Genomic DNA, 144,179 nt, shown 5'->3' with positions numbered 1-144,179 from the left:
AAAATAAAGTTTTTATTCTATCAGAATGATTATTTTTTCATAAATATAAGTTGAATCACAGATAGCTATGATCCTTCAAGAGAAACAACATTTGAAAATTATTCTAAAATAACCTTCTTTGGTAGAAGACCTGAATAAAACTAGAAGTAAATCACAAGCACAAGAGCTTTTGGTATAGATAGAGCATACTTACAGGAACAGAGGTGAAAGGGCTACTTGGCTTTTGAGAAAACTTGTCCCTTGCAAGCATATATAATCCTCACTAGAGTTGAATAATAAAAATATTTATTTAATATACAATCCAAGGTTTTTATGTATAAAAATGTTTTATCACAGATCACCTTGTCTGAGCATGAATATATGGAAAAGTTTAGATGAAAAATGTAAAAACTGAAACTGAAGATCAAAATTATCCAGCCCTTTATGACAAACAAACAAAAATTCTACATGGGATTTAAACAGATGTCTTCCATGTGTAGTCTGCTCATATTTTCCCACTCACTGTAGTGTTTCTATATACAGTTATACTGCACGATACACAATTGTAAAATGCCAGAGAACTGTCATACACTACACTTGATTTCATTGGGTGAACAACCTGTGACAGAGCTCCTTGATCAAACACCATGCAAGTCACACAAAAATCTATTAAACAGAAAAAAACCACCTTTGCTAACAACACTCACACTTATTGTAAATATTATCTTCTTACTCAACCAATCTGCTTCCTCTCTGATTATTAGGTTTGTACCTACTGACTTTATTGACATAATAACCTTTGCTTAACTTTATTCTACAAGCCTCATACAACCATCACTAAAAAGTAGTAGTTTTACTCATATTTGTGCAAACTGTAGATTGTTTGCTAATTCTAATCAGACTTACTTTTTCCAGTCCTATTGAAGAAAACAGAATTACATAGAAATCACCAGGAGACTAAGTTACCATCCCTCAAACATTTATACCTAGTGAGAAAATGTAGTCAGAAAAGATCTCATTTTCATTATTTGCTCTCACATGGTATTTGCAGCATTAGCAGTTTACACAACATTGGTTTTTTTCTCTATAAACTGAGCTCTTATTTTTTTTAATTACTGACTCAGCAAACATGGAACATAGTGATATCAGTTGTATTCACTTTTCAGATTTAAAGTAAGCTTCAACTGTTCTTGAAAATCCTTTCCCAATTCTATGGTTCATGAAGCACAAACTGCCCCACCATGTGAGCTGCACCTTCATGTACACCTGACCTACTCCAGTTTCCTGGCCTATCTTCACAGCTCAAAGAGAATTACAGAAGATAAGTTCTGATACAGCCGAGTGGCTACAGGGTACTGAAAGTGACATTAAATAAATGAACTATTGTTAGCTATCAGTTTGACTCTCTGCCAACGAGCTAAATGAATCACTTTGAAAAATTGAACAAAAAGAGGTTTAATTTGACATGACTGTTGTTTGACTTTCCGCTTTTCTGTTTTAGTAGGGACCAAACGCTGATGCCATGCCATGCCAGCCAGAGAATAAACACCACATATCTGTCCATTGCCAACCCATAATCAATGCATTAAACCCTTTTATTTTTCACTTCTATTGTTTGCTATTAGCAATGTGTAGTGTGGACCTGTAAGTCTACAGTAAAACTCCTGTATATTTCACAATTAAAAACTTCTGTATCCTCTTAAAATGTTAGGTGTTTTTCTTTGCTCTTTATGTAGTAAATAAGCCTGGAGGGATAGTGAACACAGATATCTAAATTATTTAATTTCTTTTAGCAGTTTATACATGCCCTTTAATTTCTTGGAAAAGACAAAGGGCAGGGGAGGTAGGGCTGTTGCAATAAAATGTTTTATACAGTGAATTTGGCTTGGTTGCATAAAATATTAATGTTGGAGTAAATAATCAGTTTGGCAAGTAAAGTTAACAAGAGGCCTGCTGCCTGACCATTTACAGGTTTGTGTTTCTTCTCTTCAGTAGGTTTCTTTTCCTTATTTCTACTTACAATAAACACTCTGCGCCAAATTTCCCACCCTGTTACAGCATGCGACCACATTGGCATTAATTCAGTAATACTAGTGTACCCAAGGCAGAAGAATTTGCTCTTCACATTTATAGGCTGCCTTTCATCTGAAGATATCAAAGAACAAGCCTGACCAAAATCAAGTTCCAAGATCTAAACACTCCCAAAATTTGGGAAAGTACAGAGCCAGCCTTTGCAGCCAGATCCATTTCTGATCCATATTTAAGGCACTTCTACCTTGAACCGAGAGGTGAAAATTAGTTACAACACTCCCTACACAGAATGGGAACCTGAAGGGAACACTGAGAATTATTAAAACCTGTGGTTTGTTTCAAAACCAATTTCTTGTTTAGAGATGTAATTGTGATTCAAGAAGGCATAAGGCCAAAACAGTTCTGAATATTTTATTTTCTGCTTAGTGAAAACCCAATTGCATCAATAGTTTTGCCTGAAAGAAAAAAAAAACCTATTTAAGGAACTTGAAAACTTAGTTCAAGTTGGCTGCAGAAGGAATTGAACAAAATAAACTGTTACTATGAGATGCATTATTTCATGTGTTTTAATTGCAACAGAAAATAATTTTATTTTCTTTATCAATTCAGTCAATGAGATATTTCCTGCAGTATTCAGAAATTGAAAAGTGAAAAATACAAAACTTTCATCACTACAGAAATGAGAAATAATTCATTATTTTAAATGAACCTGCAGTAAATGTAATTTGTATTGAGGACAAGACTACAAGAGTTCCTTTAAAGCATGCCCTTGCCTGATTATGGACCCTGGCTCGGCTAGATACAGAACTCACATGGGCAGATGGCTGGGCCACTGCAAAGACACCACAGCCTGTTTCAGCTTGTGGTGATGGAAGTAACAGGCACAGCTCTTCTTCCCTCCCTACAGAGGAAGCAAGGGGAGGTCAGCGAAACTTCCTATGACTTCATTCATGAGCAGACACTAAATCCTCAATTTTTCAAGCTACTAGCAATAGTATTTATGTTTTAAAAGGATTGTAAACATCAACATAGTCTAGGGAATGACTTGGTAAAAGTAAATCTTGAACTGAATTAACTGCCTTTAATTTTTCTCATTGATTTTCAAAAACTGTCAGGGTGGGGAGGGGGAGAAAAAATAGTTAAATAGAAAATACACAGCTGGGAAATTGAAATACCCCAGCCTTGGCATGGGGCAACACCCTTTCTCTACACAGAGCTCAGCTGTGGGGGAGATTTAGATGAGAGCAAAACAACATTTTTAAAAGCTGTAATTCTGCTTATGTTGTCCTAAAATATGACCAGAATGCTAATGGGGCAGAGTCAGGCTCTGTTTCATGGACCTCCCACTGAGTTCATGCTTCATGCACTACACAAAAGGAAAAGTTTTGCATGTTAGGCTAAAATTAACTCTTACTTTTCTTCCCTCAAAATGAAGAAAAGAGGCATCTATGCATGATGCTGCTATGGGCCTGGGAATCCAGTTCCCTCAGCTGCTGTCCACACTACTAGCCAGACTGCAAGGAGCAGTGCAACTATCAACAGCAACGTCCCTGCCACCAGTGTTGGGTAGTCCTTCCAGCAAAAGGATTGCCAGTCACAGGATTTCTATCTGCCTAGATCACCCCCATGAGCTGATGAAAAGCTTTGTCAGAGTTGACTTCTCCGGCACATGGTTTTATGGATATCCATCTGATGAATCTTTTTGAGATGCTGACCTCCACATTTAAATGAATTTTACTTTTGGGTTAGAAATGAATGGATGGTAAACAGTGTATATATCAGACATGCTCCTCTTCGAATGAGTGACTAAAACCAAGCCACCTATCTATCTGCAATCTTTTCTATGCCTCAAATATCAGTTCCCTTGCCACTTGTATTTTACAGGCTGAAATTATTCATTGAATATTTACTACCGGGCAACATCTACTTTATTTTTTGTGGGCAATATCTTTATAAAATTAATCTGAGCATAAGCTCTTAAATCACAAATTAATGATTTTCATGTTTTCTAATGTTTAGCATCTCAGGGCAACAGAAAAGGTCAGTAAGAGCTGTTTAATGCTCTTGACAGACTGTAGGCTCTCTGTTTGGAAAGGAGGGAGACTTTTATAAGAAGCTTTAAAAGTAAGAGTAGTATTTTCAAATTACTGAATGTAACAATTTTTCCATTTTAATATATCCATATAATTTTGAATAGTACTAATATGTTACTTGAAGTTTCCCCTGAGAAAATACAGAACTATTGTATTCAACTTTTAGAACATTTCTTCTAACAAAAGAAATATGTGTACACAGCTTCTAGGTCAACATTCTACAGAAGAAAGTCCCTGTGTGTTTTTGTAACAACTGCCCTTTCTTTTTCATTCCCACTATGAATCTCAGATTATTATGTGCTAAGAAATGGGGGGTTTGTGGTGTTTGAGATTAATTAGCTTTGCCAAATCTAATTAACATTCACAGAATGTTACAATATACTAATTTATACCTTACTTCACAAAAGCAATAATGAGACCTTAACAATATCATACCAAAGAAACCAAAAACCCCCAAACCCTTTGTGTAGAGTATCTGAGCTCTAAGGGTAGGGAAAGAAGAAAAAAGTTATATTTGTGATCTGTACAGACCATCATGAATCTGTAAGTTTTGTTTACTCAAAAGTGCAAAAGAGAGAACACATGCCATAATATGGAGCCTGAAGAAGACTAAAGAGTATCATCTTTTCCTCAGGGACGCCATGCAAAAGCACACTTGAACACAGGCACTGACATTCTCTAAAGTCTTTGTGCTGTATCCAGGAAGGATGAGAGCATTTAAAGCACGACTGAAGTTTGAACAGAGGCCCTGAGAACAAAATTGGGATCCAAACAAGACTCATCAGCTGCTGTCTAATCTTGAAGTTGCTTAACTTCACCCAGTATATATATCTGTTTGATTCAGTGCCTTCTCTGCCATTGCCAGCCTAATTATGGTCAGGATCCAGAAAAAAACATGTTCCACTAGCTTACAATCTCTGAGTAACTGAATGCAACAGACATTTGGAGAGACATTTAACACATATTTATGGAAGTGGACTTTCTAGTGGCAGCAGTTGTGAGCCACCAAGTTTATTTTTTTTAATACCCAGAGGTGGGAGCACTCCTTTTTACAGATCTCATAGCATTTACCCAGGAAGTGAGAAATGCAAATTCATCAGCTTAGGGACATATTTTGAGAGGACTCATATTCTACCTCTGGAGCTGTTCACTAATATGAAGGCTATCACACAGAACTGATCAGTTGCAATACAGCAATTTACAGCAGAGAGTATGTTTCCAAATGGTAGCAATACAGACCACTTGTCAATCAGAGGGGTATTCTGGGTCCTGGTGTTTGCTCCTGAAGCTGGAATAGGGACAAAAACCAAGAATCACTGTGAGGTATGTGTCCTAAATAGAAGGTATAGAAACAAGAATTCTTCTTGGCCTTTCAGGATCAATGAATTTTGAATGCTTTTCTGAATGGTGTCACAACTTCAATAGTATGGGCAGGGTGTAATTTGAAGGCATCTTTTGGGAAGTAAGAAATGTGCCTTTTCTGCCCTTAGATATATGGGACTCCTGAACCTCAGTCAGTGTCCCTGCCACATTACATCTCAATGCAGAACAACATGCAGGTTTGCACGATCACCACCATGGAACCCTGGGAAAATGAAACTAAAGTACCTAGCCTGAACTGGAAGCCTCAGTGTGTTATGGCCAAGTGCCTGATGTGATCTTCAGGAGACCAAGACTGCAATGTTCAATTTAGAGTCCACTTGCCTGCATCTAGATTTGCTCCTCAAGCCAATGGCAGTGATCCCAGTTCTTCCGAGTCCTCAGATCTTTAGTACTCAAGCTGTCAGTCTATGAACAGAAGCAGATGGCTGTCACACTAACAGCAAATGTGTAATCAAAGTAATACACTGAACCTTGAGGGTCTCCCATGAAAAGGATTCTAGACCAGGCACCCAAAGTTAGAAGGACACACATTTGAAGCTGTCAGATTCGCTCCTTCATCAGAGAATCAAGATTCCTAACATATCCTTTTGGCCCTCTGTAGAAAGTCTGGCCTCTTGCAGATGTTTTTCATTCATCCTCTCTCCCCATGCTCAGTTAACACTAGCACTTAGCACAGGATGTGGGATCCAGTCTAGGGGCATGGTGCCTAATTTTAAGCAGCCTTTAGTAAGGCTAGCCCTTATGATCTAAACTGGACAAATTGCTCAACTCCTATGAAAATATAAGTGTGTTCGAACCCTTTAAATAATAGTCTGTGAATAAATTCTATGCTCTTCTTTTTTAGGCTCAACTTGGTAGTGTCTACAGTACTCTGAAACTTCTCATATAAAGCGCACTGCAAACCTTGCTAATGTAGGTCAGTTAGTCAGAAACCTTTCTAATACTTAAACTAAGAGAACCATGTCCTCACAGGGTGTTTAACGAAATCTATTTCAAAATTTAAGTTAAACCCATGCAACTTGCTTCTGCAGGCAAAAGCTCAGGGCATGCTGCCCTGCACTTATTCTGCATATGCAGACTCCTCCAAAGAGAATGCAGGGCATAAATTCCCAGGTTTGAGAATAGTCCATTCCATATAATCCTGAATTAACTTGCAAAACGGCCAGCCTCTGTTGGTTAAAGCCATTTTGGCTATGGGTTTAGTACACACTGTTCCCTCTAACACTCTCATTGCTCCACATACTTACTCCACTTGAGCACTGTATATGCTCGCTTTTGGTGCAATATTCATATTTCACCTATCAAGCAAAATTCCTCATGCCATCACTAGTAGACCTAAGAGACATTACAGCCCTTACACATAGCTCTCAAAAAAGGTAGCTTGGTTTATTGCTCTGTCCCTACCAAAATCTTTCCACTCAAAGTCAGTACATGCCAGAAAGCATTAACAAAGTTGATTATATTTTCTTAGAGCTGCTACAAAACAAAGAGTAGTGTTGCTATATGAGGTGGGAAGTGACTAAGGTAGATAGAGCAAAGGTTGCCTGTCCTCTTCTGTGTGTCACCAGTTATCTATGCTTGCATGAGCTGAAACCTGAATTTTAAGAAAGAAGAATATTTAGAAATAAAAAAATCTGGTAATTTTTTAACTGAAACTTAACTCATGTTTCAAGTGTGGAATTAGGAGACTTTCATAAAACCTCTTGTCTGGCCTTGGATGACTCTGAGGTATTTTTGTTGGGCCCCAAACTATAAACTAGCCACTACTAACAGCTTCCTTCTGTGAGAGGCTATGTTTCAAACTACAGCAGAACTCAAAGGTTAAGTCCAAAATAAACAGTTCCTGTAAAAGTAAATTGATAAATAGCTCCACTGTAATCATATAATTAGTGGTACAATGTGTTAACCACTTTTGTGAAAGCAATTTAAATGCTCACCATTTACATTGTCAAAAACATCATTGACCCAGTTGCTTAAAAACAATTGATGAAATGAATGTTGGTCTTTATTGTTTTTATTAATGTTGGGGCAGATCTTGCTACATGCAGACATCTACAGACCCTTTATTGGTATGCATCCACCCTGTGTTTTTTTATTCTTTCCTAAGAAATTTTGGAGGTTGGGTCAGGGTGGCAAGGATCCACATCTGGCCTACTCACTTATTGCCAGTCATTGGATTCACTAACCAAACTTCCTACATTCTGAGCACCATTAGAAAAATGGTACCTCAATGAATTCAAAACATTTGATATCTAAGGCTTTAGTAATACAATCATACTTCATAGACCATGAAATCCTCACAGTCGAGTGATTCACTCCCTAAAGGCTTTCACACCAGAGAACACCTGAAAAAAATTATAGGGATGGACTCTTACATTTGCAAACCAAGTAAAACCGAGGGTAACAAAAGGAATTTTAAGAAATTTTTTCACCCCTCATTGGGAAATAGAGATCAAGATGATTAGAGCTCAGTCTAAGGTTATGTTATTTATATTATTATTATTATTTATACCTAAGCTCAGATTAGGTATAAATTAATGTTGGAATTCAGTCAACAGAAGCAAGTACCCTCATTTTCACTTTACCCAAGATCATCACCAAGACTGCAAAATTTCTGCAGTTTGCAGAATGTTTTATCTTTATAAAAGGTCCAGTCCTTATGTATGGAGTTTTTCACTTGCCTGCTGTTAAGATGGTAATTATAGAAAAACATTTCTCAATACATAGAACAATCCTTTGGATATGAACTAACTTTGGTGAGCAACTCTCCTAACAGATGTTGAGCTGCCATTATTAAAAATTAAAGCTCTAACTCTTGTGCTCATGAAAGGTGACCGCAAAAAAACAGAGCAATTGGTTCAGAAGGGTCTGCCTGCAACTTATACGCTTAGGCATGCCCCAAATCCACTGATTATAAGAGGTGCTAATGCCAATACTTCTCACTATTTCACTAGTGATGCATGTAAAAAGGAAAAAGTACGTTAGTAGGAATCCTTACCCCAGTGTTTCTGAGAGTAAGTAATAAAAAATGGTATGTAATAAGGATAAACTAGAATAGACATATGCTAACGTGTTTGACTTTAAAAGCTCTTGGAAAAGCAATGGGTTTGATTTATTTCATTTTGAAAGTGAGCTCAGCTTTTAAAAGACTGAGAAGTACAGGAAGACGTATGATTTTACAGTAACAGCAGATACCCAAATAGCAACAAACCACTGCACACAAAATGCCTGACTTGCTTATAAACAGCTGTGCAGCCCATTCCTATTATTCTGAATCTTCGATTTTCAATTTCTTGCCTCCTGGGCTTAAAAGAAAATTCTTTGTTAATAAACTAATAAAACTGCCTATATATATTATCTTCCATTCAAATGTCATTTAACAAGAGTTTGACCCAGATAAGCTGCTCCCAAGCTTTTATACCAGCACACCTAGTTTCAGGACCATAACCCCACTTCTGGTTGATGACCTCCCCATGAATGCTACAGTTCCCCCTGCATGGGAAATGAAATGAAATGCTAATGAAACTTTTAATTCTAATTTAATTTAATTTAACTTAATTTAAAATTAAATGAAATCTTGACTATAGGACTCACAGGAGAATGAGCAGAAATGTCACCACCTTCAGAAATAATGGATAGTCAATATACCCTTCACTATGAGTTCTCGGTATAAATACAAACACACTTAATTACATACACAGGTACACAAATGTTCACTCAGGCAAGCTATGAACTAATGAAGATATTTTTTCATACACCCTGGGCAAATTAAAACGAAAAAAAAGAGAAGGTTATATTGTTATAGATATTTCTTTTTAAATACTTAGGAAGAACTTGGATACTTCGGTAATGGGCCAGTTCCTAAACAGACTGTACAAACAATTGTGGAAAGAGTCATACCCAGGGCAACAGCATCAGGGTTTGATGTCTACCTAAAGCAGTATTCTGGCACACAAGACTCCAATGATAGACTTGGAAGCAGACAGTCCCATTTTCAAGGACATAGCAAGCTGAAGCTATTAAATAATAGACATGGTGTTGAAACCTGTCATTCAGTCCCCACCAGTTCAAATGTTCCTACATACTGACAGCTCTTGGAACACAAGTCATACTGAAGAATGCCATTTAACATCAGTGATGAAAATAATGAAAATTATGACTGGAGCTGTAAAAGCAAATGGAAAAATATGATGTAGTGTCAGGGTTGCCATGTGCTATTTGTTGTGGAAAATACGTAGAAGGTGACTTTGTCTACAAAATGGATGATATATATACTTTTACCAGAAAGACATAATACAATAAAATAGCTCTAGATCAACAGGAACCACTGAGAAGGCTAGAATTTGGATTCTAGGTATTCAATCCTTCAATGAGTTCCATTCTACAATTATTCTTGTTCAGAACATCTTCTCTACAAGTCCATACTATTAAAAAGAACAATCGCTTCAAAAGACCATCACCTGATGGCTGGGTGTTAGCTCCCTTCATGGATCGCATAGTGCAAGCACAGTAATTTCTGCCCAGGCTAGGAACGATTCTAAAGGCAAAACTACCATACTGTTACATCAGGAAGGTAACATTTCTGCTCATTTACTTTCTGCTCCTTTTCTCAGTTTGAGTGTATACCTCCTTTTAGAAAAGTAGAATCAGGACCTACTCAATGTTCATATTTTTGTGCTTTTAACAGAAAATGAAAGTTAAATCCTTCCATGACACAGATGCATAGTACAGAGTAGAAGAAAGCTTCAGTGTATTGGGGGAGGCACGGGGGGAAGGGAAGGCAATAGACTTTCATTGCATTGTTCCGGACATGCAGGAAGAAAGACAAGATGCAAGGGATGTGGTTTATTTTGGCTGCAGCTTTATTAACTCAACTCCTCTGGGAACTACCATCAATAACTTGTACAGTACAGGTCGTCATTCTTTCCATAATCATTTCCACCTGCTGGAGAGCTGCAGTTGGCCTCTTCTCTCCCACCATTCTTTCACACCCCCCAACCTCCACAGATGGTCATCAGCTCACTGCTGACCACCATATCCCCTAAAAAGGATAAAGGGGCTGGAAGAGGCAATTGTCTCCTCACTGTCATAGACTTTAGCAATCCCTACTCCCCTTCAGCTTCTTACCTTTCTCTAAGTCCTCTCTAGTTCATTTATCAGATACTCAGATCTTCATGGGAGAAATACCTGTATTGTACATCTATCTGCCTTATGGAGGAGACAGCAATTACCTCAGCTGAGGTTCTCCACCCCTCTGCCCTATTTTCCAGAGAGTTAACAGTTCACGTTTGCTGCGAAGCATAAAACTGTTATCAAACTCTGTGTATACAGAGTCAGCAAAGTGCCTCAAACAAAAATAAATACCATTTATCCAGAATGCTGATTATCATGACATTTAAGATTGCTGTAACAATGTTTACTTTGAAAATACCATTTTAAATAGCAAAGGATCTGGTTTTTTACACTGGTCAGAGAAAGTGAGAAGCAGAGAGCAATCTAATTTCCATGGGTTTTATATATGCATCAGATGGTCTGTTGACCTCACATTCTCAACTTTGTTCTTTAGCTCTAAGAATGGGCATGATACCAGCAAAGAGAGAGAACTGAGGGCTTGGAAGGAGAGGGACAACGTGTTTCACAAGAGCCAAGACTGTATGGAAGCAGGGATGTTCCTGTTGACTATCTGCACACATAATCAATCCTTTGGGTTGCTCACACATGAAGTTTATATGAATGTGGGTGCATGTATACCTGCTCCCCACCTACCCTGGCAGGAAGATGGGCCCTATGTGTGCAAATCATGTGTTGAGGAATGAAGGATGAACAAATGCAGCAAGAATTACTCTCCCTTTAAGAAAATAGCAAACACACAATCAAAAGCACACACAGAAAAAAGTTTTTCTGATATAATGCCAGCCATTTATCAGGTAAAAGGCACAAAAGTGTCTATGGAAAATTCCATCTGGTATTCCAATGGTATGACCACTGCATCTTAAAAAGCAATCAGTCTATTCTTATACTTCTGTTCTTTAAGATTTTTTTATTTGTTTTGGCAACATATCTACATTTTCTATGAATTATCAGTAAATGTAGGAAAGGCTTTCTAGGATCTTCACTGCAACAAATGTGTTTGGAAGTACTTATATTTCTTAAGCCATTAAAATGCAGTTGTATGCAGTAGCTATGCTATCACTGCCATGTCATTTTAGATAATTATCACCTTCTACAAACCACAGCTAATGCAGACCCACTGACCCTTCCCTCTCTTGAACTGATTCTCTTTTCTCCTCTCTTATTGGTTCAGTAACAGAATTAAAATAATTAAAAGCTATACCAGTTGTATATGTGGTGTAAGACCAGAAATGGGTCTGTTCCTATTAACTTCAGAGAAAATGGGTCATTGGTATGCATGATGTTGGCTCCAAGAATACAAAATTAGGAGAACTTTGCATTTCTGGTTTATGTTGGGGTTTTTTTTCCCACCCAATTAATAAGTAAAGTCAACTGCATAAAGGAAAAATGTGTATATCAAAATGGAACACATTTTCATCTGACTTTTATATTTTCTAAATTAATTCCCTTGAAAATGAAGTATATAATTGAAACAGAAATTATATATTTATTGCTCATAAAAATCTATCATGCACAAGATGTTAAATGTTGAACTACTTAGAGAAATTTACTCCTTTGCATTTCTCACAAAAAGTTCCATTATAGGAACTGATGGATCTCTTCTGGAATGAGGGACATTTGTCTCCATTCCCAAATGCAGAAGAATGGAAATATGGTATTCTATCATTTTGCTGCACTTGGTCCAGGTCCATTCAATTTTTTTCCTAATGTTTTGGAAACATACAGACATGAAAACCAATGTCTGCCTGGCCCAGCAGGAGATAGTAAAATACTTCATAAACACCAGATGGGATTTTAACAATGTTTGTAAAATATAAAATGCTCTAAGTGTTCTCTGCAAACATAATACTGAACATTTCATCTCATTATAAGACTTTTTTCACCTAGTGATTTCCTTTACATTTTCTGTTAGAAGACTCACACTAACAGACCTCTGATTTTAAAAAGAAACCCAAAAATCAACTTATTTGGAAACTAATATTGATACATATGATAAAATACTTGCGTGATGTCACCAGTGTAAATCTTATGTAATCATTATAATGTGACTGCATGGTCTCAATGCTGGGAAAAAAATATAATTATATTTTTTGTTTCATTCTTCTATGAAGAAACTAAGGCATTTAATGGGTTTTTAAGGTATTGTGTTATGTTTATGTTTCTAACCATCAGATAACACTTTACAAGTAAAACAGCAGACTGCCTATTATCCATCATCACACTGAAAGAAATAATGAGTCCCTACTCCTCCAGGATTAGGAATGCCGCTGAATGGAAAATTTTAAGAAATCTACTTTTGCCACAAGATACAAAATTATTTAAACTGAAATTCTTTGGGGGAGATGAGCCAGCTGCACTGAATTTCTTACAAAAAAGGGAAATATTTCAAAAGAATTGAAAGGAGTTATTTAGACAATTTTCTAACTCATTTTCTGTTTGATCAGTTTTCCTTTCAAAGCTTTAATCTCAAAATGTAAGGCAGTAATAACTGAAATAATACACCTTAAAAATGGAATTATATCTTTAGAAACAATCAAAAAGAACAATTCATGTCGAAGCAATAGTTAAGTTCACAACTACTCTGAAATTTCACCATATTTCCCTGACAAAGAGATGGACAGAATCATCAAAGTCTTGAAAGTTTTCCCAGGAAGGAAAATGATTTTAAACTATACGAATCAATGAAGTTAGTTTACATGCAAGATAATATAATTCTCTAGAAGGAAGCCCTGTCTATATACAACCAGCCTTGTAGCACACTTGTTCTCTTAAATCCAAACAGTATTTGAATTAACTGAATATTTTAAAGCACATTGAACAGAAGTATTCTTATTTCTCTTACTAAACATTTCTGCTTATAGGGTACCTGCCCTTTCCTGAACAAAAGATACACAGTTCTCATATAATTTGACAATTTTCTGCCTCCATCAGACAAAGCAGTTATTTCCAGGCTAGATTTGAGGCTAGCATTAATAGGCATAGGTGTGTGCTTTCCTGATCCAGTAGCCCTGGTCTCCCTGACTTGGTAAGCTGCGAAGTCAAACTTTATGTCTCCTTTTGACAGCAGTCTTGTGCCTTCCCAGCAGCACAGTAATCTGGGTTTAACAAAAGGACTCTCTTCATGGCACGGCCTGCAGTTGGAGCCATCACACTCTCAGGGGAGGTGGCAGCCAGTGACTCCATAGAGCCCAGAGTTCCACCTTCTCACTTCCCAGCTGAATACTGTGATGGAAATGGGACAGGAGTGCTGGCATTGCTCTAGAAGGTGAGTGGCCAGGGCCTGACCAGGTTGGCTTTGGATCGAGGAGGCATACCAAACTCCTGCAACTCAGCAGAACTCAGATGGGAGAAGGCAGCTCTCTTACCCACGCTGAGGGCACTTCCGTATAGGCCTGGGGGCAAGTTCAAGGGTAATCGGGGTCACACTGAAGGCGTTTTAGGCAGCACCAACTGTAGGTAATGGTGGAAAATAGCTTTTTTCTCTGCTTCTTCAGGAATTAGGTACCCCATGTCAAATGCAGTTTCACCAATCATCAAGTTCAGCTAAGGAAGCTAAGTGGTGGTAATGCAAAATAGCTGAGTTTAGAAACATTTAATTCCAGAAATGCCTATTGCCAGCTGAAGGTACTTAGTAGAGTGCGGCAGTTTAGATATTTTTGCATCAGGTTTACTAGATTCTCTCAGTTGCGATTTATATTTATCATTTTATTTTAAAGAGGTGTCAAAGGAATTGTGGCCCCCTAAAATATGCCCCTTTAGTTGTGACTCTTGGATGACTTTATGCACAAAAGTGTAGGGTGTCGATTGAAGTAAAGCCACAAACGAGTTATGCATGGTCATCTTTAAATCAGAAGAGTATTAAGTGCCTTTAAGTTTCCCTATCCCTTTCCATTGCAGGCAAAATTTTCATAAGGTGAAGCCTGTTAGCCATATATTTTATGAGCCTAACCTTTGCATCAGCAAGTGCTGCAATTGCATCCTCAAACATAGCTTTATTTCAAGAATACAGACGGATATTTGGGTGACTGAGGGACCAGTGAGGTCTTAATGAATTCAGTGTGAAACTTTCTACCATCTTCAGTGGGATTTATGTTACAGTAGAATGATATTTTTATTTAAAAATGGAAGATTTCTGTAGATAGTTGCATAAAACAAACAGCAAAAGGAGGGAGTCAAATATGTCCGTGACCTCTGGCTTGCTTTGTGAAAATCCCACGCTGAAGATCATCCAAGAAAGATTGATTTCAGGAGACCCAGTGCTGGTATAATCTTTTTGTTATGCTTTTTGTAAAGCTGCTTGCTCTATTAATTTAGAAGCAGATATTACTATAGCTACTGAAACACTATGAATTATTAATTGATGATTTTTATTCTCTTCTCCTGTGGTGTAATATTGAACTTCCTGAGGGTTTTATGTGAAGTGCAATTTGTGCTTTTTGGTTAAATATTTTTAAAACAGTTACACTGTCAGGATAAAGAAAGGCCAAAATAAATTCTACTCACGAAAATTTTATTTTGGTTAAGTAATGTATATGCATCGCCTACACATTTGGCTGCATCCATTTACAGACAAAATCTGCCTTCATGTAAATTTATGTGCAGAAAAAAGGCACAAACTTTAAAAGCTGGAACACTTCAGTAGAGATCTTTTTACAAGGGTCCTATAATTTGAGTTACTCAGTTCCACATGTGGCACCCTCTTGAAACCTGCAACAATTGGGATAGTATAGTCACAGAAGAATTGGGTCCTATATATTCCTTAGTGAGAAAAATATGAATACACTCTGTCCTGAGTGAATTAACAGAATAAAACCTATCACACTATGCAGCTGTGCACTAAAGTTTTTCTCTGTAAAACTGTGTGGTCTTTCAGTATTTTTATTTCCCAGTGACCCCAAAGATTTTGTATTAATTTTATTCAGTTTACAAGTTAAAATATGCTTGTGCTTCCTTTTTTAAATGCCAACCCTGCAAACTAGGTCTGAAATGTAAAAGTCAAGATAGGTTTTCTCAAGTTTATACTCATGAGCATCACCAGGAAAAGATGCTCCGCAGCTGGAATTTCAGTAAAAACGCTGTCGTGCAAGACTGACAATAAACCAAATCACTCTCACTAAATTTGTTGGCTCTCCAGAAAAACAAAAGCAGATAAAATGTACTGGCAAGGGCTATTCCACCTAGAAGAGCTGTAAGCACTGTGTGCTCCAGCTCCTGTCCGCCTGCTGCTCACACATGACTGTTGAAGGACAGGCTGCAGGCTGCTTACTAAGGCCTGCCTGGTGGTGCATCAGCTTGTCTTCGGGCCTGTGCTGACTTGCTTTCTGTTTGATTTTATGCTTCAGAGTTCCTTACCCTGTGCTTGAGAACCTTCATGAACCCTGAAGGAGCCCATAACTATAGACCATGAGTCCTGTGGCCCTCTGGGTTATGTGAGAACTACCATCTAGGGACTACACTCATTCCTAGAGTCAGCACAGTAAGCTGGCAAAGCTCAGCACACAGTAGAAGCAAACAGGAGGAAAAATGTATCATTTTTAGTGGACACCTTCACTTTATTCACAGTAATTGTCCTCAGAGTTGCCTACAAGGTGAGGAGTAGTCTCTGAATTTCAGTGGGAAATGGGAAGCTGTATCTCCCTTCACCTCCTCTGAAAATGCCTATGTGTATGTTAGCTTTGATGCTGCAAAAGTCCAACAGATAATTTTTTTTTCCAATTTCTTTTTTGCCATGGAACCCAACTGTCAATTATTTGTCCTAGTGTGTGCATGTGTCCACATGCCGCTTTTCAAGTAACACATCCTACCCAAGCTCCAAATCATGGCTCCATCCACGTCTAGTACCTTCAACTGCACTAGGTTCTCATTCCTGTCTTCCCTTTCTCATCCAAGAGAGAGTCTATGAGGCTGAATGAATCCTGAATTACATTGCTTTTAATAGAACCAAATGCTAACTGCCCTTTCTGCATTTCAAAATTTACATCTGGAAACAATAATAAAGCCACTTTGCCTGTAAGTAACTTTATCCATGCTACTTACAACTTAACATTTTCTTTGTATTTCTATTTAAATAATTTGATGAAGCGATCTCTCAGATGCTGGCTGATACTCCTTGCCTTGGCGAAAGAGTGCAGTTCACCCTTTCAACCTCCAAATGTGATTTTTCTGTCTCTTCTGAAAAAAATAAAGTTTCCCTTTGAAGTTACTGAGGCAAGCCAGTGGTGTTGGTTCACCCAGCTGCTTCCATAAAACCTATTATTCATAAATTGGAACACCTACTTGATGACTGTAAAGGCACAAGGTACAGGCTGGGATTCAGTGCATTTCAGCAAATACTCTCCCATGTTATTCTTAGAGCAGACAAACATAAAGTGCAGAATAAATTATTTTAAAAGAATTTATGCTTGTAAAGCACCTAATATAAAATGGAGTTAGAAAAAAAAAAAAAAAAGATTTCATAGAATATATTCTTATATTCTGTATTTTAGTGAGGAGTGCATGCTTCTCCTGGGATTTTTTAGGCAGCATATGGAAGACTTTTTTTTCTTGAATTTTTCAATAGGATTAAATAGTCTAAAACGCATATGAAACTGAGAGTAGGGTAATCGTATTCATTTTTTTACATCACTTCTTTAAAATCCAAGCATTCATATCAACAGCTTAATCAGTTCTCCAATATATGGAAAATGTCCTAGAAAATAAAAAGCCTAATAAATCTAATGGCTAAAGTCGTGCCCCTTTTTTGGTTTCAGAAAGCAATTTCTATTTAGCAATGGCCTTGATTATTCAAGTGCATCTGTGCTGTGCAGTACTATCTAATGCAGCCACTCAGCTATTCACATGACTTGAGTTAGCTCAGCTTCACCTTTGTCCTCAAAGATGTAGCTGCTCTCTCAAAGCCGGCTGAGGTATATCAATACAGATATACAGAGGCATGTAAACATCCCTGTTCCATGTCATGATATAGCCCTTGTGAGTAAAAATTTCCACTGACTTAAACTAAAATTGGCAAAATAAGAGTATGAACTGAAAGAGCAGCCCCTGCAGCTACAGAATTCAGGTAACTGTGGAACTGAGTAAGTCCCGGAACTTACATTTGGCTCAATGCAAGCTGACCCCTCTACCATTCATAACTACATCCTAGCCCAAATAATAGATTTTGTGTGTGTGTGTTGGCAGAAAAAATAAGTCTTGAAACCTCACCCCTCAAATCCCAATATTGTCCGTCATGTGTCTCAAAGCAAGGTGTAAAGGACAGGGAAGTTCCTAAAGTGAGGATTCTTTCAAAGCAGGTTTTTCACTCCATTCATTTGCCTGCATGGAGTTTAGAGGAGTAAATGGTGTCTACTGACAGTGCCTTAACGGGTTGAATGCAAGTGAATTGTACACACATATTTAATAAGTGCTACTTATATGGAGTGCTTCTAAAAGTAATCACATAAAAGCAGTGAGTTCTAAAAATCTCCAGTTTATTAAATCTATACATGTATCATACAAATTCTAACCATATCTGCAGTCTGTTGTCCTGGCAATGTCTGGGCAGCTGCTGAAACCTGAAGTAATATTGTCCTGCTTCTGTGTACTACTATCTGTCCATTTCAGTATCAAAATTATTAAAAATACAGCTGTAAATCGTTTTAAGTAAGTGTTCATCATGCTACAAAGCAAATCTAAGAGTGATTGTGACAGGTGTTACAGCAGCATCTGGAAAGAATGGCAATATCACCTACAACATCTTCCTTCACTCTTCTGATAGGCTCAGTTAGGGGCACACACCAGTACTAACATTAATCCCCTGGACTACGTTGTAGGTTCAGCATTTTCAGCAAGTATCACTGAATGAACCAACCAGTAAAACAAACACCGACTTCAAAGCCAGTTTTGCCAATGACATTTTCAGTGCCTGTGTCTGCTGGTAAGATAGAAGGGCAACTTGTAAAAAGAATCACATGAGGCTTCTCCAGGTTATCTCTGTAGCTTCCGATTATGATTTTTTTCTATTTCCTGAAATACTGTCTCATAAATCAAGAGTATTTTAACCAGGTAGGACAAATCGGCGATACAGTGTCCTCATCGGGACTACCATCACAGAACTACCAGGGTGCTTTTTAAGCCCCCTCCTATCTACTACTTACATCATCACTGCTAACATATGACTGATTTGGTCACCCTGTTTCTTAAAAATTTCAGACTGTTCCTTCAGAATTGCTCTTTGCATATTGGGCTTTAGTAATTAAAAAAAAAAAAAAAAAAAAAAAGAAAGTCCAACTTGAAATATGTCTCATAATAATTCTGGTATCATGTTTGTAAAGGCAGTTTTCCAGAAGATTAGTAGACAAAGAATAGTCTTTTTTCTGACAGTTGCCCTTAAATGAAATCACAACACAGGCCCAAACAAACCTTTCATCTGACATGTTCATGGCAGGGTGATAGGAATCTGTTGCAGCAAGTTGATCTCACCACTTTTTCATATATAATTGAAACTCATCAGATATTAAAAAAAAAAAAAAAATCCATATCCATCTGTCCTAGTTTCAGCTCATATAGAGTTAATTTTCTTCCTAGTAGCTGGTACAGTGCTGTGTTTTGGATTCAGTGTGAGAATAATGTTGATAACACATTGATGTTTCAGTTGTTGCTAAGTAGCGCTTATCCTAAGTCAAGGATTTTTCAGTTTCCCATGCACTGCCAGCAAGCAGGTGCACAAGAAGCTGTGAGGCACCATGGCCAGGACAGCTGACCCGAACTAGCCAAAGGGATATTCCATACCATAGGGTGTCATGATCGGTGTATAAACTGGGGGGAGTTGGCCAGGAGGGGCTGATCATTGCTCAGAGACTGGCTGGGCATCAGTCAGTGGGTGGTGAGCAATTCCATTGTGCATCTCATGTTTTCTCTTGGGTTTTATTTCTCTCATTACTAGTAGTAGTATATATTTTTTATTATTGTTGTTATTATAGTTTAGTTATTAAACTGTTCTCATCTCAACCCATGAGTTTTACCTTTTCTTTAATTCTTCTCCCCATCCCACTGGGAGGGCGAGGAGTGAGTGAACATGGTGCTTAGCTGCTGGCTGGGGTTAAACCACAACACCATCCATGGCCTAAAGAACTGAGAAAATCACACTGCTCACTGGAGTGAGGGAAGGGAGGAAGTATTCACAAATACTTAGGTTACTTCCACTGTTGATAGAAGGAGACATGCTGTACTGGGGGAAAAAATCAAGAATGCCTACATTATGGCTTTAACTCTGAATCATGTTCTAAAGGAGCCTCTCCTGTGAATATTGTACGTTTCCCTGCTTTCCTTGGGCACTGTATACTTTCATATAACCTATGTACTGCTACTGTTCAGTACTTTGGAGAAGGATGGAAACCACTCCTCTCTTCCATGCATGGGTGAATGTGAACGGTTGTGTCAAGCAGCTCTGTTGTAACTGTTGGTCACAACACATCCCCCTACTTTCATATAGCCTGTGCAGCCTTCCTTCATTGTACAGGCATGTCAGAGACTACCACCTGAGGCCTGAGTCTAAGAGATAGTGTCCAGGATTCCTTTTGAAATGAGCTGTATCTGGTTTTCCACAGCTTTATGAATAGCTATTAGTTGGTACAGAGGACATGCAGCCATTTTGCTTAGTGCCTGAGGACCTACCTAATCTGCAGTCCTGTACTCCTGCACCTGTATTACACCTCTCTTCTTGCAAAGGCCTGCTGGCATGCAAAGGGTGAGTGCAGAAGGTGGATCCAGGCCCCACTTTACATAAGTAAATGCCATTTTCTACCTTGGAATGTAAAACGCCTTTCAAGATGAACATGGGCTTAAAGGCTATATTATACAAACTCTTTTTCATAAGTTTAAACTTTCTTTCACATTTAGGACAGAGACATAGAACAGTGTATGCTGGAAGGACTTACAGAGTTTATCTGGTTCAACCTCCAGCTCAAGGACTAACTTCAGATCAGGTTGCTCAAGGCCTTGTCCAGTCGAGATCTGAAAAAAAATCAAAGGATCTTGAAAGAAACTATGCCCCAGAGTCTGGGGATGGCTAAAAAGAAGCAAGATATGAAATATTAGTTTTCTGGTTAGTTTTACACGGGAGCTAGGACTGGTTTGCAATCCTAGCTGCACCCTGACTTCTCCACTTCCCCATCTCCTTAAGTACCTGAAATCACAGAAAGTAAAAACTTCTTTTCTGGTCTGTCTGATGCTCTTTCACCATAAAACTATTATTACTACAGAGTGTCCGGGCATTTGAAATGCAGGTTTTGTATGCTAAAGGCTAGATTAAATCTATTTTAAAAATCACATGATTATATTTTTTCCTCAAAGTGTAATCGTTTAAAACCAGCTGCCATCGCGCCCTGCCCGCAGCGCCTGCGGGCTGGCCTGGAAACGGGCTCCGAGCGGCGCCGGCAGCCAGCAGGGGGCGCGCTCGCCTTTCGCCTGGGCCGCACCCCCCCCCGCACCCCCTCCGGCGCGAGGCAGCAGCGGGCGAGCGCGAGGCTGGCGGGAGGCACGGGCCAAGACACTTTGAGTTGAGGGAGAAGTCGCCATGCCTGGGCTGCGCGTGCCTCTGGCGAAACCATAAATGCAATTCACACCTTACGGTAATAAGCATAAAAGAATGATTTGGTGTGAATACAGAATTGCATGGGAATCCATTCAACTTCTTCAGATCAGCTCGTAGATACAGTTGGAATCTTTTAATTAACCCTTGGCCTCATATGCCTTTTTTTGTCTGTCACCACTTTTTCAGAAGTCAGAATAATGTCTTTATCTACTGCTTCACCTTCTTCAGTTCAACCACAGCTCTAGACTCCAGCTCTTACTTTGTCTGTATGGAGAGTCCCAAAGAAGTTATGCAATGGACAACAAATACATTTATAATATATACCTGTGACTTTTCCAAAGAGTAGTTTGTCCTTTTAACACCTTACTGAAATCTAATTGCTTGGGTTGTTTGGTTGGTTTGGGGTTGGTTTTTTTTTAAATAGCTCTGTTATAACTATGTTAATTACTTTTTCTGAGAAAGCATTAATAAAAGGTACCATATTTTTCATGCGTTACGGGTATGGTTTTTCAGAAATTTCTCTGAACAGTTGCAATTCACCTAAACACAATTCTAAACTTCTTAGATTTTACTCTGGCAAGGTACTGAGACAGAAATAGGAAGAATAGCCTTTGCATGCTAAATGCAACAGAACTGCCAGAAAAGCCCCCATTCTTTGAACAGATGACAGTAAATAATAAGCTGTATTTGAGAAACATCTGTGTACCTGATAATACATTTTCTTTGTATCTATCAACCCACGGCAACAGTAAGATATTAAATAACTTAGTCTCACCAGATTACTCCAAACTTCTACACCTCAGAATAATTTGATGATAAAATGTTGAATTTAACACTGTCTCTCAGATACATATTCTCGAGAAATATAAAGTCCTTACTGCACGGAAAAAGGTTCTCTTAAAAAATGCAGTGGGAAAAACTTTGCTGATATACTGCTGGATAACTGTGAAACTGGGAGAAATTCTAAACATTAAAGCTCCAAAGTAAAAGATACCATAAATAATCTTCTTCCACAGTAAATCTGAATTTAGGATTTCAAAATAGCTTATTTAGTCTAACTTTTCATACTTTTTTTAAAAGTTGTTCTTAATTTGTAATTAAGTTGTGCAAAGTTAGGGCAGCAAAAATTACTAGTGTCTCAAAACTTGTATTTTGTAAATGTAGATAAAATATTAATATTCCATTCTGAAGATTTCTGGGCACAAATGAGCATTACTCAAGAGTTGGATCTGATTTGACTCAAATTAACCCGTGACTAATATGCTCCTTCCCTAAAAAAAGTTGAATATATTGCTAATGTATACACACATAGATACACATGACATAATGCATAATCTGACAATTTATTCTAAAACTCTGACACTGTATGGAAGGGGCAAATTTTGCTCTCTGTTACAAATGGATCAAGCTGCTAGTTGTTGAGATGACAGAAGTCTGAAGCAAAATAATTCTGCATGGCCACCCACAAGCAACAGAGCATCCGTTATGAAATCTTTTCTCCCCAAATCATCAGAAGTGTGTTAAGTTCACATGTTCCAAGACATACTCCCTAAAATCATCAGTCAACAGACCTGGCACCTGGCACTTTTTTCCATAATAACATTTTCTAAAATTCTGCATTCAACATTGTTACACTTCATATTAAGTGCACTGAGTGCATATTTGTTCTACAGATGAAGATGTGTTCCCTGAAAAGAAAAACCTATCATGGAAATGAAAGTGAAAAAGTACAAATGTATTGCTTTTGACTTGTTGCTTTTGAAATCCATTCCAAGCAGTCAAACTTAAAAGTAATTATTTTTCAATAAAATGCATTGCTTTCTCCTTTTATCATTTTCTTTCTCTTTGTGTATTTTAAATTCCATCTGTTTTTACCATAGTTCACAGAAATATTTCAGAGAAAAATTAAACTTGACCAAATGCTGCTTTCTATACCACTGGTGCTTCTGACAGATTGCAAGTGGCATTAGACCAAAATGATTAGTAGTGATTTACTTTCAACCTTCTGTTTCACCTATCTCAGGGGCCAAATATTGAGTCAAATGGAGACCAAAAGATGTAGATAAACAGAATATACTAAGCCTGGGCTTTTCATATTAGTCCTTGTTTGCCAAAGTTTCCTCTTCCCTGCATATAACTTCCCAGGGCTCTGCTTTACTCTAGCAGCAACTCTAATCACAATCAATGCAAGGATACTTTTGCATGGCAACCATGACTTAACTATCCACAAATACATAAAATAATTTAATACAGGTGCTTTGAACCTTCTGGAGGAGTCTATTACTCTTAATCAGCTTCAGAGAGATGCCTGGGAGATTAAGTTTGGGTGGTATGAACACTCTCTCCTCATCTCCTACTTCCCCATTAATTACTAAAGAAAAGTAGCCAAACCCTCAGAGGCCTGAGTCATTACCAGAAATAAATATACTGGCTCCTGTGGTCCAGGTCTATAAACTATAAATATGAACTTCTTGCAGACACTTATAAAAATAAAGTCCTGAGGCAACCATGCGTTTGGAAATTTCAGTGGTAATGACAGCAACTGGAGGGATATTCCAGCATGGGCAACAGTATTAGCCTTGTAAGAGGCTCCAAAGTTCCCTGTGTGATCTCAACGGACAAATATAAGGTTCTCTCAGCTTGAAGCCGGAGGGCCAGCAAGTGCTTTCTGCAGGTACCTCTTTGTCTTCAATGATGACAGATTAAGCTAAATGATGCAACACCCTGCTCCCTGCTTTTGTAAAGATGTTACAGGGCATGGGTCTGTGATGACACTGTTAAAGATGGGATTTATAAATATAAATCTCTTTCAAATAAATTGCTTGCCTCAAAGGCAAACACATCCCAAAATAAACGTGCCTGCCCTAAAGTCAGCTAACCAGCCTTGCCAAGGAACAGAAGAGCAACCCAATGCATGTTATAAACATGTTGATGTTACATAAGGCCTTGATTCTGACATTCATTCCAGAAATATATCTTTAGATCTTTCAAAAACATTTAACACAAATGCATAGCAATCACATTGTTAACACTATCAGGGGCAGTGTTTGTAGAAGAAAGGGCATAGAAACTTCAGAGCTGTGTATGGCCAAGTTGTGCACTGGCCAAGTTTATTGTAGGTACCAAGACTTTTTGCCTCCTTCTCTTGCAAGTTTTTTGTGGGCCACGTTCCCTCCTCTTCTCTGTGAAGACATCCCTGTCATCTCCCTGCTCTAAACCTCTTATTAGTTCTGAGTCTCCTCATTCTCTTTTTTCAAATACAAGGGCTCCTCCAACTCACCTACTCTCACCTTCCCATAAACTTCTGTGCTGCAATCAATCTTCCTCCTTTGCTCCATGGTCTCCTGCATAAGGCTCCTTCTATCTTCAGGCCCTTGGCAGCTGTAGGCACACAAACCCACTTTTCGTTGCTCTGTCCAAATTAGTGACCAGTTCCCTTCCTCCACCTACAGCAGCAGCCCTGCATGATTGCCAGCCATGAAGAAGAAATAGCATCTCCTATACATCCATGTAAACATTCTGCAGGACCTGTGTCACTGGCAGGCTCTGGTGGAGTCTTTGTGCATGTGTTGAAGGTCACAGACCTGTATTTTGCTCCTTCCCTCCTTTTGTGTCACTCTGCATTACGGCAGATGGGACTGCATCAATTTAAAAGAGTCAACAGAGGTGGGTAATGTATCCTGCCAGTTTATCACTGTGGTACAAAGTGAGGATGAAGCATGCGAGCCACAGAAATGTGGACACTTTGACATTTGTTCTGGTTAAGTATGTACTAAAAAGCTTTGTTGATTAATTTTGCACTGGGCAATATGCAAACAGTTTTCAAAAACTTCTTGAAAGATTAAGTCCTATAAGGTTTTTCCTGTTTGATTTTTACAAAGTCCTAGTCAAGAATAGGAAAAGTGCTGTTATCAAGATGATAGAGATGTTAGAAATCCTTTGGTCTTACTCACTCACAAAAAAATTCTTGACTTCTCGCTCTGCAAAGAAATCAGCTTTTGCTGTGCTTACACCTCAGAAGCCAAATACACAGAGACAGAAATAAAAATACAGACCCCCACCCCTCTTCTAGAGGGGAATTTACAGGAAAACAAGGTATTACACCACATCTAAAGCCTTCCGACAATTTGTCACAATTAGGTGCTTCTTTCTTAGATACATTTTTTCCTTTTGCATGGCAGTTGATCCCAAAATGACTAAACTATTACAGCCACCACAAAAAAAGAAAAAGAAAAAAAAAAAAAAAGTTTTTGTGACCTCCCTCAGACAACTCCAAAACAATGTAATCACTCATTATACAGTATCATGCAAATACACTTCAAAAACCACAGAAACCCCAGGGTGTTTGCCACACAGACACAGTGAGAGAAGGAAGGATGAAAGAATTGGACAGAATTTCTATATGAGCTGCTAAATTAAGAAATGACTCTATGCATGCACATGGTATGTATCAACTCTTGTCTTCTACCCAGAGAAGAATGCGGATCACCACAGCACGTAGAGGACACAAAAATATATCATGCATCTCCACACGCACACATATTCAAAGGTTTTATGTTTTACAAGTGTTAAGGAAAAAAAAACAAAACAAAACAACAAACTCCAACCCTCTATGAACTGGAGTTAACTTCCTCACAGATGTGGAGGTATTGACTTTCCATGGGAGTGCGGAACATTTGTTGCATTAAGTGAACAGTGTTTTGGAGACCTTCCTCAAAGTCACACTGACAAAGCACCACAGAATGCAGCACTCTGGACTTACTACTGTGCTGTAATGCACAGTAATGCACTTTTAAATGTTTGTCTCTGACACTTGCTATTATATGGAACAAGTAGCTACTGATTACTTTCGTGGGGCATCCATCACAACATATAGTTCCAAAATTCACGTCCTTCTTTCAGTCCTTTCTGAGAAACGTTTGAGCACCCACTTGCCATTAGGGTTCAAATCTACGATGTGTTTTTCTGTGCATGTAAAAACATAACAAATGAGTTCAGAGACCTGTTGCAGCGATTTACTGACTATCAGAAGGCACAGTTAAGACCACAATATAAACATCTGACTAGAGGAAGGCTACAGTCAATTTGACCTGTCTTGCTGCCACACTTCCACATGGCACAATACTTAAGAAACTGTATTGTAGCTGTTGATATGATTCTCTAGGTCTACAAGTGAGACAAGCTTTGAATAGGCAGTTAGATATAGCTTGGGAAAAAAGACTGATGAATCAAAAAGAGAGAACTTGTCTGGTTTCAAATATTAGTTGTTCTGATAAAACAATAATCCTCATCTAATGCCTTACCATGCTTCATGGACCTTTAGACATAGCTTAAATGTTCTCTTTCTTCTTTTGGCTTTACATGAGACATACAAGGATAAGGTAACAGACCAGTAAATGTTAGAGTTAAAAAGCATCACTTAAAGTATTGTTTAAAGCACATAGTTCCTATGTTGGTGAATGCTTTTGCAGCCTGGCTGTAATTCCCTGAATGATGTCACATTCACCTCAACTCAAAATAATAGAAGGTTCTCTTCATATATCTTATTTCCACATCTTCACTCTAACACAGGGATTTTATTTCCTAAACAGTGAATTACTGTAATGATCAGCTTTCACTCCTTCCAAACAAACATTCAGTAAATCTGCATCCTATGTATTTACATTTTTTCCTGGTTTCTTTTCCACAGTGCCTAGCTATTAAAATGTGCCTGGGTAATTCTGACTTTTCCACTAATGTTGCAAGCTTTACTATCAGGTATTTTCAGACTAAAAATAATGTTTGTGTCAGCATTTGCTTCAAAATTATATGGATAAGTCAAGTGCCACTGTATGAACTGTAACAGTAATAATACTGTTTTTCTATTTTTGTCCCTTCTTCCCATCAGCAACTTGACTACTGAAGAATATTTTAGGTGGACCCAAATAAATCTTACCTGTCAAATGTTTCATCTTGGTCCTACCACCACACCGACTACAGAACTGTTGAGGAAAGAGTGCAGCTAGGTGGCAGTGTGCCAAACAAAAGAATCAATATAAAAAGATTTCTAAAGGTTTATGACATAGCATGCCTTAAAGAGCAAGAAAACCTGAACAAAACCAAGTTGATGTCACTATATAATAATATTATTGTGATCGACATGCTGTAGCCATGTGGTAAATTGAGCCAGGGTAACTAAAACTCCTCTATTTCTTTCTGGTTCTAGGAGTGACTGCCCTAACCATCCTACATTTGAGGTTAACAGCATTTATCACTATGTAAACCAGAAATGGTGCTATCTGCCTCGGTCTGAAGAACATTGCATGGCTTAATAAAGTGATGTAAATGCATGTGTTAGTGTAAGATCCTCAGTGAAACATGACAGATGCATGATGCAAACGAATGTGAACGTATACCGATAGGTAAATATGGAATCCAATGAACACAGTATATAAATAACCTTCTGCTGTATGCATAAAAACCCTATATAGTGATAAATTTTAAAAGATATGCACCATTCTCCAGGACTAGCCAGAATAAAAGGGCAAATCAAGTGTCCTTGCAATGAGGAAAGGATCCTTCTGCACAGATCACTGGGCAGTTGCAGTACTGCTCTACAGTAGCACAGCCTAAGGGCTACCGGACCTTCCATTTCCCTAATGAAGCCTTTCAACATAGTGACTTCAACACATCCAATGAAAAATTTTTTCTCCCAGTGGGCAGAAAAATAAATCCCACCCTGCACAAGAGCATCATTTTCTCTGCAGCCTAACCACACAGTTGTACTGCCTTCTAGGAACTTGCCCTACATCTACAGACAGGAGAGAGAAAAACAGGCTACGTTCAACTGTAAACTAGCTTGCGCTTTGCTGCTGTACTTTTTACTTTGGTGCTGTATTGGACTTGATTTAATATTTAAGCACTAGCTGCTACTAGTGCAGGATCTATTAACATTTCTGCTTTAAACTCCATTTTGGCTTGGACAACTGATTCTTTCAAGAGTAAGCATAAATTGCCATTGTTAAATGCTTCAGCCACACTCTTTTTTTAAAATCAATTAATCCAGTTCAAGCTTACAAAGAGAAAGTGTAGTGACTATTTTGGATATCCAGTTTTCTTTTTAAAGTTCTATATTTTAAAATCAGATTTCACATAAAGTCTAAAATCTGTCATGCTATAAGTAACAATCTAGAAGATGCATGTTAAAAATATACCTGCTGTGCATTCTTGACATATGAATTAGTATGCTTTCTGTGTACTAACAATGTAGAACACACCATATCCTTTTGTTTATTCATACATAACGTTCCATAAAGATAACTTTTATACCGATAAACCTTAGGCTGGAGGGTCATCACATTATATACCACATTCAGAAGACAGGCTTTTTTGCCTGAGTATCAGGGAGACAGGAAGAGATTCAAGAGAGCACTCTGCTGAGATCCCTAAGGGGTTTGTTTACTACCCTGATGAAAGTGAAAGACCACTGATGGCTGTACCATGGATCTCACTCCAAGTGACCAGGACATTATGCTGAGATGTCAGAACCTGCAGGAAATCTTACAGTCCCAATGGCCTTTTGGAACAGTAACAGCACCTCCCAGAGATATTACCAAAATGACAGATGTTTTTCCTTTTCCCTTTATGGAGAACCAGAGACCTATGAGAAACATGAAAAGGAAATAACTGTACAGCCTAATTTAAATGTACAAAGGTAGGAATTATCCATATTTGTTCCCATCAAATCCTTCTTTTAATCTTCAATCTACTTTTCTTGCAAAAAATATTTAAGGAAAATTGAAGTGCATTAAATATTTCAAAGAAAGTCACTAGCTGAACAAATGTATTAATGCAAAAGAAACAACAAAGGAGGACTTACAGTTAAACCCTCACTACTAATTAATCTAACTTCAGATACCTTGCACAAGCTGATAAATCCTCAACAGAAAATGAACAAACAGTATACACTTTGCTTTCTAGAACAAACAAAATATGTGTGCAATAGCCCTAGGTTATATAAATACTATTTCATTAGTTATGAAAAATATTTACTTATTTGTTAACTGTAACTATTCTGATGTCTTTTGGCATCACGTATTAAGGACTCTAATACCATGTTGTACAGATGCCTAATAGAAACTATTTCACTCTAGAAGAAATTATTAGCAATTTATCAAACCATTATCATGTACCTATTCAGCAGAGTGTGAAACTTCTAAAACCAGTGAAATTCAGTGTCAAAAATATTGCTGCTTCGCAGTGATATTAGACATACTGGTAAGAAACAGTCAGAGCTTTTGGTGGAACAGGTCTTCTGAACAGATATCGTGGTACATAATGAAACTCTGCTTCCTGCAGAATTTTTCTCCTCAGGCATTTCTCTCGGACAATCTATGCTTTCAGCCATTGTTTTTACTAGCTTGGGATAAGGTGATGCTTGAGCAAAAGCTTCCCAGCAGCTCCATAGGCCTAGATTTATAAAACATTCTGACCTGTCTAACCAGCCAGACAGCAGATCCCTTTTTTATTATTTTAAATAAAGCACTTGAGCCCCAGTGCAAGATCCTTCTGTAGCTCAGATTAGATCAAGTGATGGTCCAGAGGTGAGAATAGGCATTATAAACCGAGTAGAATATAAAAGCATGTATTTTACCGGCCTTTTCATTAGGCTCTTATTTCAGACTTAATTGTAGATTCAAAGACAGTGTAGCAGAAAACCTTTAAGTAATGCTCTCCACAGTGCATACCGAGTAGCCTGACCAACAATTTAGTCACCAGTCTAAACAGGAATTGGGCTGGGACTGGCTTATTAAACCAATAGCTAGTCTAAAGTCTGGCGCTTGCGTTCAACTTTATTTGCACTGAAAACTGATTTGGAGGGGAAAAAAAAGTTTAGAAAAACTGCCACCCTCACCTTTCCCTCACCAATGGCTTTGGCATACTCAGGCCCAGAAGAGTAGTGCGAAAGCCACTTTCCGCACAACCTGAGGAGTGGAAACCACCGACAAGAAGCGGGGTGAGGGACAGCTCAAGAGCTTTCAACGCTGCACAGTCAGTCTCCCTTGGCAGGCGGAGTCCTCTATAGCAAACTGCTGCCTCTTGGCAAGCCTGAGATTTCACCGAGTGGATCCCCACGGCTGTACAGGGCCACTGCTCAGTCGGCACCTGGGACCGCTCCCCACCCGGCAGCTTTCCTGACCGCAATTCAGCCCTGGGTTAGACCTCCCTTCCAGCCCAAGGGAGCACCCCCAGAGACAACCCCACTGCCTCAGGACCATACCCCCACCTCCCCGGCCGTCGTGTGTGCGCGTCAGTGTCCGCGCTGACCGACGTTCCGATTTCAAATGGAATGGCCGGGGGGGGGGGGGGGGAGGTTCTGCAGTTCCGCCGCTTTCCAGAAACGTCCACCGCGCGCGCCCCTGCCCTGTGGAGAAATCACCGCCCTCAGGGCAGCTCCGAGGAGCGGCGGCCGCGGGGCCCGGCGGGCGGCGGGGAGGCGGGAGGCGGGGGGGGAACCCCCCCGCCTCCCGCCTCCCCGCCGTCCGCCGGGCCCCGCGGCCGCCCGCCCCCGCCCGCCCGCTCGTACGGCGGCGCGGGCAGGGCCCGCCGCGCTACGGCGGGCAAGGCTGGGGCGGCGTCAGCGGGCGCGCGGTGCCGGCTCCAGGGCTTTAAAGCAGCGTGTAAGCTGAGATGCTACCACAGACAGCGGCGCGGCGGCGGCCGCGGCAGCAGCAGCAGCTCCCCGAGCCTAGCCGGGCGCCCGCCTTTCGCCCCCGCCGTGCGGCGGGGCATGAGAGCGGCCGCCCCGCAGTTCTAGGCACCCCCCGGACCCCATGGCGACGTCCCGCGCTGCCCGCGCCTTCCTCCTTCTCCTCCTCTTCTGCCTGCCGGCGGGGCGGCGGGGGGCGCGGGGCGGCGGGCAGCGCCCGCGGGGCTGCCCGGTGCCGTGCCGCTGCGAGCAGGAGGGCGTCCTCCTCCGCGCCGACTGCTCCGACCTGGGGCTCACGGCCGTGCCCGCCAACCTCAGCGTCTTCACCTCCTACCTGTAAGTGTGGGCAGCCCGCGCGGGCGGGCCGGGGAGGGGGAACCGGCGGCCGCCCCCGAGGGCCGGCAGCGGCGGGGAGGCCCCCGGGGGGCCCGGGCCGGTCCCCGGCGGTGACAGGAGGCGAGCGGGGTCGGTGCGCTGCCGCGCCGCCGCCTGTAGGAAACGCCCGACTTCAAATAAGTTTCTAATCGCTTTTTAATCAGCGGGCGGGTTGTAAAACGCTCGTAGGTATCTCGCTATCTCGGTGCCCGGTCCGGCGCCCGGAGGGTCGCTGTGTGATGTGCCGTTTAGAGGGTAATTAAAGGCGGTTGCAACAGCAGAAACTCGATGCGGTCTTCGGGGACGTTATCTTCACCTTTGCTTCCCGGGACAGGGCTTTGAACTGCGGTTGTTGCTGATTTAATCTTTAACAGATCTCCCCTGGGGTTGGGGAAAGGCAGTCAATAAAGCGAGCTCCCGGGAGGCGGGCAGCGCTCGGAGCGCGGTGCGGGGCCGCCGCGGCGGGCAGGTGCCTGAGCCCCGCGGCGGGCCCGGGCCGGTGCTCCCGACCCCGCCGGGGCCCGCCCTGTGCCTCGGAGCACCGGCCGTACGGGCGGGCATCCCCGCCGGGCCGGGCTGCCGTGCGCGGAATCTCCTCTGCATCTCGGGCGCGCTGAATTACAGCGTGTGGGGACAGGGACGGCGAGAACGGAGACACTTAGTATTAACAAAAAAAACCCCACCCAGAGCTGTGGGGAAGCTTCTTTGTTTCCTTCTTTTTGGCAGAAGGGTCATCGTTTAGCCTCTCCTGGTTTTGTGTGTTGAAAGTGTTGGTGCACTCAAAGTGTCGCTTTAGTGCCTTACTTACCGATTCCATACGGTTCTTTGTGGTTGCGTGTCCAGTAGTTTGTTAATTTAGTGCTTGTCCTCCGTATCCAACATACAGGCTGTCTGTTTCTGAACGTGTTTGTCCATCTGTATATTCTGACATGCTGTTGACACGCTTGCTACTACGGCTACTGAAAAGATGCTTTCACCAGTATTGTGTCTCTGGGGCACTAAACTGATAATTCTGAACTCACTTCTCTGTTAATACCAGACTTCAAAGGATATAAACCATATGTTGCATCTGAGAAGGTAGATGAAACTAAACTATAAATGGCCTTTCCAAGAGAAGTACGAACATGACAACATCAGAAAGGTAGAAATGAAGTGCAACCAATAAAATCTTAGGAGAAAGCTTAGTTTAGTGAAAATAACATTGGTTTAGAAAGAGGATGTGCAGTTGAAAGACTCTTCTAAATATTATGCATGTAAATACTGTTCTGAAATTTATCTTAAGATCAGTTTTAACTTATTTATCATAGACATTTCGAAGTCAAAGCTGTTAGTAATGTTAAGAGGCAGGATTCAGCATTACTGAATGACCACTTAAAGCAAACCTTTGACTGTATGTAATAAAGATACAACTTTTAAGACACATACAACATCTGCCACTGGTTTCAAAAGTAGGAGATCAGGATTTTGGGTATACACAAGACATAATGTTTTCTGGCGATTTGGAAAGTCGTAAGCAGAAAGATAATGAAGTTATAAAGGCATACTTAAGCTGTGCGTTATCCTGTGTCAAGAAGTAGATGCCCTAAATTCTTGGTTGCTTGGAGGAATGCTAAAACTGAAAAAACATTAGAGAACCCCCTGTTTGGCTGGTTTATGAAGAAAAAGAGAACATAAATATGCACAATGATGTCAAAATACCACTGCTGTGGTCTTCTACTGTTGAAAAGATCTATGTCTCCAGTAACCTGCTTCTCGGCAGGATTGTGATCTGGTCCGCACTTCTGTTTTTAAATCCTCTTGTCCTTCAGCAGAGGAATGCCTTTCTCCAGTCAAGAATTCTGTGCTGTTCAGTAGCATACACCCTGAAGGAAAAAAACACCGCGGCGGGACAGGCAGACTTTTAAATGGCCAAGGCTACATACAGGCCTTATAACAGTGTAAAAAACATGCAATACAATGGTATAAAAGACTGGTTCTTACACATAGGCAGCTATGCTTACCTTTGTCCAAATTTACCAGGCTGTTCTCTTTGGATTGATTATTTATTGCCTAGTTATGCGGAGTTGTAGCTCCTGCCTGCCTTCCATAAAGAACTGTCAAGTCTCATTGTCTGTACATGGCTAAGCAATGGCAAATTTTAAAACGTGCCTGCTTGTTATAGAGATGTTTGCCTGAGCTTGGCAGTGGCCAACAAGAAGCTCCTGGATTTTTTTTTCTGTTTTTTCCCCAGAAAAACAGCAATGTCTTTTTGCACTGTGACAATGTTTACTTCAGTCCAAAGCAGGAGATTAAAACTGTGTAGTCATATTAACTCCTTTTCTGACAAAAAAACACATCTTCTCTAGTTGATTCTGTTCTTAAACAGTAGACATATTCAACCAAAAAATGGTCAGTGGTACCACCTTGTTTTAAGTCTGGGCTGTTAAAGGTTTTTTCTAAATTTCTGACATTTTTATCTTATCTGGACATCACATAGAAAAAAAAATAGAGAAATGTTTCTTGGTGTGCACTGGAAATTGTGTGAAAAGTTGAAACGCTGAGGCCATTAAGCTTTGTTTTATGTTGGGACATATGTATAGAGCATGATATATTATGGTGCCTGAATTCTGCATGTTTTTCATGATGGTGCTCTTGCAGCAGAGATAAATGTAATCTACAGATGAACCTGCTACACATTTCTCCATTCTCATTTATATTCCCAGGCAGCAATTCTTTCCTCCCATCAAAAATATTTTTGTTATTATGTGTTTGCTGCCATGAACTGCTAGACTTTTTAAGAGCAGACAAGGAGAATCCAAGAGTTTCTTTCAATTCCTTTTTCTTCATTTACTTTTAGGCTAAATAATGTATTTAATGCAATTCCTGTTGACATAAATGAGAATTCCATGTGCTGATGAAGGGCAGCACTGAGTCTCTGTTTCAAATTAAGAACATGTCACTTCCCTATCAGTACACAGTGAAAAGAAGAGGCCAGGATCTACAAGTCTTTCTCACATAGGACCCTCATTAATTCTCAAACCAAGCCTGTGAGTTAGTGAAATACTGTTAACATTTGCTGTGATGTGGAAAATTGAGGCAAAGAGGACTTGCTCAAATTTATAGGTAGAGTTTGTGACAAAGCCAGTAATTAAAGACAGAATGCCTAATCCTAACTCCATTCTTTAACCACAGGCTCACCCTATTTCTCCTAAATATTTAGTCATTAAAAATAGGGTAAAATCTGGCAACTCCTGTTCAAGAATATTTAGTATATATAAAAAAGAATCTGTTTTCATATCTCAATGTGATGGCAATATAGAAGATATTTGAAGGTCTCTGTTATGTGCCTGGATAGCACAGAAAAGTAAATTTATTATAAATGGCAAGGCTGTCTAACAGTTCAGATGCTATGTTCTTTGTGATGAAAAAATCTCAATAATAAACTTAGTGGAGTATTTTAAGTAGAATGTTTTCATAACGTTACCATCTTAGACTGACATAGACATGCATGCATACATGCATAAATATTGCAGCATAGGATATGTTGGCTTTTACGTTGTAGTTAATGAGTTATTTTGGGTTACATGTTACTTGTATTAAAAGTTTGAGTACATTGTAAATATGCATAGTAACATTTAGGGAAATCTGATTCATATAATTTTTAATTTTTCATGGAAATAATTGAATAAGAAAAATATTTTTCAAAACTATAACATTGATAGTATTACAGTAAAACCTATGAAGAAGAAATCACTGCATATTATAAGGCTCCTAACATATTATTCTTCAAATGCATTTTGGCCTTCTGCTTCATGCATTGCCATAATACTGTATTTGATGATAAATATTCCTGTAGAGCACAGTCAAAACTCTATAGGACATCTGAAAGTGTTTAAGACTACTAAACAGGAAAAAACCCCAAAACATACAAAGAATTTGGGAGAAAGAAAATTATTTATTTCTCGAAGGTTAAAGAGGACGTTCCCAGAAATGAACTACACTTCTGAAACAAGAAAGATAGTTGTTCCTGTGTCAGAAATACCCCAGACCGTTAAGACCAAGCCTTTGGGGTGAATTTGCACTATTTAATCATTCTGATCTCGCAGTGCAAACTCAAGACTTGTCTGCATCTTCATCTAAGATATCTTGGGAATGGCCATAGTTTTTCAAAGAGATTGAACAGCAAGATATCTTCTTACGAAGATGTAAGCTTTACAAAGTCTCTTAAAACTTCCAGATCTCTTGACAAGATTTAGGTGTTAGGTAGTTAGTAAAATGTCTGTCTTTTCTTAGAAAGTACTTTTTCACATAGCTGCAGACTTTATAAACCATTTTTGTGACTTTATAGTCGGAAGAAATTAAATGATTGCCATGTGGTTTCAGTTAATAATCTGAGTCTTGTCCCAGTTGAGGATGAAGGTGAATCCAGGTTCTCAATTTAGAATTTAGTGTTAAATCGCCCTTTTGAAAAGAAGACAAGAGTATTTCCTCTCTACTCATGGCAATAGTAGGTATGCAAAGGTAAAATGTATGCATAGATAAATTACATAAGAACTGAAGCAGTAAACTATGTAATATTCATGTTTGACAGTTTCAAGGGATTTGCTTTACATTTCAAAACATAGTGTGTCAACTCAGTTTCTTTGTGAAAAATTTGGATTCAAAATGTATTAGAGAATGTCGCTCTTCCCACTTGAGAATACAGTCCTAAAAATAGCTCTTTACACTGCTTCCTAAAGAGCCTTGTGCTGCTCAGAAGAGGAAGAAAATGCACTCACACACTGCCTCTCTTCTTTGTAGCATTTGCTCTGTGGAAACAGTGCATAAATTGATGGGTAAAAGTAAGCTGTCTTTAAGCTGGTAGAATATAAGGCAGGGTGAAGGCACCTTCAATTTGGTTTGGTATCTCAAGTGCATAGGACAGTTGGCTGGGCAGAAGGGTCCTGACTCCAGCTGAGAACGTGTGCACTGGGCTGACCTTCCCAGTCAGCATGCCAGCAGAGATTAGACTTTCCTCAAGTGCTCCCTTCTTAACCAGTCTTTTCTCCAATGTCATTTGTCTTTCAAATGCTTAAAATTGCTACCAGTTTTGCAGCAGTCCAGACCGCTTTCTTTTATTTTGTTTGTTGGCCAAGATAATATTTCATCTGCATGCACTGCTTTCTTAATTCTCTGTTGATTATTTAAATGGTCTCGATTAATACAATTTATGGTATTTTCCCTGACTTACTTCCTTGAACTGTCCTGCAGATCTGATTCTTTTCCCATAAAAATCATGGTAAATAAGGTGTGGTTCCCTTGGCTCCAAGTAAACGGACTGAGGGCAGAACATGATGTGGTGTTTTTGACGTACCAAAACAGCTTTAGACTTCAGTTAGAAGAAAATACCCTAAATCTTTAAAAAGAATGAGATGTGATCAAAGCACACTTACTCCTCAGAGATTTAGCGATTCATGTGGCAGATCCTTATGCTACATGCTCTGTACTATTTGCTGAGAAGACCTGAGAAACTTCTGCACAATTTTACTGATCGGATGTGAGAAATTTAATGCCTGGAGAATTATAAAATAAATAAATGAAGTTGGAGAGGGGCAAAAATGACGTTGCTTTTAACTGTTGAAGGAGTGCTACCCTCTTCTCTCTCTTGGAATCAAAGTTTAAATGAAAAATGCACAAAACTAAGACAATGAACAGCTTTGAATGTATATGACAGTAGCTACACATGGTACCCCTGGTTTTAGGACTAAGAAGCATGCTTTTTTTTTTAAAAGCCTATGGACAACAGCTTGGGATTTTTGAATTAGAGACCTTGGAATGAGTATTAAAGCAGCAGCACCCAAATAGAAACACCATCCTAGAATGTCTTTGCCAGTCAGGTGAAAAAGACCCCCATAAGCTGCTGCTCAGAGAGATGTATGTGATCACTCAAGCTGAGAGAGCACAAGCCAGCTAGTATAATACTAGGCACCAGCAATACCTGGAACTCCAAAGCAGGAATGAAATAGGATAGCAGTGGAGATCCCCAGGGAGCTGATTCTGTATGTCCCCGGCTTGATAAGACCTTTGCTTAGACAGCATATTATGTATCACCTTCCAGTTTTATTATTTTGTTATGTTTTACTGATTTTTAGCTATGAGCTTTGGGTTTTGGGTGCAGTGACCACAGCACTGAGGTCCATCCCAGAAAGGACAAGTTGTATTTTCATGGCTAGATACAGCTCCAAAACCTGATTATTCTGAAGTGTGGTGTTATTCAACAATGATAATTATAATAATCAGCCACTCCCAAATTAAGATTTTATTGGTAACAAATGGGCTTTTAGTTTGGGCCCCATTGTGTGATTTGGCTCCAGTCCTGCAAATAATTATCCAGATACTTAACTTTAGTGTCAGGCATGATTTCACTGAAATCATATCTGCAAATGTTTGTCAGATCAAGGTCTTGAATAATTCTAAAACAATTATCCCCTTACCCAAATATCAACTCACTTATGCAGAATAGTTTCACTGAGATGTTCTGCTACACTATCTCATTACACAGCCTAAAGTATGATGTACATCATAAAGAATTTAAAAGCCTTTCTTTCAAAATTTTTCAAAATCTTATGTGAAGTATTTAGTTCAATCTGGAAGGCACTGTCTTGAACAGCTTTAACAATGAAGTTAAGTAATTGCAATGAAGGCTTTTAAGGACATGTTTTTGATAAGAAATTGCTACAACATTTTGCATTGTAATACAAAAGTACAGTCTTTTTGTACAGGAGATAGGATATTGTGTGTGTGGAGATGTGTGTGTATGGATAGGCTTTGGGCAAATTTAAGAAAGTATCAGCCTAAAGCAGTACAAACAACTATTGCTCCCGCCACACAAAATCTCCATTCTCTTTTGCAGACACTTGAATAAATGCTTTCTGTTTTTATTGAGAGTAACCATGCTTATTGATGTTACCGAATTTAAGTAATGCACAAGTATTTGCTGGATTGGGAATTAATTTGTATGATGATTGTGTATAAACTTACCCCTTTAAGTCTTATGATCTATTTTGTGCTTGTGTCATACAGCTTCTCCTACAAAAAGTGTACAATAAATAATTTGATGCTGATATTTAGGAAGGGAAGGTAGGGGGTACAAAAGTAAAGCTGGTGTTTATTACTAGTACTTCTCTATTTTCTTAGAGTTTTTTGCTGTTAGTTCCTTTACCAAACACTTTAGTCCGCTTTGCTTGAGGATGGAATAGATACAGCACTGGTATTACACAGAAATGAAACTTTCCTAGCCCTTGTTTCTGCAGCAGTAGGCATCTTATGATGCCAGTTATTACCTTGTCTTCTGGATCCTGTGATAATATAAATGCTAGCATAAGTAAATGAGAGAACAGATGTGAGATGATGTCAGCATTAAGGGAAGTGTAACTGCGCTGATTTGGCACTCACTGACTTTGTAAATGAGTCTCTGTACCCTGAGGGGAGAAGTAGATCATAGCTGGCAAAGGACGCAAGTAAGATAAGACAAAGCTCTCTCTCACCCATCACTGAAAGTTACCTGTTCTGAACCACCTTGATGAGTAACTTGCCTTTGGGCTTGATCCTTGATCAGTTTGGTGTGGAGTCTGCCTTAGAAATTAAATCTTTCTCCTCCTGGTCTTGCACATGATGAGTTTGCAATTATGTTTTGGGGGTGTGGGGTGTGGTGGGCAGACCAAGTTGTCCGGTGCCCAGAAATGAGATTCATCCTTATGAAGGCATAGAAACCAAAGTTTCTTAAACATCCCAGTTCAGAGATTGCCATTTTGGAAGCAGAAGCAAAGGGCAGTAACAGCTTCTGGGAGTAGGAAGTAAGATCAGATAGCTATAGCAGGGATTCAGGTAGTGAGACCTTTTGAGTTCTGTTCTTGTATACAGTAATGAAGTAGTTTACCAATTTAAGCAAATCGTGCAACTTTTCTGTAGTCTTATTCTATATGTGTGATGTCTGGGACAACTACCTACATCTGAGTTTGGCTGATAAATGCTGGAGATCTGTAGATTAAAAACACTTAATGAGGTGCTAATTATAACATGGTAAATACGGTGCAATCCTAAAGGACTTTCATAAGGATGTATGTCTGTCTTTCAGTTTTGCTCATGACTCTCTATGTGGGCTGAACTCTGTGATACAGAAGTTTCTTATTGGAACAAGTGAAGTCTGTGCAGGCGTCTGAAAGCAGTAGTTGACCTTCTGACAAGAAAATACAGAATCCATATGCTTGGTGCAATATGGAAGTATTGCCTGCACTCCTGCTGAAGTTGTGCAAAGACAAGGATTTGGAAGAGAGCCAAAAGAAGTGCAGGTTCAACCTCGTGGCCTGACACGGGTCTCAGAGTAAATTCCTGTCCTACCAGTGTCCCTGTGTAAAGCCTCAGTATGTTGACTTTAAGCTGGTATGTCCAGTTACTGGAAGATTGACAGAGAAGCAAAAAGTGCATTGTGGGGAAAGAGAGAGCCGGGAGCTTGGGAATGAATCTGTCTCTACTGGTGCTATAGAGTAGTGAAATGTGGCTCTCATCAGGCAGCTCAACCAATTTTAAACCCTCAGAAGTGGCAGTAATGCAAATCAGTTTACATTTGTGCTATGTGTCTGCAGTAAGACTTTGTAGGGTACAGTTACCTTGGCATAGTTATTATCAGAAACATTTGTGACTGACTGGCTCTGGTAGAGGTAACACCTAAGTATCTAGTTGTGGTGGGCTGAACAGTAACGGTTTACAGCACTGCTGATGAGTCTTTTTAAGAATTGAGTGTGGGGCACTGTGGAAGAGTAATTGGTAGCAGAATATGGGTGTTATTTAGGCCTAGCACTGAACAGAGACAATATGAAAGCTTGTGATCTGAGAATAACATCTGGGAAGGCTGTAAATTCCTCAGCGTATGGAGGCTTCACGTTGCCTCCTACCTGTTACCCGTACATATGTAGAACAGTGTGAACTGCTGAGTGCCAGAACTTTACTTCTTTCTGGCCAAGACAGAAGATGTGAAAAGAAAGGGCGGGACAAGCATCTTGGAACATCCTATCTGCCTGAAGGCCAGAGACAGTACGGAACATAGCTGAACACATTCTTGAAATCTTGAAGTACATGTTTTTAGAATAAAACAAACACTTACTGAATACTGCTAAGTCAAAAAACTTTCATCTGGAATAGAAAAAAAACATTGTGTAGAAACAGATATATGTGGAACAGTATTGTAACAGAAGTATTTCTTAGGTTATTTGGATGGAAAATAAATCATTATAGGGAATGGGGAAAAAAGACCCAGTGCCAGATTCATCTCTGCATGTCATCCAATGTGTGTAATTTAATAGACATATGCCAAGAAAGTCTTTAGGTACTTTTTGCTCTGCTTATACTAGTGGAACTAACTCAGTCGTGTGGAACTGGTGCTGATAAAACAAATTTAATTTGAAAATTTTGGAAAAGCATTAAAATAATTAAAATGAAACATTCACTTCGGTTTTAATGTGTCAACTCTTGACAAAGAGCTTCTGATATGTCAATACTGTTCATGGTGTCTGCCTTTCTGAAATAAATAAAAGTCAAAATTTTGTTTAGAAAAAAAGATTTTAAGCATACAGCCAAGTGATCACTTTTGCCTTGTTTGTGTCAGATTGTAGACTCTGGCAGAAGAATTGTGTTGTGTCAGGCAGTTGTGATCAACTCTACAGACTTTCCAGCAGTTTTGAGGAAGGAGGGATTTTCTTTTGTTTTTCAGGTTTTTTGTTATCGTTGTTGATAGCGTTCAGTGAAGAGAGCAACAGATTTTTCTGGAGGGTGCTTACACAGCTCTGTGATACGTTCATTCCATTTATCATAGACAGAAGAAAGATCCGTCACACCAAATAGAGTTATCAGAATCACATTTCTGTATGTACTGGTGTTTTGACTGTTCTGACTTCAATGTCTGTGTCACTCAACCTGTGAAGAGTCCCATAAACCTGAAGCCAGATGTGGTCTGTTTTCTACATTTATCTTCAGTCATGGATGGAGCATCTTGCAGTCATGCAGCTCTATGTTCCTGCCTGTCTGACCATACAGCAGTGCTGTAAGAGCATCAGATTTCACAAGGAATTTGTAGTATTAACTGGATGGTATTATTTACAGTGTTGTATCTCTCTGTGGGAAGTATATAGAGAAATGCTACATGCTCTCAACATGCTGCTAGTTTATCTCATCTGATAAGGGTTTGTGAGAACTAATTATGAGCCAATTTGGTTCTCAGTGAAGCTAGAACTGAAACTCCTTTTAAATATAAGAATTGAACTCCTGATGTGTCACAGTTTTATTGTAGAGGGTTCCTTTAGGTCATGGTGAGTCTAATCTAAGGGAAATTACTCTCTCTTTATTCAAGTATCACCATATGTTGAGTACACAAACAGATTTGTTTTTCATATTTGGTGAATAAATAATTACCTAAGTACACAATGATAATCATTAATTGTAAATTACATTCATTAGTGGTTTTGATTATCTCAGCATGGAGAGCTTCCATTAAAGTGCTCAGAGCTTTTGTAAGGCAGCATTAAGGTGGTTGTTCAATAAAAACATACAGATCAAGATTAGACTGAGTGAAAATAAGCACTCTGTGTATCATCATGTAACAGTATGAATTTGGAAAATGGATGGGTGTCTGAGCCACAGGAGAACAGTAACACAAAGACCTAAAGGAAAAAAAAATACACCTTAGCAGCAAAGCATTATGTCTATATTCTTTCAGTCAGTATAAAGATAAATTAAATACATGTCTAGCTATAACAGAATTAGACATGAAATAAGCCTTGTCTTTGTTTGCTATCTGTAAAATGGTATTGTTTATCAGAAACAATTCCAGCAATTAAAACATTTGGTAATCTAACATTTATTAACAGGTTTAGACATTAATCTGAGTGTTCCTCTGTGCTATCAAGTCCATTCACAATGAAGTGCCTTGGACCAGTACTAGCCAATGTGTCTCTTTAGCAGATGGGTCTACAGAGTTGACAAAGCAACTAGCATTTTTGTATGGTGTTTGACTCATGGAGTAACACCTGGCTTATTAGCCAAACTAAGGTCTTCAAAGAGTTTGACAAGCAAACGCCTGAGTCAGTGCATTTGGGTGCACTTAGAGCAGGCCTGTTGCTACTGCAGTGAGCTTGGGTGCATTTTGGGAACTCAGGGTAAGCTGACCTGAAAGAAACAGCCCAGGGTAGGTGGAAAGGATGACACAGAACAAAGGGAGCTCGAAATTTTTCTTTATGCACCATTATTGATGAAAATGAAATATGAGGTGGAATTTCTCAGTAGTCACAGGACAAGAAAGAGTCTTTGAAGTTGCATACTAAGATGATTCTGCAGTGCTACTTCAAAGCGTATAATTATTGAGTAATTACATCATTTTAACGATGTACTATATGTATGTTTTTCACTTCTAGATAAAAAAGACAGGTTTTGAATATTTTGTCATGTGTCAGGGCATGTATAAAGAAACAACTGCAGAGATTGATCTCAGTGCATCGAGTATTAACTGTGGAGAAAGAAACCAGCATTCAGGTATCTGTCCTTTTACATCATCATCCATCAGAATAGATAATGCAGCTCATGTAAAATCAAGGAGTTTTAATTCCTATGAAAATTTTTATTTCTTTCATATTCATAATAATCTTGTTGACAGAGTTGTCTCTGACTGCCAGATTTAATAAAAATACGTAAGTGTTCTGATGGGCAAGATGATGGCTAGGTTTACTGCTGGCATGAGATTGTAAACTAATTTAAAAATTGTTGTAAAGCACTCTGAAAAGATTGCATCAACATCATATATTTAGAGTTAACATCTTAACATAAGACAATATTGAGGGATAAATATTCAAACTAGACAAATGAAAGTACATGTTAGACTGTGGAATAATGTCTCCAGAATATGACATGAGGTAGACCTGCAATGTTCTCTAAAAAAGTAAATAAATAAATAACACTTAAGCTTCCCACTGTAGAGAAGCAAGTTTGAGATGTCACTATGTAAGTATATACATAAGGCTGAGTGATATTAAAATGAATAAAAGGTTGATTCTAATACCAGTTCTGTACCTCAAGCTACTCTTTCAGTATTTCACGGAGAGCGTGAGGCAGCTGACGTTGTAAGATACTAATTAAGAAGACTTCAGTAAGGGATATTGGAGTGGAGTTTATGCTGCTTCTAAAATTGAGGCCTGGCAGTGATGGCTAGAGGTACCTTTTGCCATTTTAAAATATTTTCCTTTGTAGGTTACTTATCACAGCAACACAACTCACAGAGAAAGGAGAAAAGGTCTAAGGCTGCTTCTTAGAAAACCTCATAGATACCCTGGGAACTGTTCCACTAGTCAGAACTGTCAAGCAGAGAATTTAAAATGTCTTTCTGTCTAACACTCCAAAACAAGTCTTAGAGAGTTCCTCTGCTGGCTTTTATGGTAACACTCTGGCTTCTGAGGATGTTTGGTGTATACCAGTACCTCCTCCTGAGAGGGCTACTTAGAAGCAAGTGAGCCCCATTCGGACTGACACACAGCTGGGTCAGTGAAGCAGTGTTCCCAGCTCTGTTAAAAATGATGAAGATATGTGAGAACTATCAATTTAGTTCAGTAGTTGAAATCACTGGCTTTTCTTGGATCTTAAAAAACTGGTATCTTTGTTCTTAAACTTCCACATGTAGTTGGAAAGACCCAACAATGTAACTACAAGCTTTGCTAGTTCTAGATAAAGGTCTCTAGTAAAATGGTTGGATTTATTATATGTATCATGTTTTCTGGAGAAATAAACAAATGCAGGCTAATGCGAATGTCTGCATCTTCAGTCTAATGATTTCAGCCTCAGTGCTTCTGTGTAGGGCATATCCTCCATACACTCACTAAGTCTTACCCTTAAAGTATAAAATATATTAATATAGAAATCAGTGTATTTTTTCTCAGTATCTGACTCTTTCATTCTGTCAAAGTGGAAATACTTTCGAAGTTCTGTTACACATTAAATTTTTCCTTGGATTCCAAGGTATCCTATATCCATGGGAGTTTGGCAGTTGCATACATCTGGATACATCTGCAGACTTAGCTGCTCTGTGTTTGGAAGGAAAGACAGATCATTGTGTCATCAGGCAATCAACTGTGGGGACTATTGCCTCTGTACCATCTACTCAGCACCTGATCCCTTCTTAATATGTCTGTGTTTGCTGTCTGCATCGCTAAGTGCCTATACAGCTTTTAAGACCTCTATCCTTACTATCTTTAAGCTATTAAAGTAGGAAAGAGATGCCTTACACTGGCAAACAAAACTTTTTCAAGCTTCTCAGCTTACTACTGCAGATCTAGGAAGAGGTTTTTCATAAGATTTTTCTAGATACTGAGTCAGAATTTTATTTCTCACTTTTAAGACATTAACTGGTAAGATGAAGATTATTTCCTTTCTAAGTTGCAGTTGGTAGAGTATGTACAGATACTGTATCTATTTGTTTACAAGTGGGGAAAGAGGTTCTGACAAATATTTGGGCCTTAGAACATTTAATTTTACATTAATTTTTATATGCTATATAATTTGAATGTGCCTGGTAGCCACTTTGGAAATCTGCAAACCTATACAACTACACTGTTTTACAGCTAGAGTATGACTACAAGTGTACAAGCAGTAGAGAATAAGACATTTGCCTAAATTTGATTCCCAGATCACTGACTATATTTCTGTCATGTTCCTAGGTCTGTCCTCTGCGGAAGTAGTTGTTATCAAATCTGAAAATTGAGTGGTCTTGTTGTCAGAGTGAACTGTTTAAGATCTGATAAAATAGAATCAAATTATTGAAAATATAAAATCTACAAATTATAAAGCAATTAAAATGGGGAACATCAGAGTTTAATTATTAAGCAACCTGTATTCTGAAGGGCAAATAAAAGATTGTAAATTGGATCAGACCAGGGTGATTAAATCTCTATCTCATTCTAACAGCAACCACACCTAGCTGCTTTGGAAGATACTTACCTGCTACCTTATAAGTGAAAACAAATCCCTGTGTTCCATTGTATTTTAATATACTTGTGAATATTCTTGTTCCTGAGAGTACACTGACCCTTTCTAAATGCTGTCAAAATACTAATTTCAGCTGCCTCAAGACAACAGTTTTCACAGACACTGATAGAGTGCTTTTTAAAGTATTAAATACTGATAGTTTTATTATTACAGGAATCTCTTTATTATGAAGATTTTTTTCTCATTTTGAAGAGGAGATACAGTCTAACCATTGTATTCATCTCTCTAAACAAAACGGTCTTCTTTTTTTTTTTGTATGCTCTTATGGTAAATTTTTAAAAATTCCTTTAAATTAGGGTTCTCAAATATTCTCAGATGACTACAAAATTTATTTGTTTTTATTCTAAAATAAAAAAATACAAACTAATCAAGAATCACTGCCATTGCAGAAGCCAACTTTGAGAGACAGTGTTGTTCTTTGCTACAATTACTGTGCCTGAAAGGACAACAGAATGAGGATGTAGTGAGCATGTTGGGTTCAGTCCAAGGATTGTACTTGAGGATGTCGTGAAATCTTATAACATTGGTGGTTTAGTGAAAAAGATGAGAAAGAGGGCAGGAAAAGCTTGATTTATATGCTGTATTTTCTGGTGTGTTTTGTCTATACTTTTTCTCCTCTGGCCTCGTCAGCACAGACGCTCCTCATACAAAGAAAATGAAATTCATACCAGAAACCAGAATGGACTTTTTCTCCAAGCTGTGAAAGGTAACACATTTAGGACTTGCTAGATCTATGAAGAAAAACAATGTAGGAGAGGTGGACCACCAAAAATGAACTTCCAAGGTGCCAGTATGTGTGCTGACTCCGACACTCCTGGCTCAAGCACAGTTGCTGATTTCACTCAGCAGGGCAGGGCTGTGGGAGAAGAACTTGCTTTCTGCAGTTGTATTCTTTGAGTAGGAGCTGTTTGTGTTTGCTAGTTAAGTTTCTGAATTCATAGATTTGGAAGAAGATAGTGCTTAGAATTTTCTGGAAGATTGGGGTTGGAATAGGAAACACAGAAAAAATGTGCTTCCATATTGAGTTCCTCTGCAACACAGACAGTCTAAGATATTCACGTTGGCTTTCTCCCCGTTGACACCAGTTGTTCCCACCCTCCCGCTCCAGGCTTCACCTCTTTCAGCTGTGCTGACTCAGCTGTTTGTTGGGCTGTGCTCCTAAGCAGATCTGTGAAATAATCCAGTTTAAAAAGAAACGCATTTCTGTTCTTTGAAAAATATACATCTCATTTCAGTGATCTGTTTTATGTGTAGCCATAGAAACAGACAAACCAGCAAAGCTGAAGGGGCAGGGACAACTGTTTGGGAGTTCAGTGAGCAACTGGAGTGGAAAACTTTTCAAGTACCCTTGTACCACTGCAGTTTCCAATTCAAAAATGAACATACAGGAAACCATAGGGATGGGATTTTCTTATCATTGATTTAGCTGTATTCATGTGCTCATTAGCAAAACTCTTTCGCCTGTATTAATTTTGTATAGTTGATAAACATAGCATTTTGTAGAAATTCCACTGGAGGTGCTTATAATAGGCACAATATAAATTCTTCAGACTATTCCAGATGAGTCTAGAATTCAGCAGAACTGAGCAGGTGAACATTCTCAGAGAAATTGAGTTCATTTACAGTGGTTCAATCTAGTAGTCAACCGAGAGAAAATTTTTCACTCAGGCATAACTCTATAAAAATAATCACACAGAACAGTTCTTGAATTTGTGAGTCAAATAAATATGAAGCTTATACAACTAATACTTTCAGAATAATTACTGGGTAAAAAATTTTTCCAAAATTGAAAAAAGTATCCCCTCCACTCCATATAAAAGTACCCTTAGCCTATAGACCACATTTGAGACAATGTTTAAGAGAAAGAGTCATCAGATATGAGCTTACAGTTAAAAATGCCAACTTACTCTGAAGTTGCAGTGAAATACATCATCCAGAGCAGAACTTCAACTAATTATTAGCAACAGGACTCTATTATTATTAAACCTATGGAGAGTAGTATGACAGTTGTGTATATACTCAACATCTCTCTACACAAATAATTTCATTTCTTTAGACAATGTGGCACTATTATGATGCAACAGGAAAAAAAAAAGCATTGTAGGAAGTGATTGCAGCAGCCAATTTCAAAAATATTTGCTGTTTTTACCTTATGCCATATGCAGAAAGGGAATATTCTCTTCTGCCTCTCAGCTGCCATTGCTTACCTAGAAAATCAAGCCAAATTCTGCATCGCCAACCAGTGCTCAACAAGTAAAACAGATAAAAATACAGCAGTCACATTTAGTAGGTTATCATCTCTTACATCACAAAAAAAAAAAAAAAAGGTAGACATGTTTCTGTTTCTAAAGAATTTAAACCAGTCTCCAATTTTATGTTTCACTTTTCTAAAGTTCGGGAAGGTAAGAAATGGAATACTTGGGGCACTAAAGAAAACGTACCTTTCTAACTATGAATCATCTCACTGTGTCTGTTACAATAGCCAGAGAGTGCACTTTACATGAGACATACAGCATGAAAAGGTTGATCAGAATTTTTTGCTTACTAAAATTTGTATTTTAACATTTTCAAGCCAGTTCTGTATTTCTTGATTACCAAATAGCAAATCCCCAAATATGTTTTATAACTACATTCTATATATATAACATTATAAGGAATCATATTAAAAGTATAACAAGATAAGTAGAATGGTGTTTTAAAACCTTGCTTCTCCTGAAAAGTGTTTAAGGCAAATAAAACTGTTATATATACTTCTGTTAAAAGTGTTTCTTACAATTGACTTTATTTGTTTTACAGTTTAGAAAACTCTGCAGGTAGCCTTAAGAGCCTGTTCAGTTCATTATCATTAAATCAACAACCAGAGCTTCTTTCTGCCATTCCCTGGCAGGATTAATGGATTTTGGCATGATTTGTGCATTTAACAGTGAAAGCTCTTGCTGGGTAAGCTAGCAAGCTTGACTAATTCTCAGTTGTGCTAACTTCATAAACCTATTTTAAGGTTTTAACTTTGAAGATAAAAGGTAATGACTTCATGCTGTTACCTTTGAATATATGATACTCTACTATGATTATGGTTAATAAGTGTAAATAAAATATTGAATATATATTGTGGTACACATGTGAAAATATGTATGTAATGGATATTTTACAACATCCTTTAAACTGTCAGTTCTATGATTTAAAACCGGATTCCACAAACTATTGATGTATTAATATTAAAAGCATATATTTAAATGCTTAAAATATTAAAATATTAAATTATACACAGAATTAGTAAGCTCCATACAGGAATAGATCGTTTCTATTTCAAAACAACTTACACTCAAATCAGAAAAGTGAACAGTTATGATTTGATTTGATTTGTTTTGATTTGATTTAAAGCTGGCTTGCTCAGCAAAGTCATTTTAACCTGTAAAGCATTCCAGTTACTATCAGGTTTTTCACCTTTCCAGACAACCCTAGAATCAGTATTCAGAAAAGCCTAAAGAAAGGAGAAAAGAGAGGAAAAAATATTTTCAGCCTGTCTGACAAGACTACATGAAAAGCTTGTGATCAAAGCATGTTAAATACACGTTACTGGTGTGACAAACAACATTTTTGTCCCTTTATTAGATTTATTTTTCTTCTGAAAACTGCAGTGGCCAGTGTATAGTTTGTGAAAGAAAGCTGGCAGGGTTGTATTCTTTGATTCCTAATTAACACCTTCAGTCTCAAAAGAGAACTAACAGAAATACCATAAAATGTTGCAGCTGCATTGTTATTCCGCTTGGTTGATTTGTTAAAAGTCGGCTGGGCATTGGCAGCTGCAATAAAGGAAAAGCTCAATGGATGTTTTGTATTGTGCCCACTGAAGTGAAAGAAGGCAACCATTTTATTTTCAAATGGACAGCTGCATAGTGATGTCTAAATGGAGCTAAATGTGAGATTTACTGTTAATTTATAGTAATTGGTTATAAATAAAGTAGCAGTATAGCTTGGCTTTCATCTATTAAAGCCATAGAACACAAATTGAAGGGAAATGAGTTATGAAGGGTAAAAATACTAATAGAAAATGCTGCTTGAAGCAGTTACTCAGAAGGAATAATGGTATTCAGTTTTGCAGTGTAATGCAGCAGCCGCTACCTTGGAAGCAACTAGCCAAGGCCTTCTTTAGATTGTGCTTTGAGAAGTAAAGGTAGACATGGGTTTGTGCCACTATAGTAAAAACCAAAATTTTAATGCTGGGATCAGAACCAAATGCAACTCAGCCTGGAGAGCATAGGTTTGTATTTTGAGTAGTAGAATAAAGGAGGCATTTAACTTTGGTCAGATAAATCTCACTCACATTCAAAAAATGCAATTAGGGAAATATGTAAATCTAGATGTTTCATCAAATGCTAGCTAAGGGGTTACCAGTTCCTTCCTTGCACAATGACTGAACTAAAGAACTTCAGTGTCTGTGTAAGAACCATTGTCCCAGCCCCAGAGCCTGTTGGAAACAGAGTCCAGACTGGCCGTGGGAAATACCTACATATTTGACACAGGCCCCATTTCTGAGAGAAAAGGGGGTGGAATAGAAAGTATGGAGATTTTACTGTTGCATTCTAATCAGCCATGATCTGCCTAATTTGCTTTGATCAGGAAGATAAACTAATTTTCCTATAGGCTGGATAAAAGTAATTAGCAATCCAATGCTTTCATGTTTTTGAAAAGGGTAAAGAAAAGAAGAGCAGAAATTGTAATGGTGGGAGTAAAGTACCCCTTTTCGGCTCATCTGAAGGCATTGTTAGCTGAAAATAGGATGGTGCCATAGGAGAGAGGCCCTGATTAAGGTGGTTTTATGGACTGGGATGTCATTGTACACCATGATCTGTAATGCTACACAGCTAAATGTTTTTTGAAGATAAATTTCACATGAGTTTTAATATATTTAGGTTCTACTCTCTTTTATTGAAAAAACATATTCCGTAGAAACCGTATGTCTGCCATTCTCTGAGGTTGATGGTTGATTTTCCAAGACATTTTGGTATCTTTCTCCACAATCACATTAGAATAATTCAGTGGCTGATTAAAGCCTGGATCTGCTGCTACCATAAGGCTTTTTAAGATCAGGGTTTCTAAGGCCACATAGTGAAAACAGAAATGCCATAGCCAAAGCCAGATTACTGGATATCCCTGTCTCCTGATTCTGTTAGGCAACAAGTGTGCAGTTCTCTGTGCCCAAACTGGGACTGTTGGCCTGACACATGCGCTGTGGTGTAGTATGCCTCAGCTAAGTTTTCCATGAGCTCTTCCTCCTCCTTGGCTTTGGCCATTCCATTTAAGTGTAAGTCAGGATGTCTTGAAAGATACTAAGTTTCTCTGTAAAACCCTTAATATGCAAGCATAATGAAATGCCAGGACACAGAACTGCCATCTTTACCCAGCAAACAGTACTCGTTCAGATAATCTTACTGAAGGCTGCAGAATCCCCCATTTTTAATCCCTGTCTTTAAAATGAAGATTGTTTGGAAATATTTATGAACCATCTTAATTAGTATTAAGATAAGAAGTTTTCAAAGAATGTATGTTCTTGTAATTTTTTATATTTGACTTGCTGCTGATCTTGTGGTCTATCAGTAAAATGCCTATCGTCATAAGGAAACAAATCTCTAAATTGTCCATCACACATGACTTAGAAGAAATTATTGGACTGCATTGTTCATCTTTTAGCTATCTCACTTTCACAGCCTTGACTTGCAAGGGTATGGAAGGTATTTCAGGGGGGGCATTAGGGGCCTAAAATGTCTATTCCTTGCAGAGGCCAGACAGACCTTCCATAAGCATAAGGCCTCACATTTGTACATATTTTTGTGATATACAGTAATAATGCAGAGAAGAATCATGTAACCTTAGGCTGTACTAAATGAAGGTTAAGGATTATGTCTTCCCCCAAGTTTCCCCATCTTTTGTATGAATTGAGTAGTTCAACAGGCAGTTACAGCCAGCCTGCTTAATAATTCTGTCCATCTACCTCTTTGTATTTTTAAAGTTATATTTAAAAAGTCAGACAAGCATAATGACTCTGTGTATCATTTCTGTTACAGTTGTATTGCAGTCCACAGCTATAACTGGGATTGTGGATCCACTGTGTCAGTAACAGTTAAAATACAGAGGCAGGGTCTATAAAAGCTTTCATAGGAAAAACCCCAGCTATTTGTGATGAATGAGAAAAACATTTTATGGTGTGGATAGAGAAACAGAGGCATATGTTCTATCTCAAAGACGCTCCTATTAAAGGAACAATATCCTTTAAAGACTGAGTTTGGAAAATTAATTTCCCCTGCCAGCAAGATGCATTGAATAGTATCTGCGGGGAAAAAATTATGTTCCTGTATAATAGCGCTCTTAAACTGAAGTAGGTAACAGATTTTTAAGTTGTCTTTCTATGTCCTAAAATACGTTGGCACTGTGAACATCTGCAGTATTTGTATTCCAACCCATGTGATGTCAGCTGCAAAAGCTATGTCAGTTTGAATGTAAGAACATGGTCACAAAACTAAACATTGATGGAAAAGTTATAAAGAAAAGTAGAAGTGTTCATTGAAATCCTAGTGAGAGTTGTGGTTAGCCTGGGAATATTTACTGGTTTTGCTTAAGGAGGCAGCACCATCTCATAGATAAAGCATTGATCTGAGATTCAGACCTTTATTTTCTTGCATTTCCTTATTGCATTGCTTAGTGCCACAGCAAAATTCGTCTCCCACTCTACAGTCTCCTCAACTCCTAAATGGTTAATTCTTTCTTTATGTTGTTCTTTGAAAAGTATTGGATAATTGAATATTTCTAAGAAGTGCAGGAGGGAAAAGCTTCCAGGCACCTAAGTACTTCAGCCCAGAAAATTCTGCCCCGCCCCCTGCCAATACACATCCTTCTTGGGTATGGGTGGGCACAAGTTGCTCCCTGACACTTGCAAGAGAAGAGATAGCAATTCTGTCTGGGACCTTTTATTACATCACATTTTCTGTAGGATGTGAGCTAGAGTCCAGATTCCTACAGCTGTTATTCACAAACCTGAGGAAGGACAGGGGATTGCTTTTGTCCCTCTTTTTGACCTGCACAGAAATTACTTTCCTAAATCCCTAGTTTTTCAGAATGGAAACTATGAGGAAATCAAAGGATCTGTGACTCTTACAGGAGGAAAACACTAACCCTAGTTATGGCAGCTGTCCTTCTTCCATAGCATTCTGTTCTGAGGGTTTTTAAAATAACATTATTGTGGTAATATGAAAATGCATGCCTCTTAAAATGGAGCAGAAAAATAGTTTTGCAAGGAATACTCCATACTTTTGTGATATTACTCATTTCTATCCCAAAGGATTCAACACATACATGAATTCACATATTTTTAGGAACTTTATAGGAAGATGTGTATGAGCTCTGCTTGTGTTCTGAGCCATCTGGAAACCATTAGCAAATCACTGAGCCTGACCTTACCTGAGCACTAACCTTACCAAAAAGGATGGTTTTTATCTAGACACACCTAAGAATCTGCATGGGAGAGAAACCTGCTTCATCTCATTGAAGCTGACTACAAGATAGAAACTCACATGAAGCTGAGCTCCCTAAGCTTCACTTTGATGAATACATCCTGAGTTACAGAGAAGAAAGGTTTCAAAAGTCTTTAAGTGTTATTACAGTCTAACTTGCATTCAATTTTGTTAAGATTTTACTAATTTTTGTTAAATCATCCTTACTAAGTATTCTGTATTTCTAAGAAGATCTACCTATTTATATTTTTATGAAAGAAAGCCCAACAATCAAGTCATAGGTCTTAACATACACTGACGAAAGACAACTTCTCATTTTTCCCACATAAAGATAACTAGTTTCTTTCATTGAAAGAAAAGCTTGAGTAAGCAACCAGGCATTACAGTGTGCTTCAGATGTCGGAAAACTTAAGTTGTATTGGTACAGAAAAGGAGTCAAGGAAGCATATTTTGTCATCTAATTTCCTTGCACCACTACAAGTATAAATATTGTGCATACAGTTTATCTAGTAATTTAGTTGCTCCTGAAGTCAACTCAATTGGTATTCAGCTCCAGATTCATATGCTGATCTAAAATGCAGCTGTCTAGGTTAAGTAGTCTCTCCCCCTCCTAACAGTCAGTGTAGTCCTAGTTGTTGGACAGAAAAAAAAGTCACTCGTCTGAAAATTAGATAAATCTTTCTAGATTCAACTCACTACATGAGGAGCCAAGAAGCCTGTTTCACATGCAAACAACTAACTTAGGGGTATTAAGAGCTGAATCCCAGTCTCAGAGGTCAGTGCAATTGTCTAAGCATAGGTATCTATCCAGTGTCCTTGATTTGCCTTTGGGTATCTTTGCTGAAGTTCAGTTGTCCCTTCGAAAGGCAGCGGGTCATGTCATAGGCCATAATGTTACATTTGCCAGGCCCATGTGTTTGTCTCAGGTAACCGAGGATGTTTCAAATTACTCTAGATGCGTGTGTTTAGCAAACTAAATTGAGTCTTCATTCTTTAACACGGCTGGAACTTCATTTAGATGCTCACACGTACCTGGCTTGTGCCATTTAAGGTATCCAGGTTGTCTGAGGTGTCTCTGTGGGGTACACATGATACAACCGCTACAGGAAGTGCATCTGCTATTGTGTGGACAGTGTTGGTTGGAAGCCAGCCAGGATACCCTAAGCCATCTTAAGAAGTGACCCACAGATAAAAAAATCTGACCTAGTTTTCTTATAATTGGCCAAGAGCCCCTAGAAATCTTCAAGACACATGGAGAACAGTAGTAGTATTATTAACACAGTAACTTGGAGTGGGGGGAGGAGGCAGGTTTGGAGTAGAAAAACCCTTCTGTTTAAACTTCTGTGATAGGCTTCATATTAGTTTTACAATGAGTTGGACGAAGCATGGATGATCTGTCATTTCCATATCCGAGCTGCATAGAGTTTTCACATTTAAACAAGGTCTCTTCCATTGATAGCAAAAAATGGGTGGGACGTGTCCATATAGGTGGACAATAAAGCAAATGAAAGAAACAAATGCAAGGTGTGGCCTTCAGCCATAGTTCATGTGATTTCGCGTTTATAAATCCTTGACTTAACCTCCTCCCTTTCAACAGTACTAGAGAGAAGGACAATTTCACTGTTCCCCAGGTTGAGTGTGCTTGATGTTCACAGTAAATCGTTCAGTATGGTGAAAAAGTCAAGTTGTTGAAACAATGAGACCTACCTGGATTGAGGGAAATTTTACAGAAGTCTGACTTTTTTTTTTTTTTAAATATTAAAGAATTTGCCTAGCATTGTGTCACTGGCACCTCAAAATGTGCCTGGAATCTCCGGTGTGTGATCTTGTTCTGGTTTTCCTCTTTTCTGTGATATATAAATATTTTGACCTGATTATAATGATGATAAAGATGAGGATGATGATGATGATGATAATTTTTTTTAAAAAAATGCCTCATGCCCTTCAAAATAGCTCATACCTTGGCTTTGGTATAACTTACTGGATGCAAAATGCAAAAAAAAAATTAGAACACAAACATTAGGATGTAAGAACAGGCTAAAAAAGAGTTTGTGCATGTAAGGGACACAAGTTCTGAGGGTTTAAGTCTGTCCATTTGCCTTATTTGGAGAAAGGTAAATTAATACATTATTACCCTGAAATACAAACACAAGCAGTATGTAACATATTATAAATTATTAAGCCTTATAAATGTATAAATTTTTTATAAAATATAAAGTGAAAATGTTGATTTTGATAAAGTTCTTGTCTTTACTTTCAATATAAAACAAACAAAAAGTCTTCTGACATCTGAGTAAGGGAAATTTTAGACTGTTTCATTAGATAAAGCAATCAGGTATTGCTTTAATGAGTTTCATTGTAGAATTAGAAGAAACATACCTTCCACTCTTAAAATAGTAATGTAATTGTAAAGTTGTCAGTCTAGGGTTCCTATTTGAACTGATTACACTTGATAAAAATAGCAAGCCATGACAAATAGCAGGGCTAGGTTTCAGTAATTCACCGAAGAATGTCTCTACCAAGTCTTTGTGGCAAAATGTCTTGTTTGCAGGACAAATGCAGAGTTGAAATAACAACCCATGAATACCACTGGTGAAATGGCTATGTACACAAGGTGAATGCTAAAGTTTTCCCTTCTGAATGGACCTTTTAATCCAGGCATTATCTAGGCTCTGAAAAAGTCTTCAGTGGCCTTACGTACAGATTAATGGGAAAAGCTGAGACTCGGAGTTGGGCTATTTGCAGAAACAGTTTTCAAGATTTACTGATGGTTGACAAATGCCATTTAAGCTTTCAAAGCCATCAATATGCTATTGAAAGGGATTTAGAGGGAAATCCTCCCACTATAGAGGACGAGGACTTTGAAGGATCTTGGTGGAAGCCCTTGGTCTCCCCACCTCTTCAAACCTTTCACTGGCTTCCTTCAGCATATAGAGCCCTGAAACGCGTGGCTATGGGAAAGGGGGGGGAGGTCCCTTTCAAAGGCGCTTGTATATAACTGAATGTGCCAATCTGCTTTTGTTCAGGCATGAGAACTGAATAGAAGTGTTTCCAGAAAAAGTCTCTTGTGCTCATGGTCAGCTTTTCAATAGGCTTTCTGCTAATAGATTTCTAATATGGGAACTGGAAATGGCAAAATACAAGTTTGAAAATTTTATTGAATTGAAAAATTGCCCAGAAAAGACTCTCTGCCCTATGGCATTTGTTAACGATGCTACCATTTCCTTCTTAAACACTGGCTTTTAAAGAAAAGTAACCTCATACATTATACATGTGACAAGACAAATCACCTGAGCTTTGAGTTTAATTATTTAAAATAATGCCCTATCTTTTTTCCACGGACATTTTAAAACCTGTTCCTATGTTCTTTCTTTTCTCTGGTTATTTAAAAGCTCGTTTTCAAACCACATGCCTTTATTAAAAAATGTCCATTATGGGATTAGGAAAAAAAACAGCTTAGATGACCATGTTTTTGTTAAAGGGGTTTTAATTTAAGATCAGGATGGCTTGAAGTCCTCGTTTTTTCCTGTGCTGTGCTGAATCTGCAGGATGAAAATTCTGAAGAGCTTGATAAAACTGCACAAACAAAAAAGTGACAGAACCTGCTGGACAGTTCTGGAGAAGGGATCTTCCTAGAATCTCTGGTGGGTCATGCAAAGAAATATTGGGGCTTTATTCAGGAAGTTCCCAATGGGTTTGTGTTTTTCAGTCAAAATGAATGCCCACAAAACCCCCCTTTGCGGTCCTTTTAATAGCATTAATACATGTAGAGCCATGTGGTTCTGTGTTCTTCAGTCTGCCAAAAGTATGTGAAAGTTGAGATCTAAATGCCAAGACAGTGACTGAGAGGGGCATCCTTCACCTCTCTGATCTTCACACCACTCCCCGCATGGGACGGGAGAATGAAGCCAGCATGTGGGCTGAGATAGTCTCTTTATGCCCTGTGTGTGGTGCAAAGAACAGTCTGCATCCCAACCAACTCCAAACCCGTCATGAAGGGAAGGTGAGGCTGACTGGATTCTGCAGAGTGTGGAAAATAGGATAACACCTCTCAGTAGAAGACCTGCTTCTGCTTAGTGAGTGCCTTGACTTTGTTTCTGTCCTATATTTCATTTCTACCTGCTCCATTTTCAAGCTGGCATCTGTTTTGTCACCATTTGGGGGAGGAGAGCAGCAATAACAGTATGTGACAGGTACTGTCTTATTATACACCCTTGTGCAAGGTGAGACCAGTGGTCATCAGCAGTTGTTGTCATGTAGGAGGTTGGTATTGCTGTGTTCATTTGTGCTACTTGTTCATTGTTAGGTGAATAAGTGTTTAAGAGATCTCCTAAAGTGTCACAGAGTCTAAACCATCTAGTTCCAAAATGTTGATTCATCTTTGTCCAGAAAGAACCATCACAGTGCAGATCATTCTGAGTAATCCTTCTGGTTTCCTGACTGGAAAGCTGAACCTCATGTGAAACAAAAATTGAGCAAAGGCTATGGAAAAGAGAGGGTGAAGAAAGAAATACGAGGAGAATCAGCACATCGCTTTGGAAGCAGAATACCTGACATGAAAAGTTAAGTACCTAAATAATTGGAGCAGGCATGACAACCAAACAGAAAAGAAAAGCTTTGACAGCAAATAATACGGAAATAAAAGAAACTGAAATAAACCACTTCCTTAGATTTTGAACCTTCTCACTTGGGAAAAAGATATTAAGGACCATTTTTGTCAACAGAAAATGTCACACTTTACTCTCCTTAGTGACTCAAACCAATGGCATACCGCCTTTACCTCAGCAGATTGTAGAAATGATGAAAGGTCTGGAAAAAATATATAGAAGTCTTCCCAGTGAACCCAGCAGTACTACATTGACTAGTCCAGGCACAGCGATGTGCTGTTGCATGATTTCCACAACTGTGAAATCCTGCCTCTTGGGTAGAACCTGGCATTAGGCACTTACGGGCCTGGGATGACGTCCTCCTCCCATGAGAGTCAGTGGGAGTTTTGGTACCAGCGTCACTGGAGCCAGGTGTTTACCCCCAGGCACTATTCTAGTGCTGACATTGACTTGCTGTGTTACAAGTTTTAAGACATGTAAACAATAGGGCGACTGATTCTTTCCAGCATTTTTATAGCATTGGAACAGCTAAACAAAAGAGATCTTGGAAAGTTATTTCATGTGCAAAAAGAAGCAGACAGGTGCAATATAGGGAACTTGCTTAGTTCACATGTGCACACAGGTGCAACAGAGTTGGCAGCAACAGTTTACATTTGTTAGAAGTTTGTTTTGTCTACTGATGTTTTATAATACTGCTCAATACTGTCTTCAGGAAGATCCAGAACTGATATTTGAAACCTAAAACCGAGACACAGAGCGGATTTGTCTGAACAGCACCAGTCAATTGCTTGCCCTGGAGAGATTTTCTGTTGATCATCATAACAGTCACAAGAAGTGGTGGGTCACTGGCCTCAGATGAGGTTGCCAAACAGTGGACTATGTAAATATTGTGAATAAAAGGAAGGAAATAGGGATCATTTATTCTGTGTAAGAGTCTGCTGCCTCTACTTGTACTAAATATTAGTTTATTCTCTGAACCGCCCAGCTGGTCTCTGTAGAAATAGCCCTGAAGTATTTTGCTTGCATGTATTAATTGTACAGCTCTAATCCCAGTGATTTAAGTTACTAGAAAAGGAAATAATTTATCCAAAGAGAAGATGCTTTTATACTAGAAGGAGCACAGCCCCTTTCCCTGAAGATTGTGCTGGTATAACCACACAAAAAATACATGCCAGCCAAATCCAACACATGAGGATTCTACCGGAGATTTCTCCTTGGTAGGGTAAATTAGTGCATCTCAACCCTGCTTCTTGACCTGAATTGTTTAAAACTAGCTCAGGTATCTCAGTACTCTGCCTATCTGAAGGGCAGCTGTTCACTTACAAGCAAACAAAATGTGTGGAGACTGGTATACATTATGACAGTGTAAGATTAAAGACCTGGTGTTCATGTATATTCAGACTAGTCTATACCAACCCATGTGAAAGTATCTTATGCTGAAAGTGAATTTTGAACACTTAAGCAAAAAAAAAATTACCTGATGGAGAAATACAGTGGTTTTAAGTGCATTATCTTTGTAAGAATCAAGCTATACACATTTCCTGGCACTTACTATTGCAGAAGTTTGGGTGTTCAGTCCATCGGTGAAAAATCTGACAGCTCTGTCATTCCTCTGAGCTCTGTAGGAGGTGTTGGAAGAGACTGTCAGCAGCCAGGAGCTGGCAGATCTGGAGTCCCTATTGTATTTCAATGAACAAGCTCTGTCAGACATTAAAGGGAAGATGTGCATATAAAAAAAAAAAAATCCACATCTTTGTATATCTGAAGATTTACAGTGTTGACGTCCTAGGTATGGGATCACAATGCATTGCTTTAAGCCAACACTGCCAACTGAAAAAAGCAGTTCTGCTTCACCTTTCTTATTTGTTTTTCCGCTATACTTTAGCTTGTGGTGGCACAAACAGCAGTACAATGAACAAGTTCAGGGAACTGATTTGGATTAAAAACTTTTTTTTTTTTTTCCTGCTGGATTTTTTAAAATCCAGATCAGTTGCCAACTCTAGTTCAACAGCATTCTCAAAAGGAATGGGCAGTGCTGGGGTGGGGAGGAGATCAGGAGTAATTCTTTTGGTAGCAGCATTGGATGAAACTGAGTGTGCTGGTAATATGACATCATTTGGGTTGTCCATAATAAAGAAAAGATTCTGTAAAGAATTATTTCAGCTAAGCAATAATACAAAAAAGATTGAATTAGTAATTCAGAGTGGAACTCTAGTAGTTGTGATATAGTATAGCATCATTTTCTCTGATGAAACTCTTCAATTACTCTGCAACAACACAAGGTGAAACTAAAATATAATAAAAGCAGAATTGACAGTGCTGTGTTAAAACAAGTCTAGTCATTCAGCACCAATGCATAGGAAAATGGGATCCTATAGAAGAAGAGTAGTAAAGAAGCTAACCAAGCCAGAATTTCACCCTATCTAGAGTGTGTGTATTTTGCAATGAACCAGTTTGAGAATACCCAGTTTATATATACAACAACTGCTACATTACATCACACAAAGTAGCATTGTGCAAAGACCCTGCATGTGCAATTAGTACAGTCATAGCAGTATCCTGCTGTACTTGGGATAATTAGCTTTTCTGAGAGCACACAGCATGGTAATGTAGCTTCCAGCTCTGGACCTAGGTCACTCATCTGTACCTTGGGGACCTTTGCACTGTGCAATGTAGGATATATATTTCCTGCTCTAAATGCAAGTGTGTTGTGCACAGATGTCCAGATCTCAGACTTACACCATCACTGTTAGAATGTGTTTGTAGCAGATGCTCTCAAATCTCTTTGCTTTTTAATTCTTCAAATCCATGCTCTGGAATTGAGGCAAATTAAAACCAACAAACTAAGTAATTTACAGGGTATGTTGTTACAAATGAAATCAGGCTAATCCTCATTTCCATCCTCAGCAGCCTCACTGAAGTAATACAGTGTACCTTGTTACAAATGAAACCAAGGCTAGTCCTCATTCATTTCCATCCTCAGCAGCCTCACTGAAGTAATACTGGATATTTTGGTAGAGTTTTAAAATTGGCTTTATGAATTTAGGGTTGTATTTTGAGTCTTTGTCTACACTCAGATGTTTTCTGCTGTAGTCAAGGTATAGTATGCTAATCAGTAAGCTATGCTGTAGCTTTTTGTAGATGCTCTCCTCTCATAAATAACCGTAATTTAGGAACAGTTTCATTGAATTCAGAGGGATGAAATTATAGACCTGGAATTAGAAGGAAATTGATCCCCCAGTTTCTAAAATGAATAAATGTCCATTCATTGAGCAAAAAAGGGATGCTTTTCTATATTTTTGTCATTTTTGTAACAAATAGTTGTAAAATTGACAACTTCTAGAGTTGCAGAAAGTATTCTGAAACTAAGAGACACCAAGAGGTTTTTTTCCCAGACTTGGTCACTTCTAATAAATATCTTTTCTCAATTTAACTGTACTGTTCTTCATCAGAAATAAGATATAAACAGGTAACGATGAAAAACAGAACAAACATTCTACCCATTGTCTTCATGTATTACAATAAAAACTGATATATTTTCCTGTCACATATTGTTTCAGTGTTTGAACAAGATGAATCATGTATGCAGTATTCATGTAATCTGTTTGAATTAGTGCAGCAGAAACAAGTAATAACTCACAAAGTAAAATAATAGTAGTACAATCTGTGGGCATGGAAGGCAGAGGAATTCCATTCAGTACTCTCTTAATTGCTCCTGCTGGCTTCTGCATTATAAAATATCCCTTTGGTTATTTAAGCTTTAAAATAGGTAAGTTAAGTACAGTAAATGATTGACATGTTGGAATGTTTTTGTAACTTACCCTGGTAATTATTACTTAGCAAACTGTCTCTTCAGCACCAAACGAACAGCCGTGAATCAGCTTTGAAAGTAAATGTGTAATTTCATCTAGGGAGCATCATGAATGTGATACAGAGGGAAAGCAGAGAGACAGAATCTTTGTAGCTAAAATAAAATGTCAGGTACTTGTCAGATTAATTCAGCATTGAGTGTGTTTGATCTGATCTTTGATCTTTACTTTCTTTTTGACCCTAATTGTTTGCTCTGCCCTGCTCCCTCTGCTGGAGTCTTGGATAAACTGAATGGTAAAATTGTTTCCTGAAAAGATTAATCATGCACGTACTGTTTGCTTTACAAATGTTCTGCAGTGTAGGTTTAAGTGAGTCTTTGATGGCTGTTTATTGCCAACTATGTTCAGGAATAATGCATGCTGTTTAAAATGACTTTGTTACAGAACTTCTGTGGTAATAAGCCAAATTTTGCTGTCTGTGACATTAGAGGAACCCACTGACAGGTGTTGAGAGTGCCAAGTTGTAGCCAAAGCATTTTGTTAATTTGTATTGAATCCAGATGTGACCTATCAGCATGGTTTGCAAAGACCTGATGTTTAATATTCACCCAATGGGTTATGGGCCAACACGCAACAGCAGAGAACAGGTGTAGACAGAGCCCTCCTGACCTTGCTGGATCATCTTTGAGGCTTCCCTAAGTTCAAGGCACCTGATCCTTCCCATAGATATCTATTTACAATTGCAGTGGTTGTATCTTCTGTAAACAAAATGCACTGCTGGAACAAGCACCACTGGTGTGCCAAAGAAGGGAAGGACAGTGCAAGGGGGACAGTGGGAGTACTGTCCATTCACTGGCATAGAGCTCTTCATGGGGTGCACAGTCACACATAGTCTTACTGCAGGGCGCTTTTTCAAGCAACCACACAACGTCATTTGCTTTTTTCAGGGTGTGTTTTAATACAAAGGTGTTGGGTCTCTGGAAACCATTAATGAACTTCAGTCTCAAGTAACAGAAATTTTCTGTTAAAAATTGAGTAACAAGCAATCCTGTTTTAGCTTTGCATCACTTTTTTATTAATTTTTAGAAGTATAGAATGGGATCAGTTGCTGCTAATTTACTATTACAAATAATATTACAGGAGATAATGAATTTTTAAATATTTAATTTTAGCATTTGTCAATATCAACGTGTAGTAGGGCGGAAATATCCATGCTATTGCCACTTGTTATTTACTGTGAATACCTTGATCGATTACCTGCTCCGTGTAATGTCTGTTATAACTCTCTCTCTTTACTGATTCTCCCTGCAAATCTACCACCTTTTTTCCTGAAGATTTTTCCAGACATGAAGATGTACTGCTTCAAATGTGAATCATCTAACAGAAATTCACATCTTAATCATAGTTTACTACAGAGTCCTTTAAAGAACCACAGATGAGTTTGAAGCTAGTTGTAAGAAGAAACGCTGTGATTTAATTGTCAGGAAGTGCTTACAGTGTTTATTTATGCATGCTCATACACTGCCCTGTGCTGCTCTGCATGGGTGTATTGTACATGCAAATACATGACTACCAATTTTCGTGTTGATTCTAGGACCATTAAAAGGAAAATATGGTCATTGTTTTCTGAAGCTGTTGACAGGTTATGCATCACCATTTGGAAAACCAGTGTAAATGCCAGGGAATAGACAGCGTGATCTAATGAAAAGGACACTGGACAAATCATCATCAGTGTTTGGTTCCTCTGTGACGTATAACCTGCTTTTGACTGTGAACATGTCACTTCGCCATTAGGTGTCTTAGTTCCTCTTCTGTAAAATGCTGATAATTATTATTCTATTTATTTATTGAGACCCTTGAATAAAAACATGCTATAGGAATTATTTGTAAGAAATAGGAACTACTACTACTACAGTGTTGGCAAATAGATTTATCTACTTTAAGTAGCTGTAGCAGATTAAGTTATTTTTAATATCCATAGTGAAGCATTTGCATTAGTAGATGGCATGCACATGACTAGCATTTTCTTCCATCATACAGTGGAGCTAGTAAAGTATTCTGTCAACAGCAGGAACAAGAGTTCTGTGTTAAAAAGATAGGCGTAACAAAGGAAGAGAGATAGTGTCAAATTTTGCTGTAAATGATTAAGGAAATTGTCTTAGTTTAGGAGATGTTCTCAGCTAATAAGAACTCAGGGAGTGCATTCAGTCTGTTGTCAGTATTTTTATGCAAGTGCTTTATCTTTCAAAGACTTCCATAAAAATAATCATTAATACATCTTGTTGGGCTAAGGCAGGCCTAGAAGAAGTATAATTAACAATCCTAATAATAAGTCTTGATAATTTTCTAAAAATCAACCAGGTTGCAGCTGTTAAAAAAAAAGACACAATTCATTGTCTAATATTGGATTATAGTATTAGCCTTACAACGGGTAGACAAATTTGTACCATTCAGTGTAATAGAAGTTTAGCCTAGTAGTAGATCAACAGGTTGCTGAAAGCCAATAGAAGCCTTGCATATGTCCCAAGACAGATTTTGTTCTCCTTTAAAAACACCAACGTGGTGATTGATTGGCACAGACTATAATTAAGATATCATTATAGTGACCCGTGTTGCCAATGCAGTCATTGAAGCAAATCTTTTTATCTTTTGAAAAGAAAAAAGTTTAGTTTGCTGCTATATTGCTTTACAGTCAGCAGTTGGAAACGGGCTGCAGGAATGCTGGTGGGAGAACAGACAATGTGTTCATCCGCCTGTTCAAAATAACCTATCCTCTTTCCAGTACAGTACATGCAGGTAGTTTTCATAAAGATAGATCTAGTACTATTGCTGTTTACATTAGGAACATTTTAAAACTCAGAGTGTACTCTTACAATGCCGCTCCTACTGACATTGGTGGGGTTTGCATGTGCTTTGGTGGTAGGATATAGGAATAGTTCTGTTACACTAACTTCCTTAAAGATTTTCAGTATTCTAATAATTGTAAGTTTTTCATCACTGTAGCTTGTAGGAGCCTGCCAAGTTTGACAAGAAATGTTTGCAGTTTCAGCTGTTTTGGTTCTGAGTATACATGCATGAGCACACCAAGGAAGTTGGGGAGTGGATCTGATATAAAATCAGAACCATTCCACTGCAGATAGTTAAAATCTAGTACCTTGATTTTAATATTTTTCAGCATTACACTGCAAATCCTGATGTTCAAGCCATCTTTCATCCCCTTCTCTTTTCTAGAGAGAACAAATTGCTGATTTTGACAGGCTAGCCCTGTAAGGAGAAATGAGAAAACCCATTTGATACACTTTCTGGAAAGAAACCATCTCAGTTGCAGGACATAAGCCATACCCTTTACAATTATTTTTCATAGTAATATGAAAATATGTAAGCCTACAGCAGTCTTTCAGTCTGTTAGCTGTACTTGATCTAGCTAATGGCCATAAATCTCATCCTAGCTATGTCTTCTTGGCAATATGGTCCAAAGGCTGTCAAGTTTGCTGAGAACCTCCATTATTTGTCTCTGGAGAACCGGGAGGAGTTTCTGCTCTGCAGCCCAATCTTTGCATTGTTGCTCACATGAGATGCAGTGACTGATTGCCTTGCATTAACTCTTTTTGTTTGTCTCACTTCTCCAAATAATACTCCCAGAAGTAGCTCTGTGTCATGGGACTTCTCTTGTAAGTCCCTTAGTTACTTCAGTGAACAAAAATTTGATTAAATGCATCCATGGTGATTCCAACCCAAAAGAGAATTCTGAATCTAAAAACTGTAAGCACAGATGAACTACTGCTTTGCCAGCCTAAGTGATGTGAGGTTTCTAGGGAGAAACAATGTCATCTATTTAGCCAACTGGTACAGTTGGAAGAAGCAGAGATTTTTGATTTTTGTCCCTGCAAGTTTCTCAGTTTTTCCAGCTGTCTCAGCTAGCCTAATCAAAGATGCTACCTCTCCCTACAGTAGTCTCCCTTATATTCTTAAACCCTTATAGCTACAACAATAATACATCACCAGCGTAGGCTGGAATGTCTGTGTATTAGATACTGGTGTTAACAACTGGTTTGGAAAGACTTTACTGAGCAAATTTGGAAATAATTTCTGTTACCTCCACCATCCCTGGAAGTATTTAAAAGACATGTAGGTGTGTCATTTTGGGACATAGTTTAGTGGTAGATTTGGTAGTGTTAGGTTAACAGTTGGACTCGGTGGTCTTAAGGGTCTTTTCCAACCTAAATGATTCTATGATTCTATGAAATATGCATATGTAATATTTAGTAAATCTGTTTCACAGAAACATCTTTGTTCTTCATGTTCCAAGGAAAGAATAATCTGGATAAAAACAGAACATATCTAACAGGATGAGATTATTTAACTGGTAGGTTTAAAAAGAGCTAGCAATTGCTGCAGTGTGGACTGGAGAGCTTTTCCTCCATTATATGATGTGGAGCACATACTTTACCACATGAGTGGAGTCCAAAAAAAAAAACTAGGACAGTGGAGTTCACTGTTGGCAAATCCATCTCTGGGGTCTAAAGATGCTTTTAAGAAAAGTACATGTATTGTTGATTTTCTCATTTCGCATCAAAACACGTAATGAAAGCCACCTTCTCTTATTCTGATCCTCTTAAGGTATTAGGGTCTGGTCTATAGATTGCTTGTGACTGGCGTCATCATGGGGTGTTGTGGGTGGTACAAGCAGACAAGTACTGCCTACTACTAACAGAAATTAATGTGCTAGAAAAAAAGGCTTCAGGTTTCCCTGGGATGCCAGAGCACTGGTTAATGCTGGTTTTGTAGAATGCCCTAAATATGTGTATATCGGAAGATGAATCACTCCCATCTTCCACTAAGGCTGGCTTTTTAAGTCTAAAATGTGATTTGGTGTGTTTACAAAAACCCATTAAGACATGTGTTGAAAATCTCATATCAAAATGATATTGTTAGAATACTGGGTTTATCTTAATATTCAGCAGTATACGATTCACTACCTGGATGAGTTTTTCTTTTGCCAAATATATCCATGGTTTTGTTCCTTTGCCAGAATAAATCCTTTGAGCCTTTCTCAAAGTGAAAGGATAATAACCTGCTAAATGGTATGAAAAAATTAGGTGATAAAGTATTACAGTAAAGAATGAATTTAATAAGTACACAGTTCTCAAATTATACCTTGATTTTGAAGTGAATGCAGAGACCTTACCCAACAGTGATTTGATAATTGTTGTAAAGTATTAACACATTTCCTTTATTTCAAAACCTCTGTGTGAAGTATGTTTTTAAATTAAATATTTTAAAATTCAGCAAAAGATCAAACATCAAAATGAACTATGCTGACTAAAAGCACATATTCTGTAATGTGAAACAGACCATGAGTAATAAGAACTAGATGGAATAGGAATAGTACGTTTACCCACCAAAGTACAGATAACTTATTTACCTTGTATAAGCTCTCAACAGCTGGAAGAAATAAAGTTATCCAAATACTATCCAAAGTAGCTGGAAACTATATGCACTGCTACAAACATGTATATATGTTTAAATAGTGGGGGGTTTTAAATTATCACATAATGTTTGCATAAAATGTGCAAGTCTGATATTTTTATTTTAACAGTCTACAGGAATTTTGATATAGTTGTGTATGTCTTCCACACAAAATTTTATTATGTAGTCTGTTTACAGTTTTTATACTTAATGCAAAGTGATAATAATGATACTGTGGGGCATGGCAAAGACAGTGGAAAACAACGAAGAAGCATATTAAGAATAAAAAGGTATTATATGAAGTTTAGTCTAAAACATAGCTTGAATGAGCTCTAACAGAGCTGATATGGCTGGTTGTTTCCTGTGCCAGGAACTACTGTGGAACCCCACCAGGAAGTGTGCCACAGAGCAGGATCACATTACACCCTTGTTTTATGGTTCATTTCACTTATTTAATGTGATTTGAGAACCTGCAAAAAAAGAGCACTCTAAAAAGGGGATGTTTATTATTTGAAAATATGTCATTTCTTTGACTCAAGTAAGTTGGGTTTTGAGGACACCTGATGAGCCTAATGTAAGGCAAGGCGAATCAGGACAGCCATGCAGCAGGTTGTACAGCAAAAGCAAAATGTTTCCATATTCATGAAATGTAAAGAATGATGCAGATAGTTTGTAAAGGTACAGTTTTGCCTGGGTACTTTAGTAAATGAACTGCGCGACAGTGCTACAACAACAAAAATTGTAGTAGTTTTCCTTTACTACTCCAAGTAAATTTTAATACAGTACAGTGGTTTATTATAATTATGTAGACTAAAAGGGTTGTTTAGTGTTCCAGCTGATTTATAGAGTGTGATAAAACATTCCAAAATCTTTGGAAACAAGGAGCATGCTACAGCCTGTATTTGGTTTGACAAAGCTGTGTTCATACGAAAGAAGAGTGTTTAACGTGCTAACTAGATAATGATTCATCAGTTCTGGCAGAGGAACTAATTTTTGTTAATGTAGTACTTAAAAATGTGTGGTATGAACAGCTGGATACCACAGTTGTGGCATGCCACATTAAGTCTCTGTCTGTTTTCCCCTACAGTGATCTCAGTATGAACAACATTACTAAGCTGCCCTCAAACCCCGTGCACAATCTCCGCTTCCTGGAAGAGCTGTAAGTATCATTGTATCCTTGATGGGCATGGTCAGCACTAGACACATTCCTGTGTTTGTCTCTCATACTTACTGTGGGAACCAGATAAAACAGTGCAGGAAAGCTGTCAACCTGACACTTCTGGCACATGCGGAAACACTTACTTGAAAAAAACCCAATTGCTTGTGATTCTGGAAATGAACTTATAAAAGAGTTACCATGAGGCTACAACTTCTCTAAGCAGAGACAGAGCCAAACAAATTAAAATTTTTAAACAAGGGCTGTTTAAAAGAACTGTATTGCTTTTTGGAAATAGTTAAGCAGCAGGATATTAAAAGTTTGAATACTGGCTCATGTTTATTAAAATCTCAAGTAAAGCTATAATCAAAACCAAAACCTGCTGCCTCATTCTGCCTGTGTCAAGAACAATTGAGTCCACATTTCATAGTATCAAGGCTTCTTGTCCTAATCACTTTTAATTACTGTTTCCTTACTCTTAAATTTAGCATCCCTGAAGGCTAACTGTGAAATGCAGAATCCTGCAAAAAGCTTAGTTACGCTATCTAGTACATTCACTGAGGGGAAAAAGTACACTGCAAAAACTAGCTAATCAAGCACAACATCAAAAGAGGAATGCTGGTTTGAAATGATGGTGACTAACCAAAAGTGAAAAGTATTGTGCATTCATGAGACCTGGATTTGGCAGTGACCCTAGTTACAATGGTCCGGACTTAAAAGAAAATTTAGGTTCCTGAGGAGTGATGGAGACTCTGTAACTGATGCACCATAGATCTTGTGGGAAAAAGCTGGCACCTGCATTTGCATGAGTACCTCTAAAAGTTGATTAAAAGAATTGTCTAGGCATCCAGCCTCTTATGAAATGTGCTTTATAAGCTTTTAAAAGTGAAAGTCTCCTTTTTTTATAGCACGTTTAACTGCTAACACACCATAAAACCCACATAAGATATGCAAAGTCATGATGCTGTCCTTATGGTGAAGACATTGCCTATTTTAAGCTATGAAATATGTACAGTCGTCTGCAATTTAGGTGGGTATTGCACTGACAACTTTTGATGTCCTTGCTAACGCTCATTTGAATTTTGACACCTGGTCTTTCCAGCTGGCATCTATGAGAAAAAAAAAAAAAGAAAAAAAGAGAACCATTTTGTAATGCTAACTTTGAAAGCAATACCCTCTTTGCAAGCAGATTTTCCTTTCCTGTCCTCTTTTCATTCCTGGCAGCATTTGTATATAGAAAGCATTATTTCTCTTTCTTTACTTCTTTTCTTTGGTTATCATTATCTGTATTGCTGTTGGTGCAACTTTCAAATAACACAGATATGGACATAACAAGGAGAGATGTCACATGCCAAGTGTTAAATATCAAGTGTGAATGAAATGAATCACGCCACAGAGACTCTGCTTGTGGATTTTTGCATCATGTTCATGTTTACTTGTCCAATCTCCTGTCAGCTGTAATAACCCTACTAAAAACTTTCAACCTAATGATTTCTCTCGAGGCATTAAAGAAGAAAAACAAAAGTATGGGCCTTTCCTGGAAGTAAATTCTAAAATATTAAGCCAACTTACCTTCACTCTTTCATTTTGTGCTCCAAAGTCAGATCACCCAAATAGTGAGACATGCCACTGCTTGAGAAACTGTTCGGCAGTCTACTTCATCTTCCTGATCAAGACCTTTGAAAGTGTTCTTACCTTATTCTTGTGTTGAGCCAACTTTTTCCACCAGAAATACTAGACTGGTATCCTTATAATCCTCTGTTCCAATTTAAGTCATTCCAGTACATGATTGCTGGTAGTACCAGAAAAAATATTTATTTCTTTACTGTGTTTTGGTTTACATATATGCAGTCAGCTCCTCCATACATTTCACACAAGCCAATCATTATTTCTCATTAATTGTGATTCTGTTTTGTGAAACCCTTCCACTTTGTATTCACTTTTCAAATAAACATAGAAAACAGAAGCCTTTGAAGAGGTGAGGCAACTGATCACCTCTTCTTAATGCAGATGAAAACCCATTGTGCTGAGAGATTCTTCGGTGTTCAGAGGCATGTAATACAACTCAGTCTAGTATTGCATAGAAAAAAGTATAGGCAATGGAAAGGGAACTGGATATTCAATTTCGAAGTAGGGGGTAACAGCCATTGTAGTTCCCATGCTCCTCTATATTTATTTCTGAGCAGTGATTGTACATATGAAAATTATTTTGCTCATCCAGGCATTTCAACATGATTTTTATTCCCAATTTACCTGGGAATTCTGTGTTTTGTTTATGTTGCTCAGTTAAAGGGGACTATTGCAAAATATAATATGGCCTAGAATGCAGACATTGTAACAATAAGATTTTACAGAATCTTTATACCAAAGTAATGTTTCCATGAAATTAAAATGCATCTTAGAAAAATCTATTTGTTCTTCAAAATACAACAACAGGAGCTTAAAATGCATTTTTTTAGGGTTTTTTAGTGTTGAAAAAAGTGCTGCTAATCCCTTTATTAGAGGTCTGGTTCAAAAATCTGATAAAAGCTAACAAGTGATCCACTGAATTTTAGCTTAGTTGGTATGTCCTAGGTGTGTGGTTTGACAATGCTGCTAAGTCATTACCCCAGAAGAACTGAGATTTTATTAAGACAGTTAAACCAGTTGCTGTGACTCCAAAGCAAGGATGTATAAGCCAGCTCTGTTCAGCCAGTTCTGACCTTCTAGGCTGAATCTGATCCACGCTTCCAGCCAAGGTTAGACACCTCTTCAGGCAGCATTCTTGCAGTCCTGGTGATCACGCCTGGTGTTTATTCATAACCAAAGACTTTGATCACTGAAGTACAACATATTGAAACTATGCTGAATTTTTGAGGTCCATATTCCTCTAAAAATTTTGGAAAACATTGTGGAACTTTGAAAACTGAACTGTCTAGCTCATAAAAAGTTTAGTTTTGAGCAAGATCTTTTATTTGTGAAAATGATGGGCAGGCCTTTCAGACCTAATTTTCTCTTAGGTGCATATGATGGAACTCCCACCAAGAAAGAAATATGCTTCAGCTACTTGATTATCAGCAAGTTGCTCTGCATGAACTTGTACAACACCATTAAATAAAATACTTCATTATAAATTCAAAATAACTGCAGATATTTATCAGTGTGACTGAGTCTAAGACTCGATCTCATGTGGAGTATTTCTAGACATATGTCATTCTACAACATGTGTAGAATGCCCATGTTAATAGAGCAGTAAGTTAAAGTAATGCATGAAAAAAAGGGGTTTTTTAAAGTGTAAAGAACTACTTAGGGTAGGATTCTTAAGAGTTTAAGAGGCAACTAGACATACCATTTTGTGATTAATAACACTTCAAAGCAGTGCCTGAAACTGTTTTATTTTATAAATGAGTGTCTCTATGAAGAGTGAAGAAGAAAGCCAATAATAATTTAAAACTATTTAAATCAGACTTAACTACAAATATCTCCAACTAGATGTATCTCCACATATACATACATATGCATATATAAATATATGCACACACACAGAGGCATACACATATATATATAAAGCTTTTATTTTAATTTTAAACATGGGAACCTTTCACAGATAAGCAAAACTCAAGTGATTTTTAGTACATTGCTATTTTTCAGCAACTTAAAACAGGTGTTTTAGTAAAACAGCAGCAAAGGACTGTTTTATTACAATTATTTTACCTACAGAGTAAGAGAGTTCCAAATAACTTCCATTTCTCAAAAATCAAGCAACAAAACCACCTTAAATTAATTGCAACCTACATACAGGTGCAAGAAAGTTTACTGGCACCCATGTTATTTCTAAAAATAACTTTGAAGGTAGTTAAATATATGTACAAGGTTTTTCAGATTGCTCATGGTATTATTACAGACATTACTCAGGCATAAGTGCCTTTAAAAGTGCGTGCATTTTGCTACAATACTGAAGTGCAGAATTACAGATACAATACAAAACACACGTATTGTGTGAATCTCACCTTCTTTGTGTGGAAATCCCTTTACACTGCAGAAGTGGTCAAGAGGCCACTGTATACATGAAAATGAAGTCCTAAATTACCAGGCATAATCCATTACCATCTGTTCTTATTATTGTTTTCCCTTCCCTCTCTTTTTGCTCTTTCTTTCAACAGAGAGGTTTTCAAAGCACTTAATGGGAATTAGGTGTTCTTTTCCCCACTGACTTTGGGCAGGGGGACTGAGCTCTCTGGTCATTTACATCTTTGAAAACTGAAAGCATTAGCTCCTGGGGTGTTGTACAGTCTTTATTATTGTGCTGGTGCAAGCACATTGTGGCTAGCACTGAAAACTGATTCTGTACTTTTTACTGTTATGTAAGCTGGTAGAAGACATGAAAGTGCTGCAGCCGTAGTCCAAAACTTTTTGGAGAAACTGGGGGAATCTTGTAATTACTTCAACAATCTTTGGACAGGATGCTTAAATACTAAAATATTTCCCAAAGATTAATCTGCATAGATTAAAAAACCTCCAAGGCGAAAAAGTAAAAATACCGGCAACTGACATGCACAACTAAAGTAAAAAATAGATTATCAATCTAGTGACCTCAAACTATCCACAGATGCTTCCTTCCAATGTCACTTAAATACCAGTTTTACAGTTCTTGCACAGCAGGTTTTAGTGGAGCTGTTCCTGGTGGAAATTGGCTTGTGCCACCTCCTTCAGCTGAAGCTTCAAGAACTTTCACTGCTAAATGGCTTATGATCCCTTAGGTAATTTCGGACCTGTGCACAACCTAACATGTAAGTTGTGAATTCTGTTTCCTCACATGATTTATGAATTTGATTTCTTCACTTCCTACATGCATACGTGTCGACGATACGTTCAGACTGTGCCACTGTGTTTGATTCATGGTGTTTGTCGGAGAGAGGTACCTGTCACCAGCCAGGCAAGTGGCCCATGGCACATTGTGAATTCTGTTCCTGTAAGGCAGATTGTTGATAACTCAGGGCTGTGGCTCCCCAAATTTGCTTTAATACAGGCAGGGAGGCACTCAAAGTCCTGACAGAGGGAAGTGCACCGGTCATCTTGAGATTAACTGTGTCAGTAAAAACAGTGAGATGATGTTTATTTAGGTAATCAGTTGGAAGCAATTACTTGAGGTAGTCTCCTCTAGTTTTTGCATACACAATTAGTTTGCTTTACTAGAAAAGAACAAACCCAAACACAGAAGATTCCTACTGTACCGGATAACTTGCAACCTTTACATTCCCAAAGCAATTCTGATGTTCTGGAGCTGTCACTGCCTTTGTTGCTGTCTCTTTGATGGCACTAAATCGAGTTACAACAAAGAACTCTCCCATGTGGATGTGTCAGCCAGGCACCCTCCAAACTGACCTTTTTGCTGTCTTACCAAGAATGACAAGATGAGGAACAAAAAAAGGAGAAACAACAGAGCAAATGCCTTACTAAATCAGAGCTGCTTGCATTGCTAGTGGAATAATAGCTTCTGCTGACAGAAAATTATTCTGGAAATGTTAACACAGATTGCACAAAGCAACCTTGATACTGGAACTGCTGTGCATCTATGGTGTAAGGGGGCAGAAGGGGAGAAGATGGAGGAAGGAAGAAGATAGAAGTGAAAAGCATAAGATATGCACGCAAGCAGAAACAATAAATGTTCGAGGTTGATATCCAAGAAGCCTTGTCAGTGCTGCTGCGTTGCTCTTACTGAGTATGTGCTGAAGTTTATTTTTGTCTTGTAGCTTGTAAATGCTTTCTGGAACTTGAAATTTATTCTCCACCAATATTCATTATCAACTAGTTTCAAATGTAAAAAAAGTCATCGGAAGAGCTTTTTGTGTTTTGCGATCAATACAGATAGTGAAATTATACTTAATTACACTAAGGTGAAATGATGCTTTATTAAATGTACTATATATCTGTAGATCCTGAGGCAGGGTTTTAATTTAAGTCTTACACATTCTGCGTGTGCTGCAGTAGCAAGTACAGAGAAATCATTTCCTTTTTGTCAGTGGAAGTTCAACCTGTTTGTAGACTGCTTGATTTCTGTGCAGTGAACACTTCTGATACCTACGCTGTTCAATTTTCCACTTGCTTAGGATTATGGGCAATTAATTCAGCCAACATCACATTTACATCTAATAGGTTCACAAGCACAGTAAAACCAACTTCTCTCTTGTTTTCTTGAATTTCCAAACAGGAGTAGCAGTAATTTCTGCAGTAATTCTTTGGTCTGGCTTCATTGTACCACTCAGAAAATGGTAGTAATCTCGAAACATGTATCTACACAGTTTGTGTCCTTTGCCTATCTCACAGGAATGACAAAACAGCTCACACATTTTTCTTCACTGATAGTCTGATCATGGTGTGTTGTACTGCAATACACTTCAGCCAATTCTTGTTATTAATGATTATTATTAATAGTTCTTACCCTCTCTGTGGTGATACTGAGATAAAACCAAAGCCAGCATCAGAAGTATAAATGACACTTGAAGACCCAGCCTAGGAAGTGTGATGTATATGGATTCACCAATTGTTACTCCATCTTGCTGTAGCATTTAAACACTGAGAAAGAAATTTTAACAAAATGAAGATTGTTCTGGGAGTAGTGATTTGGTGACAGCATTCTTCAGACACAGAAGCAAAGTTAGGACCCTTATTGATGGTATCCTTGGGGTCCACTGCTGGGAATCAGCGTGGGATTTCCTGGCTGATGTTGGAGTACCTCCCGACAGCTGGCCTTGCAGCAGTCAGAAGGCAGGTACCTGGCTGCCTGTTCAGCAGAAGGGCCCTCTTGGAGCCCTGTAGAAGGGCACTGCCTTCTGCAGCGCTGACAGCAAAACAGCTTGTTCGCAGCGCTGGCCATGGACAGCTTTGCGAAAGGAGAGATCAGTTGTCTTTAGCAGTTATTGGATCACAGTCATGCCAGGTGCAGAAAGAGCCTTTGCCTCTTGTAAGTGCAGAAAGAAATAGTACATTTTAGACCATACCCTTAACTGACAAAAATCTATGATCTGTTTTATCAAAGCCAGCTCAAGATCAAATACACACTGATTTCATTCCAACTGCTTGAGGTCAGTTGGAGTTATTCCAGTTTACACCCTATGAGAATTTGGCACATGCATTTTAAAAGGCAATTAGGCCCTAAAGCAAGAGCAGACTGTGTTACATTTGAATTTCCAACTAAACTGTAAGTAGCAATAAATATAATATACAGCACAATTACAACTTGCACACTCCCCTCCTCTTTTTTAAAGAAAGGGGTATATCCTTACATTTTCTTCTTTGATCTCTTTGAGCATCAGATTTTATAATGTATCACTTGACCCACACTTATTTTTATATTACTATAATGATTACAGTTGTTATTAACATGACAGACTGAAATATAAAAAGATAACTAAAATACAGAGTAACATTCAGATTCCTAGTCTAACAAAGTAATTCCTTAAAACCCTTTTGAAATATATATGTTGTTATCATCCATTAATTGACTAATAGTTAACACTGTAATTAATCACCCAATAATTCCTACGTTTCTATTGCATTGGCCCAAGGATAATCACTAATAAATATCAAATTAAACACGTATCTGGAAATTTTGGTTGACTTTGACTAAGTGCTTGGTGAGTGTCCATATTGTCAAAGCTTTTTTGATGCAAGAAGCAGGAACATTTCATCTTACCTATTTGTAGATGTATATGTAAGCTGAAGATAATTATTGTTATGGAAATAATGTAAATTATATGTTGTCTATTTATTTATGTATGTGCAGTTGTGTGCTTGTGTATCTTTGATTAAATTTGACAGGAAACAAAATTGAAGCAAAAGAGTCAAGATTGGTAATTCTTCTTGAATAGAGGCAATTTTTTATATCCAGAACAAGTTGGTTTAGAAAAAGATTTTGAAATTTATGTTTTCCTTTTATACTTCCATGTTGTTCTTCCACAAACAGCCATTTCCTTTAGTAGATATGGAGATAATAGTTTTAGGATTGTTACTAGTGCTATCGGTACAACTCCTCAGACAAGAGTAAATTGCTGGCAGATATGATACTGAGGTAGGATGCAAATGAGAATCCTATTTCTACTTGTGTCAGCACAAATTTTTCCACAGACATCAATGGGACTAAGATTTCACCACGGATCTTTATCAGAACAATTATGGCAGTTGGAGAGGTGGATCAGGCTTTTAAGACAGAAGTTTCAAATTACTAAAGAGAGTTTCTTATCTGTACCCAAGGTATAAAAGACACAATCCACAATTAATGAATTTTAATGGTATTTTCTACATGGCATACTAGTGTTTTAGCACCAAAATCAGAAAGGTTAATGTCACATAGCAGCAGAATTGTCCCAGTTGTTGGGGTTTTTCACTATCTCAGGCCTGTACTTTCAATTTCTATTCACGAAAGCAAAGATGTTTTTCACCAGTTTCTAGATTCTTCTATATAATTCTATTTCAATTTTCTGTCTGGAGAGTTTGTTAGTTGTAGTGTATAATGTAGCAAATGAGAAATACAGCATCTGTTTACCAAGAAAACAGGCAAATATGAAACTGACTGAATTGTGACATTATTGACGTTAACCTCATCTTTAAACATACATACATATATATATATATATATATATAAAAAACAAACAAAATTCATGATAGCATTCTCTTAGCATGTGCAGTCTTTGCTCTCATTCCTTAGATGACATCAGCAAACCAGTTAGTGAACAGAAGAAAGATGCAGACTCAAAGGGACATCAAGGCAAGACAGTAGTTCACAGAATTATTTTTGAAGAAATCTCTCAGTATCTTTGCACAGCTAAAGGATGATTGCAGATTGCACTCAAAATTACATTCTGTATAGGATATTGCAATACCTGTGGACTGATTAAATATAATGCAACACAAGTGATTCACTGATATATATCCTAATCTGTATTAAAGGGCACACGCACTGGCACTGGTCAAGAAACATTGAGTCAGTCTGGTACTGCTAATATAATTTACTGGCATAATAATAAGAGTCTAATATATTTATCATAAATTTGAGTCTAATGAAGTTCTACCTACTATGTCTGTTCTGAAATAGAATTAGAACACATTTCACTAGGTTTTCACTTATTAACAATGGAGCTTGACTCCTTTCACATTGCTTATTCCTATTGTGTGGAGCCATAGCCCAAGATCGAGAGTGCTGTCGATTCTCCTGCATTTCAGCATCTTGCAAGATTTGATCAGTAACTTGTTACAGAAAATTACATTATGCTTATCCTTTTAAAATATAGCATGAATATTAATTAACATAAATGTATGCTTTTTCCCAGAGAGACATTATCTTCTTCATGTCCTTCCTGTATGTTTGATACTGCTAGATTTTGAAGTACACTTTACTGTGTACACTTTACTGTGTGTACTGTGTGTGCTTGTTCAGCATTTGCTGGACTAGATCTTACTCAAGCAAAGAAGCCACTACCTATATCATACTGCCATTGTCTGCTGCAGACGATGAGGAGTAGCTGTGTTAGATTTGCTACAGCTTCTTTCCACAGTTGGTGGAGAAGTGCTTTCTTTATTAAATGCCACAGTTTCTTAGCTGTAGAGAGAAGACTTTTTAGTGTTTCAAGTTCACCTTCCATCCTAGCAGGTAATAAGGAGATGCTTAGTACCAGGGAAGGCTTGTCCTGATGCAGAAAACATCCATGCACAAAGCAGTTCTGAGTTGGCAAAGAAAAATTATTCTACTAGAAATGTAAAGGAAATAATTGACTGTGCTCAGTCTCAACTTCATATTAATTTGCTTCTTTCTGAGGAATGAAGTTTTTCTTTTCAGACATGAGCAACAATTGAAGGAAAACAAAAAGAAGTTTCTGATTATTTTCAGAGTTTTTTGTGGGTGTCTCCTTAGTTGTATTGTCTTTGGGAATGTTCCTCTGATTTGGTGACCACCATTTCTCAGAACCATGACACTGCAGGAGAGGTCAGAATACACCAAAGGAGTAAACAGATGGGGAACACTCAAAGGAGAGCCCAGACACACCTTTTCATGAACCTGACCTGCAGCACTGTAGCTAGCAGTGAGCAGAGATTGCCAGCTGGGCTGAACTGCACTGAAAGATGTTTTATAAATTGCTGCCATTTGAAAGGATGGAGGCAACATGCTTTTCTCTCAGTTCATTTATTTTACATCTTTAGAAAGAAACATGCAGTAGTATAAAAATTCATCCTATGCTTAAGCCAAAAGTATCCTAGTATCTTGACTCCCAACAGTGGCAAGTAGCAGGTCCTGAGGGAAGCATGTGATAACTTAATACAGCCTCCATTAATTTGCAAGATTATATGAAGCTGTATAAGTAAAATCTAGTTCTAAAATTCAGCTCAAAAATATGATCCAAAATCAGTAACTGTATACTTTTGATTACTTTTTCATTAAAAAGATAGGGAACATTTGAGCCTGAATGTATTTAATGAGATATTTCTAAAATAATGTCAGAAATGTTGAAAATAAAAGAAATAACAAAAATTGAAATTCAAAGTTGTTCAAACAATAGAAACCAGCCATTTGGTTATGTAAATGCTATAAACAAGCTAGTTCATTCCTGCTCTCAGAAATCATTAACTAAATTATGAACTATAGAGACAGATAGTATGTCCGTTCTCATCTGTTCAGGGAAAGCAATATTTACCCACCCAGACTAAAATCACTACCCAAAATCCATCCAGAGTTCAGTAAAATGCTGGGCAGCTTTCCTCAAATAATTTAGGGTAATGGAAAACAAAAACCCTGAAGTGGAGAAGAGTAAACCCTGATAGAAACATGATCACTGTAGTGTCAACAAGGGGATTAATTTTCCTCTATGCCAGGACTGACATTAGAAACATGGTAATACCAGGAAAAACCTACAAGGAAGGCACTAAAAATGGTCAGAAACAAATAAGCCAAACTTAATGAGCTTTGCAGCATGACTTAAAGAGCTGGTGTGCTAATTTTCATCCAGGAATACTGAAAAAATTAGACTGCAATTCCAGTGAATCATTTTTGCTGATCTTTACCAAATACAACAATGCTGTGGAATTCCAAAGAGCTGGGAAGACGCTACTGTTGTACCAGTGTCCAGAAGTGATCTCATGGAGTATCTTGGGAATAGATAGGTAGTTTGCCTGAAGTCAGTTCTGCAGGAAATCGTGAAAAGAGCATCATAAGAAAGAATTTAATACGGTAACTGAAAGTCAGAAAACATCGTTACATATAAGGTAATTGTTCCCAGATGTCTACCTTTTCTGACATTGTCAGTTTGCCTCATGAGAGAACTACATGGACATATATGTATTTTGGCATTTGTGATATGTTTGATGTAGCCCTCTACTGAAATATGTAGGGCTATACATGATGTGAGTGATCTGCTGCTGCATAAGCAGAGGAGTATCATATAAGACAGAATTAATCACTATCTGCAAAATTAGTGAGAGCTCTTTCCAAACCAAAAAATAGTTGAAGCAGAACTTCAGCAATGACTTGAGGTTTGAAAAACTCTTAAGGAGAAATGCAGAAGCTGTGTCTACAAAAAACATTAACATGTAGTTTCATCTGTGTAACATTTAGTAACTGAGAAGTTGTGATCTAAAAGGAAAAGAAGTAGAATATAAAACAAGGGTTGGAATTTGAAACAAAACAAAAGAGGAAAAATATACATCTCAGTTTAACAGTGCAGGTAACTGTCACTCAGAAAAGCTCAGGAACATGGCTCAGCATCTCTCGCTTAGAACTAACTGTTTGCTTCAGATATTCCTCTAAAAGCTCGGGCATGGGGAGGCATCAGGCTCTTAGGGTGGTATATTGTGAGTGGCCAGATGACCCAAATGTACCTTACAGTCAGAATGACAACAGTTTAATCCATCAAATCATCTCCTGAAGATAGTTTGACAGAAAACCTGGCCACAAAAGCTTTAAAAAAACACCTAACAAAAAAGTTACATGGGGAAGTTTTAGCCATCAGAGACTAGCTCAAGTACAGCCTGATGCGGTACAGTCTCACTAAAACCATCCTGAATGTTGGTGAGATGTGTAGCATGTACATGTATGGGTGTGTCTCTGTGCTTAGGTATTTCTTTCTAAATATATTAGATATACATTACAGGTATAATAATAAAGTCTTAAAATTATGACAGTCCATTTTCAAAAAATGCCGAACATTAAGGCTTACCACAGAAAGCCATGATGATGTTCTGAAGCTGGGAAAAGTGAGTATTGCATATTGAAACAAGTCTTTAAAGCTGCATAGTGTCCCAATTAAATTGCCACAGTCCTGCATTTGCAGCATGGAGCAACATGCTTGGTAATTGCCAGAGCCATTCTCCAGGAGCTCTTAAACAGGTCTGATTTTCTCGGCTAGCCCATTTTATGACGTGTATTCCAGTTCAAACAGGCAGTATGAACATGTAGTGTGGTTGGCAGTTTGCACTGCGACAATTATGAAAATTGCCGCAACACAGCCACTCTTAAGAAGGAATGGTGGCCTGAAAGGGCAACAGCGTGAGTCTTTAGACACATGGGTTTAGTTCTCTGCTCTTTATCAAGCTTTCCATATGAGCAATAACTTACAGCAGTAAGTGAAAACCTCAGTTCCTGTACCTACTTTTTTTTCCAGTACAGTTCTGCAGACTTTTAACTTTCTGGTTGATACCAGGCTCATGTTCAGACTTATGTCCAGTCATGTCATTAAAATAACAGAGCAAAAGGATGCTATGGGTGCGAAGTAGTCCTTAGTCTTTCTAAAAAATCATATCATAAACTGAGATTAGCATTAGATAGGGCCTGAGCCTCTACTAGTCTGTGATCCACAAATGGCATTTGCTTTCAGGGACCCAGTCTGGCGTGCCTAACCTAGCACACACCTGCATGATCCAGCAACAACCCAGAAGTCATTGCCATTTTCATTCAGAATGAAAACTGAAGTTGGAGAAGTCCCTCACACATCTGAAAAAAAATAGGCTCAGCCTGTGAGTGCCTCACCTTGGAGCAAGAGTGAGCCAGGTTTGGTTCACTCATCTGCCTGCAGGAATTCAGGTGCATGTACCTGATTCTCAGATGTCTGAACATCAGACTCCAGTGTACTGCAAAATGAGAGACAAGCTCAGCAACTCTGAAGCTGAGAGCCTCTGCAGAGCACAATTAAATTAATTGAACATAGAGAGGAAGAGCCACCTGCTCGGAGTAATAGGTCACATTGCTCAGCAGGTGTGTGTTTACAGGCAAAAGCCTTTTCCACAAATCAAAAATGTCTGAAAAGTCTTGGGAGCTGGGATCTAGAATGGTGTTTTCTCTCTTCATGGCCTAATTTTTATTTTCTGTATGAAGGAGGTGTCTGAAGAGCTGGTGTGCTCCGGACCCTGTAGTTAGCTTGGGGCAACTAAACTCCAAAGGAAGGCAATGTTTAAGGGCCAGTCAGTGCTGGATCTTTGGACTGCAGACATAAGCACTTGGCATTTTCCATGAACAGTACTGGCAATGCTAACGCCTACTTCAGTGCTGTAGGTTCCTCTCTGGCAGCTTGGTGCCTAAGGCATTTTCTGGATCTAGTACTGTGGTCTTTCCTAAGGGGCCAGAGGCCAAATCAAATGTCAACTCTGTTATCACATCAGCTGGTCAGTGGTAACTGTCTGCAATTTTAGTGTACAATATCTTAGCTGATGGATTACATCATATCAACCTGCATTTGTTGCCAGCTAAGAGCAGACACTATGACTCTAGTGACACAAAGTAATGACTAGGAATCTGACCCCTACTAGTCAGTTTTCCAGATAGGGTACAGCTATCATAGCACATTCATGCTGACCTGAGACGTTGGGAGGCTACATGCAAGATGCTTTGGAGTTGCACTGATGGGGAGCATCGAAATGCCATTATTTCACATCAAATACATGATCTCTTTTGTAGGCACAAACCTGACAGAATGCAGTCTTTTTTTGTCAGAGTAACAACACTTTACAGGGGTATTTGTTGTACTTACCTAGGTCTGTAAAATACTTTCAGGCATTTTGAGAGGAAGATGCAGTAGAAGTAGGGAAAAAAGCCCTACGAACTTTAGCAAATACACTTTATGCTAACGTATTACACATCTGCTCACAGGGAAAATCATGATTCCACCAGTACAGCAGTTTTATGTGTAGTTATTTTGAAATGAACTGTGGTCATTACTATGTGGATGTATTTTGATATTAGTGCAAATGAGTTAAATGTTCACAGACATCATACATGCTAATTGTTGTCAGTATATCTATATTTTTGTTGCTGTGATTGCTATAATCCTTAAAAAGAACAATATGAAGAATCCAGTGTGCATTCTAAACTATAAGTTCTATTTGCAATGAAACTGCATTTTGTCTCTGCAGTCCAGCTGTCAGTAAATCAACTGTACAGTTAAGGGCTTTTCTCTTTTTTTTTTTCTTTTAAAAGTGTATTAATGACAAAACAAGGCTCTTAAACTACTGCCTCTGGCATTAGTCACTCAAACATAGCTATATTGCACTTTTTAACAACCAAATTAATTCCACATGAAGAGAAAAAGTACTCACTCTTTTTCTTTTCCTTTTTTAAACTTTGCAGACGTCTTGCAGGAAATGGCTTGACATACATTCCTAAGGGAGCATTTGCTGGCCTTTTCAGTCTTAAAGTGCTGTAAGTAAACTGTGTGTTGTTTGATATATTTCTGATTTCCTAAATGCTCCAGGGAACTAATTAACCAGTGACATTTTGATCAAGTAAATTACGTATTTTGATCAGCTCATTTTGAACAATTCAACTGAAGTGAAGATACATATGAACATCATTAAATCTTTGTTTTTTCATATAGAAAATATCCTAAACACAAAGGTTGGAAAACATTAATGGCATTGTAAAAAAAACCCATGCTCATCAAGTAGATGTCTCTGTAAAATATCAAAGGTAAAAACTGGTTCAGTTAATAGTTTCTTTAATTGTCTCAGAAGTTCTGATTTCAAGTCTAAAAATCTTAGTGAACTTTTCATGATCACACAAAACTGTGGGTAAATTGCCTTCTCCTTTTCTTGAGAGCTAGGGGCAAGAGGCATCATTGTAGAACACCATGTAATTTAAAATGCAGTTTGTATTTCATATCTTGTTCTTTGCAATGTAATTACTATAAGAGAAATTATAAAAAATATGACAAAACCCTTTATTATTTGGAGAAATTAAACAGTACATATAGTTACTAAAATTATTAGCAGGCCACATCTCACAATATTTATACTAGAGGGGATCTTTGCCTATGTAAAGTTCACAGAGATGAGAATGCAAGAACACCAGCCTCCTAGGCAGCGTCAAGCCAAACCAGATGCTACTGTAAGAGTATACAAAGCTCTACTGAAAAAATATGTAAGTGGGAAAGAAGTATGAAGAGCTTCCCACTCCATCTACCCTTAAGTTGGCCAGCTGTAGTTCTTGTTGGCCTAAGAAGATTTAGGCCTGCCAAAAATTATTTCATTTACAATGTCCCATCAAGTATGCCTCATTTTGAAGACAGCATGTACTGCTTCAGTTTTACTCACTCTGGTGGTTTAGGCCCTGCCGGGACCCGAGACCAGGCTGCCATTGTCCCTCCCCCACCCTCGGACCAGTCGGGGCAGGGAGTGATATCAACCCCAGGGTTGAGATGAGGAAAAATTTAATACAACAGTGTAACAAATAATAAACCGAACAACAACAGTAGCAATAACAATAAACTAATAACAATGAACAGGACAAGAGATATACCACAAGGATACAGCAGAGAAGGGGAGCAACCATAAACAAAAGCCATCCTCCACTTGGGCGACTGGACCTGACGTCAGCATGGTATTGAATAACCCGGCTGGAGCCCCCTCCCCACTGCAGGGGAAACTTAACCCTATCCTAGCTGAACCAGGACACCCACATAGAATCCTTTTGTATATGTAGTTGGTCCAGACAAGGATATTAGGTGGTGTGAATGAAACGGTACTCAAAGAGAGGAAGAGATTATTTTGGAATGAAAAGTGACTTTTGAATCTTTTCAAGCTAAATGATGTGATATTTCAAAAAAGAGGTTTGTCAGGTCATTGCTAGAGAACTTCCATTTGACAAAATTGATTTCATTGGGGAAAATTCAGCAGGTTTTACAGAGATAAAATTTTATTCTAACCAAATCATAAACTCATCATACAGTTAAAAGTTCTGTTTGCCATAGTAGCATTTTCCTGAGTAAGGATTTCAAGAGTCAGTCCTTCACAGCTTTGTCAGAATAAGAAACTGAAGCACTTTAGAAGGAAAACAAAATCGGTACATGAGGATCACAATTTCAGAATCACTGGAGGCAATTAGGAGCTCAAGCCCTATTGAAAGCGAATTGGATTTATTCTTTTGACTTCCTCAGTTGCTTTCAAAATATTGCTCAAAGCTGATGTATAGCTATTAACAAAGCTAAAATGCTACAGGTATTTGTTTGCTTTGAAGAGAACTGGCATTTGACAGGGGCAGGAGAACAGAGAATTTTGTAGCTTTCCTTTGTTTGTAACCTTGAAGTAGAGCCAGTACAAAGGAGGTAAGCTTGGAAGAAAATTTACAATAGAAAGAAATTGTCTTTACAGTGTTGATTCTGGTTTTTGTGCTACTCAAAATGTAGGATGCTGCAGAATAACCAGCTACGCCAGGTTCCTACTGAAGCACTCCAGAACTTGCGCAGCCTGCAGTCTCTGTGAGTATACTTGATAAATCAACTTGTAACCTTCCATGAACAATAATATATGATTACCTATTAATTACCTGTTAATCACTTAATAATGTGCTGAATCAACTTTTTCTTTTAACTCTTGGGCTGCTTCTCAAGAGAATTGTACTCTCAATTAAACATCAGAAGTGACTGATTTCATTACAGTAATTTTACGACACCAGCAGCTTCTTTGCAGAGTTATAAACTGGTTCACCATCTAAGACATACCTTGCTTTGCAGTGCTTTCTGTCAAGAAGAATATCATCCCTTGAGCACTGGTCTTTCCCATGATTTCTTTTTAAGATTCTTTACTGAATTTTGTTTTTTTTTCATTTGGTGTAATTTTTCTCTTTTTAAGCAGTATGGAAAACACTAGTAACTCGTGAAACAAAGTGTACTAGAGGATGCTTAATTATATTCTGTGCTTCAGGCAGGCCTCTGTATTTATAGTTCTTGACTGTGCCGTTCTGACTCAGTCCACAAGCTTCAGTTTTAACAGAACTCCTGCCAGAACTGCTGGACCAGGACTGAGGATTGGCTGCTTTGTGGTATGAATGAAATTATTTTGATGTGCTTCTGCCCCATAACATAAGGGTGGTTGTAGCAGGTTGTGCTGAAAGCTGACCTAGCCCTTTATCCAGTCTTCAGCAGCAGATTGCAAAGGAAAACTAGAAGGTCTGGCAAAGAATATAATAATACTCCTTCGGTAAACTGTCCCAGCTGCCAAAGGTTTGCACTTAGGGACTCACTAAGCCTATTGTGGCTTCTTTGAATTTAATAGCTCTTAAAGAATTTTCTTCTGTGAGTTTGTACAATTGCTTTTTGAGCCAATGTAACACTGATGATTTTTTGTGGCAGTATTATCTGCTGGTCAGCTTAGCCCTGTGTATCATGGTAAAGTACCTTCCCACTACATTTGATGTCTCTTAAGTATAGCATCAAGAAAAAGTGGAAACAGCAGTTCCTTACTGATATATGCCAGATTTTATAGACCTTTGTTGCATCTCCATTAGTCATGTTTTTCAGAAGTAGGGCTGTTAAGACTCTTTTCTCATGTGGGAGCTGTTCCCTTCCTCTGGTCATCCTTGTCACTCTTACTGAACTTTTTTTCACTTCTCATATATTTGATTTGAGATGAATCAAGGAGGGAGGGATCAGACCTGCACAGCATGTTTAAAGTGTTTGCACACTGTGGGTTTATAGAGGGGAATTGTGGATGGTTTTTTGTTCACTTTTCTACTAATTCCCCAAACTTTGTTTTGCCTAATTTTTTAACCTTTACTGAACACTGAACTGTTACTTTCATACAACTGCAGAGCCTCTTTCTAGTATGTTGGTAGCTACTCAAGAGTTTGTCATGTAACGTTTGAATTGCCTTTTCCCTAAGTAGTCACTTGACACCTATCTATACCAAAATTCATCTGCCATGTTCTTGTTCAGTCAGTTGAGTATCATGAGTTCCTTCTGCTGCACTTGCAGTTCACATTTTGCAACCACAAGGCCACTCTTGCTATCTCAATGAAGGACACAGTAAATAGAGTATGCTTCTGAATTATCCACAGAATTCTGTTTTCACCTGATACAGAAAAAAAAGACTGTGGAAGGATCTACTGATTTTGATTGCGCAGCATAAAATATCTGGATGATTGAAGATAGGCAGACAGGTTCTTTGGCCAGAGGAAAATGTCAACTGACTCTTCTCTGTGCTTTAGTTGACCACCTTGTATTTTCGCAGATTTGCTTTGAAATATAATTATTTTCCTAAAAAGTTCCAAGACCCAAATGTGGAAGTAAATCTGGAAGGTCAAATAACTATCACAAAAAATGTTGCTACAGTGTACACTGATCACTGGTGTCACTGGTAAAAGTCTAACAATGATAAGGATAGAGTGAGCACCTGTACCAAGCCATCCCATCTGGATAGAGTAAGATGTATTGGTTGAGAAATGTACTGTATTGAACATGCTCTTCCTTTTTGTGTATAAAGAAGTTCCACCAGAAAGTTAACAACTTTTGCATATGTTCAATTCAGCCAAAATCTGAAGAATGGAATTAATGAAATGAATTGATTTTCAGCAAAATTATGTCATCTGTGTATAACTTACCACTACACAGACACACATTATACTGTATTAGCTCCCAGGTTCTTATGTCCGTCTTGAACAACATTTACCTCCTTAGTGTACAAAGCATTCGTTAAGGTTTCTAAAGGTGAAACAACCCTAAGAATTAATTATCTTATAATTGTTACTCGGTCAGTGCCTTTTTTCTTTATTGACCAGACACAGAGTGAAATATCTCAGCCATATACTTTTGAGGTTACAGTTCTTTCCTTTGATCTTTGAAAAAGTCCTGAGAAAATGCTGGTCTAGTGACTATATTAGATTTTCTTCCTGCTAAACAAACAAAAAAAAATCTTGCTGAGATCACATCACTCTATACACATTCTGGACCAAAACACGATAAGCCAAGCAAACAAGAGTTCCTTTGTTGCTCTAAAGGAGACTGTTGAATTTTCAGCACAGTTTCTAAACAACATGACAGTCTCACTCAGGCTCTGTTGCAAATATTTTTTTCCTTGGATGAAGAAGTTGAGGAAGTAAACCAAACATCGTTTGTGCAGTCTATTTAAAGGACTGATATTTTATGACAGAACTAAAACAGAGGGAGAATAGGAGTGGTCAGTGGAAAGCTTTAGACAGCTGTGTAGCAGACCCAAGATGGAATGATACGGATTTGTACAGAAAAGCTACTCTCACCTGAAAAACGATCACCAGCAAAAGAGACCTCTTTGAGGAAAAGAAAACTATTATTCTTTTGTTTGCTTAAACAGGGTTGTGCCTGTCAGATAAAGGTGTGCACAGATTCAATTTCTTGTTTCATATCATGTAGGAATTTTCTGTTCACAGTGTGGTTCTTGCATTGGCTTCTGATTTACAATAGGAATTATTTCTTGAAACCTTTGAAATAGCAGGAGTTTTTTCAAGAGTGTAATCAAGAGGTTAAAAGCCTTCACTAAAGCAATTCCTATAAGATAGCAACTTCTTTTATTTGTCATGTTTAACTATGCAGGTGGCATGATTTGTGAAGCTCATTAACCCTTTGCTTTAGGTTAGTATAGATTCAAAACACTTAAAACTGGTGACAGAACTCAAATCTCTGCCTTTTGTGGTTTCACTCAAGAAAGGCAGGTACATAGAGGTGCAAGCCATACTAACTGCCTTGCCACCTTAATCAATGTTAAAATAATTTGTATGTAAATATGCATATATAATTGTGTGTGTGTACATGCACAATATATGGGTGTATATATATATGCACACACAAGTTTTCCATGTTCACTTATAATGCTAATTCATCACAAATTTTTGCAGAAAAACATATTTCTGGATGCTCTCCTTATTATCTAGTTCCAGGCTCAAAAATGACAGTATAAGTAACAGTATTGGTAGATACATTAATTGATGTTAAATGGCCTCTGGCACACAGAACAAGAACTGGTATATTGCAGGAACAAGCAACAATTTCTTTCACTTTCTTGTCTAAGTTATAATATTGCTGGCATTCAGAATGGTGTGACAAGTTTGAGTGATAAATATTTATTCATGGCTCACCCTACCTCTAGAATAGATCAGTCTTCTTCAGTCAGCAGACATTATTCAATAAATGCTATAAAATGGGCACCAAAAAATTAACCAAAACTCCCTAAGATTTGTGAATTTCACCTTCAACAGAAAAAAATCTATGCGGAAACATTTATATTTTTGCCTCAAAACAAACAACCAGCAGTATTTTTTTCTGTCGCTGAAGCAAAAAACAAAATTAAACTATTGAAATCTTCTCCAATTTTATAAAAACCTATGTAGTTCAATAGTCAATAACAGTTGTGCTACTTTGGTTAATAAATGAGTTCAGCTACCAGAACCTGGAGAATGATTGCATAGGACTCCAGTTCCCTCTGTGGTAAAACAATTTAAGGAAGTAATCAGAGCATGTTGATTTTGAGATGTGCTTTGCTCTCCAAGTTCAGCAGAAGGATATCTTCAACTTATTTTATGAACTTAAATTTTCCTCTGAAATCAAGTGTGAATGCAAATTATCTGGATTACTAGTCCTAACAATTCAAATGGCATTTATTTCTGTTAACCCAAAAAGAGGAAGACATGTTTGCAGGTACCATGATTGAAAAGGAGGAACAAACAATCAGTGACATGTCACAACTTAGATCTTGGCAGCAGGGTCTGAATGCTGTCTCCCCTGTTACTCACCTTAAGCAAATGTATTTCTTTAGAACTGACTGTAAGCAGATGGTCTCTGGATTTTGTGTTTCCCACAGCATCAATAGCTCCATTCTGCTTTTAAATCAAGAAGTCTGTTAGTTATTTTGAATATACCTGTATAGTCCAAAAACCTTTTCCATATGTATATTGATTGATTTTTCAAACATCGTTATTAATTAACAGCTTGTTTTCTGTCTGACATTTTTCATTTAATGTAAGTATTTGTTTAAATAGGTATCTTTTTTTCTCTAGTGTAATTGTCTTGTCATTTCTAATGACATCCCTTATGTACCAGAATTGGCATATAATTGAACAAGAAGAGTTTAGTAAAACAGGCAATGACATATCAATAATTTCTTTTTATTTTTTCCCTGAATATGTAACACAAATTTTATATTACTAGCAACCAATAAGTTGCAGATTTCCATTTGCGAATGCTGCTAAATAAAGGAGAAAAGCATAATTGGCACTGCTGATGGAAAATCAAAGCTTCTGCTATTCTTTTATTGGAACTATTGTAATACAACCCTTTGCAGTGAGTTCTACAGATGAAAATTCACTCCCTGTTTATTTTCTTGTTTAGACGTCATTGTTAATGAGCAGCTTTTACTGCTGCATTGTCAGACACAGAAACATTCAAAATCAAGAACAGATCAGGTGCTATCTCACTGCCCATGCCAAACCAGTCATGAAGGACGTTTAAAAGCAAGCTTTATTTACTGTATCACCTGCTTTCATTCCTGAAAAATTTAAGAGGACCTTTACTTTAATAGTAGAAAATAGTGCAGAATACAACATAGCCTGTCTTCCAGAGTGCTGGAAACAGTTGATAGAGGGAAGAAATAAACCATCTTTTCTCCCTTGTCAACCTGCAAAGTTGGAATGTAGTGAAGCAAATTAATTTGACTTTACAAGTAACAAGAAAAAAGTATCAATGAAATCTGTTTTAAATTTCCTAACAGTATTTGTAAATCGCTAAATTTAAGATATTTTGGTATTTGTGGAGCACCTGATGGTGACACCAAGTTTTACATAAAAGATTATCCAGAACATCTTGGATGTTCTTAAGTAATTGCCCAGCTGGAACAGGTCAGCAAATGGATTTTTCATTTTCTCCCTACTCCTCCAAATATTTGACATTTCATGACAAGTTTTCATTCTTAATCTGAACAAAGCATTGAAGACTTTGAGGGCACAGAGTTCTGTATTGCTTCCAGTTCAGGCTTGAAATTAAAAAGCCCTTTTTTCAGAAATATTAACTTTAAACAATTTTTTTCTGGTTTGATGCTTGTATTAATAATCCCAATTTTTAGTTGAAGACAAAACAGATTTGATGAGATCACATTCTCCCAAGAGAACTGTTTTCATGAAAAGACAGGAGCTTTAATTGTGGTTTTTCATGTCACACCCCATGATAATGAAGCCTACAGAAGCTATTATCCTTCTTAGGAAACCCAGTACCTCAACAAGTACCCACAAACTCCCTGAGGAGGAATTTCCCCCAGTTTAAATCAAGGTTGTGTGTCCCATGCAGATGTCTATACATATACTCAAAGATGTCTCAAAACTCACTATTACAGTCTCTTCACTTTATTGCATGTCTTAATCAGCCAAGCTACTAGAGCCCTGGTGCGCACTGGATAACAGAAGAGTGACCGAAACATGGAGCACTAATACAATGCCAGGCCAGCCCTCTCAAGTCACAGACACTTTTCTAGCTTGATAAGGATCTGAGAGGAAGATGGAGGTGCAAGGTTCCCTAAAATGCATGTGCTACTATTTTGGGGGGTTGCAGTCCCGAACTCAACCAGTTGTAGGGCTACTTGCTTTTAAAACGGGGTGCAGAAAGGCTGAACTAGATCAGCAATGCCAGGCCACTGGGTGATGTTCTTTCATCTAGGAGAAGCTACTAAGCATCTGACCCTTTTGTCTTCTGAGTAATCTCAAAAGAGAGGTTTTTTTAGTCACATTTGTAAGGGACAGACAAATTTCTCAACCTCAGAACTGCTAGCCAAAAATCATCCCGCATGTCTGAAGCCCATCAGGATGTATACTACATGTACACCACATCCTCCTTGGCACCGTATGATGACAGACTGTGGCTACAGCCAGCCTAGCAAAGCAAACAGTGCTGCAAGTGCTCCCAGGCACCGGCCATGACCGTCTGTCCTGTTGCGCTGTTAACGGGGTTCTTGGCACACTTTTGACCCTTGCCAGTTGACCCGTGCCAACTAACATTTGCCTGAACTATTCGTGAGGGCCATCTGGCAGTTCACACACCCCTGGGGCCATCCCCAGTAGGCTCTCTACATACAGCCACCTCACTTTGGAGGCTAGGAGAGGTCACCGGCATAACATGGGCCTCTCTGAGCCAGTTGGCTGCAGGACCTGGGAGCATTCCCAGCCACATCAAGTGTGCTGGTCTAGCTGTGGACTCCTGATCTGAGTCTGCAGTCAGATTCCTAGGATAACCTGGTGTCCCCCACTTTTTCCCACCTGTGGGAATTGAAGGTACCCAGTATCAGAGCCAATCTTTGTATAAAGATGTTTATAAAGGTTATTGATTGTATATAAAAGGTGTTGATTGACAGCCGGCTGAACAGGAGCCAGCAGTGTGCCCAGGTGGCCAAGAAGGCCAATGGCATCCTGGCTTGTGTCAGCAATAGCGTGGCCAGCAGGGACAGGGAAGGGATCTTACCCCTGTCCTCGGCACTGGTGAGGCCGCACCTCGATTCCTGTGTTCAGTTTTGGGCCCCTCACTACAAAAAGGACATTGAATGACTCGAGCGTGTCCAGAGAAGGGCAACGAAGCTGGTGCAGGGTCTGGAGCACAGGTCCTACGAGGAGCGGCTGAGGGAACTGGGGGTGTTTAGTCTGGAGAAGAGGAGGCTGAGGGGAGACCTCATCGCCCTCTACAGCTGCCTGAAAGGAGGTTGCAGAGAGCTGGGGATGAGCCTCTTTAGCCTAGTAGAAAGTGACAGGACAAGAGGTAATGGCCTCAAGTTGTGCCAGGGAAGGTTTAGACTGGATATTAGGAAGCATTTCTTTTCAGAAGGGGTTGTTAGGCGTTGGAATGGGCTGCCCAGGGCAGTGGTGGAGTCCCCATCCCTGGAGGTGTTTAAGAGTTGAGTTGACATAGCGCTGAGGGATATGGTGTAGTTGGGAACTGTCAGTGTGAGGTTAATGGTTGGAATGGATGATCTACAAGGTCGTTTCCAACCTTGATAATTCTGTGATTCTGTAAACATAGCATTACAATTGGCTATTTGTGGTTTATCACAGAATCACAGAATTGTCTAGGTTGGAAAGTTATGCAGTGCACTAGCGTCTTGGCCCACCATCTTGAATGCAGATTTATCAAACACCTGGGCATCATGTTTGGATATAAAGAGAAACACTGAGGATTGAAACTTCCAGAGCTGAGAGACCTCCTCATGTAGAACTGAGCAGTGGGACAGAAACAAATGCTCGCAAACTGTGACTTGTGACTTTCCGTTTTTGGTCTTGCTGTTGCCACACAGGGTTCTTTGTATCGGTCCTGTGGAAGCCCATACAAGGGCAGAGCTGAAAGTGAGCTGTGGGAACTGCTAAGCTGGTGTGTTGTAATTAAGGTTTTACAATCGTCCTAGCATTTTCCCCTGTGGACTGAAGGGGATATCCTGCGTAAAGGGCCATGTTTGAAAAACATGGCTCACAATAGCCATCTATACTTTCATTACATCCACTTTTCAGAGCCAGTTTCAGTGTCACTTTCCATTACTTAGATGCTTTAGTTAAACTCCTGTGAACAAACCCTTGAGGCAGTCCATGTCACCATACATTAGCAAAGATGGTGGGGCTGCAGATGATCCCCTCCTGCTTGTTATACCCTCCCCAGACAGGCCCTGTCTCTAGCCTGTGTCCATCATAACCCCATGCCTTGTGGCGAGGCTTGGCTGTAGCTCCCTGCATAACAGACCCAGGTCAGGAGAAGAGGAATATGGTAGGAGAGGAAGAAGCATACCCCTTCTTTAACCCATCATGCCCAAAATCAGTCCTCATGTGCTGTCACTTCTTTGCCTCCCCTACCTGTTATGTATAGCTCCTTTTCATTTGGTTTTACCTCTCTATTTTAAACTTAAATGTCAGAAGAAACATTTTGTCCTTGCCTTCTTTATCTGTCTGTGTGGCTTTTCTCTTCAGTCCCTTCATTGTATTCAGGCCCTCATCTATTGCAAGAAGAGGCAATCCATCTAATAGCTGTTTCTTTCAGAGGGGAGAATGATGTGGAAGAAAGCTTCTTCCCGATCCCCTATCTAGTATTTGATTTAACCCTGAATGAATGAGCAAGACACTCCAACAAGACATTAAGGAATTTCTTGATCACAAGGTACATCCAGGTTGTAGCTGGGCTTGCTCTTGAGAGAAAACTCAGAAGAAGGAAAAAAAATATATTCGCTTAGAAACCTACAAGTGGTGTAAAACTAAGTATCCAGTCATGTTGAATTGATCAAAAAAAGAGAATCTTTTTCAAGCATCCACCTTCACCTGTTTTAGAGTACCAATAAATGTTTATAATTCTATATTAACAATATCTTTTCAGAATTTTTGCACATGGTTGTAGCATTTACTGTATGTCACAGGAAACACCAGTGAGATAGATTCCACATAGTTCAAGCATTTGCTTTGAAAAGTTTGGGCATTTTAAGTGAGCTCGTAGTGAATTTCATACTGACTGCTTTATTTACATGCTGCTTATCAGAAAAGATCGAGCATTTCTGTTTCCCTAAATTGGTTCTCTCTGGAATATAATAGCAGCTTTCAAACTCACCACGTTATCTATATATTTTCAGTTATAAATAGGGTCATGTTTGTGAGTTAATGGGTTTAGTTCTAGAAGTGCCAAAACTTTGATCAACACATATAAAACAATTGGCTGAAACCGGCTATTTTGATCAATGGTTTATACATCGGTGTGCATTACCTACGGTATGACTGGAAACATAACCACTGCTCAAACCTTTTAATATCTGCAGGAGGGAAAATGGTACTTGGAAATTTTAGAAAGATTAGATAACAAAAGAGCACTTTAGGCAGTACTTCTTACGAGCACTTGCAGTATACGTAATCTAGTTACAGGACCTGCAGCACAAATCATTGTAGCTTCTTGCTCTCTTCCAAGCTTTATTTAAACAGTAATTCAACTACCTAGAATTTAATTTATATTGTAGCAGTCCTGTTTTTCTTTCTGTGTTGTGTATTTTGTTTACATAGCCAGTGGTGGGTTTATATTTGGAAACTTCAGCTATAAAAAAAAAAAAAAATCTGTTCTTTGATTTGCTACCAAATATTGGTAAGATAAAAGTCCTGGTCTCACTGACAACAGCAGAAGTAGTGCCATTTCAGACACAGGATCACATACAAACAACTGACTGTCCGCTTCACCATGCGGCCAGGCATCCTGTGAGTAACTCCTGTGGAGTCAATGGGGACATGAGAGCTGCACAGGCAGGCTTCATATTGAATAAGATGTAATACAGTAACACATTTAGTTTGAATAAAACCTCCATTCTTTAATCAGTGTAACTGTCAAACTAAGGCAACTGTAACTTCTTAGTTTACATATCTGCATCACCCAGGGAAGAAATTTACTTCTGACTGAACACAAAAAACCTTATCTACTCATTCAAATTATACCTTGTTTGAAAACACAGGCGTAGCATGGTTGTTGCCCAGGGAATGGAGGGGGTAAAGCATGAGTATTTCTAAACATTTCCAGCCTCACCCGTTTGTTGACAGACCCTTGAGTTATTTTGGAGGCTCTGTCTCTGCCGACTGACATGTCAGTTATTAAATTGAAAATTTAATTGTACAAGGGCTTTGACACTGAACTTTATAAATTTGTTCCAACTGACCTTGTCTCAGTTATTTGCCAGCCTGGCACAGAGCCTTAGCAGTCATTATTTGTTCTCATGCAGTAGGTAGGAGCAGCATGGAACAGGAGATAGAATGGACCTGACATTTTACATGACTGTAAATGAGGAAGCAGCTTTAAATAAAGAGATTAGTATGCTCACCACAAAGAGTATTGATTTCTCTCAAACAGACCAAATTTAGGTTGCACAGAATTACTTCTTTGTACCCTGGCTGTGGCTGTTTGTTCTGTAGTGTTTTCAAACATCTATTTAGATTTATTTCTGTTTCACTATTCATTTAATTACTCTTCTCTACAAACATCTTCAAGAAAGGTTATAGAGTGTGGCTTTCATGTTCTGAACAAGGTACAAGTCACTACAAAACATAAAAAGCAGAAAAAGTGTGTCAGAGTACAGATCACCATCAGAATGTTTCACAAAGTTACAGAAATCTGAAGCACGCTTTTAAATCTTTCCCTTAAAGCATCACAGTGGGAAAGCAAAACAGAGCAAAACCAAAAGCCAATGAATATATGACATAGTATTTCTAATGCCACATCTGCAAAAGGTTCGGTAGATTTAATCCTTATTTACACAAGTGTGAGAGCAAGGTATCACCTGCAGACTCTGAAGAGGTACAGTATGCATCTGAGCTCCCTCTGTTGGCTCTGCAGCAACCTAAGTGTATTTAAGAACTTTGTTTTCAAAATAAATACATCGCATTAGCAATGCTATTCTCTATTTTAAAGAAGTTTTCCTCCACTACTGAAAAATGTGAACTTCAGTGCTCATTAGAATCTTTGGAATAAACCATATTTAAGAAAAGGTAAGATGGGAATAGAAACTCATAAGTGAGTTTTATTTTTGGCTCTTAGAATGGGTGTCTAGTGTATGGAAATCCAAATCATCTTGCATCTCAGTGATTTAAAGGTTCTGAAAAAGAATCTCTGGCTGAGTTGCTTGCACTTTTTTATCCCATACCTTCAAATAATTGGGAAGGGCAACAAATTTATACCTGGTCTGTAGAGAAGCTCTCAAAAATGATCAGTGTGAACTGTCAGTGAGTTGATGGCTCCAAAGGAGAGCTGTCTGCAGAGAGCCAGCTGACAAGGAGACTTGTAAACACAATGTGAGGTCTCAGGCGTGAGGCTGCAAGCAAGATGGAAATGAAAAATGAGTGTGGCAACCCATGTCCATCCTTTGGGGTTGTGTTCTTGGTTGTAACTTCTGATAGCCATTGTGTAAATCCACTGTTCTTTTCTCAATTTTCTCTATTTCTTTTTCTCCTAGACGTCTGGATGCCAACCACATCAACTATGTGCCCCCCAACTGCTTCAATGGCTTGGTCTCCCTTAGACACCTGTGGCTAGATGATAATTCTTTGACAGAAATTCCCGTCCAAGCTTTTAGAAGTTTACCAGCACTTCAGGCAATGACACTGGCACTGAACAAAATTCATTATATACCAGACTATGCTTTTGGAAACCTCTCTAGTTTGGTAGTTCTGTAAGTTTTATTGATTGCTTTTTAGACACAGTCTCAACTTCTTTGCAGGGCGTTAACCTCTTGCAGATGCAATGTTTAATTTAGAAGTTGCTTGAGACAACCTTTAATAATTAAATATTCCTCTAGTCCCTCCACAGTTGGCAAATTATAGGAAAATAGGTTTATACACAGGTTAATTAAACATCTGTTTTGTCTTACAGTGTTAGTATTAACTTTATATCTTGAGGCTATAAATCTGTAGTTTCCCTTCTACATTTGCACTAGGCTTCTTGGTATTCCTTTACCAAGAGGTCAATTTTGTTTGCTGAGGAGTGTTATTTTTGAAATGTAAATTAAGTTTTCTGGATTGTGAATGTACTACAAACTAAAAAGTTAAGAAATTGTCTTGGAGAAGCAGATTTTTTGCACCTTCCTACAGTTAAGCTAGCATTTGCTAAATCACTTGTTTTGATGTAGCTTAAAAGTTTCCTTCTCCAATAATGAACTGTGTAAAGGAATTAAAAAATCACCCTATTTGGTCAGCAAAACAAACAGGAAGAGGTGGATTGTGTGCCCTTCAAGATTCTAAGGCTGAATGAGGGAAGATTAGAAATAGGAAATGAACTGAAAGTTTTCTTGATGACTTGGAAAGAATGCTGACCAGTAGAAGAGGTATGCATTTCCCTTCATAGAAAGTATATGTAGTCTTGTATTTTGTTATGTGTGCATACCAGTTCAACTAAATGAAACATGCGTAGTTCACACTAAAGACTGAAAGATATGCCGTGGAGTGTGATTTCAGCTTTTTATCTTCTGGGAAAAGTGGAAAAAAACCTGGACTGGCTAGAAAAACTCTTTGGAGAAGTTATTTCAGGATACTTCGGAAAATGTTAGCGTTATTAAAGAGAATATAATATATTCAAGCTTTACAAGCTGTCTGAAATCAGTGTGTAAGACATTTTAGCATATTCTATTCTAGCCCCAGTGTAAGCATTGAACCTGGCACACACCACGGTTCTTTATTGACAGTTATAATCACCATATCTGTTAGTGCTTAATATATTCATATAAGCATATAGGGCACCAAAAATGTGGGGTAAACAACTGCTTTGTGCTGTGAAATCTTTGCCTTCTGTTTACATTAAATATTAATCCCATTCTAATTAAAGAGTGGATGGACTTGTCATTTGACTAAGGTTCTAGACTTATCTCAGCAATGCTAAAGACAAGAGTCTGTCTTGAATGTCATTCTCTAGATCCCTACCAGAAATGTATTGATAAGACGACAGTTAAGAAATGCAAGAGAAAATTATTTCTTTTCTGCTCAATTAGGTTTCCTTAATTTAGATCTGCCTTGCTTATTTCTAATCTTCTGGGCTCCATATTGATTACTAATTGAATCATTCCTCATGACCTACAAGATGTGGTATTTTTTGCTCATCTAAATCTTTGTGTGTGGTTCTGCTTTCTTTTGTTTGCTACTCTATACAGTCTGGCAATTTTTCAACTCAGTGCAAAAATGCATGGTCAGTTGGAGCAGGTTTGAAGCTCTATCATTAAAGATCCAAATATAATTGGAATTTGGAGATGCACTCTTCATGCTAACTAAAGCATTAAAGGTCAGTGTAGTCGTTAAAAACAAAAGTTGATTAGGTTTCTTCCTAGTAAAGGAAAAAGACACAGAACATTTCCATTTTGCCATCAGAATCCCTGCCTTTTATGGACAGGTAGACTCAGTTTCTGTAGGTTCTGCAAAAGAGAGAGCCTCTCATCTTTAACATTATTTTCAGAGCAGAATAAAGCATTGAAGGAAAGTGCCTAGCAGCCCCTCATTCACAGATCTTTTCTTTTAAAGTACTACTCACAGTTTCCCTCCACTATTAGGGGTAGAGTGTCAAGAATAAAATAAAAGGAAAAATCTGCTAGGAAAAAGGCATCCTTCTTAAGAAACAACCTGAAGTGGCTCCAAGTTGTATCTACTCGCATTAATGAGCTTCACACAGAGTGGGGTTTTTCCACGTCAGCCTAAAAGACTTAGAAATAGGCAGCACTGTGAGCCTTCATGCAGGGAGGTTGGTTTAAATATTCAACAAAATTACTTCCAATTGCTAAACATTTGAGAAAGTAGTTGTTGATTTTTACAGTTTCAAAGGAAGGCAAGATACAGCACTTATAAGATTAGTTAGTTTACTCATCTTAGTAAAGCTATGACTTTTTTGTTCTGCGGCTTTGTGTATTTTTTCATTTTGCAGACCTAATGCCAGTTTGCTGTCTGCCATATTATCCATCTCTTCATCTGCTCCGGTTCTGTGCCATACTCTCTAACACCTCTGAATATGCATCTTCCAAATATGCACCTCACACTCCACACAGTTTTTAAGACAACATGTTAGTTAACCATCATTTAGAATATGTCTACAATTTCTCAGTATTCAATATGCAAACCCCAACCTGGAACTCCAGGATATACACTTTTTAAACAATATCTAGGTGGCTTTAAAACAAATCCCTTCTATGAAACCAAATGGAAGCCTGTGTGGGTGGGGAGATACCCGGAGAAAGGGGGGAAGGCATTGGAGGTAGATCCTGTACATGCTCTTGCAAAAGCATGACTTGCATATAATCAGTGCATGCCTGAAAAAAAGTTTCTTTTCATTTAACCATCAAAATGTTTTGCTTAAGTCCACTGTGTGCAGTGTGCTTTCCTGACTGTGTGCTTAATGTTCCCCTACAGACATCTCCATAACAATAGAATCTACTCCCTGGGAAAGAAATGCTTTGATGGGCTCCACAGCCTAGAGACTTTGTGAGTTGACCTCTTATTTGTTTCTTTTTTTTTTTTTTAGAGTGTTTTCATTAATATTCTGAAAGAATAAAAATAGCCTAAAAGCCATATGAGGTTTTTGGCTTGCCTGATCACTACAGGATCTAAGTGATGGTTTACAATGACTCTATGTAGCAAATCCTATTTTTTACTATAAAACTAGTTTGCCTTTTTAATAAGCATTGTCAATTGATAAATTGTTTGAAGGACAATTGAAAACTGTACTGAGCGTTGAAAAAGAAGTGGCTATTAATGAACAGTTATGTTTGCCTAATTTAGTACTATTTATTTGTCTTGTTTGATCAATAAAGCTGATAGCTAGATTGGGAAATTGTCACAATGAAAAACTTTAAAATTAAGAAACTGTCTCGCCATAGAGCAGGGTTACAAAATTAGATGGTTTTATTTTTTTTATCCCTGGAAATAGCAAAAGTGTCAGGTAGCCAAATTATGCACGTGTTTTACAAGAGGAGGAGTGTTTCAGTTACATCCAAGGTTTTGTGTTTGAAGAGCTCTGATAAAGAGTAGCACTGGTAAAGACTAAAATTTCCTCAAGTTTTCACCATAGTTCTGTTCAGAACAATTCAAATTTTCTTGAGTTTTCTAAAAAAACCCAAATTCTACAGAAGAACGCCAAACAGGAACACAGTGCTGATGGTTAGCACAAAGTATTTCACTGCAGAGTCAGTTGAATAAAGATATTGTCTGCTAGAGTAGGCCACAGACTCCAAAAATGCTACAGGGATGGTAAAACCTTGCGTATCCTTCCCCCTGGCACTTGCCACAGTCAGCTGCATCATTTTCAGAGGTTTTAGATTGTTCACCCAGCAAGGAGAGAGTCTAAAAGGCCTGTGATGAGGAACAAATAGACAAAGTTTCAAACATGAATAATACTAGTCTAAAGTTGACTATTTGCTTTCTCATCCATAGAACTATGTACTGCGCACTTTCATTAAGATCAGAAAGCAAGAAGTTTGGGACTTTTTTTTTTTTCCCACTAGTTTTGATTACATTGATCCCTTGCCACTGAATTGTGATTTTACAGTTTTGACTTTTAGCCAGCGGTGAGTTGAGAGGAAGTCCCTTAGTGTTGCACCAGAAAGGGAGACGGGAAAGGGAGAAGGAAAACATAATTGTTTGTTTTGTTTTTTAAAGTGAGATTCACATGGCACTTGGGGGAAAAACAGAACAATGGAGTAAGTAATTGCAAACCCAGTCCCAGCCACCTGGCATGAGAGAGATGAAAACATAAAGGACAGACAGGAACCTGAGAATAAGTGTAGGTGCAGCCACTTCACTGCAATAGGAGAATGTAGCACTTGCCTCAAGCACAGTAGTTGCATATTGTATAGACCAGTTTCCAGATAGTTTCAAGATAATCTAAAGAGATCTCATGTAAATGATGGACACCAGCTTTAAGATCATTTGTTTTATTCGATGCATAGGTCTGGAAATCACATGTGACTGGAGGGCGAAAACAAACCATACATGACTGTAATCTCTTTTTGTCAATAAGCAGGAGAGAGAGATTTACAGGCAGGAAGGAAAGCCTTGTTGAGTTCAGACAGCAGTTTCCTGCCCGTATTACTTCAGTCTGATACTATTTCAATTTCAATCTGTTGTAAACTCTGAGTTGTGTTTTGCCTCTTCAAAAAGGCTTTTGCTCAAGTTTTTCAGACTATATTCTTCAGAAAGCAGTGCCAGAGAGCATCACAGTAAACTGGCATACCTCAATTTCAATTTCAGGTGTCTCCTGAATGCTAAAGGATGCGCATGTCACGCTGAGGGTAGTAGTAGGCTTATAGTCCATTCAACCTACCAGAATAAAGTCTTATTACCACTGCAGCATGAGCAGTTCTAAAAGGAGAGGTGACTACCCTAGTTGAACTACAGTTTTTACAATTTGTGTGGCTAGAAACATTCTCCTATGAATATTGAACATTAACAATACAGTTAATGGTAACATTGAACTTACTGTATGTTTTCTCACTTGTTTTAGACAGAGCAAGATTACCCCAAATCGTTTTTACCCTTCAGGCTCCAGTATCTCTTATTTTTACTACTTAACCATTGGGAAATATCTCTTCAGAGATTTTTTTCATCAGGAAAAAAGAAAAAAAAGAAAGACTAATACAACTAGACAGCGAGTCACAGGCAAATGAAACCTTTATAGTTAGCCATGCAAAATGCCCCTTGCCATACAAAGCTGTTGAATATTCTATTTGAAAGATTTTTTTTTCAGATTAATACTTTCAAATAACAAGAAGGATGGGCAATTTACAAAATAGCAAATCCCTTAATGGTGTCTGTATCCGTGTATGTTTTCTTTATTGCAGAATAGCTAAGATATAACTAAAAATAGGATGCTAATAAAAAATAGGAACGATAATGTGCCCTAAATAGAGTTTGTTGGAAAACATCCATACACTTTTGTGGATTTCCTGGCTTTTAGCTGTATGTATTTATTCAATGCATGGAAGGTGATATTTCATTACAAATTCCAACAGTTCTATGTTATCCATTATGCAGTGCATAACCTAAATAATAAAATCTATTTTCACACAGAGATTTAAATTATAACAGTCTGGACGAGTTCCCCACCGCTATCAGGACACTAACAAACCTAAAAGAACTGTAAGTACAGAGCTCATATTAAGAAGGAGGATGTTTTGTCTAGCATGTGATTTTTTTTTCTAATGCTGATGATTTTATCAGTAATCCTTAAAAACTGATAACCTAGGAAAAACTAATAAACATGCCAACATGCGTAAAAGATCATTTTTAACATTCAGTTTAGCGCATTCAGGTTCTGACAGCTTCTGCTTTTATATTGCATTGCGCAGTGTGTTTTTTCCAGCACCTTCATCCTTGGACTACAGTAAATAATAAACACAATTAGTGTACTTTGGCTCCCAAACACAACAGTTGGATATTGCAAACAATCCAGTATATCACAGCCTTCTAGTCGAAGAAGAAGTTGTGGCACCCTTATTAGCCCGTCAGGTTTAAATGTCTTTACCTTCTTCCCTCCCTCCTCACCATTAAATTAAAGCAGTTTCTTTTCAATATAAATAGTCCTTTGTAATGCTGTAAATAAAACACTTCTGGATGCACAGACATAGTTTGCTTATAAAAAAATCAGCAATTAAGCTGGCAAAGTTTATTGTAAGAAACAGCTGAATTATAAAAATTGAATGACATTATATTCACACATCATACACACAATGTACACATCAGTGCATATGTTCAGAATTATTTCCATTTGAATTATTTACCATGTTATTGGTACCATCAGCACAGATTTTTGAAAAAAATAGGTAATCATATACTAGTTGGACACAATGGTACCCTTGCTATATCACAAACTGATCTCAAAACTGCTTTAGGTATCCACCTGTGATTTTTTCCAAAGCAAGGACCCCCAGGCAGTGATGACTCTAGCTCAGCACCTCCAGTGCTGGCAGAGTGGGGCTCTGAAGGAGGGAGTGGGGCTGTGAGTTTCTCAGCCCAACTATTCTCAGCTGCTGTTAAGCCATCTATCAGCTGAAATAAGGGGTATGAAATCCAGTGGCCTTAAAGGATTGCCTTTTTGCTGACCTCTGGAGTCAGTAGCCAAATGTGAAACACCCAGGTGTGCAGGAAATGCACCTTGCCCAGTCCAGCAAAGTGCCTGATATGCTTGAGATTACTTACGGGCCCCTGTAGTACTTCACTTCTAAGTATCAAACATACTGTTTCAGATGAGCTCCTAGGTGCAAGAAATCTTTAGAGTGTGAAATTGCAACTTCACATCCTAAATGCAGCACCGACTATGAGATCATGTGCTTCAGTGCTTTGTTTGGGGCCCAAAGTTAATCTTATAAACATGAGGTTGTACATGCCCTGCTGTTCTCACCCAGCTGAGAGCCCAGGTCCACAGAGGTTCAGCTCATTGCAGGGCCACCTTATTAAGGGTGTTTCTGGGTGGGACCTCATTTCTCTCTCAGAATTTGTGCCTCCAAGCAACCATTCAGAACTGGAGATCTGCTAGCAAGTGGCCAGTGAGTCAGGGCCATATCTGTTTGATACTATAGGGACACCATTGCCCCAGATACTCTGCACTACAAGGTCTCAGCTGTAGGAATAGTTCTCTCTCCCAAGTAAGTGGGTATAGCTGTTACCCAAAGTTAATGTATATATATTGTTTTCGAGACTGGATTTTGAAGATACCTATAGATGCATTTTTCCCAGTGTGGCCTTAAGATATTTTTTTTTACCCAGGCTGTGAAGTGCCTTCAGTTCAGACAGAGTGTATCACTTGGGTACAGTGCCCCAGGGCAGTCTGTTCCGACCAGTTCAGAAGTGCTTCAGGCTCTTCTGTGCATAAATGCACCGGAATCTGCTCTTGGTTGATGATGGGGCTGCTCCCTCCCTCTGACTTAAGTCAGAATGGTGATGGGGGGCCAGATACTGCCCTGGGAAGTAATCGTGCCATTTCCTTATCTTTTCTGCCATGCAAGGAATCCCATTCAATACAGCCACGAAACCAGCCTGTTTACTGGTTCTAGATTAAATGGGATCCTCATATTGCTTAGAGTCTGAATCTACATGGATGCAGTTTTTATTGCATGCAAAAGAACTAGAGATTTAGAGCCTTGCTCTGTGGCTCATCAGCAGTAGCACAGTGCCTAAACAAGTAAAGCCAATAATGTGGGACCTGTTCAAGTAATGACCAAGTGTGCTTGCATCAGTGAACAATTTGAGGCTTTCTAAATGCATAAATTTAAGCTGGGAAGCCTTTTTCATACCCGACTGAACTAATGGGAGTTTCCCACACAAATCATCATTGTTCTTTTGAAATCTTAGTTGTATCTTTTGTTTCTCACAATGGAGAATTACTCATATGAATAAAATCCAGTAATTAATGATGAGACAAACATTTGACCCTCTATCCAGCAGGCACAACTACACTGGATAGTTTGTTCACGTCCACATTTAAAATATTTCAACAAAAGGTGGTTGTAGGAGGCTCAACATATTACAATATAATGTATAAAATCGTTTACATGATAAACTTGTGCAATCCATTATTATCCCATCAAAAGAAATAATTGCAATTTAACAAGTACAGGGGGAAATATATATACTGTTTTATTGTTATTTATTTAAGTATTAATATTTAACTATTAATGTTACTAATTTGTATGTGTGTCTGTATATTTACATTAGATCTATATACATACAAACATAGATTCATAAATACAGGACATAGAGCTACAAAGCATTTTCCTACTGAGGGCATCTGAATTTTAAAATGCCATTTTGCAGTTTACTTCATCAGAATGGTGTTTTGTTCATTTAGAAAAGTGCAGAATTCCAGCTATTTTGTTTTTTTTCTTTTCTTTTGCTTTTTTCAGTTCCATCTTGTCCTAGAAAACAAGGGCATACCTTTACATACAGACACTTTTCTTATTACAAACAAAAAAAATTGTGCATTGTGAACACAGATTGTGCCTTCACTTTTTTTTTTCTTACTGTGTAAACCATTTTTCCTTTTGTAGGGGATTTCACAGCAATAACATCAAGTCAATACCTGAGCGTGCATTTGTGGGTAATCCATCACTTATTACAATGTAAGTGATACGAGTCTTTCAGTGACTCTTATTAGAGAATGTGGAACTAAGTATTGTATTTGTGGCTAATTGTCAAATAGCTCTTCTTGTGAGCATACTGTGTAGCACATCATTATACAAGCAAACAAGTTCTTATCTTTCCATCTTCATGGATGCCCTGTTTAAGGGAAGTGAATAGTGGTCTCTGCCCTTTGACCTTTTATTTGAACTATTTCTTCTAAGTCTCTTAGCATTACTGTCAATGTAGAAGCTAGCAAAAATTACTCTTGATGGATTCCAGTCTCAGTTCCCATTGTCTTACATGAGAATGCATTGAATAGGCAAACCTCAAAATAAGAAATTGTAAAATAAATGTAAGAAAAATAGTGACTCATTCTGAGCAATATTATCCTATGAGCAAAAGCAGTGTGACTTCAAAAGTGAAAGGGAACCTCTTCTGAGTAGGTAAAGTTCTGACTTCTTCACCTGCTGACCTTAAATTTGTCTCAGGTCATAACAATATTCTTCATATTTAGATTCCTGTCTTTGCAAACCTGGGAGGAAGAGGGAATATTTTGCTGACTGGCTTCTGGGTTTTAAGCTAAGAGAACAATGACTAGTTGAATAATCAAAATGTGAAATGTGGTTGATAGATACAGATGAGTGGATGAGAATACCCCAGAGATTCACCTCTGCTACAATCAGAGGTGCACAGTCTGTGATTCATCGTGGAGAGTTTACTCATTTGTTTATAGTATATGTAATATATTTAGAAACTTAAAATATTTCTCATAAAATCTTTTTATCCTCTTTTTGCAGACATTTTTATGATAACCCTATCCAGCTGGTTGGAAAATCTGCTTTTCAACACTTACCAGAACTCAGAACTCTGTATGTGTTTACATTTTTATTTTAAATGCCTTTATATATTGCAGTATTAGAGTTGTCTCACACTTCCCTCACCTCAATTGTATTAAAATTATGGGTTTGAATTCTAGGACTTTAAATGGTGCATCACAGATAACAGAGTTTCCTGATCTGACAGGGACTACGAGTCTGGAGAGTTTGTAAGTGCTAGAGAAGTATTTTTGCTTCGTTTTATTTTCTTGAGTACTGACTTATTTTAAAGAATGTCCTAAAAAAATATATTTGTTTTGCAATCTTTAAAAAGTAATCTATTTTTTTCCTTTTTTTTAAATAAATACTTTCAACAGGACACTAACAGGAGCACAGATCACCTCTCTCCCCAAATCAGCTTGTGACCAGTTACCTAATCTCCAAGTGCTGTATGTTTCAGTAAGATTATTAACATTACATTAATACAAGAGATTAATGGATAAATGAAATTAGTATGATTTTTAAATTACCCAGTTACTGCTATTTCTGTGTATCACGTTACTTCCTAGGAAATCAGCTGAGGGAGCGGGCCCCCATGTTACTCAAAAAGTTCACAACCCCCACGTATCAGTCAGGTTTTCCTGTACGTTGCTGAAAAAGATAATCACTTTGCCTATTTTTAGGAAAGGGTAAAACAGTTCTTGATTTTGTTTAAAAAACAACAGAACTACCTTATTTTCATTCATTCTGTCTCTCCTACAGTAGTCTGAGGTTTTTTTCCTCACCGAGGAAGATAATTCAGTGAAGTAAATGGGACATATAAGTAAGGAGTGCAGTTTTAAGTCCTTGTAATGCTCCTCTTTTAGTTTCTTTTCCAACCAGACATAAGTAGCTGACTGAAATTTTAATAGACTGTTCCTTGGCATAGTTGGCATAGTTGGGGCATAGATTTTATACTAAATAACCAGTATTTTATAGCTTGGAAATTTCCTTGGAGTTTGCTTAATTACTAACGAAAGTAATCGTGTCCTCTTCTTTGAGAATGAACCAACAGCACTCCTCTATGTATTACATCACTAGGAAGGTATTTGGTATTAGTTCTCCGGCCAGCATTGAAATAGCACTAATTGTAACACATTATTTGAATACCGGCATGACTGTCATGAACATTTCCAGAAAAAATTAAGTTTTAGTTGATGGACTCAATATAATCATTTCCAGAATGACAAAAGACAGAAACAGAGTCTGTTGCCAGAAGTCTGCACACAGACTCAAGTTTAAATATGTCCTGTATTATTCAAAACCAATAAATAATCTCAAAACAGAAGGCAAATAAATACTATAGTAATTAATAACTTGTGCAGTTCATAGTAGAGTAGGACTGTCCATTGGGAATTCACATTTTTTATTTTTGAGTATCACCCTGCATTATTACAGCTGATATTTAAAGGGGGGGGGACCAATTTAACAGCAATTCCGTGTATTCAGAGTTGCTCTTTCCCCTGTCCAATCAGATTGGAACAATTCTGCCAAGCCCACATTTAGGTTTGCACATTAGTTTTGCCTGTGCCTTAAAGTATAACAGTGTGCTGAACTCCACAAGTTTACCTGGAGACTGTGATCTTGAAGGATCTTCCTGGCTCAGATACATGCACAAACGCTTCTTTGAAAGACAATTTGTGCATCCTACCTAGCTACCAATACTTCCAAGTGTGGATTAATGTGCAGGGAGGCTTCTTGGGTGTCTGTGCACCTGCAGGGAAGGTGTATGTGAGAACATGGTTGCAGGAGTAAAATATTTCCTGGAGTTCTAACAGAAACTGAGGGAAGAAGGGTTTTGATTTTGGGTTGGAGGTTTTTCTGTGTGTGAAGAAGGAATGTCGGTATACACAAAATTCAAGCTGATTACATCTAAGAAGACCCAAGTCACAAATCTGGACATATGACAGAATAGCCACAGTCCACCAGACATACTAAATGTCTTTTACCTTGGACTAAATGCCTTCAGCTCACTTGAATTATCCTCTGTCATGTCTGATTTGGACCACAGAGTACCTGTGAAAAATAGAAAAAGGAGAAGCTATAATCTTCCCTGCTGTAACAAAATATATATCTATATCTATATCTATATATCTATATCTATCTATATATATATATATACTGATGATAGCCTTTATGCATAGTAAAAGCAAAGTAGAATACCTTAAAAACACACACAGTCATTATTTGCACCACTTACATAAATCAAATATGGAATAATGTAAATGCCCCTGTTGAAATAGAAATGGTGAAAATAAAACTTTAATAAGGAAGCAAATGGGTGGAGATGAAGCAGTTTTAAAGAATTTGAAACAGGAGTGAAAAGAGATTACTCTTTTACATGATAATATTGGATAACTGTGGAAAATAATTTTTTCCTGATTATAGGCATAAGCTTTTTTTCTATATTCTTTTCACTAATAAATTTCCCATTCAGTTTTCCCCGAGCAACATATATATATAGGATGAGACTGTTGGGTGGTTGGGTGGTGGGGGTTGGTTTTTGGTTCCTTTTTTTTTTTTTACCTCCAATTTCTGCAAATTGCCTGGGCTTGGTTTTGATTAGTTATATTATACTATAAATCAGTCCAGATGTTTCAGTTATTCTGTAATTTGTTGAGTTTTGGCTCAAGTCTTTTTAAGGGTTTTTTCCTCCCATGTAGTGATTGATTTCAAAGTTAGTTCCAATTTTTTTTTTTAACCATTTCCCTCAGTTATAAGATATAACAGTCTGAGCATCAGAGGCAATAGTGCTTAATTAAAAGCATAGAATAGAAAGCTGATTACAGTCCATTGTGATTATTACCAGAAGATACAGGATCTTCTCTGAAAATATTTAGTAGATTAAAATAAATAAATCTGTGTTTAGTAATTATTTTAAATGGTTTAAATATTTGTCAGAATTTAAACATGATGAATATGAAGTCTGTGATGTAAATCCAGTATTGTCTATGAGCAGATGGTCAATATCGTTACTATAAAACACTCGGCAGAAGTCTACACTTCAGGCAGGAAATCTTCAGACAATGCAAGGAATTTGCAAACGTAGGATATGGAGTTAATACATCTTCCCTTTTCCCCTCCTCTTTCTTCCTCAGTTAGAAATCAAAATCTGACAGATGAGAGATGATAAGTGAGTTTCCACATTTCTGTTCTTCTGTGAGTGTGGATAAAAAGAAGTTATTTTAAATTGAGCATGAAGGTAGACAATGAAAGATCTTTTTCTTTTACTGTTACTTTGATGTTAATCTTTTCTTTTCTTGTGTATTACAGGGATCTGTCTTATAACCTGCTGAAAGATTTACCTTGTTTTACCACATGTAAAAAGCTCCAAAAAATGTAAGCGTCAAACTACCCTAAAAAGCATAAAAATAAGCATCTATATATGAATGTGTTTGAAGATCATTAACTTGGTTATTGCTAGCTGATTTGACATATCCCAAATACATACCCTTACAGTATATTGAAGTGGATCATAAACACAGTCTAAAACACCCCAAGTCCTCCAGGTGTCTTTGAAACTGAGGAGATTCTTATTGCTATTTCAGTGACTTGCATCACAATGAAATCGGTGAAATCAAAGCAGACACGTTTCAGCAGCTGGCTGCTCTTCGGTCTCTGTGAGTACAGCCCTAACAGCCATTCACCAAGGTTCTTAAAAACATGGGGTATACTGTCGGCTCACTACATATCCCAAAACATCCTTTTTTCTGCTTTTCCTCACTTTGATCTTTCACCCGTTAGGTCATAACTGTGAAAGGAGAGCAAACATTGTGATGTTTAGCATTTGCAGCAATGAATCCAAAGGTGTAAACTTACAGCTATAAAAGCTGTTACTTCTGAAGGTTTCTGATGGAGGTGGAAAGAGACACTGAGCCAGAGATGGTGTCTGTTGGCAGGTTCACATAATAATCAGCTCTAGGTAGCATGAAATCTTCTAATAGAGAACAGCATCTTAAGAAATAGAGTCCAGTCATGTGTGGGTTTCTAGTTTTCACACAGATGCATGTGCTAATCAGAGTAATTTTGTCAAGAAATTACTCATGGTTTTAATTTCGCAAGATCAAACCCATACATTTTTTTAAGAGTTGCTTTCAATCTTTTGGATTTTTCAAGGGCGGTGAGGATTGAGATTAGGAAGTTATGCCTATTGACAGTGGATTTGCTGTTCTTAGTCACATCATGAGGACCTCTTAAAGTAGTCCATATACCCCACCCTTCTTTCTGCTGCCTTAGGAAGGTGTGAAGCAGATAGAAAATAACTGCCTTAGACTGTGGAAGGCATTAAGACGTTTTAAGAAAGTTGTCAGTTTAATAACTAACACCATTAACTGACTAACATAATTTTAAAATGGAAAAAAGATCTTGCACTGTGAGATATGCAGAAGTTTATTGAAAATATTTGCATGTCATTAATACCTTTTTTATATTTGAGCAATCTATTCAAGTGTATGAAAACTTCCATATTCACTTAGTGGGTATGTAATTTTCCACTCACTTTTCTTGTAGGAATTTAGCTTGGAACAAAATTAAAGTTATTCACCCCAGTGCCTTCTCCTCTTTACCATCTCTGATCAAACTGTAAGTATTTGTATATTTTCTACATTCAAATTGTCACATTTTTCTTGCAAGAAAGTACAAAAATGTAATAACTTGGTGCCCCAGCAGAAACTGAGGCCTTCTCTAGTCTAATCTTCCAGTCTTTTGAATCTGTATCTAAATGATTGCTTTCTTGTACTTCACTAGTTCCCACAGGTATTATGGCAAAGGTGCATATAACACTGTGTAATGAGAGTGATTTGGGGTCCATGAATAATAACAGTGCATCTGCCTTTCTTCATTCAATTTGTTAGCAGTTTAGCCTCTTGTATCAGAGGGGAATATTTCCTGTTATCTGTGTTTCAGGATGAAGGAACTGAATTTAAAATTAAATAAGGAAAGTTTTCCAGTATGCATCTTTATTTCATCATTCCTCATTTGATGGAATAGTTTTTCTTCTTTAGTAAGGTCAGCCAGAGTAGTTAGTGATCAAAATATCAGCAGCCAATTTTGCAGGCCTTGTTCACAAGCACTTCTCAGTCCTTAATAAGTTTTTCCCAATTCTTACTGTCATCGTAATGCCTCTTTAAGGTGAATCCCTGAGACACTGGGTGTATGGGGAAGATGTGAAAAAAAAATTCCTCTGGAATCATCTTGTTGCACGGTTGTCACAAAGATACCCTGATGGGCATTTGCTCACAGATAATCCAGTAGTTGGTGGGATACCTACATTTGCAAAGGCGTATTCATTTCTGTTGATGTCCAAAGCCTCCCCTCTGAATGGTGCAGTGAAAAATGTCCATAAAGACAATGTTGTCTATGATATCCTGTTAAGGCCCTCCTCAGAAGTTTCCTAATTTGTGAGATGAGCAATAAATTGTAGCTTTGGTAAATAGCATAGAACAGTCAGAGGGGGTTAAAGAAAAAAGCCCTTTAACACACATACAGTAACACAGTGTACCAGTGTTTCCTGAAATGGTAGTCTCTAAGCCTGGTCTGACTGAAGTGAGCATTCATTTTTACCATTGTGGTAGGACCAGAATTTCATCTTTGGTATTTAACTATGTTGTGAGCAAGAGGACACAGAGTAAACCAGATAGGTAGAAGACCAATCTATCAACATACCTTATTTTATGTCTAGTTCTTAGATTTCAGTAGATAGTCCAAGAGACAGGAACTTTGCTGTGCAGCCTTGGGCATAAAAGCATTTCGGCAGCATCAGACTCCTCTTTGTCCTCCTTGACTGTTGACCATTTTAAGTATTGCAGTGTAGATAATTGGTGAAGAGGACTGAAAAGCCTCATAGAATAAATGGAAGAGAGAGGGAGAAATACAGAATACCTCTGGACTTCCCCCTCTTTGATTATTTTACCATATCTCCTTGATCACTGTCACTTTTTTGTTCACCTGATTTATTTTCCCCAACTTCTGTATCTGTTCATCTGCGCTGTCTTCCCTCAGCTCCTCAGACAAACCTCAGTTTAAAACTGTCACCTTCATCTGCTCCAGCCCAGACCCATCCTACCCTGAAACATGTCTTCCCCGTACACCTGACCTGACCCTTGTGGAGCTTTCAGTGTAACATGCCCTCTAGCATCGCACTGAATCTTTTAAGCTGCTCTGGTACTGGCTCCTTTTAATTCAAACAATCTCATGAACAGATTATAAATTAATTTGCTGGTCTCCAAACTGACACTATGAATGTTTGGAGTCAAAATTTGTCAACAGAGACAGCTAACTGATATACTACTGTTAGCTTTCTTCTAGACACATAGGTGCATACTCCTGAGTGGTGCTGCAGCCTTGCTCCACTGACTGGGGCTCTGTTTATTGCAGTCATTTTTGATCGAGTTAAAAAAGTCTAACCTGTTCTTCAAATGTGTCACTTCTAGTGCTGAAGAAAGAAACTGAAAACCCATAAGCTGATTTTTATTTGCTGTTATGCAGGGATGTGTCATCCAACCTTTTGTCCTCTTTTCCTGTGACGGGGCTACATGGTTTAACTCATTTAAAATTAACAGGAAATCATGCCCTACAAAGTTTGATATCATCTGAAAATTTTCCAGAACTCAAGTGAGTATATCATTAAAACTAATAAGCCACATTTGTGTTCATGTGCAATGGAAGGTGTGTCAGTGTGTAGCGCATGTTACTTCATCTTGTCAGTCTTTGATCTGTGCTGTTAAAACTAAAGCAAATATGATAAAAATGATAGACTTCTTTTATTATGCTCACTTTTAACTGAAAAAACTATGAAGGGTTTTGAAATATTAACTGCAGTACTTGCTTAATACAAGCCACATCTGCTTCCTGGTGATACGTTTCAAAAGCTGTTAAAACAATATTGCTAGGAGCTTAGTGATATGTCCTTCTTCTTTTGGGCTGTGCTTACAGAATTTCCATTATATTTAACAAGAACACAACAAATATCAAGGGAAGAATACACTCCTGAAGTTCCAGAATATTTGACCTCTTTTGTTTGTACATATTTTTTCTATAAGCTTTTGATTAAGATTCAGATAATACTTTGCCATTATTACTAAAACATTTTGATGCTAGTAATTTTCTGCTGGGTGCTCTGTGATAGAGGAAGGAAATGTTCCCTAGAGATCATTTGCAGCTCTGCCAGGCACTGGATGACCATAGAGAAATCTCAATAAATAAAGTTTTGCCTCTGACTTCAGGGTATTAGTGTCCCCTAACTCTCCTGCGGGAGAGCTGAGCACGCACATGACCAATGTGATCAAGCAATGCCCGTTTATTACAACTAAGAAATCCCACACACATGAGTAACATGCAGTACAAGTCCTCAAGATTGGACACTTAACTTAGCCTGCACTTTAAACCTTCTTATGATTGGATAAAAAGTGCCACATCAGCCTTGCCAGGCTTCCTGCCTTGTGGAACTTCCTCTTCTGTCCCAACCCCTTACGGGGGTTGTTTGTCTCGTCGAGTTTCTCCCCCCTCATTGAGGGTCACATCCTTATCGCATTCTTGCTCGGCTGAGGCTCTTATCAGTCTTGTTCTCACGCAGGATTGCTCACATGGCCATTCTCTCGCAGAAAGCCCTCTAGAATCCCAACACTCTCCCTCGATTTTTATAGTTTAATTAGAGGATGCCAAGTGCAACATACATTTTTCCCATGTTTTACTGTAAAAGGTTTGATATTGTAAAATTTTAAACAATTAAAGTGTGTGCACATAGTTACAGAATCACAGAATGGTTGAGGTTAGAAAGGGCCTCTGGAGGTCTTCTCTTCCAACCCGCCCTGCTCTAGCAGGGTCATGTGGAGCTGGTTGCCCAGGATCATGTCCAGACAGCTTTTAAATATCTCCAAGGATAGAGACTCCATCTTTATGTCTTCACTAGATTTGCCTTTTGCACTGGAAAAGTCCCATGAGTTTTATCAGGCAGACAACTCAAGGAGACACTACCACTAATGAAAAGGACTGGAGTGTTTGGAGTTATAAGGGAGTCAGGAGTAGAAGTGCAGAGCTATTAAACCTTCATGTACAGCACTGGAGGGATCCACACTAGAACATTTCTGTGATGGCATGTTAATATAAACTGGGAGAAGAGTTGCAAAAAATGGTTCCATGGTTAGGAAACAATGCCTTAAAAGTCTTAATAAACCCAGTATTTGTAGGTTGTCACAGAGGAGATCAGGCAGTGACTTCATCACAGTGTATGAAACTACTTTATAACATAAACATTCAAAGTACTAGAGGCCTTGCACCTCTCTTACAGTAGAGACCTTGAGATGGGTCTAAGAGGTCAAGAAGCAAGTACCATCAGAAGTTCATGAATGGTTGAGGCTGAGCTTCTGCCGTAGTTTGTCTTCTCTCACTGACTTGACCCACATCTCGAGGCAGGTTCTAAAATACCTGAAGGTTCTTTAAAAGAATGTAAACACAACAAAATGGATTACTCCAACCTAGCAAATATGTAGTGATGTGTATACCATGGCTTAGAAGCATAAAACTTGCTGCAGTAGTCCTAGAATAATGCACTATTCAACTGAATTATGTACAGATGAGATTTTTTAATTCTTTTATCAAAATTGTACTTCATGTGATTTTTCCACCAGTAAAATTATGTACACTGCTCAGATGCAACTACAGTGTATTTAGTCTGGGTAAGTAGTTAACAAGAATGTGTCAGGCAGTATCTTGTCTTAAAAAAAAAGGTATAAAAAGGATGATTAATTTGTGTAGAGTTGATTAACATCTGTAAGAACAAATTGTATCCAGTCAGGAGAGAATGGGGTAAAATCCTGACCTGGAGTCTGCAGGACTAAATCGAAATGAGGCCAGGACTTCACACTGGATCACTGCACAGATAATACATGAAGCACCAAACTTGAACAGAGATCTAAACCAAAACGAAATTTCACCCTTTTTAATTGTTGGAACGAGACACTGGTTACAACATTAAAGACAAATTCCTGTATAAAAGCTTCCTGCTCATCTAAATGGGTCATTGCTGTTCAATAGACAGACACATCAAAGAACTGAGCATCCTCTGCCCCACCTTCAGCAATGGCAGGGGAATGCTCTACAGAGCTGAGCCCAGCCTGCTATGGCAAGCTTTGAGGAAGTAAAGTCAGGCTGCCAGCCACTCCTTCCTTCTTTATCTGATGCTTTGATTCAGCTCTGTAAAGAACTCAGTGATTTGCTCCATTCATTACAACTGTGCCTTCCCATTCTCGGTAAACCTCACACCTCTGTGAGGTGGAAACGACCTTGTATTCTCTGCTGCTTAGTCTAAAAACAGAAAAAAGAGGCTTTCCTTGCTGCAGGAAAAAAATCACGAGGGACACAGATCATCTGTAAGATAAGCAGTATATAAAAATAAATTCAGCCAGTGTTTGTAAAAGTGTTTGACAAAGTCCAAATCTAATCACCCCCATCAAATAAGCACTAGCCATAAAAAAGACTGCTTCCAGCACTGTATAGCTGACAAGTTCCTTCCTTTTTCTCTTTTTTTCTTTTTTTTTGTTAAATGTGCCTTTTTGAGAAAGAAATTCCTGTCACCAAGAAGAGCTGATACTGATCTCTCTGCATTGCAAAGTATGTTTTGTCCTCTGTGTTCTGCTCCCAGTCATTCTGTGCAATTAATACTTTGCACACAGGTTCAGAAGCATTCAGCAGTTTTAAGACCTATATGTATATCCTAGTAACCCAAGGGAACAAGCAAACAAACAAACTGTTCAGGTTGAAGAAAGGATACTAGGAAGACCTGCAGAGAGGATAAGAAATTAGAGTCTTGGTCTTTAAAGATAATGTAAAAGCAGTGGGATTTTTTGACTACTTTATCAAAATAGTGGACCACTACAATGTGAGAGGTCCACATTTCCAGGGTATGACAGGACAGCAGGCCTGTAGAAGTGCAGCGGCACTTGGAAATCTGTCATTATTAAGCATATAGATCTGTTTGAATAACCAGAGAATACTTTCTATTAGACGCTTGGGCCTAAAATATCCCCTAGCTTCATTTCCCCAGCTGTATCAATGTTTTCTAAAAGGTCTGAAGCCGTAAGTCGCAGTGATCACTTTGCAGAACAGCCAGTGTTTCTTTTGATAATTTTTGTTGGGTTTTGTGGGGTATTTTTTTCAGAAAAGGGGCATTTCTAGTTGGGGATTGGGATTAGTTTTAGCCCAGGTGACTAGCTGTGGTTTAGTCTGGCAAACTATGGGTTTAATAATAGTTTCTTTGAGAAGGGCTTCTGTGAAATGCGTTCAAAAATGTTTAATTGAGATAATCTCCTTATTTTAAAAGATGGCATGCACAAAAATGAGTTAGAAATTAAATATTTAAATCTGCTGGCATGAGGTTGCTTGATAGTTAGATCTTGGTTATCTTGAACTTTTATTGAAGTACCTTAAAATTACATTCTGTAGCTTTTTGTATTGGGTACAAGGGTACAGAATTTTGTTGCTAATTCCCAATGGAAAAGTAAGTATATAGAATCTAAATGCCCTAAAACACACTAATTTAAAAATCACTTTAGAGCTTAGGGTTCTGTTTGTTTCCCTTTGTACCAACCTTTTGGCTAGCACACAAGTTTAAGTCCTGTTGGCACTGGGCCTGATTCAGACTGATTTGTTTGCACATTTCCCAGAGGGTTAGAGGTTGCTTGGAACTCTCATTATGTTAATTTACATGATTAACGTGTTAAAAGTAATCTGATAGGAGAATCTAGTTCTGTTTTATTCTTTTTAAGTTAATTTAAAATAACTTCTAATCACCTCTTTACCTTTGAATTTTTTGGTTCATTGAACTTTTGGAATTAAGATGAGTTGTTAGGTTTTACTATGTACTGTTGACAAACTGTGCAAATTAAATATCTCTGTTTCCAAAGCATAAAATATATCTAAAGAGTAGAAGAAGTAGTCTATAGAACTTGAATATATGTAGTTCTTCCATGCTACCCCAGAATCTGCACATCCCCAAAGGAATTAAGTTCAAAACACACCAGAATTGAGCCATTTTCTGACAAAAGAAACCCTCAAGAATCACTGAAACTCTGACCTATACTCATGTGTTAGGAATACCAATGGGATGATCATCCAGGGTCCTGCATTGACCGTGCTCATTTAGAAGACAATTAATAAAGTAAAACCTTTTCCTCAGTGACATCTGTTTTCACACATAGAGCCTTTCTGATTCATTCACCTTTTGGTTTAGAAGACTGCTTTCTTGATCTGTGCACAAAAGACAATCTTTTCACCATCTTACTGTGAAAAGAGTTGAACAAAGTTTGAATTCCAAAAGATCTCATTCTCCCAGAACTGGAGAAATTTTATTTGGGAAGTGATGGTTTGGTTTTGCCTGTTAGGCAGGTAGATGCAGTTGTGATCTTTGGATCTGTTTTTTTAAAGAAAGTAACATGGAGAAACTGTTGAGTTACACTGTAAAATCATTCAAAATCGTAAAACACAAATACAGCTCTAAGAGTAACATTTGCCCAACAGCAAGGCATGTATCTCCCACTTTCTTATCTCCCATGAAAATGCATCAGAAACTTCATTGAGCCTTTACTAAAATTAGACTAGAAATCATCTGTATTTCTGACATGGAATTTGTGAGTCTTCATTTTGTATTATCATGACTGATTTTTACACATAGATATTTTTACTTCCAGTCATGATTCAATCTGCTTCTAACAGTAGAGGAGCAGCACAATCCAGTAACTCTGGTGCTAAACTAGTATCATGGCATGCTTCTTTATTCTTCTACAGGGTCATGGAAATGCCTTATGCTTATCAGTGCTGTGCCTTTGGAGCTTGTGAGAGCCACTACAAAATCACCAGCCAGTGGAACAAGGATGAGAATAGCAGCATTGATGATTTTCACAGGAAGGATGCTGGATTGTTACAAATTCAAGGTAGTCGTCATCTTTGGCCTTTAAATCTACCTGAAGGTTGTGAGCAGCCTGTGATGTTAAACAAATCCAGAACTCTTTTACAGTCACAGAGGCCGCCTCTCTCTTGCCTGGTAATATATTACTCAAGCATTCCTATGCTTAGCAAACTCATTTTTTCAGGCTTGCCTTTCAAAAATCTCTCTCACTTATCTTTCCATCCAAACAATAACTATAATAATGTGGGAAGTGAAATCTTCCCTTTACGTGAGAGACAGGGAAGTGATGCCAGTATGTAACCCCATACAAGTGCAGGCCAGCAAAGATCTAGTTTCTTGCCAGCTTTAGAAGTAGCAACGCATCCTTGGCTCTCCTGCTGTCCACATGCCTCAGGGTGTGTCACAGAATTTATGTGGCTACTTTGGCATAGCTGCCAATATTTTTTCTCAGCACTTCCCTGGGTACCAGAGTGTGCATGTGCTCTCCAGGTCAGAAGACTACTGTATTTTTCTTCCCCTTCAGCGCAAGGTTGATTACTTGTCTTGTTACCTGTTACGTAGGTGCACCCATACATGTTCTGCCATCCTGCGGCTTTCTGTGCTATCTCCCTCTCCTGCAAACCAGTAAGTCTCAGAGTTCAGGGTCAGCCCCAGCAAGAATAAAACCAAGAATACATGGTAGCGCGATGACATAAGAAACACAGAAAAAACTTGGGTTAATTCTTAGTAGCCTGGCACAACAGCAGAATTCATATTTTAAACTCCTTTCTAAGCAGTTGTCACACTGCATATTAGGTAATAGGGAATGTACCTTTAAGTGATTATTTTCAGAGAAGTGATGGTGCCAACTTATTAAATAATCCTGAGTACAGTAATTCGAAACCAACTACAACGCGTATGTCTGCTTCTGCTCACATTTTGGCAGGCAAACAGACAAGACCAGGCCTTAAATACCACAGGCATTTTTGCAATTTGTACTGAAAGAAGTTTTCCTGAAAATCACAGTATCAAGTCTGGGTATTTTCTCCCCCACAGATGAGCGTGACTTTGAAGATTTTTTTCTTGACTTTGAAGAAGATTTGAAAGCTCATCATTCAGTGCAATGCTCACCTTCTCCAGGTATGAAACTGCCAGACAGATGAGAGTCCAAGCACAGCATTACCAGATATTCTAGATGCAGAATAAACTGAATCTGATACTAGGATAGTAACATGATGTTTTGCAATAATTTGATGAGATTAATACAAATACACTGCACAGTAATATAAAATTTTGCATTGAGGTCCAGAAAACTAATCAGCTACTAAATTAATCTATGAGTGGAATGAAAGTTTTACCCAGTCCTCAAGCAGGTCCTCACTCTGGGCCCCTTTTCACAGGAGTTGGTCCCCTTATTAAGGAAATGAGAAAGCAAAGACTCTGTGTTCTACCAAGACATAGATGGTAAAGGAGAGCAGAATCTTTGTCTGCTCAGTCTTTTCCAAAGCTAAAATAATTCTTCTGAACTTCACTGAGTTACTCTGCACTTGAGCTTCTTGAACAACACAAAGCTTAATTTAATGTCTAAGAAATACCAGACACCGTACAATAAAATACCAAATGCTATTGTACTGATGTACACAGTCCATCACAAAAGACCCCCAGCACTGTCATTTTCTTTATAGAATCGTGCATCCCTGGCTTTGCAGTGTGGCAGAAAGGAAATATAAATACAGTGATTGAATTGCAAAGCTACAGGCCACCAATTCCACGGAAAGTTTCCTTTAAGGCAAGGAAAGAAACATGTCTTTGGAAGTTTGCTTGAGGCTTAAAAGTTATGTCAAGAGAAATAGGAAGGACACGAGGCCAGATAATTTAGAACCATTTGACCATCACATTCTCCTGTGGCTTAAATATAACTACTGAGTTCATGAAAACATTTCTGTCTTCAAAGTAAGTTATCACTAGACCCAAGAGAAAATTTAGCTTCCGTGCTGATCTTCAAATGGTATCTTAGAAAAACTTGCAAACTGACACAATAGATGCTTATGCCTACTGATGGCAATAGCTGTAGCCATATGGAGTGCATCTCAGCTGCAGGGTTTGTGTCTTCATGGAGAAGCACAGACCACTGTTGAAGGACTTGCTTACTTGCTTTGAGAGAGCATAGCTAGATTGTACCAAGATAAATAATGGTTCTCAGACTGCAGAGCATTCAGCTTCAACCGCACAGCATATGCACCTCAGTTCTATGAGAATACACAGAAGGCTCCAGTCATAGCCACAGGTCATCAGACGCCCCTCCAAAAAGGCAGCACTTTCAAATGCAAAGACAGCCTCCATTTTCTTGGACTGTGTAATGACATGTTATAAGTAGCTAAAGTGCATCTGTCTGTATCCATTACATCACACTGCACCAGGACTCATTAGCAACCTGTCCTAGTTTAGCGAGAAGTATCCTTTTTGGCTTTTTTCACACACTGACAAATGTCACAGCAGTTCTTGAAACTGCAGACTTGACATTCACATTGCACTTGTACTGCTAGGCTCAAAAAGAAACCCATAGATTATTCAGGTTGAAGGACAGAGACTCATGTGCACCACCAGTAATGCAGCATGCATTTAGCAGCATGTTATCAAGGTCTCGGATTACTCCAAATGAAGAGCAAATTTCAAGCTCCCCTTTTAGACTGAAATTCACTGCTTGGCTGTGCTGAGAACCTGCAAGAAGCACAAAATGTAATGTTTTAGAAAGCATAAAATTATTTTTTAGTTTACATGTGTTTCCTGTGCCCTTTTTATTTTGTCATTTCAGGTCCCTTCAAACCATGTGACCATCTGTTTGGTAGCTGGCTGATCAGAATTGGAGTGTGGACCATAGTGGGTTTAACATTTACTTGCAATGCGCTGGTGTCTGCTACAGTTTTCAGATCTCTGTTGTATATGTCCTCCATAAAACTTTTGATCGGTTTCATAGCTATTGTAAATACCTTGATGGGTCTGGCCAGTGGAGTACTGGCTAGCGTGGATGCATCAACTTTTGGTAGCTTTGCTCAGTATGGAGCACAGTGGGAAAGTGGAATTGGTTGCCAAGTAACTGGCCTTCTCTCAATTTTTGCTTCAGAGGCTTCCATTTTTCTCCTTACCCTAGCTGCACTTGAACGTGCGTTCTCTGTAAAGCACACTACAAAGTTTGAAACAAAGTCCTCCATTGCTAGTGTAAAAATTGCCATTTTCTTTTGCTTTACGTTGGCAGTAATCATTGCGGTGATACCACTCCTCACTGGGAGTGAGTTTGGAGTTTCTCCACTTTGTTTACCACTACCATTTGGAGAACCCACTGCTATGGGCTACATGGTAGCACTGGTATTGCTGAACTCCCTTTGTTTCCTGGTAATGACTATTGCTTATACAAAGCTCTACTGTAGTTTAGAAAAGGGAGAACTTGACAACATTTGGGATTGCTCTATGGTCAAACATATAGCCTTGCTGCTTTTTACTAATTGCATTCTTTATTGCCCTGTGGCTTTCTTATCTTTTTCCTCCTTACTAAATCTCACTTTTATCAGCCCAGAAGTGATTAAGTCAATACTGCTAGTAATTGTCCCGCTGCCTGCATGTCTAAACCCACTCCTTTATATACTTTTCAATCCACACTTTAAGGAGGACTTGGGAAGTCTGCGAAAGCAAACTTTGTTATGGAAGAGATCAAAACATGCTAGTCTGATCTCTGTGAATTCAGAAGACATAGAAAAACAATCTTGTGACTCAACACAAGCATTGGTAACCTTCACAAGTGCCAGCATATCATATGATATGCCTACCAGCAATTCACTAATGCCATCATCTTATCAAGTGGCAGAAAGCTGCAATCTTTCATCAGTCACATTTGTTCCATGTCGCTAGTTTCAGTGGCAGTACAGAAAATATCTATGTTTACAAAATGTTTAGTCTCGAAAGTAAGTATGGATGTGTGCATACAAGCTAAAGAGTGCCTCTGAATTATTGTTACACACATCAGAAAACAGACAATGACAAAACTTGCAGCAGGTTGAAAATCCAATACTTGGGCCTTCTCAGCCTGCTTCCAAAATGCTGGGATGAACAGAGAAACTGAAAGCTGCTGCGGTTTGTGCAGTTGTATCAGCTGTGCTCTTTTAAAGCAACACTACTCAGAAGGGCATCAGTTGGTCAAGAGCAAAAATGGCACGTTAAATTGGTAAGCTTTTTGTTCAAAGTATCACCTGATACAGTTTGTTTTCTGGGTTTGGGGTTTTTCTCCCTGTTTATTGTTACCTGGTTTTAAAAATACTTTTTCAGTGCTGCGATTGTTTTTATAAGCATCTGTGTATGGCCCTCATTCAGCAAGGTATCTAAATGGAAGAGTAGTCCTATTCAACTCCTAAAGGTTTCTGCAGAATAGATTTTGATGAAGTTCAATGTTTGATAAAGCTGATTTAATAGTTTAATTGGCATCAGGTTTGGTTTTTAGAAGTCATCTGACTTGACAAAGCATTTTGTCAGCTAAACCTACAAAACTTGGTGTGAAAGAAGTTAATAAAGACCCTGTTAAGCACTTAAAATGTGATTGCAAGCCATTGTCACACGGATATTTTTCTAGTGAAATTCTGCAGTTTGGTCCTGAATTGCTACCATGCCACTAGAATCAATCCCAGAATTACTGCTGATAAAATTGGCAGATAGAGGGTGGAAAAGACTACATAGAAAGTCATCAATACAGAAAGACTGGCATGCTTAGAGCAGTTAAAGGACACCAAAGGCACTCACATAGAAACATTCATTTAAGGTAATTTGTCTAGGAACAAAAACTGTAGTCCTGCTTGTGGCATGATCTCTGACCTGTGAAACAGTTATTCTAGAAAGATGCTAGTTCATGGTCACGAGTCAGTTGAAGATTTAGAAGCCACTGTGTCCTTTTGGCTAAGGATGACAAATATCCTTAGTCGAGGCAGCATCAAGTAGGATTGAAGAGGTTGTATGACCTGTGATCTTAGCGCTGATGCAAGCACTACTGGGATATTTCATACAGTTCTTGCATTCACATTCTGTAAAGAACATTGTGAAATTGAAAAGAATATGAATATCATAAATCTAAAGCAGCTTAAGAAAGAAGTGATTTGATCACAGTTTATTAAGTAGCTGCTTCTGCAAAACAAAAGTTCGAGAGCAGAGGGACTACTCATTCAAGAGGAGAAGAATCTGGTAAGATAGACTGAAGTTGACATTATGGATACACAACATAGAAATAAATGTGTACGGTTTTGGCAGTGATGGTCGTTAGCTAGTGGAACTATCTGTCACCAAAAATCTCTAAATTCAAATTGGATATATTGCCAAAAAAGGTATCAGAGCAGCTATTGGAATTCAGAGATTTCTGATGGCTTTAGTTTAGGAAAAGGTTAGATTTGATTAACACAGAGTTCCTCTCTGGCTTTAAATCTGTTAATACTTTGCTGAAGCAAGGCGTGGATGTTTACACATCAGAAGCTTTTTACACATAGAGAAAAGAGACTTCAGATCTTTGCCAAGTCTACTGTCAAAATATCTCTGACAACAGAGCCACCTTCACTTCCCTAGAATATCAGTCTTTGACCTTGGCCAAGCCATCAAGCAGTACTCCAGTGTTCTTTTCTGAGTTGGCACCTTTTGCTTGAGTGAACTGATCATTTAAGACACAAAAGTGCACAAATTTACTTTTTTTTGTTGTTAAAAGTAGCTCCCTGAAGAGTAACATTTAACAGCCCAGTACTCACTGCTCAGTTAGTGCCCACTCAACCTGCAGGTGAATGAGACTAATTTAACATTACCAAGGTTAGGCTAGCCCAGTAATTAAGGTAATCAGTTACAGATGATCTCTGCTATGCATCTGTTACTGTATATAAAACTTCCTCGGACTCAAAGGATGGATTTTCACAATGAAGAATGTGTTGCCAACAATGGATATGCCTTCATTTTCTTGTCTATTCACACTGGCATATTTTTAGTTTTACAGTTACAGATGGCATCAGTTGACTTTGGCTGACATATTCATCCTTCAGGAAAAAAAAATGAACCAATGCTTAAATTATGTATGATAAAGTCAGCTGAGTACTTATCTTAATCCTTTATCTCTTGTGGCTTTTGAAGCAGTGCAGCATACAGCTGCCCGAACGATGCCTGAAACCACTTTGGATTAAACAGAGGATCAGTCAACCGTTGCACAATACTTATTACCATGTTTACTTAGCTTTAATTTAACTGGGGTCCATCTGTGCTGCACTGCTTAATGTCAGTGAATTTCCTTTCAGCTAGCTATATTTAAGAAGTTTGTAAAGTGATTTAAGAAGCAAAATAATGTTATAAATCTAAAGACTAGTTAAAGATGGCTTCTTTTATCAGAACTTTTTTAGCTTGCAGAAAGTCCTAAAGGCTTTATGTCTTTATTTTTATAAGCATGTTTGAAATATTTTGATCAGATATTTTAAACTTGAAATTGTTAAAATTCATTTAATAGATTTTTAAAGTAAAATGTGTAAATATAGAACTGTATTTATTGTTACAGTGAAATGCAACCACAGTAAAGGACATGAGATTAAGCCCTGTACAGTTTCATATTGATATTTGCTATATTTTCTGCTCATATATTACTAAATTCATTATCTGTAAATAATATAATGTAAATGTGTAGTGACTGTAAATAGGTGACATGATTTCTTTTCTATCGGTGTTCCAAACATATGTAAGTTGTAATAAAATGTGACTACCCAGTAAAGACCATTTAATCGGGACCTAACACCTCTTAAAGTGGTGTGCATCCTTAATTAATTCTTCCCAAGTCATTGTAATACTTAGACTGACCTCCCTAGATGCCCAGAATTCTTGGTGACGTATGTTACAGGTTGCATGCTCTCATTAGGTTCCCAAGGAGAAAAAAAATAAAAAAGAGTAATGTTTAATTTCAACAGAGACTGTCTTTTACCAAAACTTCACTCACAGATCCTTATGAACAGAACCTGCTCCCTGTGCATGCGTCCATGTCTCCGTGATGACCACTCACAATTGCCGTGTGTGAGCCTGGCACCTCCAACCGTGTGACAAGGGTGTGCATCAGGTCAGGCGATGAACGTGCGTGTTACCAACAGGCTTCAGACCGTGTTGGGCCACATGAGAGATGAGGTTCTGCTGTACTAGGCTGCTGCTTTTGGTTGAGACAGCAAATTCTTCCACATGCTTCCTTATTTTCTCTCCAATCCCTTATGTGGCAGACAAAGCAGGTCAGAGGATTACCAAACAGCTGGCAAAGTTCATCGGATGATTCACAGCAGAGAGGCAGTAGCACTATCATGTATGAAATGCGTAAGGTGCAGATGCTAAGGACAAATGAAATGTGGAGCTAAAATGTGGGACTTGGCAAGAGTCAAGTTGCTCAGGCTGCACTAGAAGTTACAGCTCTGTTGAATTAAAGACAGGCAGCAGCTAAGCACAGTCATGTTATCATCTAGGCATCAAGTAAAGGCAAGACAGCGGATGCATTCCTGTTAGGAGGGACTGCAGCACAGGACAGTTATATGTGCTTGTTTTTTCCAAGATTATGATTGTAGTTCATTTCTGTGAAGCACCTGAAAGAAAGGGGTAAAATACCAATGAAGTAAAAACTCTGAGAAAGCAATTGCTTAGTCAGGAATTCACTCCATGTGGTAAGTAACAGATTACAAAGATCTGAAAAAAGAAAGTAAAATGATCTTAGATGTAAATTGATTTTGGCAGAGTGTGCAGATTCTCAGTGTAGATAAGGAGGCTAGAGTGGATGGGGTCATTTCAGCCAGAAGGGTGAGTGAGTTTCAGAATAGTCTTGTTGAGGTGGGACAGACCAGCAGAGAATGGGCATGAGAAAGGCATTAATTATCTTTAGGAAGAAAAAAACAGAAGCATGACAAAGATAGCATAGGGGAGTGCATAAGCCAGGGAAGTGAGAGGGCTTCAGGAGACAGGATTCAAACAGGGGCAGAGTTTTATGGGATATTGAGAAGGGTGGTGGAGTTCTGTGAAGGATGAAGAGCTCAGTGGATACAAAAGGAGGGAAACAGTGTGATGGCTGAGGAGATTGATAAAAAAGCCAGGCAGTGAAAATGCTTTTCCATGCACTTATTTGCACCAGACAACGTAAGCCATATAGCTGGTGGCCATAAGGGAGAGGAATGAAATTTTGTTATTTGAGGAAGGAAATACTATAGATTGAACATAAAAGGGAAAGAGAGTAACTACAAAGGGAGAATGGTCTGATTAGTGAAAGCCTCAATGCAGAAGGGAAAAAGAAGCATCAAGGTATGTGGAAGAAAAATTACATCTTGGTATGTGGAAGAAAAATTACATCTTGGTTATATGGAAGAAAAATTTTTATTATTTTACGTACCAGATAGCGAGCAGTAGTGCCTGTGGTCACAACTTCAGTGTTCTGGGCAATATACTGTAACACATAAGGACGGGTGACTTCTCCCTTAGAGCACTCACACCACAGACGTGTAGTGTTATCCACAGTAACAGCTGCAGGAGAGTTTGCTGTAGGCTCATGTAGTAGGTTATTTAGGCATGACACCTGCTCACTGTTCTGACACACTAGGTACATTACTGAATTTTATCTAGGAATTCAGTCCTCAGGGAAGTTGCAGGTACATGAATGGCCAAGGAAAAAAATCTAGTCAGAGATACAAGTGAAAGCCATGAAAAAGATGGGATCACCTGTAAGAAAAACAGATGGGGATAAAGGCCAAGCCTTAGCAGGCACTAGCACAGAAACACGGAAAATGATGCTGTGGGAGAAACGCTGCATCAGCTGGGCATGCAGCTTCAGACCTCATGACCAAAACAGGGGAGAACGTCCCTGGGTAATCCGGTGGTCATACTTGATCTCGAATTGAGATCAACCACTTGTAAAGTCCTTGCTGTTGTTTCATGTTTGCTTTCTGCCTTAGTAGCCTACATGCAGCCTAGACAGCAGGAAAGCTGCCACTGCACAGAGTTTTAAACTATCTCCTGTCCATATTGTCTGTAAGAAGAATTTCAGCTTTATAGTATTGGGCACAGCTTATTTCCTCTGACTGTTGTATGAAACACTGCAACAATAGTCTCATCATCAGACATTTCTCTGTCATTTGTTTAGGTTGCTGTATGAAAGTTAAGGTCTTGCTGGAAAACCTCATTACTCAACCACTTAAAGGATCAAATAATTTAAAAAACATGGGGGTTGGAACTAGATGATCTTTAAGGTCCCTTCCCACCCAAACCATTCCGTGATTCTGTGAAAATCAGTGTTCTTCCTTCAGGAAAGCACTGGAAGACAAAGAAGTGGAGACAGAAGAGTAAGAACATGAGTACAGGAAAGCTAACAATGAAAGACCAGAACTAGGATCACAGCAGCAACAACAACAGTGTTAGAAAATCCTTTCCAGGTCCATGAGGCACAATAATTGTGCAGATGCTCAGGTGCTGCAGGAGAACATAGCTCTCAAACTCCAGCAGAACTCCCGCACTGCTTCCACCAGCAAAGGATGGACCAGCATCTCCACCAACCACAATAAGCACTTCATGTTCTCTTTCAATAATGTGTGCCAACCAAGGAACAAATCTGTCATTCTGCAACATTGTTGTAAAATATGTGGGTATTATATTATCTAAACTAAGCCTAGGAAATTGATTCAACTTATCCATCTTTGCTTGAACAGAGTCCAGGTACATGAGATCAGAAATTTTAAAGAAAAATGCAAATTTACCCATGCTAATAAATAAAGTAGAAGGAATTCTAGTAACTAACACTTGGAAGCATACTGGAAAGAAAATACATTATCAACATTAAGAACATCTTGTTCACATAATGAGAATCACAGACATGCTCCAGTGACTCTGGAGACATAGGAAATATGAGTATGTTCCCTCCATAAAACAGTTTGTTGTGGCATTGTCAAAATTATCTAATGATCCAATCTCAGTCATAGGAAAAAACAAACATTAAGAATATTCCTCTTGAGAGCTGGCCTACAGCCAGGATTTCTAAAAAACTCACAGACAAAGAGTCCACTCAAAATCCCTATTTAATCTTTTCACAGGGGCAACATTTTCCACTTGTCGAGCAAAAAATATGCTTCATTAACAAGGAAAAAACTTGTCCATCTGTGAATCTAAAGACTTCCACTAAGTATTATGCATGCATGTACCAAAAGTCTTCAGTTGGCCTTGAAAGTTTCAGGACTCCAAAACTAATACTTGAAGGAAGTTTCAAACATCTCCTTTTTCATCTGGTGTCATTCCTGATATGTAATCACTGTTTTGACAGGTGCCTTCAGTTATTAATTTTGTTCCATGCATAACAACAGCTTCTCAGGACTATCTGTAGCTGTCACTGCAGTTATTATCAGCATTTCCAGTTTATGAACTGACCTTTTCCTGGAGGAAGGAGCTCTCCCAGCCTTGTAAGAAAAAAAAGTAATTGGGAAGTTTGCTCTACTAGAAACAGAGGTTTTGTCTCCTGTAGGAAGTACCACGGCCTGTGAAATTCTCCTAGGCCTCTTTTCTCGTTAACTATGAAAAAGAACTCCAGAAGGTTTTGTGTGGCCAGGGAATGAATTGTAGCATATGAAATCAGTCTTAAGTCTGCAGCGTTAGCAAATGCCTCAGCACTTCTCTCCCTGAACATTGTCATCAGTCAGCAAATGAATGAGGACCCAAGATCATTGATCCAGGGAAGTATATAGAAGAGATGATAGATGACAGTGTGTCTAAACCGTAACAAACTAGCCAAGTGGAAGAGCCAGCCATGGGCATCTTAATTCATGAAGTGGGAAAATAGCATCCTAGACTTAACTAAATGCCCTACTGTGAATGCAAAGTGTGAGGAGTTTTGCTTTATTTGATATATACTTGTCCCAGTATACAGATGGCCCTCCATATTGCTGGATTTTCCCGTGGGGTTTTTTTGTTTGCATTTTTGCAGGTTTGAGCAACTAGCGATATTCAGGAGTTTGTGAGATTTCAACATATTCCTCAATACTAATGTGCAACTGCATACAAATTTTACACACAGATTTCTCTGAGCTGACTATTCCTCAAGGAAAATGGCCATTGCTTGCCATTAGGGTAGCCATAGTTCTACACATTTCTTTTGTTTGGTGATGACATGGTATATTCGATACTTGTTAAATTAAGTGTGATAGATGAGGAAGGTGGAAGACCCATTTGTAGAACTGAATGAGACCAAAAGCCACTTCCTTAAAAATGGGGTTTATATACTTACCTCAAGTTTCACCTACAGCTTCTTGAAAATCATAGGAAGCTTGAAGAAAACAATAAAACATCAAGTTTTTCACTGGACTTTTCTCTGCTTGGCAAACAAATTTAATGCCAACCTACATCCATCTTCAGTCTGTGGAATATAGAGAGGCTTGAGATGCTCCAGCTGCCAGAATGGTCATCACTTTTGTTCACACTTGAAGATCTAAAATCCATTATACTAGGTCTTACCTCAATACAAGGCAGTATAGCAAATCAATGTTTGCAAGGCCTACCTTGCAAGAAGGCATCTCAGTTCACAACTTTCAGGAACAGTCTTTAATCTAGCAATTTTCATTCTGACCCAATTTGTTAATCCAGTATTTTAAAAGGCAAAAATACGACTACATTCATGAGAGTCAATTTAATGTCATTCAAATTCAGTATGAATTTCTTAAGGTCAGAGCCTAGTTCTCCCCACCTTGAACAGGGTTTAGGCACTTTGTTTACAGTATAGTTTAATTCCAGCGACAGCTGAATTTAATCAGTTTCCTGTTGAAGAACAGGAATCCCCATGTGCCTGTGTAAAAACTCCTCTTAATATTTTAAGATGCCCTGATACGGTGAAATACCCTGACTGTGCAGTGAGGAGAGGATATCCTCAGAGAGTAAGGATACCTTTTTGGCACCATCCCATTAATTTACTGCACGCTCCAAAATGCCATCGACTTGAAGGCGGCTGTGAACAATTTCTCTGTTCAGCCAGATTCACCCAAATTCCCATTCTCTGTTACCTTCCTGTTCATAAAATAATCTGCTTCTCTGGGTGACACTAGTACTTCCTCACTGCCATCTCTACCTGCTTCTCTGTCCCACTCCTCTTGTGTTTCTGGCTAAGTAATACCCAATATGTGCCTCTGGAACATCAGTTTAGATTCCAGAAACCTTTGTGGTTTTGGGGACATGCACTCTTACTTGCATTTATCCCCGTGAAGGGGACGTGATATCATCTAGTTTCAAGTAACTTTTTCCTCAAAACTACAGAATAATGATATAAATTTCTAGAGCTGTTGGTGGTATAGGCTGTAAGTCTTTGTGTCCTGCACATATGGAAACAGTACCACCATCAAGTCAGAACAGACTGATGCAGGGTAGTGACAGGAATTACCCAATCATACATCGCACTAGTATACAGCAACTACGGTCACAGGCCAGTCCATTGAAATTTTTTCACCTGTTTTTGTGGGCAAGTTTGCATTGCTACCTGCAAAGCCGGTCTAAAACCATTTCAGGAAGCTGTGTATGCCGAGAAGATGAAGACCTTTTTCATTCCTTATGCATTTTAAGAATTTTAATTTTGCCTACGCACAGTGTGGTAACTATTTAACTACGTCTCTCTGCCACGCTGTTTTGAAAAATAAGATACAAAGATCAGTCATAACATCTTAAATTTTGTTTTTCTAGCAAAGACCATTACAGCTGAGAGAACCATCTTAACAGAAAAATTAATTGAGCAAGTAGGGATCTTCATGGATGCACAGCACAAGGTCAAATCTCACAGAAACATGGAGTCCCCTGCATGGGTTAAACACACACACACCCCAGTCGTGAAATAATCTGCAAACTACATGACTAGAGAAAGCAAAGACTCCATCTAGAGGGGGTGTCATAGAGCCATAGTGGTGGTAAACTGATCCTAACTGGCTGGATAAAAGTGTTATTTGGGGAATAACTCCAGTATGCAAAACTGATTACCTTGAAAGGGAGATAGTTCATGAGGACCAGGGGCTAAGTCACCTAATAGGGTAACTGCAACTAACAGATCATTTCTATCCTTTGTGAGGAATTATTCCTCTCTTATTGGAGGAGTATACTAGGAAAGAGAGCCATCCAATGCCTACGTTGTGCAACCAAGCACTTCAAAAGCAGAGGGAGTCAGGTGACTTAGTTCTCACAAAGCTGATCTGGAAGTAACAACAGTCTTAAAGACCTTACCAAGGAACAAAGATCTGACACCAGAACTTCCTCAGCTGTGTGCGATGACCAGGCTCCTCTTGCTTACTTTAACCAGAGCATTTTTCTGTAAAGATGTTGAGGGAACTCTAACCATCAGGGTGTGCAGATGTGGTATGAGAGGAATATCTGGAGAAAACCTCAGCAATTATGCCTATGCAAAAAAAGCAGTGTTGCTTCCTGTTGAGGAAAGCAAAGAGGTCTGCATTAAATTGATCCTACTCCCAAAGGGGCCATGTGTGAATATGGGAGCTGATCTCAGGTATGATGGAGAAGTACATGGTTTATCTGCGTGAAAATAGGCAGACTTGAGTGATGTAATACACAGCCTTATTCTCTAGACATCTGTCCTCCATAACTACCATCTCCCAAAAGAAAAGAGCAGCCCTCCTAGCATGCCATTTTTTGATGTAGTGCATGGTAATTGAGCTGCTTATCATCACCTGGACACATAAGCATTCACTGTGAGATTTGTCAGCCTTGTATTTTGAACAGCCTGAAAGTCTAATATGGACACAAAGCTTCTGCTTCCCTGGAGACCCAGTCCTGCTCACCTTGGTCACCCAAGTGGGCTTCTCCATCCAGAGGGATATATCCTATTCTGGAGGACATGGGGAGCTAAAGACACCAAGCCCTGAGATGCTGGGAGAGAATATGTATCTAAGGGACAGTGACATTCTTGCTGAGCTGAAACAAGGCAATAAAGCACACAGGATGGAAACATAGCTAGGAACACCTGCAGCAGAGTTTGGCATGTGTTCAGTATCACAAAGACAAAGAGAAAAAATCCCATTTCACTGTACTAGTTGGCAGGGAGTTAAAGTCAGGACAGACTGGAAACTCTGTAAGATCACCAGGAGCCATAAATGTTGTGCAATTGTCTTACAAAAATGGAGACTACAGGTCAGAGAAATATTCTTTTGCAGTAGACTTCAGACAACATGCCCCAGCTCTCCAGCCCAAGCACTCATGTTGGAAGCTTTTGTCTGTGCAGTGAGTTGTGACAAAACATCTGCCCCAGGAAATGCCACCTCTGGAACTGGATGCAGTCTCCATGGCTTCCTGAACAAGCAGCTTTGCAACGGAAAGTCCTGAGCTGTCCTTGGTCTAGGCTTAAAAGTACTGCAAGTGGAGCACTTAACAGAAATTTGTCCGTCTCTAAGAGAGCAAATACAGAGGTTGTATAGAGGTTGAGAGGTAGAATTTGGAAGAAACAAGAAATTGTAACCTTAGAAGAAGCTGGAGTAAAAACATTTTTAAAATCTCATAGTCACCAAGTGCCTCATTCCAAAAAGCAGCGAAGAGAAACTGAAATGGCAGTGGGAAAACTGTGTGTGCACCCACGTGCTGAACACAGGGAAGGACTGTACAGTACCCTTCACTGGTATTGCAGAAGGGAGAAGAAAGATCTCCAATCTTAAAGACATGTGTGTGCATCCACAGTATGAGACTATTTGTGCAGCATCAGTCAAAAAAGGAGGATAAAGATACTCATGCAAAAACGAAGCATCTCCATGGGAAAAAGTCACTTTAAAAAACACCACCTTTATGCAAGGGTTAGTAGAAAATGAACAAAACAAAAAATTACTGTGTTTTACTGGGTTCATCAAGTGTTAAGTTTGGTGAACTGACAAGCTATTCAAAACTCAAATACTTTTTTTTTTTCTTCTATTCAATCTGCTTAAATAGGAATCAGTGATACTAGCCTGTCCAGAACTGAAATACAGGTTAAAGTAAATTACCAGTATTAATTATTTAGTTCTATCCTTGAATACCACTTTTCTACCTACAAGAATTGATAGCTTTTTGGAAAACATTCTTTCTCTTTTTCTCATACTCTTGACATTATTCTTTACACAACACTGCTAGAGTACATAAGCTTTTCCAGGTCTTTAGGCACTTTTTCCCTCCTCAGAGGGTTTTACAGCAGTCAGAAATCCATTTTGTGGGCCATAGGTGAATCAGTATCAATCTCTCTCTACTCTTATTATTATCTGTGTTAGGAGAGCACTTTGGAGCTTTGGTCATGGACCAGCATCCCACTGCTCTAAGTGCTGCATAAATACAAAAGGAAAAAGGCTGCTTGGAAGCTCTCAGAGCTAAATTCTGTATGCAAGCAAGTGTAAAGAGAAAGGGGAAGAAATTGGTAAGAAAGCCCACAGGCCTTTCCAGTATGGAATTCAGAGGTTTTGCAAAAACCTTCTGCACTTCAGTGGATTTCAGCAAGTTTTAATTTCCATACCAAATATTCCTTTTTGCACAGTGGAACTTCCCACATTTGTAGGCAATGAACTTACAGCATAGTCTTAAAAACTGTTGCTTTATGATAAAGTGAAGCATTTCTCATCAAATCTGAGACCTCATAAATTATACACTAGGTTTGGGGGTTTTCTTAGAAGGTAAATAAGTGACAAACAATAGATCCATTGTCCACTAAGTACCGTTTTACACCAAGAGACTTTCATAATGACAGCAGCATCATAAAAGTGCTTTGATCTAGGAAGGATCAAATATCTTTGTTTCTTATTAACATAACTTTCTTTCCCAATGGAGCACAGAGCATTTCTGATAATGGCACTCTATTAGGATAATTAGAAAAAGATTGTTCACCTCTATTTCCCTCTTAGAGCTCCCTGGCAAATTTCTTCTTTTGTGTCATTCAGATTTTCTACCCCAAATACCTCTGTCATAAGGAAAAAATTTAAAAGTTTCACATTTTATGGCTCAGAAGTTTAGGCTGCCAATGTGATGTTAAGCAGCCATTAAAAGATTCTGAAGAAAGACCCAGACTGAAAATTAAGCCATCACCTTTTAAAAAGCTAATTATTTTTTTTTTTAATGTGAGCAAGATTTTCAATAACTATGTCATTGATCTTTTAATAAGGTAGCAGGAATGTGCCCTGGGTTTATTTGCAAAGGAGGCATGAGACAGCATTACAGGAAAAGCTTGCCCCAAGGGATCTGTGGGTGTAATATGACCAGAAGCAGAATTTGTATGACAGATGACAGACAAAGGAAGACACTTGCTAAGAGAGCATTCCCAGACATTGTATTGGAACCTAGATCTCTTACTTTGTCTTTCCGTGCGATATTCAGGCTTTTGCCTCTTCCGTCAGAGATGTAGATCTGAGGTTGCAAGCAGTTGGGGCCAGCTGGAGAAAGTCGATCTTATTTCACCAGGCACCTAGTGCCACCATGTGCTCAAGTGTTCCTCACTGCCTTTGTGAAACATTTGTATCTCCCTTTTCAGTTTCTGCTTCAGTGAGTCATCCCTCTTCCAGAAAGCTTGTAAGGACAATTTGAAAAAACTCCCTGTACAGATTTTGGGAATTCTGGAAGAAAGGATGCTCTCAGGCTCTTCCACTTTGGTGGTGGTGGAGGTGAGTACAAGACTGACAGTGGGACCCCTTAGGCTTCAATGGTTTTCCATGCAAAACACAGCGTTCTCGATCAGCAAGATGGTTGCCAGTCATGGCAAAACACTCTGAAATGCAGAAAGGAAATAATGGAGATGTCAACTGATAAAACTGATCAAAAGGCTCCAGCATTATGAAAGAAAATAATCTCATCAACCATGCTGAGGAAAATCATGGCAGGAAAGCCAAAGACACAGAAAACAAACCCCAACCAAGCATCTGAGGGAAAACAGGGACTAGGAAATCATACACAGAGGACTCTTGTGTCTGTACAGAAGAGTGGTCAGGAAATCAAGGAAACTAAGTGTATTGGAACTTACTTGCATTCATATCTATGCATCTGTTATTCTATTAAAAGCATGTGTTCCTGTTTGCTTCAGCTATGTATAAAGGTAAGCTTTAAACCCAAAGTATTTGGAAGGCTGGAGATGGAACAGAGATGTCCTGAACCTCCTGAAGTGTTACAGTTCCCAATTCCAAAATCTTAAGGCAGGTGTGCAGGAGAAGTCAAGAAAATGGTAATAATGGTAAAATGGTAACACTGCAGCCCACTTTGACAGCCCATGTGAGCAACCTAAATACTGCAGCCCAGCAAGTGTACAGGTGGGCAGATCATGGCAAGGATGTATAACAAGAGACTTACACTCCTCAAAAGCAAAAATGTCCTATAAAGTAACACAATCTGCACATATTTCACTGCTTAGTCAAATTGAAATCTTGATTGCCACCACCACCACAGTTTTCTAGAAGACATATGGAAAAATAATCACTTTATTAGGAAAGCATCCCCTCTTTCACCCTGCGTAACTGTTTACATACTTGTTCTTTAATCACTACAGTCCTGAGAAAGTTGGCATTTCATGCTGGTTCAGGGGTCCTGAAGGAAGAGATGTGAGCTGCACTGGGGGGCTTCAGCTGGAAAGGCACTCAGGTAGTGCTAGCAGCCCAGCTGCTATCTCTTGCTGCCTCTAGAAAAAAGCGTCAGGACCCTGTCTTTGGCAGTTTGGACACTCAGGACCTCCAGGATCCCAGCTCCATCCAGCAAAACGCCAGGAGGCTCTGGTTGGTGTGCTGGCTCTGAAGTACCATCACACAATCTGACTCATGCCTCTAGACACAGTGGCTACATCTGTACTGTGAATTAAACAGTCTGAGAATGTTCTCTGACCTCAAAGCATAATCAGGTCTATGTGCTCATGCTCTCTCCAGTCCCTCTGTCCTTCAAAATAGAGTGGTCTTGTCCAAAAAACATATTGGGAACAGTGTCTGCTCTATATTAATTCACCAAACAATACCTGGGATAGATGCTGTATGGGCCAAAACCATGACAGGGAGACTGCTAACAGCATGTTGAGCTGTTAGCCTGTGCTTGAGTTCATAGCTTGTCCAGTCCAAATAATACAACCAAAGTTTCTGAAGTTTCTGGCACAAATCAGATGGTTCAGAGGGACAGGGTCCAGGGTTTAGGCTTAGCATCCTATCAGTGTGTCCAGCAGACCTGGAAGCATTATATCTCAGGCAACCATCAGATTTCTGACTTTGATTAGAGACTTCCTGGTCCACTCCGTTGTCCAATTGCCTGTGATCTAGCAAATACAAAAAACAATTTTGGATAAGACCCAGTAACCCATCAGCAGGGGCTTTGTGACTGGATCAAAGCTTCTTGACTCATCTCTATGCATCCTCTATGCAGCCATTTGTCCCAGTTGTGATTTAGGACTTCCACTACATCAGAAATCAGAGCGTGTACAATACAGGGAGTGAGCTCAGGTCCTGGCATCGTACTGCTGTGTTCTCCACTCATCTGTATGTTGGGTGAGAGAAGGCCAAGCTGAAACAGTTTTCATTGCTCCATTTTAACAAACACTTTTCATAACTTAAAGCTTCTGGATTGCTCAGTAGAACTGGACAGGGAAAAAAAGACATACAAATATAATAATCAAGCCTAACCCTTGATCTAGGTTGATCTGATCAAGCCCTGGCACAGGGCCTTCAAAAACAACTCAGCATAGCACTCTGGAAGGATTATGCTGAACAAGTGATAAAAGCACAGGCTTCATGTGCATTGGCACTTTACAGACACTGACCCACTCACATGCTTATTTCAGACAAAAGCATTGAATTTTTGCCTCCCAGATGAATTCCACTTGTCATTTCCCTATCTCCCATCATGCAATTATAAACCCACTTACACTATATATGGTGTGATATCTTTCTCTCTCCACACTATTCTACAGATAATCCATCAGATTATACTGGGGCTTTACAATAAGAAAACACGTGGAGGTAGGACTTCCTACTTACCAAGCCAAAACTACTGCACTCAGAGTTGGTGCACAGGTGCCACGTGCCAGTCCCCCAGGACATTGCTTAGCTGGAGCACACAGACCCACTGTAAAACCAAGCAGATGTTCATTGCATTCTAAACAAGATTGTTGTCCATAATTCAGTCTTTGGTTCCATCCAAGTCTCCCATATTTGTCTTCTGACAATTTAGCAGGAAATATGCCATAGGTTGATGGCTGAAAAATGTTTTGAGAGTAAGAGAGTCCTGCCTCTTTTTTCTGTATCAGAGGATGGGGGGGCGGGCTAACCTCAGAGAAAATTACTGTCATCAAGACATGTTTGATTTTATGATGTTGTCCAACTTCTGCTTAAAGAAAATATGCATCTTACACAACAGTCTTCTAGCTAGTGCCTTGCATAGGCAACAATGCTCATCATATATTTGTTCTGTAGGGAGCACAGTAACACACCGTGAAAATCTTTGGTTTCAGATGAATAGGTGTGCTGGTCTTGGCTAGGGTAGGGTTCATTTTCTTCATAGTAGCTAGCATGGGGCTATGGTTTGGATTTCTGACCGAAACAGTGTTGATAACACAAGGATGCTTTTGCTGTTGCTGAGCAGTGCCTACACAGCATCAAGGCCTTTTCTGTTCTTCACACCACTCCACCAGTGAGTAGGCTGAGGGTGCACAAGAAGTTGGGACACAGCTGGGACAGCTGACCCCAACTGACCAAAGGGATATCCCTTACCTTGTGACATCATGCTCAGCAATAAAACCAGGTTGGCTGAAGGGCTGCTGCTTGGGGACTGACTGAGCATCGGTCCATTGGTGGTGAGCAAATGTTTTCATTTTCATCACTTGTCTGTCTTGGGTTTTATTTCTCTGTTACTTTTCATTACAAATTATTATTGTTATTACTATTAACACTACTATTTTATTTTATTTCAATTATTAAACTGTTCTGATCTCAACCCATGAGTTTTCTCACTTTTACCTTTCCAGTTCTCTTCCCCATCCCACTGGTGGGGAGTGAGCGAGCGGCTGGGTGGTGCTTAGCTGTCCACTGGCGTTAAACCACAACAGTCCTTTTTTGGTGCCCAAGTTGAGGCTCAAAGGGTTTGAGATAATAACAGATTGACTAGAGCATATTAGAAGGGATTTATATCCTTTAACAGTTGCAGATCAGATTATTGATTATCTGTTCTCAGTAGTAGTTTGTCTTATCTGCATCATGCTCTTTCCTTTTTTTTTGCTTTACGTGTTAAAGATTAGTGTTGGCTTTTGCAGTTTGCTGTGCTCTGTAGTGATTAGTGATGTTTTGCCTGAGAGATTTGTTATTAAAACACTGACCTTGAGCTTCAACTGGTATTTGGGCTCTGTACTGAAGCCACTACTATACTTCAGGTACTATCTCATGGAGACAATTAACAATTATTCTTCTTCCTCTGAGATGTTTTTTGTGGAGGAAATACAGAAAGGCACCTTCACTACCTTCTTCTGTGATGTTTTCTCCCTCATACAATAATTTCACAGTTTCTTGAACATCCTTGAGTAGTTAAAATACTTCTATTAGTATTTCTTACAAATATGGCACTGATTTTGTCTAAGGTTAACAAGTAATTTAGGAATATGACCCAGGTTCCAGGAGAGTATGGTCATGGGTGGCATGGCATGTGGGAGAATATGGGCAGATACCTAGAGAACTTCTCACCTCTAATGGTCTGGAACTTCACTCTCAAGCAGCTATAGGATCCTGCTGAAGTGGTAGAATGCTTGAAAAAAACAATGTCATGGCTATTCCAAAGAGGTGCAACTTATCTCACTGTGCTGGGCCCTGGCCAGCATCTACCAAACACTGCTCGATATTATGCAGCACCCTCAGGGAGAAGAGAGGGAAAACATACCAACAGACAATAACCCCTATAACTAAAAAGAAACAAAAGTCAGCTCATTTAGTAAGGGACGAGGAAGCTTCTCCTAAAAGGGAGCAAGAGAAAGAATCAGAAGAGGCAGCCTGTTCTACAGCAGAGTAGCCACAAAAACAGGAAGAGGAAGAGACTGAAATCATAAACCAGACAGAAACCCCATGATCCCTATCCCTAAGTGAGCTGAGAGATATGTGAAAAGATCTTAGCTGCCAACTGGAGGAGATAATTCTCAGGTGGTTATTCTGATGCTGGGATATTGGGAGAAGGAAGCCCAGCAACTGGGACAGCTTGCTAAGGATAAGGCTATTGAAAAAGGTCTTGGACAAAGGGTTTGGCTGTGACTCCTGTCAAGTGTGAAGGACAAGTATCCCTTCAAGGAAGAATTTGCAAATTTCCAAAGCAAGTGGACCAGCATTGAGGGATGTATCCAGTATCTGAGGGAATTAGCCATGTTGGAGGTGATCTATAACAACTTGGTTGACAAACAGGCATCCAAAGACACGGACGAAATCTGGTGCACGCAGTCAATGTGGCAAAAGTTTATATGAAATGCACTGAAGTCATACACCCATACCCTGACAATAATGAGCTGGACAGACATGGAGGCACCAACTAAACTGGCCAGACAACTCTGAGAATTTGAAAAGAATCTTGCTTCCTCCATGTGGGCCCGTGTCTCGACCGTGGACAGACTGATCAAAAAATGTTTGAGCAAGCCGAGAAGGGTAGGTCTTCCACATGCACCTCAACCAAGTGTCGGTCAGTCTTTTTCTGTTCAAGGCAAAGGGCACTGGTGGCACATGCCACATGCAACCCTGTGGTTCTTCCCGTGTGACCAGGGAGAGGACATGAGGAAGTGGGATGGTGAACCTACAGGGAGACTAGAAGCTCGGGTACAGGAACTGCAAGGAAAAACAACAGCCAAAAAATATCCATCCATGAAAATTACTGCCCCAGTGTCTGTTGGGCAGAGTAGAAGGGCTGACTGTACTTTTGAGCCTGATGAAGGGATTTCTATTTTGCAGTTACAAAAACCAAATAATGAAGACTCCAGCCAGGAATAGAGGGGCCTCCCTTTGGCCAAGAGGAGGAAAGGGGCAACTGGGTTTACTGGACTCTGTGTATTCAATGGCCTGGTACATCAGGTGCCATGCTGGGCGCCAAAAAGGACTGTCGTGGTTTAACCCCAGCCAGAAACTAAGCATCACAAAGTCCTCACTCAGTCCTCCCCCAGCAGAATTGGGGGAAGAGAAATGGAAGGGTAAAAATAAGAAAACCTGTGGGATGAGATAAGAGCAGTTTAATAATTGAAATAAAATTAAATAGTAATAATCATTTAAATTGTAAGGAAACAGAAAATAACAAAGAGAGATAAATAAAACCCAAGAAAGACAAGTGATGCAAATGAAAACAATTGCTCACCACCAACTGACTGATGCCCAGCCAATCCCCGAGCAGTGGTGCCCCAGCCAACCTTCCCCCTAGTTTTATTGCTGATCATGACATCATAAGGTTTGGGTTATCCCTTTGCTCAGTTGGGGTCAGCTGTCCTGGCTGTGTCCCCTCCCAACTTCTTGTGCACCCCCAGCCTGCTTGCTGGTGGAGTGGGGTGAGAAACAGAAAATGCCTTGACTCTGTGTGAGCCCTGCTCAGCGATAACAAAAACATCTCTGCATTATCCACAATGTTTCCGGCACAAATCCAAACCATAGCCCCATAATAGCTACTATGTAGAAAATTAACTTTACCCTAGTCAATACCAGCACAACAGGGAATGAATGCACCACAAAGACCAACAAAACCTCTCAATAATAAAAAGCGTATTATCTTCTGTAAATAGGCTGAGTTGGTGGACAGGGAATGCTGGATGCTGTTGTGAATGACTGTTCCCATGTAGCACATGTATCTTAGAGCCCTCATCTATAGGCTCTGAAGCTTAACACAGCTTTCTGAGCCCATACTGGGTGCCTCTCCCAAAGACAGCATAGACTGTGCTGTCGACTGCTAGCGCCAGGGGATAGTTTGAGGCATGGATGCTGACCTGCCTAAACATCTTCTGCAGTAACACAGAGAAACATAGGCTCCTCTAAGAGGATCACTCAAGTAGGGACCTTAACCCTGGTTCTTTTCTTCAGAATACCCAGGTACATCGGAGTCCTCTGTACACTACCCTCTATTGGAGACTTTGGCTTAGGAGGCAAGTAGGTGTCTGTGCTGTCCACACAGTACTGGAGTATGCATCTGCCACAGAATCTGGTCTTGCTATACACCACCTCCTGCATCCATCATCAAACCTTCAGCATACCCTGCACTGGTGTCTTTAGGCATAGCCTCACCTATCTTAAGATTTTTGCAAATACAATTTTTTTAACCACTGAGTTTGTCCTCTGTATAGGCAAGATTTAAAGTTGATCCTCCCTCAATCACTTTACAGGAATGATGGTTTCGTACCTGTAATCAAAGAGTTTAGAGCCACTGCCCTTTTGAAAGCATGCTTCAGTCTTGGTTGGTCTATCTAGGGCCATGAAAGGAATGCACCACCACTCTTTGCTGCTGTTCCAACAAGAGGAGATTAGGCAAAGTTTGGTTTCTCTTGACTGCTCAGATCTGAACAACGCAGGTCTTGCTGGTGAACTTCATATCAAAATCTACCCAACCACTCCTGGCAGGAGGTGTCTTAACATCTCTTCTAGAAGAGAAGGCAAGTTCTCAGAAGACTTCAGAGAGAGAAGGAAGACTCAGGAGAGAAAAGAGAAAGCTGGTGGGAAAGGCAGATGTGATACAGGGGGAAGGGACTGAAAAATATGGGCTATTCCCACATCACATCATCATAACTAAAACTTCTTCATGCAGGCTTGTCAGGACATTTCTTCTGCCTTCCTACTCACGCTGTATTAACTCTGGTCAATATAGGAGAAAACATCATTGCTCTCGAAACTCATTCTTAGAATTTCCCCAACCACCTTTCTTCAGCCACGCAGTTTTCTCAAACTGAGCAGAAAAGGGACTGACTTAACTAAAAGCATTACAAATGAGAGCCAGATTGACAGCTGTCATGAAAATTAAAAAAAAAAAAAAGATATAGATATCAGTGAGGATTATAATCTCAAAGAGCAAACATTCCTCACAGATCACCTGTGGCCATCACATGCTGTGGTAGCAGTGAGAAATTAATTCAAAGTCATTCCTTTTTTCAAAGATGTAGTTTTCTCCAGCTCAGACTCTTTGAACCAAGTCACTTACACGACAGCATCACTGTATTTTCTATGCTGTTTTCTGATAGACCAGGCCTTGCTGTCTGCACTGAAAGGCCTCTTACCATTTACTCTTTATTAACATTTTACTGAGCCATGATATGGTCATTTCTGCCAGTACCCCAGGTGCAGCACCGCAAACCTTATGACTGGATTTTATGCTCCCATTAACAGAGAGCAAACAGACACATAGATAATTCATTGCCAACAATTTTACAAGGTTGTTTCAGTTACAAGCCATACTCTGCTTTATTACCTGCTACTCAGGTAGGACAACAACAAACAGTAGGATGCAATAAAAAAGTAGCAGTTAACGTCTATATCCTCTTTTAAGCCAAATTTTCATCTTGGGTTTCTTGCAAACATTAAGCCACCTTGCAGATAAGGATAAGGTAACACCCCTGCTCTGTTCTTCAGATCCCCTGGCATGAAATACTGACCGACTCCGGAAAACAGCCCTTTTCTGCTCTCATCTCATTCCTTACCACTCCCTAAAACCAATGGTAGGATGACCCCAGTCTCAGGTGAAATAGCAGGACATGTAAGGACATCTGCTGGTTTTAGTCTAGATTCCCCAGGTAAGAAACAGCTTCATTTATTTCCATGCACTATAACTACCTCAATAGCCTATTTGGAATTTCTAAAGGATTTGAAAGATGCGGAAAAATTTTGAAGTCAATGCTGCTACATCTTTGTACTCTGTCCAAGCTAGTTAGGAGCATCACCACATGTACAATTACATTCTCATTACAGAGTAGAGATATAACGTATATCTTATATGTTAGATAAAGTAGGCAGAGATATTCAAATAAATCTTTTCATTAGATACATAACCCACAAATTTATTATTTTGTAACCAAATGCCACCAAGACATGGATGCTTACATTCTCACTTAAAAACTATCTTCAAAATCTACCAGATGCCAAGATGTGACCTAGCATCTAGCAAAATTATTCAAATTATACCCTTTTATTATTCCCAGCACCAAGGAAATAAATTATTTTATTAACCAGCTGCTGAAAGGTATGCTAGGTTTTAAGAAACAACTGGCAAGGAAACTCCATAAAGATAAATGGGCTTGATTAAATGGCTGTTTGTTAAAAAATCTGTGTGCTAAAACAATGCAAATACCACTCATTCTCCCTATCCTGCCAAGACCAGTGTCAGTGAAACAGCCTGGGGTTTTCTGTAGATACACAAATGGTGTCCTTCAAACCAAGAGGATGGAGTTCAGTTTGTTCCACAACAGTTCAGGAAGCTAAAGGCTATCAGGGAAAACAAACAAACAAACAAGACAAAACCAAAGCACAGAAAGCTATCTAACAGAGATGTGACCAGAGCCAGTCAACATAAAACCTTCAAAGGGAAATGGGGCAGCAATTGGTTTGACTATTTGACCATCACTTGGGAACTTTATATTTTAAATCTGAAGAAATATTACTAGTGGAGACAAGTCACATTATTGGTCAGATTGGGTTTCCATGTTCATGTGAAAGAGGTTTGCTCATAATCCTAAAAAGCTGATGAGATGTCTGATGCACTCGTCCCTCAGCTGAATTGTTCCATGACATAAATTTGGGTGATCAGACTTCTCATTTATTCACATAAACTAGAAACTTCGTTGCCCTGTAATTCTAAATGACATTTCATGGAACATGAACTCAAATTACCTGTGGGGAGGAAGGGGTTCAGTCAAGGTCCAACCAGCTTAAGGAAAGATGCAAGTCCATGAGCATTCTGGAGCTCCACAGACACAAACCCATCCCACAGATGGGCAAGTCAGGAATTATTTTTTTCCTTCTATCAGAAAATTCATTCAAGTATATCCTATTAAATACTCTGCCTGATAAATATAATCTGTTTTGATTATTTCCAAAATCCTGAGGTGGTCTTCTTTATGGACCAAAGGAAAAACAAAACCAGGCAATGCCCAGAATTGCAAGAGAAGAGCAGAACTAATAGAGGGCCAGACCAAATGGTTCTCAGGAACACAGAGAAACCAGCTTCTGCAAGGAAGAGATTTTTATGTTGTGATGCTTTTCTTCCTTCACTGATGATTTACCTCCTTCCAAGGGGCAGCTTGCTGTGATTGCTGCCTGTTTATGGTGCTTGTTTCCTCTTGCTCCTCCTCACTAGACGTCAGTCTTTGATACTTCTCTCTGCATGAAAGGCTCCACCATTTTAATCATCATGTGAGCGAGTATCTCAGAGAGGAGAATTTCTCTGGAGATTTGTAGCTTCCAGATTTTGAAGAGTATAACCATGACAGCAACTGCAGTGACCACAAAGAGTTTATATATCTTAAGGCCACATAAGGACCATCAATTGCTTCCTCAAACTTGTTGCAAGTGAATTTTCCTTGATCAAGGAAATTTCAACTCATCCATGCGCTGCTATCCATACATTGCTAGGAGAAACATACTCACGATCATCAGTTCTACTGGGATAATTGCACCTCTGTAACAGTCATCGTGGTTTGCAATTTTCAAAAGTCCAGCTCAAGAGTGCTCCAATCCTGATCACTTCTGCTTGTCTCAGGAAGTCTTCCTTTGACACTTGCTACATACGTAGAGTTTGGACGAGGGCATGAAGGGGGTGTTCAATTTGCTACAGTCAGT

At 38.7% G+C, this 144,179-nt stretch overlaps 1 protein-coding gene across 4 annotated transcripts; it reads left to right on the top strand.

The window, feature by feature from the left end:
• Nucleotides 1-30,781: 30,781 nt before the first annotated feature.
• Nucleotides 30,782-124,296, top strand: LGR5 (leucine rich repeat containing G protein-coupled receptor 5). 4 transcript variants are annotated; one of them, XM_074902866.1, is made up of 18 exons: nucleotides 30,783-31,213; nucleotides 67,773-67,844; nucleotides 82,429-82,500; nucleotides 84,482-84,553; nucleotides 96,033-96,248; nucleotides 98,962-99,033; nucleotides 101,617-101,685; nucleotides 104,592-104,663; nucleotides 105,462-105,533; nucleotides 105,641-105,709; nucleotides 105,857-105,928; nucleotides 108,792-108,857; nucleotides 109,067-109,138; nucleotides 110,028-110,099; nucleotides 112,005-112,130; nucleotides 117,300-117,445; nucleotides 118,456-118,539; nucleotides 120,215-124,296. In XM_074902866.1, the coding sequence occupies exons 1-18, from the start codon at nucleotides 31,002-31,004 to the stop codon at nucleotides 121,303-121,305; spliced, it is 2,727 nt and encodes a 908-aa protein (XP_074758967.1). In that variant the 5' UTR covers nucleotides 30,783-31,001; the 3' UTR covers nucleotides 121,306-124,296. The 4 variants fall into 4 exon arrangements, with proteins under 4 accessions (XP_074758971.1, XP_074758969.1, XP_074758967.1 ...); XM_074902870.1 differs by lacking the exon at nucleotides 96,033-96,248 and having other exon boundaries at nucleotides 30,782-31,213; XM_074902868.1 differs by lacking the exon at nucleotides 104,592-104,663 and having other exon boundaries at nucleotides 30,782-31,213.
• The last annotated feature ends 19,883 nt before the right edge of the window (nucleotides 124,297-144,179 follow it).

The sequence above is a fragment of the Athene noctua genome, chromosome 3 (genome assembly GCF_965140245.1).
Source record: "Athene noctua chromosome 3, bAthNoc1.hap1.1, whole genome shotgun sequence".
Taxonomy (NCBI): Eukaryota; Metazoa; Chordata; class Aves; order Strigiformes; family Strigidae; genus Athene; species Athene noctua.
This window is presented reverse-complemented; position numbering and strand designations above follow the sequence as displayed.

Coding starts and splice junctions, on each gene's coding strand:
- LGR5 (XM_074902866.1), top strand. CDS start 31,002: ATGGCGACGTCCCGCGCTGCCCGCGCCTTCCTCCTTCTCCTCCTCTTC. Junction 67,845..82,428: donor CTCCGCTTCCTGGAAGAGCT/GTAAGTATCATT, acceptor TAAACTTTGCAG/ACGTCTTGCAGGAAATGGCT. Junction 109,139..110,027: donor CTGGCTGCTCTTCGGTCTCT/GTGAGTACAGCC, acceptor CTTTTCTTGTAG/GAATTTAGCTTGGAACAAAA.